The sequence below is a fragment of the Leopardus geoffroyi genome, chromosome C3 (genome assembly GCF_018350155.1).
Source record: "Leopardus geoffroyi isolate Oge1 chromosome C3, O.geoffroyi_Oge1_pat1.0, whole genome shotgun sequence".
Taxonomy (NCBI): Eukaryota; Metazoa; Chordata; class Mammalia; order Carnivora; family Felidae; genus Leopardus; species Leopardus geoffroyi.
This window is the reverse complement of record NC_059338.1, coordinates 68,766,392-68,879,563: the sequence shown is the minus strand read 5'-3', so window position 1 is coordinate 68,879,563 and position 113,172 is coordinate 68,766,392. Positions and strand designations below refer to the sequence as shown.

Below are 113,172 nucleotides of genomic sequence, written 5' to 3'. Positions count from 1 at the left end.
TGCAGAGGCAGAAACACAACCTGCTCTCTTGAACTATCAGCTGAGAGAGAAAGAGAGAATGGGGGGAGGGGCAGAGAGAGAGGAGAGAGGATGCCAAGCAAGGTCCATTATTCAGCATGGAGCCTGACATAGGGCTCGATCCCATGACCCTGGGATCAAGACCTGAGCCAAAATCAAGAATCAGACTCTTCACCGACTGAGCCATCCCAGGCGGCCCTCAAAGATTTTTCTGTGAAAGGAACGTTTTAAGTGTTGAACACAAAGTAAACTCAGGAGGCTGCCAGGCGCGACCCCCAAGTTCAGGGAAGCTCTTACCTTTTAATTTTTAAGGTTGTTTTTTAATGTTTATTTCTGAGAGAGAGACAGAGCACAAGCAGGAGAGGGGCAGAGAGAGGGAGACACCAAATCTGAAACAGGCTCCAGACTCAGACCTGTCAGCACAGAGCCCGACGCGGGGCTCGAACCCACAAACCGTAAGATCATGACCTGAGCCGAAGTCAGATGCATAACCAGCTGAGCCACCCAGGTGCCCCCCAATTTTTTTTCTTAATATTTATTTATTTTTGAGAGACACAGAGAGAGAGTGTGAGTCAGGGAAGAGCAGAGAGAGAGGGAGACCCAGAATCCGAAGCAAGCTCCAGTCTCTGAGCTGTCAGCACAGAGCCTGACCCGGGGCTTGAACTGACAGACTCTGAGATCATGACCTGAACTGAAGTCGGATGCTTAACTGACTGAGCCCCCCAAGTGCCCCCAACAAGTGCCCTCCCTAATGCCCCTTACCCATTTAGCCCATCCCCCCTCCCACAACCCTTCCAGCCACCCTGTTTGTTCTCCATATTTAATATGTTCTCCATACTTATGTTTTTGTCCCCCTCCCGGTTTTTATATTATTTTTGTTTCCCTTCCCTTGTGTTCATCTGTTTTGTCTCTTAAAGTCCTCCTATGAGTGAAGTCATACGATTTTTGTCTTTCTCTGACTAATTTCACTTAGCATAATACCTTCCAGTTCCATCCACGTAGTTGCAAATGGCAAGATTTCATTTTTTTTGATTGCTGAATAATACTCCATTATACATATATACCCCCATTTCTTTCTCCATTCATCCATCGATGGACATTCAGGCTCTTTCCATACTTTGGCTATTGTCGATAGCGCTGCTATAAACATGGGGGTGCATGCGTCCCTTCGAAACAGCACACCTGTATCCCTTGGATAAATACCTAGCAGTGCAGTTGCTGGGTCGTAGGGTCGTTCTATCTTTCACTTTTTGAGGAGTGGGGCAACTTCAAATGTGGGGGGAAAACACACACACACAAGGGTATGAATTAACACACACCAGGGGCCCACGGTGGAGCCTGCGACTCGATCTCAGAGTTGTGTAGGGTGTAGAGACTCGTTAACAATAAAATGTTTAAAAATAAATAAATGACTGATAAAACACACCCAGAAGGAAAGCTGAACACAAAGATCAGGAGCGTGGTCTTTTCCACCTCGAGAAGGGAGATGGGACGGGAATACAGAGACATGTAAGGTTTAGGCGATGTTCTTGGGCAGGCTGGCAGATACGTTTACAGGGCTTTATCACACTATTAGTAGTAAGTTTGTTAAAGCAAGCCACGCGTGGACTAACGATGAGAATGTGCCATGAATCAAGGATTGTAATTAATCCAGCTTTGAACACTGACCATTAAACACAAAACCGTGCAGCAGGCAGAGGGGTGGTGTGCGTGGGCTGGGGACCCCGCCAGGACCCTCAGATGGCAGAGAAGCGACAGTCTTTCCCCCAAGTATCCCTCGATATCATTGCTGGGTCCCTTCCCTTCGCTGCACCCCAAGCCACGGCCTCCTCCCAATTCTGTATCCCTTCAGGCCCGGATCACGGCAACAATGTCCCTGACTTCCCAAATCCCTCCAACCTCCAGATGACTCTGTTACATGAGGAGTTTCGGGGCCCCTCAGCTTGCCTTGAGGATGACATCCTGTGTCCCGGGCCCAGCACCAGGACTCTCACCACCTGATGCCCACGCAGCCCATCGGGTGCTCCTCGGGCAGAACGGACGGTGAGAGCCCCCCGCCCCCCACTCCCTGCCCACCGTGTGCAATTTTCCTGCCACGCCTCCTGTGACCAGAACCTTCTGGCACGCGGAAACTGCATGTTCGTCCCTGAGTCTCTCCCCCGATACACACACCCCCTCGCTGTGGCCCAGTGCTGGACATAGAACAGATGTTCAATGCGTGCCTAATGAAGCAATAACTCACTCAACATGGAATTGCATGCAAGCTTTGTGTCTTGCGTCCTTGGATTAGCAAGACACAACAGAATCGAGCCCCGGGGGGGTAAAAGTATGGAATTCAAGTACGCGTGTGCCCTGAGGGCTCTTATTTCAGGTGTGATAGTCTGAAAAGGTTGGCATGTATGACTGAAACCGAGACAAAGTAGGAAGTGCTGGGAGAAGGCTACAAGTATCTAGAAATAGTAGTTTAGATGCAGCCAGTAGGAGACCCAGACGGACAGCGGACCCGGATTTCAGCCTCACTCCGTCCCATCCTCGCGGTCACCTGGAGACGTCACTTTCCTCGCGGGTCTTTGCTCACCTGACCCAGAGGACACGGCTGTGCTGTGAGCTGGACCAGGCCACCCGCGTCCAGGGGAGACAGCGCCTGGTGAGCTGAATGCAGCCGTCAGCCCTGGAGGGGGGCCAAGCCCCCCGGGCCCAGGTCAGGGGTCCACCCCGCGGTTATGCACACACGCATGCGCGTGCCACACGCGGAGCCCCCGGCCCGGCCCTGCGCTCACATCGTCCCGTCTGGGCCACAGCCGCTGTCGCCGATGGGGCGTCACAGATGAGAGCACAGCGGCACCAAGCTAAGCAGCAGGAGGATTTGAACCCAGGCTCGTCTCCCCTAAAAGCCCACGTGTTTTCCCAAGACGCTATACTGACACTGTTGAAAGAGACAAAAAATCGATGGAAAACGGGGGTTGAACTGGGGGGGCTGCTCTCTCGTGCTCAAGTCCCCACACAGCTGCTGGGCTCCTGCTGTTTGTCAGAGGCGGGACCCTTCTCTTCCAGCTGCAGGGAGCAGGGCCGGGGACACCAGGGACACCGGAAGCACTGGGGACAATGGAAACACCGGGGACAATTGGGACACGGGAACACTGGGGAAAACAGGGACACCGGGGACACCAGGGACAATAGGGATGATGGGGACACTGGGGACAACAGGGACACCGGGGACAACGGAGACACTGGGGACAACAGAGACACTGGGGACAACAGGGACACCGGGGACAATGGGGACACCAGGGACAATGGGGACACCAGGGACAACAGGGACATTGGGGGCACTGGGGATAACAGGGACACCGGGGACAACGGAGACACTGGGGACAACAGGGACAATGGGGATAACAGGGACACTGGGGACACCAAGGATAACAGGGACATCAGGGACAACAGGGACAGCAGGGATGTCGGGGACACTGGGGACAACAGGGACATTGGGGACACTGGGGATAACGGGGACACCAGGGACAACGGAGACACTGGGGACACCAGGGACAACAGGGACGTCGGGGACACTGGGGACACCAGGGACATCGGGGACCACAGGGACACCGGGAACAGCCCCTGCTCCTCCTGCACCCGTGACCGGCACATGGCCTCACGCCTCCTGACGTTCCAGCTGAGACAAGCGCCATGAGTGACAATGCTCTGCAGTAAGGCATCGGTAAAGGGGCCGCGGCTGCTGGTCTCTGCTGCCCCCCAGAGCCCTGGGTCACCCCACAGCCTCGGGGACTCCTTAAACCAGCGCTCCCTACAGCATTGTCTCTGCAGTGATCTGCTCGCGCTTTCCTGTTTGCTCCAGAGGGTGGCTGCTAGCTGTTTCTGCTGATAAAGAATATTTACACCCGTCTTTATCTTTAAATGACTAGAGCATTCTGAAAATCAGTAAGGGAAAGGACGTGCATTTACCTGACTCTCCTGTATGTGCCGTGTTTCAGGGGAAATGGTTGGTTGGGCAACACTTAATTTTTTATTTTTTTAATGTTTATTTATTTGAGAGAGAGAGAGATAACAGGGGAGGGGCAGAGAGAGAGGGAGACCCAGAATCCGAAGCAGGCTCCAAGCTCCGAGCTGTCAGCACGGATCCCGATGTGGGGCTCGAACCCACGAACCGTGAGATCACGACCTGAGCCGAAGTCTGACGCTCAACCGGCTGAGCCCCCCGGGCGCCCCAGCAACGCTTTTCTTTACAGAAGAATTTCAGCTAATAAGAGCAGGGGTGAGAGACAACTGGAAGAGACAACAGTCTGCCAGCCTTAGTGAGATGCTGGGTCTCAGCAGCCGTCACCGACAGACGATAAAACGAGGAGAGCGAGAGGCACACGCCCCACCCACTGAGCCAGCCGGCTGCCCCCCAACTTGTGTTTTGGGCTGTGATTACTGTCACATGTATACAGCCAGACTCGGTTTGCTCACACTCTCATCGGAAGGATGCGGGTCACCTGGGAAAGTTGTGTCCTCCCGCGGTGACTCTACAGGGGGCAAACCTGGTGCTAATCACAGGGGGCAGCAGGGGCAGCCCGCACCCAGCGCCTGGTAGGGACGAGCCCACAAAGACATTCCGGCCCAACGTCGCATCTCTTCTGGGCCACGGGGCGTCCAGGGCATCCAAGGGACTGGTCAAACCTCTGTCACAGCGGTGTTGCATTTTGACTCCTCCCTCCGACCGGGACTCCCTGTTCCCCTTCCACAGATGCTGATCCCGGTAAACACCAGGCATGCGGAACTCCGGCTCAGCGTCGGCTCCCGGAGAGTGCAGCCGGCAACAGAGCAGGCCAGCCACGCGGGCGTGCGCTCGGAGGGACGCACGCGGCTTCGTGCTCTTTGCTCACCATCTTGAAAATATAAATCCCCGTGGTGATTTCGTTTCTATGGAAAATTCCCTAAGTGAACTTTCAGCAAAGTGAGCCAGAGAAATCTTTTCATCAATCAAGATACCAAATTAAAGGGCGCCTGGGTGGCTCAGTTCGCTAAGCGTCCGACTTCGGCTCAGGTCATGATCTCACAGCTCATGAGTTCGAGCCCTGAATCGGGCTCTGTGCTGACAGCTCGGAGCCTGGAGTCTGCTTCGGATTCTGGGTCTCCCTCTCTCTCTGCCCCTCCCCACACTTTCTCTCTCTCTCAAAAATAAATACACATTACATAAAGATACCAAATTAATAAATCACAATTATTCATTGTATTATAGAAAATTATAAGACCAAAAAATGGCCTCTTTTTGCAGTTTGTAAGTTTATGTTCCCCCCACACATGTCACTATTACTACCTCTTATATGTAAAGTATATTTTTAAAGGAAAAAGCCTTATAAGGTAAAACCCTGGATTGCAAGGAACTTGTTCTGTGAGTCCACAAGACAAGCAAACATTTCTAATAAACTTTAACCTGAGGAGCGAGCGATGTCTTGCAATACGAGTCGTCTGTGACACCATACGTCACATGATCACAAGTGAGCCAATTGAAATTCGCTTTGACATACGAGTGCTTTGGATTACAAGCATGTTTCCAGAATGAATTGTGCTCGCAAACCAAGGTTCTACTGTATTTTAACAGCACTTTTTTCCTGGGTTTTAAAAAACATGGCCACATTTGCACTGAGCCCCACACGTGGCGAGCTGGCCGCGAGGGTCGCCTCCCGCCCCATGAGTGGCCGTCCCGGAGGGGTGCACCAGAGGGCGTACTGTGAGCTGTTACCTGCTATTCACACTTTGTGCGTACGATGAAGAGATCGTAGGGGCCCTGTATGCACGGAATACAGGGGAGGGGAGAGGGCCGGGGGCCTGCAGAGAAACTCCGGATTTTGCCCAGAGTTTGTCTTTGTCAGAGCCTTGTTCCTGACGCCAACGTGAGCGTAAGACACAGCCCAGCGATTAAAAACTAAACATGAAGATGTCATTTAGATAAGTCATTAAAAAACTCCCTCACCGCCAGGACGCTAACACTGCCTATGCAACTGAACAATCAGGAGTGTCCTTGTCTAAACCCGGCTCGGAACGGCCCGGCCCTGGGGACTGGGGCTGCTTCTCAAGATCGGGGGCCCTCTTGGGGACATCAAGTTCTCAGAGCAATAAACAGAAAAATATCTGTAGTTAATTAAAATGGGCCAATACCATCACTTTCCATGTGGGCTGGGAAGGACTAAGGGGTAGGATATCAGGCAAAGGCTGGTAAAAATAGAAGTCGCACCCTGATTTTACACTCTGCCGCGTGTCTATTTGATGTTTCTGTTTACAGGACCCCTTGCGCAGAGTAACGCTCTGTTGTCCTGCGGACGGAGCCCCACAGTTCACGACACTGCTGCGGGTGACGGGTGCCCCACGCTGTCCTGACATCTGTCCTGCATCAGTCCTACATCTGTCCTGCCATCGGTCCTGCCATCCGTGCTGACGTCCGTGCTGACGTCTGTCCTGCCATCCATCCCGCCATCCGTGCTGACATCTGTCCTGCCATGCATCCTAGATCTGTCCTGACATCCATCGTGTCATCCATCCTGCCTTCGGTCCTGACATCCTTCCTGCCATCCGTCCTGCCGTCCATCCTGACATCCGTCCTACATCCATCGTACATCCGCCCTGGCATCCATTGTGACAGCTATCCTGCTGTCCATCCTGCTGTCCATCCTGCCATCTGTCCTGACGTCCATCCTGTGGTCTGTCCTGCTGTCTGTCCTGCCATCCATCCTGCCGTCCATTTTGCTGTCTGTCCTAATACCCGCAAGCTTCAGACACAGGCTCTACAGACAGCGGGGAAAGAACTAATCCAAGAGGCTTTGCCTGCAGCATTCTGACCTTGTGTCCTCAGTAAACCCACAAGAACTGTGAACAAATATTGAACACTGGCTACTAGTTTTGATTTGCACAGTAGCATGGGCCAGCAATTGCAAACTACTTTCTGGGCGTCCCTGGAGAAAGAAAATGGGGAAATTCATTAAGACTGATGGAAGTCACGTTCTCATTGCTGGAGAAGAGCGTTACAAATGCAGAGAGACGGAACTTTATTTTTTGTAATGTCTATTTATTTTTGAGAGAGAGAGAGAGAGAGTGCGAATTGGGGAGGGGCAGAGAGAGAGGGAGACACAGAATCTGAAGCAGGCTCCAGGCTCTGAGCTGTCAGCACAGAGCCCGATGCGGGGCTCGTACTCACAGACCGCAAGATCATGACCTGAGCTGAAGTCGGACACCCAACCACCTGAACCAGCCAGGCACCCAGGAGACAAGGCACATGGCCTTCATTTGGAATCAAGGGTCAACGTGAACTCACGTGACAACAGGATAACTTTTTAGAAACTGAATTCACTTTCGTAAATATAAAGTCAGCCTGCATTTATTTACCTAAGGTTTCTACAATTTATTTACCTAATTAACAGGGAACCAGCAGGATGATAAAGCTGCTTAAATTAAATATTAATATTAGGCTAAATATCCTAGCTCGGAATAAAGAATGTTAAAACAGGACTTCCAGGGGGCGCCTGGGTGGCGCAGACGGTTAAGCGTCCGACTTCAGCCAGGTCACGATCTCGCGGTCCGTGAGTTCGAGCCCCGCGTCAGGCTCTGGGCTGATGGCTCAGAGCCTGGAGCCTGTTTCCGATTCTGTGTCTCCCTCTCTCTCTGCCCCTCCCCCGTTCATGCTCTGTCTCTCTCTGTCCCAAAAATAAACGTTGAAAAAAAAAAATTAAAAAAAAAAAAAAACAAAAAAAACAGGACTTCCAGGATATACACAAAACTGGCTAGTGTCATACAGGACAAGGAAGGGACAACCTTGGTTGGGAGACTTTGTTCTCGTATTTTTTACCTGAAAGGAATTATTTGCATCAGCACCAGACAAAAGCCTACATGCTAACATATAACCTTATAGAGTCGGGGCCCTATTCAATGGTGTATAACAAGTCAAACGGAATTACATTTTCCTAAAGGATAAGAAAATCCGGGGCGCCTGGCTGGCTCAGTCAGTAGAGCATGCGACTCTGGATCTTGGGGTTGTGAGTTCAAGCCCCACGTTGGGCATAAAGATTACTTATGAGTGAATAAATGAATGAATAAAACTATCATTTAAAAACAGAAATCCTGGGGCGCCTGGGTGGCTCAGCCGGTTAAGTGTCCGACTTCGGCTCAGGTCATGATCTCGCAGTCCATGAGTTCGAGCCCTGCATCGGGCTCTGTGCTGACAGCTCAGAGCCTGGAGCCTGTTTCAGATTCTGTGTCTCCCTCTCTCTCTCACCGTCCCCTGTTCATGCTCTGTCTCTCTCTGTCTCAAAAATAAATAAAATGTTAAAATAAATAAATAAAAATAAAAACAAAAACAGAAATCCTCGGGTGGGCCTGTTAGCTGGGGAGCACACAGATGTGTCCACCACTGGGCTGGCGGCCACCCAGCCCTCCTGCCCCAAAAGCCGATTGCCACACTCAAGTTAAAAGTGTTGGCTGGGGGCGCCTGGGTGGCGCAGTCGGTTAAGCGTCCGACTTCAGCCAGGTCACGATCTCGCGGTCCGTGAGTTCGAGCCCCGCGTCGGGCTCTGGGCTGATGGCTCAGAGCCTGGAGCCTGTTTCCGATTCTGTGTCTCCCTCTCTCTCTGCCCCTCCCCCGTTCATGCTCTGTCTTTCTCTGTCCCAAAAATGAATAAACGTTGAAAAAAAAAATTAAAAAAAATAAATAAATAAAAGTGTTGGCTGAAGCCCTGTTCTCGCGGTCTGGACTTGTCCAGACATCTCCGCTGTCCTCGGCGGCCTCTCCCGTCTCCCGCCCACCTCACAGGAGCTGAGCCAGCTCTGGGCCTCTGCTTGGTTATGACTTCCTCACTGGAACCTTCCAAGTCTCCCCAAGTCTGAGTGAGGGTCCTCAGTAGGCACTTCCCACCACAGCAATGATCAGGGCTAATCACGGCCACCTAGATCCTCTGTGAGCCCAGGCCTGAGTCCTGTTCATGGCTGAAGCCCAGAGCTGCACGTGACCACACATTACACAGACAGGTGGATGGATGGTCAGATCAACGGATCGGTAAACAGGTGGTCGGGTAGATAGAAGAGAGAGAAGGAGACGGATGGATGATAGAGAGATCGATAGATAGATAGATGGATAGATAGAAGATGGATAGAGACAGATGGATGATAGATAGATAGTAGATAATAGATATCTAGATAGATAGATGATAGATCGATAGATAGCAGATAGATAGATAGATAGTAGATAACAGATATCTGGATAGATAGGCAGACAGAGACAGACAGAGATAGACAGACACAGACAGATTAGAGAGGAGACAAAGGGGCGGGGCGGGATCCCACCAGAGGGCTTTACAGTCTGCCTCTGTGGCTGCCTTAGACCCCCCCCACCCCCACCCCGCCAACACACTTTCTCCATTTCAGCTGTTTATACTGAAAGGTATCCAAAGCCTTTCGCTGCTCAACTGGGGTTTCTCCTGCTCTGAAGCCACAATGCTGCGCTCGGCCGCACGGTGGAGCTGATGAGGCGCAGAGGACACCCCTGCCAGGTGGTTACGCCCCGCAGGCCACGAAGGAGAGCAGCTCCTGGGTGTGAAGGGTCACCCCAGGCTCAGGTTTGTCGTTCGGGAAATCTCCGGGGCTGTTAGGACTCTGAGGCTCCAACCAACCATCCGGCTGCCCCAAAGGGTGGGGAGGGGGTGTCTCCTCACCAGGGAGCCCGTAGCCTGGGATCCATTGTGAGGACTGCCGGGGGGGAGGGGGGGGAGGATCCGTGGGGACAGCTGTCTTCCAGCCCATCAGTCCTATTCCAGCAGGACCCGGGAAGGAGGGCTGGGGGGCCACAGTCCCTGCCCAGAGCTCTGCTTCCAGGAAGGGGCCTTCGGTGCAGCATTCCTGCAGGGCGGGGGCGCATCTCCGCCCAGACCCCTGCCCCCTGCAGCCAGGAGCCGCCCCCACCCCTCCGACGAGGACCCTCCCCCCGCCAACCCTCCTTTGACTCCCTCACTACCCTTACAAGCCCTGGGGGACGCAGTCTGTCCCTACCTCCAGCTTCACGTCTGTCCTCCCCTGGCCCCTCACACCAGCACGATCCCCACCCCCTCCCCAACCCCACTCATGAATTCCCAACAGGCCGGGGAGTCCCTGAGTTACTCAGTTGGCTTGGAAATGCTCCTGGGGTAGAAGTGGGCGGGGGGAGGGGGGCTGTGCGTCCTGAGCAGACTCCCCAGCCCTATACCAGCGCCTGAAGGAAGGGCCGGCCAGCCCATCCACTGACACTGACAGAGGAGGAGGAAGGCGGCAGGAAATGCTAGCAGGGCCTGGTCTCACCTTTGTCCCAAGCACAGGTCGCCCCACCCTAGGGGACAGATCTTCCGGTTCTCTGAGGAAGAGGGTGCACACCCCACCCTAAACACAGAGGCGAGAACAATCCTGGTGGACATTCAATCAGAGCTCCTCAAGGCTGTCAACTGGGAGACCCTTCAACGGGACACAGGGCCCCAAGCTGCACCTCCCCCACCCTGGGCCAAGGACACGAACCCTGAACACACCAGGGGGCTCTGCCTCAGGGATCCTGGGCCCTACGGTCAGGCGCTACGCCAGGACCACGAGGCCACAAAGAAAGTCCGTCCAGTTGGGGCACTTTCAGGCCAGCAGGGAATTGGACTCACAGACACGTGTGGCAGGCGGGAGCAGAGAAGTCACAGAAAATGCCGAGGTGATGGTTCTAATTGTTCCTTATTGTGCTTTTGGATTTATAGTAAATCCACACCACAGAATTTGCATTAGGGAGCACCCCCGTCTTGCTTAGGGAGCATCCCTGTCTTGCCGTGACTTGCATTTTGGAGCAGTTTCTGGACTGCTGGGGCGGAAGGAAATCCCTCCCAGACACTCCCCTCTGAGTGTGAGTCAGGAAGCAGAGGTGTCGCCAGCCAGGTCAGAGGCACAGGGACAGAGGCTGGGCGTAGCCGCTCTGTGTGTCCGGACCCAGGCCCGCGCGCTCCCCTGCGGCTGCCGGACCTTCTGCTCTGGCCTCGGCTCCCCATCCGCGGGGGTTGGACAAGGAGATGGTCCAGCCCTCCTCCTCCACCTCTGCTAAGAGCTGGAGAATCTCTGAGTCAGACCCTGTGTGGCCACATGGCTCAGAAGTGACTCACACCGAGACTAGGCAGGGAGGCCCCTTTTGTAATATTCCCTTATTTGGCCCCCGGGCAGGGTCTCGTGTTCTCTCCCGGGAACTGCTGGGCAGAGCCTCTCTCGGGGCCAAGGAAGAGCCCGACACTCAGGCAGTGACCGCCTGGGCTGGGCTCTGGTGCTGACCCAATCGGTACGAGGGACCGACGCAAAGAAACAGCTTTCCAGGCTTTAAACCCTACTGAGATTAAATCATAAATCGTGTGGAGACTGACTTGGGCACCACTAGCTGTGCCTGGAAACTCACATTAGTATTCTAAACAATAAATCTGTGTGTGTAAGGGGCGGGGGGCGGGGGGGTGGGAGAGACAGAGGGAGGGGGGGACTAGCCTGCTCCAGAGGAGACAGAGGCCTCGGCCGGGGCCAGGGCCAGGGGAAGTACCCGGCTATTCTGGGCGAGCACTGACTGCGTTTACACTCTGCGGTGATGGGAGGTGGGAGGCTGGGGGCAGGAGGTGCAGGCCGGGCGGGCTGCGAGGCAGGAAGCACCCGATCATGTACACAGGACGCGGGCTGAGCAGGGCTGGAGAGGGACAGTGAGAAGCCGGGGTTGGACCTAGGGTCGGGGACCCCATGGCTGACCGTGGCCACTGCGGCTTGCACGGTGCGGAGGGTGGCAGCCAAGAGGGTTCGTCCTCCCCCCCACCCCCCACTGGCCCAGCACACCACACGCCCGCGTTCAGGGCCGAGGTTCCCGAAGGCGACACTCAGCACCCGCCCGGTGCCCCCGGGGAAGGCACTGAACCGCTGGGTGCCTCAGTTTCCTCATCTGCAAATGTGGAAAACGTAACAAGACCTGTGTCACAGGGTTGTTGTGAGGGTTTGCCCGGGGAAGGAAAAGGAAAACGCTAACCCGGAAAGACACCTGCTCCCCGCTCCCCCACCGGTGCTCTCGGCCACATTCTTTACAACAGTCAGGATGTGGAGGCAGCCCCAGGGTCCGCCAGCAGGTGAGTGGATGGCAGGTGGGGTGTGTGTGTGTGTGTGTGTGTGTGAGCCAGCCCTCTGCTCAACCACAGACCCCAGCAGACAAACCCACAAATACACAAGACCCCTTCCCCCGCGGTAACTGAAACCCAGCGCACTTCCTTCTTATCACGTCTTCCTGAGGCATCGGTGATGGTGTTTCGCAAGGACCAGAACATTCCAGTCGCTGGAGCAGAGAGGCCCTGATAGGCTGGCCTAGAAGACCACACCCCACCGACCCCTTCCCTGCCCGTGATTGTGGGGAAGAATGTGTTCTCTTCCAAATACACGTCTCTCCCTGTCTCTGTCTCTGATACACACACACGGTCTCCATTTCTCTCCATGTCTCTGTGTGTGTCTCTCTCTCACACTCACACACACACACACACACACACACACACACACACAGCTAGCCCTCAAAGCCGGGGCCCCTCCTGCTTGGGGTGATCCCAGCCTCTGTGACTCACCCACTGCCCAGGCCTGGGTGAGTCACGGCAGGAAGGTTCTCCAGGGCGAGGCCTTAGGGTGTGTGTGTTCCTGTGTGAGGGATAGTATGGTCCGAAAGAGATGGGATTTTGCCGGATCCGGTGAGACAGCATCGTGTGAGAGGCTCCAAAAATATAAAGAACGCTGTTTATTCAGGTTTTAAAAACTGTCGCTTGTCCAGTGGTGGGGGCAGTAATCGTTGTGCGCATCTGAAATAAATCTGAGTCCCTCAGGACAGCGAAGTTCTTCTGTGAGGACAGCCCTGTGTGCAGAGGCCTGGAGGCTGGTGGGCGGCCAGCTGGTGGTCCTGGGTCCTGGGTCCAGGTCCTGGGTCCTGGGTCCGGGTCCTGGGTCCTGGGTCCAGGTCCTGGGTCCTGGGTCCTGGGTCCTGGGTCCTGGGTCCGGGTCCTGGGTCCTAGGTCCTGGGTCCAGGTCCTGGGTCCTGGGTCCTGGGTCCAGGTCCTGAGTCCTGGGTCCGGGTCCTGGGTCCTGGGTCCGGGTCCTGGGTCCGGGTCCTGGGTCCTGGGTCCGGGTCCTGGGTCCTGGGTCCTGGGTCTGGGTCCTGGGTCCTGGGTCCTGTGTCCGGGTCCTGGGTCCTAGGTCCTGGGTCCTGGGTCCTGGGTCCGGGTCCTGGGTCCTGGGTCCTGGGTCTGGGTCCTGGGTCCTGGGTCCTGTGTCCGGGTCCTGGGTCCTAGGTCCTGGGTCCTGGGTCCTGGGTCCGGGTCCTGGGTCCTGGGTCCGGGTCCTGGGTCCTGGGTCCTGGGTCTGGGTCCTGGGTCCTGGGTCCTGTGTCCGTGTCCTGGGTCCTGGGTCCGGGTCCTGGGTCCTGTGTCCGGGTCCTGGGTCCTGGGTCCTGGGTCCTGGGTCCTGTGTCCGGGTCCTGGGTCCTAGGTCCTGGGTCCAGGTCCTGGGTCCTGGGTCCTGGGTCCAGGTCCTGAGTCCTGGGTCCGGGTCCTGGGTCCTGGGTCCGGGTCCTGGGTCCGGGTCCTGGGTCCTGGGTCCGGGTCCTGGGTCCTGGGTCCTGGGTCCGGGTCCTGGGTCCTGGGTCCTGGGTCTGGGTCCTGGGTCCTGGGTCCTGGGTCCTGTGTCTGGGTCCTGGGTCCTAGGTCCTGGGTCCAGGTCCTGAGTCCTGGGTCCTGGGTCCAGGTCCTGAGTCCTGGGTCCGGGTCCTGGGTCCTGGGTCCGGGTCCTGGGTCCAGGTCCTGGGTCTGGGTCCTGGGTCTGGGTCCTGGGTCCGGGTCTTGGGTCCTGGGTCCGGGTCCTGGGTTGGGTAGAGGACGAGCAGTGCAGGCCAGGCCGGGAGGAACCGCATCCCCCGGGGCTCAGCTGGCCTCCAGGAGTCTGGCAGGAGCGTGAGTGCCCCTGGTTGCTCTGTCACACTGGCCAGGTGGACAGGTCTTCTCCCAAGAGCCCGGGGCCAGGAGGAAATCCGGGGAGCCCAGGGGAAATCAGAAGTCAGACGGTAAGCAAGTTAACAGCTTCCTGTGTTCTCCTTAAACCTACGAGCTGGAAGCCAACACCGGTGGCCCCGTGTCATCCAAGGCAGGCAGCGGCACCTGGCCATCCATGGGGGACAGGGATGATACTGGCGAATACAAACCCAAACCCTCAAATGTAGGGTCACTCCATAGAAAGGGGTGCCCGGTGACTCCGCTCCTAAAGCGTTTGGTGCAAAGGGCTAAGTTCTTTTTCTTTTCTTTCCTTTTTTTTTTTTTTTTTTAAGGCCTTATTTTTAAAGTCACCTCTACACCCAGTGTGAGGCTTGAACTCCCCACCCTGAGATCAAGAGTTAGCTCCCCTGACGAAGCCCGCCCGCCGGGCACCCCAAGGGCTGTTCTTGAATCTGAATAAATACTCCAGGTGGCAAAATGCAATTCCCAAATCCTAGGCTCCCGCCTCTCCGGGGAAATTTAGGAAGTGGAAAGCAACAGGCAGTCTCCAAAAGATGTTGAGGGACAGAGACAGTTCCTTCAGAATGCAGCCACTCCCTACGGAAACAGCCTCAAGAACAAGCAGCGCTGACTTTGACGCCAAGAAAAAACCAGCACCTGATGATGTTGGAAATAAACCTCCAGGCTGGGTCAGGCCACCTGCCAGCGAGCCCTCAGGCCATGCGGTGTTTGGCTAGAAAGGGTTTCACATGTCACCTGCTCCCCAGCAGCAGGGCCCCCACCCAGTGGCAGCACCCCCCTCCCCCAGAGGCAGGGCCCTTTTGGGGAGGGGGAATTCTTCCTCCTCCCTCCAAGTCCTCGGCTGGACTAAGAAATCAATTTACATGGGGGCACTGGGATTGTTGCTCAGTCAGTTAAATATCTGACTTCAGCCCATGATCTCACAGTCTGTGAGTTCGAGCCCCGCATCAGGCTCTGTGCTGACAGCTCGGAGCCTGGAGCCTGCTTCGGATTCTGGGTCTCCCTCACTTTCTGCTCCTCCCCTGCTCATGTGCTTGCTCTCTCTCAAAAATAAACACTAAAAAGAAGAAGGAGAAGGAGAAGAAGAAGAAGGGAGAAAGAAAGGTGTTTGGTAAGTTTCACTGCTCACATGGCAAATGGTTGATACTTACCCTCCTTATGGGAAGATTTTTGCATTTAGATACTAATCTCTCTGAGGGGCACCTGGGTGGCTCAGTCGGTTACACATCCGACTTCCGGCTCAGGTCGTGATCTCACAGTCTGTGAGTTCGAGCCCGCCCAGCGTCCGGCTCTGTGCTGACAGCTCAGAGCCTGGAGCCTGCTTCGGATTCTGTGACTCCCTCTCTCTCCGCCTCTCCCCTGTCTCACACTCTGTCTCTCTTTCTCTCTAAAAAATTAAACATTAAAAAAAAAAGGAATTCAATTTACACGGAACGGATCAACAGGGGAAAGGCCCAAAGCTGCTTCACACACGCACAGAACACACGCACAGAGGCCCAGTAATGAAACTGGGACCCGAGAGATGACCAAGTCAGGCAGCTGTTATACGGTGTAGACGAAGAGACGAGAAGTTTGTGAGGAATTGACAGGTTAAGGAAAACAGGGGTTGGTGAGCTTTAACCAGTATGGAATTCTCTGCAGTTTGGGCTGAGGTCGTGGACGAGTAAGAAAGTCAGCAGGTTTGTTTCCACCGCTTTCTCGGCGCTCAAGGCCCCATCTCTGGTGATGAGGGTGTGTCTTTTCACTTGTTACAGCAGGAAGGGTGTTTTTCACGTGGGGGTTGGTTTCCACTGAAAGAAGGAGGGTCTGAAGGCCCTTGGGCCCGGTGTTTCTCTGGAATAATCACTCTGCCACAGGGGCACATTCTGGGGTGGCCTGTCCTTGACCCCACAGCCCCACCTTGCTGGTCCTCAACCATCAAAGCCTTAGCACTTCCTATGGAATCAGCATCTGGGTGTGGCAGGCCTGGAGTCTGCATTTGTAACCACATGCTTCCATGTGGTTCTGATGTGCCGCAAAGTCGGGGACCCCCCCCACCCTGGGAGCACCCCAGTGCAGCTGTACCCGGGGTCACAAGGCAGTCCGTTCACCGGTGCGGGCCAGTGTGCAGGCTTTTTTATGTTAAATTAAAACCTGCACCCCATTTAGCCCTGCTGGTCCCTGTTCCCTCTGTGGAGGACACGGAATGAAGACGCCCCCTACTCCCCATCACACCTGTAAACAGGAAGTTAACACCGAGGCCTGCGCACAAGTGTGTTAAAAGATACTTTCTTAAAAGAATAAAATAATGACTCCCATGAAAATATAAGATGAACATATGTCCAAGATTTTATTTAACTCATTAAAGAAAGAGGGAACTAGTAGGTGTTTTTTGTTTTTTGTTTTTTAATAGTTCAAAGGAGAAACTAAAAGAGAAGCCAGTTAGGAATGCAGGATTGAGGGGCGCCTGGTGGCTCAGTCGGTTAAGCATCCGACTCTTGATTTCAGCTCAGGTCATGGTCTTATGATTTGTGAGTTCGAGCCCCTCATCGGGCTCTGCGCTGACCTGCTTGAGATTCTCTCTCTCCCTCTCTCTCTGCCCTCCCCTGTTCTCAGGCTCACTCAGTCTCTGTCAAAATAAACAAATAAGCTTTAAAAAAATAATGAGGGGCACCTGGGTGGCTTGGTCGGTTAAGCGTCCGACTTCGGCTCAGGTCATGATCTCGCAGTCTGTGAGTTCGAGCCCCGCGTCGGCTCTGTGCTGACAGCTCGGAGCCTGGAGCCTGTTTCGGATTCTGTCTCCCTCTCTCTCTGTTCCTCCCCTGTTCATGCTCTGTCTCTCTCTGTCTCAAAAAAATAAATAAACACTAAAAATTAAAAATAAAATAAAATAAAATAAAAAATAAAAAAATAATGAAATTAAAACAAACAAACAAATAAATAAAAAGTCTTCCGGACAAGGTCACATGGCCCGTAGGATAGGGTGGAGAAGGTAACTGAGGGCTAATCCACCCCTTTTCCCACTGACACACAGACACCTGCCTATCAGTGCCGGGGAAATGCAGGACATGCAGGCCTGGGCCACCCAGTCCCCCCCTGGGAGCTACCAATCCATGCTCTGTCCCTGACCGGTCACCCGGCGCTGTCCGTGCTCTGTCCCGGGACCAGACACGCCGCGCCGTCCCAGCTCTGCCACAGGACCGGTCACCCTACACTGTTCTCCGAACACTCTGCCAGTATTGACACAAGCCCCCCATTCATTGTGAGTTTCAACAAACAACCATTACCTGTTTTTTAGTAATCTGTATCACTGACTCTCCACGTGGAGCTCGAACTCATGACCCCAAGATCAAGAGCCCCACGCTCCACCGACTGAGCCTTTTAGTGTAAGTACGTCCCTGCAGTATCTGGGGCACACTTACACTAAAAAAATACTGGTGTTAACCTGAAATTCGAATTCACCTGCGAAGATGTCTATATTTGCCAGCCCGGCAGCCCTGCCCGTGATCATCACGGGCCTGGAGGCCTTGGAACCCGGTGCTGCCGGTGGCCAGGTGTGCGACAGTGGTAGTGGGTAGGCCGGGCGCTCGCACCTGTGAGACCAGGGCGTCGCTGCGAGGCTCCCACGAGGTGACCTCTGCAGAGCCGCTGGGACAGTGTCTGGCACAAAGTCGGGGACTAACTGATGGCAGCGAATCTACTCCCCCCCTCTCCTTCCTGCCCTGGGGGTGCGGAGTGACCTATAGGTCCGGCTGCAGGTGGCGGACCCCGCCCACGGCGCCGAGGTCACCCCCGCGGGGAGGCACCCCCCCCAACCGTGCTCCCCCGCCGGGAGGCCACACCCCCACCAGGAGGCCACGCCCCGCGGCGCCGAGGCCACATCCCTCCTGAAGGCCACACCCCCGCCCACGGCGCCGGCGCCCAGGCCACACTCCCGCCCGGAGGCCACACCCCGCGGCGCCGAGGCCACACCCCTCCCGGAGGCCACACCCCGCGGCGCCGAGGCCACACCCCGCCGGGAGGGGGCGCCTCCCGCTGGGGGAATCACAGCCTGCAGAGCTGCAGACCGCAGTCCAGCCGCAGCGCACCGGGCCCGGCCGCGCCCCTGCAGACACAGGCTCGCCCTCGCTCGCCGCGCCCCTGCAGAACCGGCCCTCGCTCGCCGCGCCCCTGCCCAGACCCCCACCATGGCCGGCATCGCGGCCAAGCTGGCGAAGGACCGAGAGGCGGCCGACGGGCTGGGCTCGCACGAAAAGGCCATCAAGTACCTCAACCAGGACTACGAGGCGCTGCGGGACGAGTGCCTGGAGGCCGGGACGCTCTTCCAGGACCCCTCCTTCCCGGCCATCCCTTCTTCCCTGGGCTTCAAGGAGCTGGGACCCTACTCCAGCAAGACGCAGGGCATCGTGTGGAAGCGGCCCACGGTAGGCGGCGCGGCGGGGTGCGCGGTGGGGGGAACCCGGAGGCATGGGAGGGGTGCGCGGGTCCGGGGAGGAGTCCGGGGGGGGACAGGGGGTCCGGGGTGCGGGGTCCAAGCCTCTGGCCGAGGGCCTGCGCCGGCCGCCGGGAGCGCGCCCCTCCCCGTTACTCGGCGCCCGCTCGTCCGCCCCGCGGCCCGGCCCCTCCCCGCCCCGGCGCTGCCCCGGCCGGTCCGGCGCGCCCTGCCCTCCAGCGCAGGCCCGGGAGCCGCCTTCGCACTCCACGGAAAGTCGCGGTGACGTCAGGGGGTCCCGAGGAAACTAATCGGAGTCCCGTGGGGAGATGGCGGGAGGAGGGGCTGCGGGGAAAGGAGGGAGCTGGGAGGCCGGCAGTATGTGACCAGGAAAAGGGGGGCTCCAACTCTGCTTCGGTCTGCTTCCGTCTGCTTCGGGGAGGGCGGGATCCACAGCCTGGGGCCTTTGTGAGTGAGGACTGTCTCATGCGTGGTGGTTTCATGTGTCCAATCAGAGTTCCCTGTTTAGTTTTCCAGATGGGAGCTGGCCAGACCTCGGCCAAATATTTACCCTGATGATTAAGGAAGGGCTGGGGTGGTGCAGCAAGGGCCAAATGTTCCTCCTCGTTGCCTGGCCCACAATCGTCCCTGGGGAAGCTCGGGGCCCCTCTAAGCTCCCTTGTCCTGTACCTCCTGCCCTGGCAGGCCTTGGGACAGCTTGCCCTCTGATCCGGTCGCGCCCCCCCCCCCGCCCCCCCAACCCCAGCTGGCCTTGGATCCCCTGTCACCTGCACCTCCAGACTTCATGGGCTTCCCCCACCTAAACAAGGATCCAGCCTCTAGATTCCTGACCGGAGAGTAAGGTTGCTGCCCTGCGACCACTCCCCTGTACCTCCCAGGTCACCTCCTGGTACCCCAAACCCCCCGCCCCCCACAGGCCGCAAGTGCTGTAGGAATGCCCCGGACCCTGAGTTCATTCTCTGTCACCTGAGGGGTGACCCTGCCTGAACCATTTAACCTCTCTGCCTCCATTTCTTCATCTAAAAGGAAATATGTTGCCTAAATGTTTTTCTCTTCATTTCTCTCTCTTTATCTTTTGTTATTCATCACTGAGCCCTGCGGACTTCCCTCAGGGATTTTCACAATTTATAGAGACAGTTGCATATTATGGTCCTTCCTACTGAACTGGGGGGACCAGGGGGCCAGCATGTGTATCATTCACCGATATACCCCAGAGCCCAGCAGGGCTAATGCTCTTTGCAACATCCATTCACCCATCCAGCAATATTTACGGAGCACATATTCGATGCCAGGCTCTGTCTCCAGTGTTTGGAATATGTCCGTGAACAGAGAGATGGCGATTCTTCGCGGAACGAGTGAGTGAATGAATGCAGGAGTGTAACGAGCTTCCTCTGAAATTATAGTTGTGGAAGTGGTCGAGAAGAGAGCGCATTCCCCTGGCATTAGTATAGCGCTTTACCCACAGTTTACAAAGTGCGTTTACACACTCCTTCACTTAACTCCTGCGTTCATTCCGTAAGCATTAACTGAGTACCTACTGTATACCAGGCACAGTGCATATAGTTTCTGCCTCTTTCGACTTTAGGGGCAAGTGGAAATGCCTGTAGGGCTTCCAGACAGGAAAGAGGCCTGGAGCCATTTCAGGACCCCTGCTTAGGGGAGGCTGTTACGGTCCCATTCGGCGGTTGAAGAAATGGGGGCCTGCAAAAGTTAATATGTGCTCTCACGGGTGTCCGGGGTGGAACCAGGAGGCTGTCCAGTCTGTGGGTGTGCGGAGCCCATCCGCTTGCAGCTGCCCTCTGCCTCCGCCCTAACTTCTCCAGCACCGCTGTGGTTGGGGTCAAGCAGGGGAGACAAAATGGCCTCCGGATTTGGACACGAGCAAGGTCATTGGTGACTTTAACAGGGCAAGTGCCATGGGAAGGGGTGCAGCGCCTGGCTGCTGTGGCCTCCAAGGGGGAAGTGTCCCAGCTACATTCTGAGGGTGTCTGTGGAAGGGGACAGGTTAGTGGTGGGCAGGGCCGGATTTGGGGGTTGAGAGGCTGTGGCAGGTGAGAACGACCTCTGTGCTGAGTCACCGAGGAGGAAAGGGTGGGAGACAGGCAGAGAGGAGGAGGTGGGGGAACAGGGTCCCCAAGAAGGGAGAGCAGGGAGAGGTCGGCGCAGGAGGGCAGAGGGTGTGCTCCTTCCCAGGCCTGGAGCTCACGGGCTGGGTAGGGGGCTGCAGTTACGCAGGCAAGAAACCACAGCTAGTATAGGCCGTGAGTCCCATTGTTCCCTGAGCACAAACCTCCCCCAGAGGTTCAGGACTCGCTTACACCGCCTCAAACCTGCTTCTCCTGCCTCTGGGCTCCGGGAGGATCAGCAACTTGTCCTCCCCTGATAATAATAACAGGTGATGTCTGTGGAGCGCTTACAGAGGCGTCTCAGCATACTTGTCACACCGTCCCCATTTTACAGATGAGGAAACTGAGGCTGAAGGAGGGGAACGAACTTGCCAGGGTCCTAGAACCCGCGAAAGTGGCAGGGCCTGGGTTCCGACCCTGGTGGTGTAAATCCAGAGCCCACACCCTCGGCCGCCCCCCTGGGACTGTCACAGCCGTGTTGAATCCAGTGCCCCCATGCTGGGCACAAGGGTCAGTTTTCTAAGCACTCCTGGAGCCTTCTTTGACAGGGCTGCCCCTGCAGCCCCCTGGAAAAATCCATCGGGGTTAGGCACCCGGCACACGGAAGAACAGAGGCGGGAGCCCCGTGTGCAGGTTAGTCTGCTGCAGGGGTGCTCGGCTGGCGGGGAGCTCGCCTTGGCAGAAGCTCGTTCTCACTCTCCGTCCCCCAAAACAGACCGACCTGGGCACGAAAGGAATGTGCTTTGTTGCAGATTTCGGCTGCAGGGTGGGGGCCGGACCGGGGCACACCCGGGAAAGGCTCCTGCTTGACCGGAGGGGCGCTCCGGGGGCCGTGGGGTGGAGCCCTTGCAAACCGGGTTTGCTGGAGCTGACGAGAACCCTGATTTATGCCCCGGCTTCCTCTGTGGCTCTGGGGTGGGGTGAGTGCTTCGGAGTCCGGAAACACCGAGGGAGGGCGGCAGGAGGGGCCAGAACGGTTCAACAGTGGCTCCCACCAGGCCACTTGCGGGACAATCCCGAGGCCTGAACGCCCTCAGAGACTTGTTGCTAATCAGTTAGAGGAGCTCCGGAGCAGAAAGAGCTGGCTGTGTGCCCGTGAGTTCAAATCCCGGTGCCCCCTGCCACAGAGCGCTCGCTGTAACTTCCCACACATTGTGCTCCGTGGTTTTATCTCCTTCACCTGCGTCCTCACCCGCAGAATGGGGACGCGCCCGTCTGTGTTCCTGGAGGGGCTCCGTGAGATAAAGCGCCACACGCAGCCCTGCTCTACGGCAGGTTCACAGGACGTGGATGCTGCAAGTGTCCTGGCCCCGTGAATGAATTCAGAAGGCTAGAAAGTTCCCCTGCACATACCCAGCAGCACCACCAGACAGGGCACAACTAAACACCAAACCGCAGAGTACAAGTGCGCTGGGGCCCAGAATCCCGGAGATGAGCGAGGGCTGGGCGGGGAAGGAGGGCTTCCTGGAGGAGGCGGCAGTGAGTCATGAAATGTGGTCTGAGGCAAAACAGGAGAGAGTTGGGTGGGGAGAGGTGCAGGGACAGAGGAGGGGGGCTGGCGTGGCTGGCAGGGCAGCTCCGGAGGCTGAAGGGACTCCACACGTGGCAGAGAGGTGGCATCGTGGCCCCGGGCATGGCGACACGAGCGCTGGGGTTCCACGGAGCAGAGGAATGATAAGGACCCAGGGTGGTCTGTCTATAACCGCAGAACTTCTCCGAGGGGGGAGCGGAAGGGGGGAAGGCGCCTGCTGCGCCCACCGGGAACCGAGGTGTCCTGACCGCAAAAGCGTGTGCTGGTGGCTTGATGGCACCTTGTGGGTCTCGTTCCCAGGAGATCTGCGACGACCCCGAGTTTATTGTTGGAGGAGCCACCCGCACAGACATCTGCCAAGGAGCCCTGGGTAAGTGAGGCATCTGAAGGGGCTGCGGGTCCTATCTGCGAGGCCCCACCTTCCCTCTCCTCTCAGGAAGCCCGGTGATTTCCATTTCCAGAAGCTTCCTGGAATTTCTCCCCCTTCCCCCGGCCCAGGGGTCCATGCCAAGGATCACAGATGCGCCAGTGGGCCCCGAGGCCCCCTGTGCCCCCTGCTCTGGGCTGCTGTTGGGGTGTTGGCCTCCACCTCCTGGGGGCAGCCTTGTTCACGACCTGTGACATGGCGGGCCGCGGGCTGAGGGCCAGGGGACGACTCTGGTCTCCGGGGCTCAGGGACCTGGACGGGGACTTGGTGCGAGGGAAGAGGACGCTGTCTGCTGGAGGAAGTTCAGGCCCCAGGGCGTCCTCCGCTCGCTGTGGCATCACGACAGCGGGAGGCGGCCTCAGTGGGTGTGACGTTCACGTACAGCAGGCAGAGGGCTCGCGGCGTCCCGCGTCGGTGGGAAACTCCCAAGTCTGTGGAGGGGTCTGGACAGTGGGGCCTGGGACCGTTGTCTAAGATGCTCACGGAATCTGCTCGTGGTAAATGGCGGATGTCCGCTCCCGTAGACCTGTGCCCCTTCCAGCTTCAGCCTGCCCCCTACGCAGCTCCGTCGAGAGCAAAACTGACCTGAACTGCACCTCCTCTCCTGGCCCGCTTGGCACAGGCCCTGGTGCCCAAAGCAGGAGCAGCCATGTGTCCCGAGTGAGTACCGTGTGCCAGACGCTGAACTGTGACAGCAAAGACCCCATGGCCCTGTGATTATTCCCGGTGTATAGGCGAGGACGTTGAGGCCCGGGGAGCTGGGGATCTGGCCCACAGGCGCAGACGGTCTGACCCCAGGGCCGTCGCGTTAGGCCCTGGGCTAGACTTGTGCACGAGGGCCTGGAAAGTTCCGGGCCCTGCCGGGGGTCAGGGCAGCTGTGTGAATCGTTAGGCTGGGCGCCCCAGGAGCCCCACAGGAAATGCCTCTTCGAGAACCCGGCCAGCTGGTCCGAGCCTGGCCTGTGCGTGTGTGCAGATGCCTGAGATGCCGGAGCACATTCTTACCTGCAGGAATCCTCCCCCCTCATTCCTTTCCACTCCCCCCCGCCCCCCTCCCCCCCAGAAGATAGAAGCCTCTCCTCGAGCGATGGGACGTAACAGGCCTGCAAGTTGGCAGAAGCCTTGGCCAACCCTAGGGTTTGGGAGATCAAGACACACACATGGCAGCTGTCACACCTGGCCTGTCACACGCAGCTGGCCCTCGCTCCACACCTGGCCCGCACCCCACACCGGCCCCCCTCCACACCGGCCCCCACCCCACACCGGCCCACACCCCACACTGGCCCGTGGAGTGTTAGGACACCTTAAGGGCCAAATTGCACCTAACAGTTGCAGGATTTAAGCCTTGTTTAAATAGCACCGGGCTTCTGGAAAGGAGCCGGCGGAGCTCACGTTCCTGGGGTGAAGCCCCTGGAGTGGATCGAATGGAAACAAAACTGCGTGTGATAAGCCCGCTTAGAACCCCCCCTGCTGGCGTGTCCTTCCTAAGCTGTTTCACGCCGAGTCGCCGTCTGGCTGTCTTAGCCTTCCTCTCGGAGGCTCCTGGTTCGATGACCATCTGTGACATGTGGTTGACGGAGCTCTCGCCCTGACTCTGGGCACGGGGTGGTCACGGTCGCCAAGTGCCAGCAGGCTCGGAAGCATCTGGAAGGGGGCGCCGTGGCAGCGGCATCTGGTCACACGAACAGAGGTGGCAGCCAGGGCTCCCCTCTTAGATCGTAGGCGCGTCGTCACTCGGAACCTCCATCTCTTCTAAAAATGGGGGGAAACGGGGCAAATGGTGTGGCCTCAGAGATGCCCTGAGATGAAGACACACATGCAACCCCCCCAAAACTTGACTACTAGTAAGTATCGGAAAGCAGTTTTAGATAAATTTTGTTAATGTTTATTTTTGACAGAGAGAGAGAGACAGAGCACAAGCAGGGGAAGAACAGAGAGAGAGGGGGACACAGAATCGGAAGCAGGCTCTGGGCCCCGAGCCGTCAGCACAGAGCCCGACGCAGGGCTCGAACCCACGGACCGCGAGATCATGACCTGAGCCGAAGTCGGACACTTAACCGACTGAGCCACCCAGGCGCCCCTAGATGATTTAAATGATAGTTTTCAAAAGTCATTCGTATGATGGGTGCCTTTTAAGAAACGTAATAGGCTTTATTTTTCAGTGCAGTTTTAGATTCACAGAAGAATTGGGAAGATAGTAGAGAATTCCATTCCCCCCACCCCCACCTCACGGTCCCTGCGCTTGTTACGTTAATATCCGTCATCGTTAAGCAAAGTCTATACTTTCTTTAGATTCACGTCCTGACTCTGTGCCGGGATCCCATTCAGCGACCACGTGATGTGTCGACTCATGTCAGCTTGGCTCTTCCAGGTGGCAGGTTCAGATTCTCCTTGCTTTGCATGGATGTTGTAGGACGTCGTAGGGTGCTGTAGGGTGTCGCAGGACGCCCTGTATTGAATTTGCAGGTGCCTTTTTAAAAACTAATGCATGTAGTTTAAAAACAAAAAGGACTGGGACTGGGGCTCCTGGGGGGGCTCAGTCGGTTAAGTGTCCGAGTCTTGATTTTGGCTCAGGTCATGATCTCAGGGTTCATGGGTTCGAGCCCCAAGTCGGGCTCCCTGCTGACAGCATGGAACCTGCTTGGGATTCCCTCTGTCTGTCTCCCTCCCTCTCTGTCTCTCCCTCTCTCTCTGCCTCTCCCCCACGCTCGAGCTCTCTCTCTCTCTCAAAAAAAAAAAAAAAAAAAGGACTAAGAACTAAGTGTCAGCTGCTTTGATGGAGAAAGTAAGTGTCTTCCCTTGTGCTTCTCGGCTGGCGCGTCCTCCGCCCCACGGGGCCCCTCCGCTCTCGAAGCAGATGTGAGGCGCCCGTGAGTCATTTCCTCCCACCGCCCCCCTGCCAGCTGTAAACGCTCCATCAGGGCCTTGCTCCTCGTGTGCTCCCAGATCCCTTCCTGCTGCCGGGAAGTCTGGAGCACTAGGCCTGCTGTTTGGCAGGACCGGTGGGGGAGGGTCCCTGTCCTGCCCTGGCTGCCCAGCCGGGCCCACCACACAGCAGGGCTCCTGACCTCCCTCCCCCTCGCTGCACACGCTTGCAGCGGAGGCCCCAGAGTGCCCAAGAGGACTTTACGGGGTTCCCCTGCCCCCTGTCGGCACAGTGACTGTGCCTTTGTGGGGTGCTCCCTTGGATCCGTTTTCCTGAGGTCCCGCTACTTGTGACACTGAGAGGATGCTACCCTCTGCTGGCGGACCCCAGTCCCTCCCACACCCGCCACGGGGCTCAGCCCGTGTCCGTGACAGTAACGTCCCTGCTCCACAGTCCCAGGAGCCTGGCTCGGATCACCCCACCAGTGTCCACGCAGCGGCAGTGCGGGCGAGGGAGCCCCGGGCTGAGGGTGGTCCACACGGCGTTCCAGCGCCTGGCCAGCGGGTGCACGCCAATGCTGAAGGACGGGGTCCGTGTCTGCACTCTGTGCCGTGAGCCACATGGGAGCCCCTGAGGAGGGACTAATGCAGGCGAGGAGCTGGGTTTAATTTTCCAAGTGTAACTGCCAGGAGCCTCGTGTGCGTCGCAGCTATCCGGGGGTGGCGCAGCGGGCCGTGTCGGGGTCCAGCCTCCCGTCCCTTGCCCTTGGGCAGGACGGTCCCCACAGGCCTGTGCGTCCCCCCCAGAGCCACGCAACAGGTGTGACTAGCGGGGTCAGGAGTGAGCACGTGCGTGTGCGTCAGGCAGAGCGTGGCCTCGGCTCGGCCGCTCGGCTCTCGCTTTGGGCGAATCCCGGGGTCTTCAGGCCTCCGTTGTCCTCATCCGCGAACGCCACGGGGCTGAGGTGACACTAGGCAATGCCGACGGGCGTGTGGCATGGGCCTTAGAAGCTGCAGGTTGGAGGTTGTCTTCGGGGACGAGCAGCTCAGGTGAGGCTGGGGGCGGCGCGTGTAGCTGTGCGACTCGGTTTCTCCATCTGGCCGGGGGGGCCGCATCAGAGGGAAGGACCCGTGCTTCGTGGGCCGCTTTGTCATGTGACCTGGCCGCCCCCCCACCGGAGGCTCTGTCCCTGTTCTGTGCTGCGAGGGCCCGCAGGGGCTCTGGAGGTGAGGTGCTCCCCGCTGTGGGCCGTGGGGGCAGCAGGGACGGGGGAGGAGGGGCGTGGGTCCCCAAGCTGGGACCGCAGAGGAAACAGGCACCTGGTGGCTTCCTCCTCCTGGTCTGGGCGGCAGGGCCTCCCTTCCGAGCGTCCCTGATCCAGGCAAGTGCAGAGTGAGGCTGGGAACTTCAGGGCTGTGTCTTCAGCTCCCCCCCCCCCCCCTTTTAGGGCCCTCCTCCAGCAGGGGAAGGGAGGGGTCACTGGCCGCTGGCTGCCAGCTGGTTAACCAGGGCTGATAGGTGGGAGTAAGAGGGGACCCGAGGGGTGTCCCCTCCCCACAGCTGTGGAGGTAAATGAGAAGTGATTGAGCGTCGTCCGGGGGTGGGGGGGGAATTCCAGTTTGCGGCTACCCTCTTCTGGGCCGCTCTCGGCATGAAACCGTCACGGAAGGGATGCCCCCAGTGACTCATCAGCCACCATCTCAAGGCCTGGGCCCCTGGCAGGGTGTGCACGTCCTGTGGAGAAGCTCCGGGGTGACCTGGGGGCGGGGCCTCCCAGCTGCTGGACACTGTTAACCACAGGTGTGTCTGCAGGGTCAAGTGTGGGCGGAAGCAGCCTCGGCATCTTGGTCTGTTTGGTGTTTACGTCGCCGTCACCACGGAAAGCAAAGGAAAAACACCGAGGCAGTGAGCCCCGGGTCAAGCAGGACGGGAGGCAGGGCAGGGCTCCCCGGCCTCAGGGCCGTGGACGGTGGGGGCCGGGTGCTCGTGGGGGCTGTGCCACCACCCACTAGATGTGCCAGCCCCCCACCCAAAGCTGACAGTCAGAAATGCATCCAGACGGATTCCCTGGGGTGGGGGAGGGGAGTTGGTGACCACGCCCCTGGGGGTGAACCACATAGGCAGGTCCCACAGGCCCAGAGAGAAGCAAGCGTGGGGCGTGCTGAGGCTGGGAGGGCTTCCTGGAGGCAGCGGGCTGGCCTTGGGCTGTCTGCTCTGTCGGAGATGAAGAGCTTCCTCGGTCTTCGTTTTTGGTGTGTGTGCGTGCGCGCGTGTGTGTGTGTGCGCGCGTGTGTGTGTGTGCGTGCCACATGTGTGCATCACGGACACGGACACATATGTGCTCACGGTGACACGGGCCCTGCCCTCACGAATCTTCCGTTCTCTGGGGACAGGCCACAGCAGCCGTGCTGGGACGTGAGGACCCACAGCTGGGACAGGGGACAAAAGCCCAGCGTCTCCTGGACTCTGTGCCTCAGTTTCCTGCTTGCGGAGGGAAGGGCTGATGGTAGGGGCAGAGAGGGAGCACCCAGACGTATCACCGTGCTCCCCTCTGGGAGAAACTCCCGGCAGCCGCAGGTGTTAGTAACCTCTGTCCGCGCCCCGCAGGGGGCCCCAGGTGACCTCGATCGTGCACCAAGCTGCCCTTCAGGACAAGGGCGAAGGCCCGGGGAGCAGAGCCCTGGAAATGTACTGACACGGCTGTGTCTGAATTCACCTTTTCAGAAGGGCCTTGAAGGAGCCATTCATAAGGCGGCCGGGGAGGCCGTGTCCTGGGCGCGGCCTGTTTGGGGAATGGGGGGTGCCTGGAGGCGGGTGAGTCCCCCTGGACACAGTCAAGCCTTTGTCGGGGTCCAGAGGCTGAGGCGGCTGTGCCCAAGGACCCAGAGACACAACTAGTCCCACTTTTCCCAAGCAAGTTAGGAGGGAGGGGGTTCCCTGGGGCCCAGGAGCAGGTGCCTGAGGGTGGGCCCGAGAGACGGTCACCAAATAGTGCTCGGACACGTGAATAAATGAGTACAGGAAGTCTCTCTGCTTTAGGCACAAAATTCGTGGGTAAAAATCCCTCTGAAAACCCACGGCAAGTCACATGGGGAGAACGCGGTCATCCACCCGCAGGGGCAGGGGTGGTTGTGTTCTGTAAGGGGCCCCCCCAACCCTACCCCCGTTGTCAGCTGTCACCCCTTCCGGGGCCACAGACCCCGGCCTCAGAGACATCTCCCATCTGTGGTCCTTCCGCCAGAAGAAGGCGTGTGCTCACATTTCACCTTCACGCAGAGCATTTGGGGTTCATCTCTGAAGCCCCCCTGTGGACCCCAGCTTCCCTATCCGCCTGCATGGCCGAGAAAACCTGGGGTCAGAGAAAGGGAGACATGTCCCCGGATTCATACACCACGAGCGGGGCGGGCTTCAAATCCAGGTCTTCTTAGCCCGCATCCTGCGCTCGTCCCACCTGGGTCCCCGCCCGCCCCCCCTCAGCCGTCGGGGGTTCCTGAAGGCCCAGCGTGGAACAGGGTGTGCGGGGGCCACGCTGGAAGGACACACCCAGGCAGAGTGGGCAGACAGGGCAGCCGAGAGCCAGAACCAGAACCAGATGGGAACCAGGGAGGGTGGAGTCTGCACAGGTGCCTCCAGGGGTGACAGAGGTGAGGGAAGGTTCCGGAGAGGGCAGGCGACGGAAGGTGACAGAAGGTTCCAGTGAGGGCAGGTGCTTGAGGGAACAGGTGCGCACACAGCCTGGAGCACACACACCTGTGCGGGGACCCAGAGGTCCCTGCTGGGGAGGGGAGGGTCTCTGTCCACCTAAGTGAAGGACAAGTCAGCCTTGAGGCCCTGCACCCTGCCCCGGTGATTTCTAGAATGCTGGCCTTCTAGCTGCCCCCGGCCCGGCCTCGGACCCCCGGAAGCTCTCCAGGGCGCTACTCAGGTCCGGTCTCCGAGCAGGGCGAGGACTCTCTTCTGCTGTGTTCGGGAAGAGGGTGCAGGCGCCTGTGGGCAGCTCCTGCCTGACTGAGCCCGGGCTGTTGGGGCACCTGGGTGGGCTTCTAGGGCCGGAAGTGGGCCAGAGAGGCCTCTCAGGCCTGTACCAGTCGAGTGTCTCCCAGGACAGAACAGGCCGGGCAGGGGTTCAGCTGGGTGGTGGGGGGGCGGGAACCTGGATGTGGGAAGGGCTAGTCTGTCTAGCCCTCCGGACTCAGCCTTGTCTGCTCCATTAATGATGGACATGGCCGGCAGCCAGCGTGTTCAAGGACCCGTAGTGACCCGGCTCTGACACTTGTCCCTGCCCACTGCCGGGGCGCTGCACAGACCGGGGCAGGCATCGGACTCCCAGGATGAGAGGGTGAGTCACAGCTTTAGACCAAGTGGACGGAATGTGCCAGCATTTGCACAAGCCTCGCCTCAGTGGGGCCCAACCCCTCCCCGTAGTGCACGCGGTAAACCCCGTAGAGAAAAACAGTGAAGAAAAGACGATCCAGAAAGAAGTTGGTGTCACCATCCAGAGAGAAGACGCAGGTGGTGTCAGAAGGACCTTAGCTGCCGGAGGAGGCCCCTGCCTTTCGGGCTGATGCCAGACTGCCACGGGGGAGCCTCGCCGGACCCCCAGAAGGAGCTGGTTCTGAGGGGCCCGGTCCAGGGACCCTGCCCGGGTGGGCCGGCAGCCGACGCGCCCTCCCCAAGCAAGCCAGAAGGTTCCGGGGTCGAAGACGTGGGAAGTGCATTGCACCCCTCTCCCCTGACCCCATAGAATTACCGGAAAGCTCTAAGCAGCCTCCACTCTTGACCTGGTTAGCTTTGCCCGTCCTGTGGAAATGCACTTGACCGCAGGAACCCTTTCTCAAGGAATACCTGGTAACTTCTCAGCAGAATACATGTTGGGGGCCCAGGAGGAGGCGAACTGATTAGCTGTTCTTGCCGACGGTTGACCAGTTCTTACGGGAGGCCTTGACCGGAAATAATTTTCATTTAGAAGAACGATAGTAAGCTATTTTTCTCCTTACTCTAAGGGATGACATGACCAGCTAATCCGTTGAGGGCGTCAAAACGTCCCTGGCGTTTATGTCAAAGGACACATACAACAGTCATCCAGAAATACCTTCAGTTTGTGAAGACAGGACTTACAGAGGGACCCACGGCGCTCCCCACCTTCTCTCCCACCTGCCTTTTTCCCTTTCCTGGCGTGTCCTACGCATGTTCTGTGCCCTGCTCTGGTTTACGTGACCTCTCAGAGGCTGGTCTGTGTCCCTAGAGAACATCGTCGCTCCGCTCTGTGGACGGATGACCAGGGCTCTAGGAAATGACTTACCACCGTCCTTGGTTCACGTGAGCGTGTCCGTGGACGACTCCTGCACCTGGGATTTCGGGGGCACGCACTCCGTGTGGTGTGACTGCTCGTGGACAGGCGCGAGTGGGTCTCCCCCGGCCCCTCCGGGACCACACGACCTTACTGTGCGATCTGAGAGGTGGAAGTGTTTCGGGGGAACTTCCCTTTATATTTCTTTTATGACGAGTGACGGGAGCACCCTTCAACATTCGGGGTTTTTAAATTTTTTTAAATGATCTCTGTGCCCAGTGTGGGGCTCGAACTCACGACCCCAAAATCAACAGCCACTGCTCCACCAACTGAGCCGGCCAGGCGCCCTGAATATGGCTGAGACACTGGTTTTTCCTTTCTCCGTCAACTGTTTATATCTTTGTCCATTTTTCTATGGAGCTCTCATTTCGTCATTTACTAGAAATCTTTCTATATAACGTCTCGTCTGGGATCTGAATAGTAGATATTTTTCCTTGTTACTTTCTTAGTTTGACTTGATCATGATATTTTTACCATGTAGACTTTTTTCTTTTTACTTTAGCGTCGTTAAATGTGTCATATAAAAAGTTTATGGCTTCAGGGGTGCCTGCTGGCTCTGTTGGAGCGCATGGCTCTTGTTCATGAGTCCAAGCCCCACGTTGGAGGCGGAGATTACTTAAAAAAATCAAAAACTCTTTAAAGTAAAAAGCTTATGGCTTCCAGGCTACAAGTCGATAACATGTCTTCACTGGAATTCTCCTGTTGTCTTCCAGAATGTCAGTCAATGGATTTATAAAAATATTGTATTTGTAGGGGTGCCTGGGTGGTTCAGTTGGTTGAGCGTCTTACGTCAGCTCAGGTCATGATCTCGAGGTTCGTGAGTTTGAGCCCCATGTCGGGCTCTGTGCTGGCAGTTGGAGCCTGGAGCCTGCTTCAGATTCTGTGTCTCCCTCTCTCTCTGCCCCTCCCCGCTTACGCTCTGTCTCACTCAAAAATGAACAAACGTTAAAAAATTTTTTTAAATATATGGTATAAATACATAGGCAATAAATATATAAATAAAACAAATGGCTCGTTGGGGTGCCTGGGTGGCTCAGTCGGTTGAGCATCGACTTCAGCTCAGGTCATGATTCACAGTTCGTGAGTTCGAGCCCGGCATCGGGCTCTGTGCTGACAGAGCGGAGCCTGGAGCCTGCTTCGGATTCTGTGACTCCTTCTCTCTCTGCCCCTCTGCCTCTCACGCTCTGTCTCTCTCTGTCTCTCTCTCAAAAATAAATAAACCTTAAAACAAATGGCTCGATTTACCATATTGACATATCAACTACATCAATAACGTATTAAAATACATACTTACAACGTGAACATTATTTCATTTAGAATGTATTCCTGTGACAAGATGAGCTAGAACTTGATTTTTATGTTTTGGATGGCCACTCCGCTGTCCCGGTCCCACGTGGGTCCCCTAGTGGGTCCCCTGATGAGAGGCGTTTCGGGTCTTCAGCTGTGAAATGCTCTGACCTGTTTCCTCCTGTTTGCTGTGCTCCTGGTGCTATTGTCTGGAAGGTGCCATGACAGGCCACCGTCCCGTGGCCTTCGTGACTTATGCTGCAGCGGGCAGGTGACGTGTTTCAGGATCTCATGGGCGCATGGTGTCAGGTATTAAGATACGATGTAGGATTTCAGGGAGCTGCTGGCTTGTTACCCCGTAGTTTTAAGTTTAGGCTGCGGTTGGGTATTTCTATTGTGGTCTCTCCTGCATTAAAGGAATCAGACCCTCTTAACCAAAAGAAATCTCTGGCAAGGCTCGGGTTTTAAACAAAACCTGGGATTTGATTTAGAGGATTTGCTTTCGAGACCGGCTGGCTGTCTGGTATACAGGCCCCCGAGCTTCAGTTTCTTCATCACCAAAAGGTGACGCTAACATGGGTAATCGCCCCGTAAGACTTACACATAAACGGTGCAGCGAGTTCTCCGTAAACTGCACCGATCCAGAATGCTGACTGCATTCGCTGCTCACTGCTGTTAAGAGCCTGAACTGGAAGGGGAGCCTCTCTGCCCCTTGCGGGATCTTCTGGGACCTTCCAGACGTGTGACCTGAAGCAAGGAAGTCGACCTCTTAAAGCCGCAGGTCTGCCGTCCAGAAAACACTCTGGGTTGACACGCCCTTCCAGAGGAGACCAGCTAGGTCGGAATAGCCCGGCATAAGAACGCTGTCTCCAGAGGGCAGGGGGCACTGGGGCCTTGCTCCCCCCCAGGGTGGCCAGGGGAGACCTGGAGGAAGAAACCCGGAAGCCACGGAACACAGCCGCTGATTCCCAGGATGTGGCAAGAGCCTCCGGATCTGGTGGCGAGCGGTAATCTGAGCTGGGTATGTGGTCAGCACTGACCTAGATGTCAGGCTACAGACACCAAAAGGCAGCACGGTCACCTGGAGCCAGTCCTCCCTGCACCCAGTCACGTCCCAGAACAGAGCGCTGTCAGCCGGGACCTCTGAGCGGCCCTGCCCCTCGGGGACCTCCGGCGGCCACCCTGAGTCCCCAGTCCCACAGACCCGGCGGCTCGTCTAAGGGGGCTCAGGGACTCGAGGGGGCTGTGCGGGAAATGTGGGAGCTCTGGCTTCAGTCCCTGGACTCCCCACACGTGGGCCCCTGCTGTCCACGAGCCCATCTGCCTCCACGTGTCGACAGACCCAATTCAAGCACCGCGGAGAGTCCCAGAAAATCTCACGCTTGCTCAAGAAGAGTGAGAGTCACAGGCACATCCAGGCTTCCACAGATGTGGCAATGGCCCTGCAGCTGCTGGGGAGTGGCCGGCACATAGGAGGGTCTCAGCTGCCCTGGTGCTCAGGGAAACGGGGGTGATCAACTCATGTGCCAGGAAAGTCCAAGGCATGTTGGCTGCAGGTACGGCTTGATCCAGGGTCTGCAGGGCTGCTGGCAGGACTTTCCATCCCCGGCCCCTCTTCCTCCGAGCTGGCCTGGTTCTCGGACTGCCCGTCCCACAGCAGCAGCGGACTGTACGTCACTGAGCAGACTCAGGGGGCACCTGTCCACTCTCGCCGACGCACCAGGTCAAGGCACGTTTCCCGAGCCGACCCCCTCAGCTGGGCTGCTTCCTGGAATCGGGGCAGAGTCTGCACTGCCAACACCTCGCATACTGAGCGTGCAGGGCAGCTGGGGTCTCAGAGGGACGCGGGCTCCCAGGAGGAGAGCGGTGGCCACGAGGTCCCCAGCACCCCCACACCGCCACCCGAAGGAGCAAGATGATGCATTTGCCTCCCATTGGTGGCGGACACTCCCTGCAGAGCCACTGGCACGCCGTCACTTCCGAGCGCCAGCGGGAGAGTCTCGTCAAAGAACCGTCAGGGCGCATTCTCCACGGGCTGCTCCTGTCACTGTCCAGCCCGCACCCCCCTCCCAGGCTGCTCCTGTCACTGTCCTGGGAGGGGGCAGGAGCGCGCCCACGCCTGTAGGAAGAGGGTCAGCCGGCCACGGCCTTTGGGGGGAGAATGTGAGCCCCCACCACGCACTGTCGCAGCCGACCACGTAGGACGGTCACAGTGCTTGTGTGCCGAGCACCTGCCATGGGTGCCGGGTGTGTGGCAGCTCGCGCACATGCTCCCGTGACGCCTCGGTCACCCGTGGACCACAGGAGGGGCCCGTCCCACCGTCCCCACTCTTGTGTCCCGCACGGTGCCCTCCCACGCCCCAGAAGTGACTGCCATGTGCCCTCACCCCCCGCGCCCACTCCAGCCAGGCACCCACACCCGCCCCACTCACGACCTGCCAGCCCCGCCTCCGCACCCGACCCCGTCCCTCTGCCTCCCCCCACTGCCCTGTCCTCTGCTTCCCAAGCCCAGCGGTGAGTCCCGCGCTCCCACAAGCGTCTGCGTCTTCACACCAGAGGGGGCCAGGGTGGGGGCCGGGCTGGGAGGGGCTGGGAGGGCTTCCCCCTCTAAACTGCCCCTCAGTGGGGACTGTCCACACCAGCCCGTCCTTGGCTTCAAGCTCCCAGAGGGGGCACATTGTGTCTGATGTCCTCCTGGTACTGAGACCCCTGCTTGGAGCTCTGTGCTGTGTTCACAGGTGACTGCTGGCTGCTGGCGGCCATCGCTTCCCTCACCTTGAACGAAGAGATCCTGGCCCGAGTTGTCCCCCTAAACCAGAGTTTCCAGGAAAACTATGCTGGGATCTTCCACTTCCAGGTGACTTAGCAGGTGGCTCAAGGTTCTCTCCGCAGGTGCTGAGGGCTAAGGACAGTGCTGGGGACTAAGGACAGGTCCTGGGGGGCTAAGGACAGTCCTGGGGACTAAGGACAGTCCTGGGGGCCAGGAATGGGTCCTGGGGGCTAAGGACAGGTGCTGGGGGCCAGGAATGGGTCCTGGGGACTAAGGACAGGTCCTGGGGGCCAGGAATGGGTCCTAAGGACTAATGGCAGGTCCTGGGAGCTAAGGGCAGGTGCTGGGGGCTAAGGACAGGTCCTGGGGACAAAGCACAGGTCCTGGGGGCCAGGAATGGGTCCTAGGGACTAAGGACAGGTCCTGGGGGCTAAGGACAGGTGCTGGGTGCCAGGATTGGATCCTGGGGACTAAGGACAGGTCCTGGGGGCCAGGAATGGGTCCTAAGGACTAATGGCAGGTCCTGGGGGCTAAGGGCAGGTGCTGGGGGCTAAGGACAGGTCCTGGGGGCTAAGGACGGGCGCTGGGGGACAGGAATGGATCCTAGGGACTAAGGACAGGTCCTGGGGGCTAAGGGCCGGTGCTGGGGGCCAGGAATGGGTCCTGGTGTCTAAGGACAAGTGCTGGGGGCTAGGAACAGGTCCTGGATGCTGGAACAGATCCCCTGGCTTGGTCAAGTTTATCAGACCCCAGTGTTTGGCGACTCCTAGGACACGCTGTTCTACAAAGGACTTTGAGAGACTGCAGGAACTCCCTGGCCTGCCCCTGACGGGGACCCAGGGAGGATAGCAGCGGGGAACCTCTAGGGACTTCTGCGGAGGGAGGTAGAGCAGGGTGCTCAGGAAGGAATCCCCAAGTTCTAGAAAAGGGACACAATGGCGAGGTGCTGCTTGCCGTGCTCCTTCGATGCTGGTGAAGGAGAGCACGAGGTGGGGAAGAATGCGGGGGGGGGCTCAGAGGGAAGGACGTGGGCCGTGCCCTCTGTTCCTCAGCGAGGACCCGCCTCCCGGGATGGGCTGGCGGAGCCTGTGCTGAGGGGCCGCCGAGGCCCAGGGTCCCCGTGCTGGCCCCCCCAGCACCCCCTCCAGCACCCCCGTGTCTGTGCGCCCGCAGTTCTGGCAGTACGGCGAGTGGGTGGACGTGGTCGTGGACGACAGGCTGCCCACCAAGGACGGGGAGCTGCTGTTCGTGCACTCGGCAGAGGGCAGCGAGTTCTGGAGCGCCCTGCTGGAGAAGGCCTACGCCAAGTGAGCGACCCTGCCCCCCGACCGCCCCGGCTTCTGGGGAGAGCAGGTGGTGTTCAGGGACCACCTCGCGCAGGAGTCCCGTTCTACACAAGGACCGCTTTGGCCAGAACTGGGCTCGCGGGCTGCCGGCCACGCCGCGCCCCCATACCCGACGGCGATGGCCCTTCCCGACGCTGTGCGCTGGGACGGGCTGTGGCGCCCAGGGCTGGCTCGGGAACGACCCGCTTCCCTCGCAGGTCACTGCCGGGTCATGTCACATTTTCATCAGCCCGGGGCAGCACGGTTTCTGCCGGTGTGTACCCGCCGCAGGCAGGACACAAGGGTGCGGAGTCCACAGACGAGGGACCTGACCCCTGCGGACCCTGCGAGGAGGAGGGCCGGGGTCCCCACAGCCGGCTGGGAGAACCACTTCTCAGTCATGGGTCCAGACGGCGCAGCCGGAAGCCGCGGGCCACCACAGGGCGGTCAGGTGCAGCATGGGCCGCTCTGCGCGTAGAGGTGCTCTCGTCACTGCCCTGTGGCCTGTGTTGACCTGTAGATGCCCAACAGCCCCTGAGCAGGCTGTCCTCGCCGTCAGGACAGACAGTCCGTGTGGGAGGTCGGACCTTCCACCCCTGAGGTTCTAGGAGATTTTCGGGCGGCCACGTGGGGGGGAATCCGAGCGGAGGGTCCCTGGAACTGCCCGCAAGGGAGGCCTGGGGCAGCGGGGGACACAGGGGCAGCGGCTTCCGTCTCCCCTCAGGGTCAACGGCTGCTATGAGGCGCTCTCGGGCGGCGCCACCACGGAGGGCTTCGAGGACTTCACCGGGGGCATCGCCGAGTGGTACGAACTGAGGAAGGCCCCTCCCAACCTGTTCAAGATCATCCAGAAGGCTCTGCAGAAAGGCTCCCTCCTGGGCTGCTCCATCGACGTGAGTCCAGGCCCCTCCCTGCCTGCTCTGGCCGTTGGGAGCCCAGCCCCTTCAGTATCACCTGGCTGTGCATCACCTGGATGGGTGGCCACCGCCAGGCTGTCTGCGGGCCGCTGGTGGGCGAGGGCGTGGCCAGCCTGGACCACAGGTTCCCCGAGGCCCCCACCCCTCGGCAGGTCCCGGGGGCCGGACCATGTCCAGACACCTGCCCCCCCCCCCAGCCTCCTCTGTGCTGCCTCGGGGCCCAGGGGCCTGGGGGGGCTGCAGGAGGCATCGGGAGGGACATCTCATGGCAGCCTTGCCACACGGCCCCCCAGAGGAAGGCAGGGTCGCCCTGCGTCCCGTCCCCAGGCCTCTTCCAGGCCGAGCCCACTCTGGAGCCTGGTGCTGCTGCGGGCTTGTTCCCCACGGGGACAGACGTGAGAAGCCCCCACTCTCGGGCCCCAAGTCTCTGGGCAACTTGCTAGAAAACAAACTCCTACCCAGCAAATTTGAAGACCTAATTGGCCTCACTAAGCGGTTCGTGAGTCAGGCGTCTCCCCATCCAGCCGGGGGGTGAGGGGAGGGGAGGCGTCCGCAGAGCTGCACCAAGTGGAAGGGACCCTGACTTCGCCCGCACACCGTGTTGGGGCAGAAGACCCTCCTCTCGGCCCCTCTGCCTGGTCACCAACACAGCGGCCCCCCTTCCGCCCGGTGGTTGGGGTGGGGGGGCTGAGGAGATTCTAACACAACAGGGGCACATCAGCAGCCACGGCAAACAGCTGTCCTCCTGGGAGCAGCGGGCTGGGCCACCAGGGCCTCCAGCACCCTGAAGGCGTGCCCTCTCCCGTGCCCCCTGTAGAGGGCCGTGAGCGCCCGTCCGCTGGGCTCCCCAGGCCCGCTCCGTCCATGGGCAGCCAGGAGGTTGTCTTCCCCCAGGCCCAGGGGCCGGGGGCTTGGTGGAGGGACTGGAGGGAGCAGGGGGGAGGGCGAGGCCGCTGCGTCCACCTGATTCCTCCCCTGTCTCCAGATCACCAGCATGGCGGACTCGGAGGCCATCACCTTCCAGAAGCTGGTGAAGGGGCACGCGTACTCAGTCACCGGGGCGGAGGAGGTGAGGCGGCCGGGGTTTTTGGGGGACCGTCGTGTCCCTGATGCGGCGGTCGGCTTGGCTGGGCGGGTGGTCACCAGCAGGGGGGCGGCCTCATTCCCACGGCCCGGCCGCCAGGCCTCAGATCCCTGAAGCCGAGGGAGCCTGGGTGGGGCGGCCAGCTGGTGTCCCCTCTTGGCCGGGTCCCGCCCTCCCGCTGTGCTTGTTTAGACTCACTTTGCCCCCTGGACCGGCTGCTGCATGCACAGAGTGGTGTAGACCCTTCAGAGTGCTTTTGCGTCTGACCTCACAACAATGTTAGCGCCCAAATTCCTGTTCAGATCGGATGGCCTCTGGCCAGAGGCCTGGGCAACTTCTCCTAAACCCCCGCCCCTCTGTACCCCCAAGCTGGAGGCCGTGATGACACACACCATAGGGCTGTTCCCCTGCCCGCGGTCCCCATCTGCCTGTGGCACCCGCTGCCCATGGTCCCCTGTCTGCCCGTGGCCCCCACTGCCTGGGTCCCCATCTGCCCGCAGTCCCCGTCTGCCCACCGACCCCCTCTGCCCACGGTCCCCCGTCTGCCCATGGCACCCGCTGCCCGTGGTCCCCTATCTGCCCGTGGCCCCCACTGCCCGGGTCCCTGTCTGCCTGCAGTCCCCGTCTGCCCACCGACCCCCGCTGCCCGCGGTCCCCCATCTGCCCATGACACCCGCTGCCCGTGGTCCCCTGTCTGCCCGTGGCCCCCACTGCCCGGGTCCCCGTCTGCCCGCGGTCCCCGTCTGCCCACCGATCCCCGCTGCCTGCGGTCCCCCATCTGCCCGTGGCACCCACTGCCTGTGGCCCCCCGTCTGCCCGCAGGCCCCCACTGCCCGGGTCCCCATCTGCCCGCAGTCCCCATCTGCCCACGCAGCGTCACTAGAAACAGGACAGCCCCACTGCCACGTACAAACCCCATGTCGTCTGACTTGTCCGGGGCTCCGTTTCTTTTAAACCCGGGACTTTTATTCTATTCTCCATCCACCACCCCCCACGCATCCGTTGTTTTATTTTGAAAAAGTTCAAGTCTGTGGAAAAGTTGCAAGAACAGTGTGACGCCCGCCCCAGTGCGGTTTCCCCAGACTCGACACCTAGGGTTCTGCACACATCCTCCCTCCCTGTGCTGCTTTCCGAGCCGCATGGAAGGAAGTGTCAGACGCCATCACGCTTTGCCCCCGAATACTTCCACGGCCACCTCCCACGAGTGAGGACACTCTGTCACGTAATGCCATCTCCGTTCCCACGCCAACGAAAATAAACACCCACCCAGCAGCAGCATCTGACACAGGGTTCATGTTACGTGTTCCCAGCTGCTACAAAACACCCTTCGTAGAACCCCCCCCCCCCCCCCGGGGATTCACTGGAGATCCAGGCGGCGCACCTGCTCCTCAGCACCTTGTTTCTGCGACAGGTCGGGAGGCGCCGGGGGCTCCCGAGACCACAGCACAGTGAAGCTGAGGTTCGGGGTCAAAGACCCGGGTCCTCCCACAGCCGGCCCCTGGAGGGGTCTGGGGTCCAGCCCTTGTCCCTCTTCTGACCCCCTTGTAACATGGACCCCACCCCTCCTGTCTCGTGGAGAAGGGGCCTTGGGCCCGAGCGCGTCCAGGCCCGGCTGGAGCTCAGCGTCCCCCCTGCCCCTCCCTGTGCCCCGTCTGCAGGTGGAGAGTGGGGGGAGCCTGCAGAAGCTGATCCGAATCCGAAACCCCTGGGGAGAGGTGGAGTGGACGGGCCGGTGGAATGACAAGTGAGGAGAGGAGGCTGCGGGCGGGGGAGGCCGGAGGCAGGCGGCTGTGCAGGAGCAGGGCCCCGGGGTCACAGGGCCGGGCACCCTCAGGCAGGTGCCCCTCTAGGGGCCACCAGCACATCCCAGCGGTCTGGCACCCTCGTCCAAGCCGGCGCTCCTGCCGTGAGCTCGAGGTCCACGCCTCCCTGGCTCAGCGTCCCCGCTGGCGGGCCCCGGGGGAGAACACAGGTTCCCGGGCAGGCGCCACAGCGGGGCTGTGGCCAGGTCAGGCCAGGTGCCTGCAGGTCAGCGACACCTTGGATTTTCTGTTCCCGTTAAAACGGGACTGTCTGGTCCTGGCCGCCAATACCGCCCCGTCTCCCCCCGGATTGGCTGTCTTCTTCCCGCCACCGTCCAGGGCGACATCTGGCCTCACCCCCTCTGTCCCTACGGCTCCTGGCCCTCGAGTGTGTCCCCAGGGCCTCCACTGGGGTCCTGGGGACACATCCTCGCCGGCACTGGTGCTAACGCCCTCCCGTCACGGGTTTTTCCAGCTGCCCCAACTGGAACAGCGTCGACCCAGAGGTGAGAGAGAGGCTGACCAGACGGCACGAAGATGGGGAGTTCTGGTAAGCTTGCTGGAGGGGTCTGCCGGTGGGCTGTAGCGGGACATTAGGGAGACGGGGGCCGTGGGATCTGCTCCCATCGTTTCAAATTCACCGTAAGACCCTGAATGGAACCATTCGTCCCTCTCAACAAGGGGTGGCACAACCCCTCAGAAAGCAGGAGGGAGTCCTGCAGGCGTGTCCAGATCCCGACAGAAACCTGGAAGGACGGGGCTGTTCTCCCAACCAGTTCCGAGTTGTCCCCACACTCGAGAACCAGGCCTTTCGAGAGCAGGGCTGGGCCCGCGGGTTCACCGGTGGGCAGTGCCCAACACGGCCCAGCGGGAAAGAGCTGGAATCCGCGCCTGCTGGCCGCTCTGCGGCCCTCACTGGCTCCTGGGCTGGCCTTGGGCGGAAGGTCAGGGTTCGGCAGCGTGCCCTCCCGTGACTGGGGCGCCCTTGCCCTGCCTCCGCCAGGATGTCGTTCGGTGACTTTCTGAGGCACTATTCACGCCTGGAGATTTGCAACCTGACCCCCGACACCCTCACCAGTGAGTCCTACAAGAAGTGGAAGCTCACCAAGGTGGACGGGACCTGGAGGCGGGGCTCCACCGCGGGAGGCTGCAGGAACTACCCGAGTAAGGCCGCCCGCCGGGCCCCTGCCCGGCCACACCCCACACGCGGCCTCCCCAGCCCTAGGTTCCCCTGTGCCGTGGCCCCCACCACACCCCGTGAGGCCGAGCGTGGTCCCAGCTCAGGCCCACGGGCCCCTTCATCCACGTGAAGCCCAGGCAGTCCCGCCCTGCAGGGACCTTGCCCACGGGGCCGCTGCACACCCGGGCCCCAACCGTCGCCCGCAGCCCTCTTGCGCACTCGGGCCCGGCTCAGACGGGGTCCCCGGTCCCTCCCTCGTTGACCCCCGACCTTCTGCCTTGTGGCCCAGGGCTCCCCTCCCCCCGAGCCGCAGAAATTGAGTCGGTGTGATATGACACATCGGGCCTGGGGACCGTCCCAAGTGGTTTATGTGCGTTTGTCCCCGTCCGTCCACACGAGCCTCCACGGCGGGCACACTGCTGTCCTCTTCATCTTTAAGGTGAGGGGACCACCGCCTGGAGAGGTTAAGTGACCTCATGGTACCCCTCACGGGGACGTGACGCAGGCAGTCTGACCGTGGAGGCCACGTGATGGTCGTATGCCGATTCTCCACTGATGGGGAGACTGGGGCTCCCGTGGCATCCCGGGCCGCGGACAGGTGGTGGGACCTCGAGTTCTGGTGCTTTCAGTCCTTCCCCTCCAGCCTCCAGCCACCAAGTGGCGGTTCCAGAGGTGCTGGGGAGGCCGTCTGCCCCTGACAAGCCGCTCGCTGGATGCGGGGCCGGCAAATCTCTCAGGGGCCAGATGGGAAACATCTGGGGCTTGGTGAGCGTCAGTTTCTACCGCTTTTCTGTCAGCTCCGCCGCCGTCACCCGAAGGCCACCAGGCCTTAAACAACATGGCCGTGTTGTCATAAAACTTTATTTACAAAAACAGGCGGCCAGGGGCCCTCCGAGCTGTAGTTTGCTGACCCCTGTACGAGATGATGCCTTTATTTCCCCAAGAAAGAGTTTATCCTGTTAGGTGGGCGAGGGGAGTTGTTCTCAGACGTGAACGAGTCTCCGGGCCTTCCATAAATGGACTTTGGAACTGGGCAGGGTGGGGGAAGACACACCCTGGGGTGGACAACGGGACACAGAAGAAGAGGCGGGAATTTGCACAGGATGTTCCTGCCTCGGGGTTCACAGAGGGCGTGCGGGAGCGTGTGCCCCCACAGCGCCCCAGCCCGGCCAGCTGGGCCTGGGGCGGGACAGGGGCCGCAGGGGCTCAGCCCTAACACCCTGTTCCCGAGTGACAAAGATGAGCCAGCCTGAGGGCGGGTGAGAGAACCGTGCGAGGGAGTTTCTGACGTGGGTCCCCATGGTCCCCAGGCAAGTGCCGGCCGGCTCTGTCCACAGCCCCCCAGCGCCCACCCACCTGCCCACCCGTCTTTATGGGGTTCCCTCCCCCTCCCCGTGCGCACCTGCGGGGACAGGGGCGGCCCCGAGTCCTCAGTGACCCGGCCCCTCTCTGGCCGCAGACACGTTCTGGATGAACCCTCAGTACCTGATCAAGCTGGAGGAGGAGGACGAGGACCAGGAGGACGGAGAGAGCGGGTGCACCTTCCTGGTGGGCCTCATCCAGAAGCACCGGCGGCGACAGAGGAAGATGGGGGAGGACATGCACACCATCGGCTTCGGCATCTATGAGGTGGGGGCAGCACGGGCCGCCTCCTGCCCTGCTCTCAGCCCCAGGGGGACGGCCCTCCCCACAGGCACGGTGGGCCCTGGGGCCCCGTCGGGAGGCCGGGCCAGGGAAAGCAGGGCTTTTGCAGCAAAACTCTGTGTGCGAGACGTGGCGGCTGGGCCGGGCCGGCGCAAGGAGACGCCCCGAGGTCCCTGCAGCTGGTCCGTGTCCCCGGAGGTGCCTAGGGCTTGCCTAGGCCCCACAGCCGCTTTGGGGACAGTCTACTCTTTTTAGAGGCCTCCCGCCTCTTCTGAGACACCCCCCCAACCAGTCCTGGTGCTCTGCTTGGCCCGCCGACCTCCAGGCCTAGAACAGAGCCCCCACAGGGGACACCTCGGGCAGGAACCGCTCCAGCGTCTGGCTGGGACCAGCTCAGGACCTGGAACGCGAGCTCTGTGCCGCCCGCAGGGGCTTCATTTCCAACCAAGTCAAAGCAAGGCCGGGCTCTGCCCCCCACCATGCCCTCCCCACTCCTCCCTGCAGCACGGCCCAGAGCCACTCGGATGAGGAGGGGCGGTCCCCACATTCAGGGAAACCGCCGTGGTGGGGAGGGCAGCATGCCGCTGGTAGAGGTCAGAGGTCAGACGCTCACTCATCACTGGCAACGTGGCGCCCGTAACAGGACCCCGCCTGTAGAGTGGGTCACCTGCCATCGTTGCAGGGGTGCACATGAACTCTGAGCCCCTCGGCCTCTGAAACAGGAGCTGAGGACTTCTGCTCTGGGACAAAGCGACCCCAGGGAAAATGCCAACGGGACGTGACGCAGAGCCCACCCCCCGCCTCATGGGTGTACAAAGCCGGTCCTGGGCTCTGGAGCTGGGGAGCACGGGGGGTCACTTGGTCCCCTTCAGAGACAAGGAAACTTTGGCAACAGAGGGAGCTGACTTGCCCAAGGACACACGGGCTGGGTGTGACGCCTGCTGGCTCCCAGCCCGGCGGGCACCCTCGAGTTGGGGGCGGAGAGACCTCAGCCGGGCGTTTCACGGCTCCGTGCCCCGGTTTTATGCTCCATAAATTAGCAATGGCGCTAAGGGCTCAGCCACATTGTTGCTGGGTCACGAGGTTTGTCCTCCGTGTGGGAACGGTTGGGGCCCCTTGGAAAATAATTACCGTGCTGAGTCACTTCACGTTGCTAGAGCTGCAGGGGACGGGGGGCCGCAGCCCATCACGGGGGTGACCTCGTACAGCTTCCGGGAATCTGAAGTGTGCTCTCCTTTGTGCCTGCAGGTGCCGGAGGAGGTACGTCTGGGAGACGCTGGCTCGTGTTCACCACCAGGCACAAGGCCCCGACTGCTGGCTTGGGGGGTCCCGGGAGGCCTGGGCAGGGCTGGTGGCTGGGGGCACCCTGGGGAGGTTGCTCAGGTCCCAGGGCCTGCTGGGCCGAGCTCAGGGCCAGGTCTCTGGGGAGTCCCTGCGGGGCACGGGTCAGCTCTGGGTGGACGCCGTGTGGTCTGGGACGCAGGAGGCTCTCCGCGGAGTCCTGCAGTTCCCCCTAAAACAAGCCTGAAGGGAAAGGTGAGCCCCAGGACTGTCTGTGCCTAAGATGACGTGGGAGCCCCGGGGCCTGGATCCACGCCCCAGCCCTGCCATTTGCAGGCCGTGTGACCTCAAACAAGTTAAGGGTCCTCTCTGGACCTCAGTTTCTTTTTCTTTTTTTTTTTTTAATGTTTTAAATGTCTTATTATTTATTTCTGAAAAAGAGAGCATGAGCAGGGGAAGCAGAGAGAGAGGGAGGCACAGAATCCCAAGCAGGCTCCAGGCTCTGAGCTGTCGGCACAGAGCCCGAGGCGGGGCTCGAATTCATGCACAGCGAGATCACGACCTGAGCCGAAGTCGGATGCTTAACCGACTGAGCCCCCCAGGCGTCCCTCTCCGTTTCTTTTTCAATAAAACTTGGTCCACCACCCACCTGGAGGGACCATAGCAATGAGGTGAATGGCGTGAGAGCACGTAGTAGGCTCACAGCTGGCATTAGCAGGCTGGTGGGAAGTCCAGAAGCCATGTGGGTCCATAAAGGCCGTGGCTGATCCAGTGGCCACGCAGCGTGCCCCCCCTCCACCCCAGTGGTACACACTGTCGGGCCGGGCAGTGCCGTCCGGGGCAAGCTGGGCTTCTCCGGATCCCTCTGGTGAGTTCCGGCCTCGCGGCGGCCAGCCCGACCACACCTGCCTTCCTGGCCCGGCCCCGTCCCGACTTTTGTTCACGTGTCACACACCACACAGCACTGATCCGACTCCTGCGGGGGGCCTCACGGCCGAGCCCCTCCGTGTGCAGATGGGGTCTCTGTGGAGCTGGGTGCACGCGGGACCCCCGCCGCACGTGCCCTGAGCCCCTCCGTGGACATTTGTTCTCGTGGGCAGGAAGTTTGCGTTTGATCTGGAACGATGGGCACCGTCACCTTCTCTGTGAGCGAAAACAATGCCGTCTACTCCCTTCTGTTTCTGTTTGTCCCTCAGATGACTGGACAGACTAACATCCACCTCAGCAGAAACTTCTTCCTGACGCACCGGGCGAGGGAGCGGTCCGACACCTTCATCAACCTGCGGGAGGTGCTGAACCGCTTCAAGCTGCCGCCTGGGGAGTACATCCTGGTGCCGTCCACCTTCGAGCCCAACAAGGACGGGGACTTCTGCGTCCGGGTCTTTTCCGAGAAGAAGGCCGACTACCAGTAGGTGCTCCTGCCCTCCTCCCCGCCACCCCCCCCCGTCCCCATCCCCGTCCCCTGGAGCGGGGCGCCCTCGCTCCGAGTTTCTGCTCTGCGACACCCGCCCGCTTCCAGGGCGCAGCTGGAAGGACCCCAGCGTTACATTCCAGCGAGCAAAGAAATGAGCCACGTGGGGTATTCGCGGTTAGAAAGGGCGGCTGTGGAGCCTAGCGCAGAATCTGCTGTGGCAGCTGCGTCTCCGAAAGATCGAGCTGTCACATTCGCCGTAACGACACGGGTTGGACGGCTGAACCCAGGCACCTCACAGGGAGAAGCCAGGCCTCACCGTATAATCCTTTCCGTCCAGCGGCCCTCGAGTGACGGCCTCGGTGGTCACTGGGCCCAGCGGTCCAGGGCCCCTTGTCAGGATGGCTCGGTTCCCAATGGCTCTTGCCCCGTTGGCCGCTGCCTCAGCCACATCTATTCGGTTGGGCACCTGATTGCAGGAGACGTAATCCTCCTCGGCGGCTTAAGCAAAAGGAGATTTACGGAGAAACACGGGGGCTTTGAACAGATGGGAAGCAGGGCACACGGCATGTGCTGTGTTGCCTCTACCTCGTGCCACGGGCTCCCATCAGACCCAGGACAGTGTGTCCGATGGGCCGGCTCGGGCCAGCCGCAGGCACAGCGGCCGGGGCCCTCGGAGGACCAGTGGAGGGTCCCAGGGCCCAAGAAGGGCCCAGCGCCGCACACAGCACAGGGCACCACCTGAGCTGCCCGAGATTCAGCTGAGACCACACCCTGGCCTCCGAGCAGGACACGTAGGCAGCAGGGACCTTGCAGGATCCCGGGTGTGGAAGGTTTATGTGACAGAGATTCCTGCAGAATCGGAGAGCGGGTGCCGGGGTCTGCTGTCCCCAAACGTGCTTCTCGAGGAGCAAGAAAGTCCCTGCCCGCCTCTGCCTCCTCCGTGCAGGGCTGTGGTCCAGTGACCCTGCCCGCTCCGCCCTGCGCTGCCCTAACAGTCACACGTGCCATCGGCCTTGATTTTGGCACCACGTGCTTCCCACCCCCACCTCCCTTCCGGTAACACAGTCTCCCTCTGTTTCCAGGGTGGTTGACGACGAGATTGAGGCTGACCTTGATGAGGTGTGTGTGACCTCCGGACCCACCCGCTCTGCCCCCGACTGCCCAGGACCCAGAGGGGCCCCTCCTAATCGCTAGGGGGCCCCAGGACCTCGTGCCTGCAGCTTGAAACTAGGGTCGCCCCCTGCACCTGCACCGGCCAGTGCGTGGCCCTTGACCACCCACCCCCCCCCACGGGACCACGGGCTTCTTGTCGCCACCTTTCCTGGGCTTCAGTTTCCTCATCTGTAAAATGAAAATGCTGGGTGACGAGATTTCTGAGGCTCCCGAGGGTAACACCAAGGGTCGCTGTTCAAATAGTGGTGAATCCCGAGGGCTTGGGGGTCCCAGGGGAGGCCTGACCACCACAAATCCCAAGTCCAGGAAGGAGACCACAGCCAACATGATGGAAGGCCCTTCCTCTGTCCCCTGTCCCCAGGGAGAGAGTGAATAGTCCAGGGGACCACTGTCAAAGACCTTCTAGAACATTCCGGCTGGGCTCTGCTTCTGGATCCCCACTAGTGTAGATCAGGAAGGGCGTCCTGGTTGAGGGCTAGAGGAGACGCCTCCGTGAGGACTTGTTAACCCCTCCCTCAGGCTTTCCATCCCTCTCTCATCCGCCCTTAATTCTTCACACTGTCCTTGGTCTCAAGCCCGCGGGAGGCACCTCCTTGGCTCTGACCTGCTCCCGTATCCCCCCCCTTCCAGAACGATGCCAGCGAGGACGACATTGACGACGGCTTCAGAAGGCTGTTTGCACAGCTGGCAGGCGAGGTGGGTGTCTGCACACGCAGCCTCTGCCCTGCGCTGTGGTCCACTCGAAGGGACAGTCTCGTCCCCGACGCGACTCCAAAGGGGCAGAGGCAAGAGTAGAAGCAAGAGGCGTCGCGGGGGGACTGGGGCTCCTGCCCACACGGTGGGGCTGCCGCTTGGCGTCTGCTCTGGCTCCGACTCCCTCTGGCCTTAGGGTTCCAGCTGCTTCCTGTCCTTTGCATCCAGCTGGGATGTCCCTGATGTCCACAGAGACGCTCAAGGGACAGAAGGGTAGCACATCTCAAGAGCACGGCTCAGGGCACAGTTCATTCAGGCGCTTCCCCCCCGCCCCCCACCCCCTATCACCGTCCAGCCCTGTCTGCCCAGCCAGTCCAAACAGAGCTCTGGGGCCACCAGGTCTCTGGCCTCATGTCACAGACACCTGTTCCCGCTGGTCCGCGGCACGTGGGCCCCGCCCCCATCCCTAGGAGAAAGGACTGTGGCCCATGGTGGTCTTGCGACTTGGGCTCGTCCCCCGTCCCTCCTCCCCTGTCCCCCAACACGAGGGCGTGTGTAGGGCACCAGACCCGCCCCAGGAGCTGGGGCCTCAGAGGCAGAGGGGCGGGGAGACAGCTGGGCCCTCACCAGCTTTGCAAGGAGCCAGACCCGGGTTTCAAAGGGGAGGAAGGGGCGACGGGCGGAGGACTGGGATCAGAAGGGCGTCGAGTGGAACCGCACGCGTGGGTGGAGCGGAGGGTTCTCAACTGTGTCCACGGGGCCCGCAGTCCGCCGAGACGTGCGGCCTGCAGGGGGCGCTGGACCCGCACATCACAGGCCCCGCCCAGCCCCGCCCAGTGCGCCTGATGTGGGCGGAGCCTCCCGCGTCCCGCGGCCGCCGGGCGGTGACCACGCTCTGCTTCGTGTCCACAGGACGCGGAGATCTCGGCCTTCGAGCTGCAGACCATCCTGAGGAGGGTGCTGGCCAAGCGTAAGTGCCCTCCTGGTGGGGCCCCGGTCCCCTCCCGGCCGCCGGTCCCCTCCCGCCCGCACGTAAACACCCGCCAGCCCCCGGCCCCCTGAGGAACTGGGCAGAGGAGGCTCTGTGTGCCCTGGTCACTCAGGATCAGAGGGCCCCGGGTCGAGACCACCACTGGCTGGCTCTTGCTGGAAGCCCGTGTGCGGAGAGCCTCGGGCTCTCTTACTGCACCTGGAAAGCAGGAGCGTCACTACCTAACCCCAGAGATTGGGGAGCCTCCAACAGGTGCCCTGCGAAGCTGCCTGACACAGAGCCCGAGCTCCGTGTGGCGGCCCCTCGGACGGTCAGCTGGAAGGGGGGCGGAGCCGTGGATGAAGTGATACCACCTCACTCAGTAGCCAGGGTGGAAGGGTAAACGGGCCGTCTGGAACCACGGAACGGTGTGCAAAGCATCTCCCCAGCGTGCATGTCAGGAGCCTCGTCTGGCTGGCTCTTTACTTGGAGAGACATGGTTTCCCTTGAACTGTTGAGCCAGGCCAGGGACCTGAGGGCCCAGAGGCGGCTGGCAGGCTCCTGGAAGAAGGGGTGAGGCCCAGAGGGGCCTGAGGAGGGCCCGGAACACCTGGAACTGCATCTGAGTCAGGAACAGGACCGGCCAGCCCCGGGGACACATTTCCTCCCCCGAAAATTATCACAAGAGCCGCACGGCCCTCAAAGAGACCGCCGTCCCCGCGCGGGTCTGTGTGAGGTCAGACCCCGCGAGCCTGGATGTTGCGTGTCCTGAGCAGCAGCCCTGGGCGCCACCAGCAGCCGGCCTAACCCATGGCAAATTCCCTCACGGCCAGAGAAGAGCCTGGCTGGCCGCCCATCCACCGCGGAGGATGTGGGGAGGGATCCGCTCGTAACTGGTTCCTCCCCGGGCAGGCCTGGCGCAGACAAGAAGATGGTGCGCGTCCCGGAGGCCGCCAGGCACGAGTGAGGTCACAGGGCTGCTGAGGCGTGTGGCCGTCAAAGCCTCCTTGTTCCCGCGCAGACGGAGGCGGAAAGAGCCAGGCCGCGCCGGGGCTCAGCCTCCCTGCCCCCGGCTGCCCGCTGACCCCTGCCTCTGTCCCAGCTGGGGAGGGGTCTGTGCCCACGAGGGCAGCTTCGAGTTAAGTGGCAGCCTTTACAAGGACAGGACAAGAGGGGGACCCCTCATGGAGTCCGGGAGGGACCAGGCTCCTACTTGTGATGAGGGTCTCCTGCAGGCTGCCAGCCACCCGCCGCGGCCACTCCGGACAGGTTCTGGTCCTCGGGGCACGCGCTCGTGTGGCAAATCACAGGCGGACGCCCCCCTCCCCCGGCCCTTCCGACAGCCACCGGCCTGCTGTGGCCCTGGAGGGACGGATGAGCACTTCCTCGAGGGGGATCCCGGGGACAGCGCGTCTCTGTGGGACGTAACCATCGCTGGTACTTTGTCTTACAGGCCAGGACATCAAGTCGGATGGCTTCAGCATCGAGACCTGTAAGATCATGGTGGACATGCTGGACGTATCCTTCCAGGCGGCAGAGCTCAGACACGGTGTCTGAGACCCCCACCCTGGGGGCTCTGACACCGCGCCCCTCCCGTCCAGGGGCCCCTGAGGAGCTGCAGATGAGGGGAAGCCGAGGGCCGTGTCCCAGGTCCCCGCACGGGAGGCGGCCGCTCAGCTGTGCCCGAGCGGCCGTGGAAAATACCCCACAGACCAGTCTCCTCTGGTTGTGGGTTTTCCCGATCTGCAGGCGCGGGGCCCGCCCGCCGTGGGCAGCTCCTTCCCCGGCCGCCCGTAGCCTCGACTCGTGGCTCAGGGACAAGTCCTGGGCACGGATGCTCTGTGCTGCTCGAAGTTTCCTCTCATGGGCTCAGAGTGGTTGCCTCACAAGAGGCCTTAGAAGCACTGCAGAACTTAGCGGGGGGGGGGGGGGGGGGGGGGCCTCTGCAGGTCATGTGACAGCTCGTTCTCACCGGGGCCGGGGCCGGGGCCCCCCGCATCCCCAGACCAACCAGCAAAGGTCAGGGTCGCCAGAGGCCTCCTTCTGGGCCCTCCGCCAGCCTCAGAGGCAGGAGGCTGGGTCCTACAGCAGGAGCCGCCTGCAGATATGCTGTGGGCGTCAGCGCCATCCGGTGGAGGGGACGCACCCACGGCCGGGCTCTCCTTAACCGCGGGCAGTCAGATGGCAGTGGCAAGCTGGGGCTGAAGGAGTTCTATGTTCTTTGGACAAAGATTCAGAAGTACCAGGTGAGCGGCCAGGGGGTGGGGGGCTGTGTCGGGGTCGTGCGGTGCCCATACAACCCTTTGCCAGGTGGGAGGGACATCCCCAGGGTGGCGACTGGACCCACAGAGACAGGCTGGCCACATGCAGACAGCAAAGATGAGCCCGCCTCCTGCCCTCGCCTGGCGCCGACCGGAAATGGGGTCCCCTAACAGCTGTGCCCGAAAGCGTCCTGGAAAAGCCATGTCGCCTTTTGTAACATGGGTTTTTAGCAGCTCAAGCACGACAGTCGGATAAGATAACGTGAGCCGTGGTGGCTGGCTGGTTGGCTGACGGGCGTATTGACAAACCGGCTCACGGGAGAGGCCAACGCTATTAGCTAATTAAGGCAGAAAGGTGGGCGACTCTTCCAAGGCAAAGCTGGGAAATCTGCGTCCGTGCGCGGCACTCGGCGCGAGCCAACTCGCTGCCTGCCTCGCTTTGGGTCATGGTTCTTGGGATTATTTCTCGTTCCAGAAAATTTACCGGGAAATCGACGTGGACAGGTCTGGCACCATGAACTCCTACGAGATGCGGAAAGCACTGGAGGAAGCAGGTAACGCCTCGTGGCTGTTTTCTCACTTCCGTCCGGCTGCGGGATACGCGAGCGCTGGCTCCGTCCCGGCTGTGGGGTACGGGAGACTGTGCTCCGCACCCTGGGGAGGTCGGTGACCGTGAGACAAAGCGGGTGCTGGTTTGGTACAAACACGTCCTTTCCGTTCCCCTTTTAAAAGCTCCCTGGTAAAACGCTCTGCCCGCCATACCTTCCTGAATCTACATTTCCTCCGAGAGGCTGGCGGGGCGAGCGGGCCCCCGGCCCTTGCCAGGTGCAGGGCTGACACGAGGGTCTCTGCTCCCCCCTGGGGTGAGTCCCCCACGAGCAACATAAAATCCCGACACTGAGACCCCAGATACCTGGATTCAGCGAGATCCACCTCCCCCCACGCGGTCCCAGTGCGAGGGGAGGTGCCCCCCGCTGCCGGGCCTTCCGGACTAGGACTAGGACAGCAAGGCACCACGGCCGTGTTCTGGCAACGGGTGGACAAAAGGAGGGAGAGATGGGCTCCCCCCGCCGTCAGGCACACAACCCCCTGGCAGGACTGAGTCACGAGCCCTCAGTGTGCTGCAGGGGAGGCAGGAAACATGGTCCTGATTTCAGGCAGCCGTGGCCCAGTGGAAATCCTGCCCCGGGAACAGAAATTATCGCTAATCTAGGACAGACAGTCTCTGCCATGTGCATCCAGGAAGTTAGTCTGCAGGGGATTCAGAGCTAAACAGCCAGGAGAGGAAGCACAGGGAGAGGTGGCCACGGGGACGGGCCACAGGGGTGGGGGTGGGCCACAGGGACAAGGATGGGCCACGGGGACAGGGACAGGCCACAGGGTCAGGGATGGGCCATGGGGGTGGGCCACGGGGACAGGGATGGGGACAGGAAGCCTCATGGCAGCCTGCGGGGACAGGCAGAGCCAGGTGAGCGGTCAGAGTCGGGAGCAAGGGTGGGAGCGGCGGGTCCCCAGGAGAGCACCAGGGGATGGGGCGGCGGCGACATGAGGGCCACGTCTGTGGCACGGGCGCCGTGTGACGCACACCCTGAGGTCGCACCCTCTTCCTCCGACTTCAGGCTTCAAGCTGCCGTGTCAGCTCCACCAGGTCGTCGTTGCACGCTTTGCAGACGATGACCTCATCATTGATTTCGATAACTTCGTTCGGTGTCTGGTCCGGCTGGAGACGCTGTTCAGTGAGTGGCCGCTTGGGGAAAGGCCCATCCCAGTTCTGTGCTTGGCGCAGGGGAGGCCGCCTGGAAGGGCGTGTGTGCGCGGTTGACTATGCAGACCCTTGTGGGCTGAGGGAGGAGCTGGTGACTGAGCAGGGAGGAGGAGGAGGGAGGAGGAGGGAAGGAGGAGGGGGAGGGGGAAGGGGGGAGGAGGGAAGAGGAGGAGGGGGGAGGAGGAGGGGGAAAGGAGGGGGAAAGAGGAGGGGGGAGGAGGGGGGAGGAGAAGTGAAGAGGAGTGAGGAGGAGGAGGGAGAAGGAGAAGGGAGGAGGAGGAGGAAGAGGGGGGAAGAGGAGGAGGGAGGAGGAGAGGGAAGAGGAGTGAAGAGAGAGAGGAGGAGGAGGGGGAAGAGGGGAGGAGGAGGAAGAGGGGAGGAGGAAGGAAGAGGAGGAGGGGAGGAGAAGTGAGGAGGAGGAGTGCTCACCGGGCGGCCCTCCTCCCACCCCCCACCCCCCTCCCTCAGGGATATTTAAGCAGCTGGATCCCGAGAACACTGGGACCATCGAGCTCGACCTCATCTCTGTAAGTCAGCCGCTCACAAGGCACCGGGAGCTGTCATGGGTGGGGGGGGGGGGGGGGGGGGGACAGGGACCAGTGGCTGTTGGCTTAGAAAGCTCCACCTTGCAAGTGTTGTGGCCGTGGGAGGCGGGCCTGTGAACGGGTGTGAGGTCCCACCACAAACGTGCACACCCTTCCCCGCACCCCCCGCCGACCCTCGGGCCCCGGGAGACACTCCCGGTTCCTCCTCCCACGCAATTTGCCAAGTGCACATGCGGGAAAACGACGAGGGGAAAACGAAGTGCTTGTTCACATGCACGAGAGATGGTGGTCACGTAAGAAAATTCTCCTGCATGAAATTCAAGTGGGTTTGGGGAAGATGTGTCCTTCTTAGACCAGATCTACTTAAAATACTTCCTGGGCAGATTACCTTATTCCCCCACCCCCTGCCCCGGTTAAAAATTCAATCGAAAATACATAAACTTGCCGTAGAGTTACCGAGCTCCTGGTCCGGAGCCCCAGCAAGGCCCAGGGGACCGTCAGTCCCAACGGTCCCGTGAAAAGCAAAGTGCAAAATGTCCAGTTACCCTGGTGCCAGAACGTTCTCCCCTCCAGGAGGAAGGGCACGCCCTCCCGGTCGTGGCCTCATGTTTGCTGTCAGGGGAGCTGAGCTCGGAGCAGCACAGGCTGGCGAGGGCCAGTCAGGGGCCGGTGCCACAGGGGAACGACACGGTCCCATGCTCTAGCCAGGAGCAAAGTGACAAGGGGACAGGTGTAAGGGACTAGGGACTCCTGTCCTTGAACTTTGACCTGGGGGAAGCCAGAATGAAGTAGCTTTGCACCTGCTATGATGCATTATAAAGGACCTTCAGCCAACTGAGAATACATTTTAGCTGGCTACAAATGACACTAGGTAACTTCTAGAACGAGGCTGCAGTCTCAGTCTTGGCCCCGGCTGCACGACGCACCAAGGGCAGCTTTGCAGAAGCCGGGGCCCCGGGCCCGGGTCCCCGACCGACTGGAGCAGAGTGTGACCCAGAGCCCCCACTTGACCCCCACTTGACCGAGGTCGAAAGCACTGGTTTCGGGGACAGCCGAATAATGTTCACCCGACCTGGAGGGGGCGGCAGGAAATGCCGCGTGGTCCGGTCTGTCTCGTGGCCGTCGGCCTGTGAGCCGGGTCGTGCCCCTGACCTGGGCCGGGCCAGGCTGTAGAAGTGGGGAGGAGAACCCGCGAGTCTGTGCCCCGATCCCTGTCTGCGCCAAGTCGTTCTTCCAGAATGACCGTTAGTTCTGCACAAGGTGTCTGAGCTGACCGGCTGTCTTCCTCCTCACAGTGGCTCTGCTTTTCAGTCCTCTGAAGTCCTAACTGATCTGCCTGAAGACAGCCGGCCGAGGACGAAGCCCCCACAGAGAAACTTTTTATCTGGACCCAAAATGACGGGAACATTTACCTAACCGATGAATGGCTAGAGCTGAAAATAAAGATACTTTCTGAGACAGGTCTCATGTTTCACAGTAAAAAAGATCTGTGTATCCTGGTATTACATGCAGGTGACTCAATCCTGGGTTAGCTCAGAGAAAACCTTCCATCTATAAACAGGTCCACGGTTTACTTTTACCCACTTGCCCGTTTATGGCAATATCCAATTGGAGAAAAATACAGGGAGGTATTTTTAACCGCTGACCAAACACGAAGTCAGTCTCCAAGGACACGAGGTCCTCGCTGGGAACATTGAAAGTAAATTCCCGATTAACAATGCAGCTGTGGCATTTGCCAAACAGCAGTGCGCGTCCCTGGAGTGAAACGGAAAACAGGAAGCATCGAAGAGTGACAGGCCGGGCCAGCACGCACACCTCCGTCACGTGGTTGCAGAGAGAGCCAGGTTTTATGTAGAACGGCCTGGTGACCCGTGTGTCGCAGAAGATGCTGAAGCCACGCGGCCCTCGGCCCGCTAACCGAAGCGTGCGCGAAAGCAGGTGCCTGGTGTCCGAGCCGATTATGGGAAAGGACAGGACGAGCCGTTCGTGGCCGGGACGTCGGCACCCCTGCGCTTGTGCGTGGAGCCGGGAGGGACACGGGTGGGAGAGCTTGAGCCCTGCTTCACCCTGGAAGACGCGAGCCACCTTACACACCTACCGCCTTGTTGCCTTACTTCCTGCTGAACGTGCTGTTAATAAAGAGTGACCCAAGCGGTCCGGCGTGCCGTGCTGTCCTTCGGGGGCCCCGTGGCAGCGGTGCGCCCGGGTCTCGGCCTGTTCCCGCTCCGACAAGGTCACCTCTCGTTTCCCCTCTTGAGAGTTAAAGGCAGCTTGGAACTACTCAGTTTCTTAATCCAATTCAGAGGCTCTCAAGTGTCCACAAAGTAGGTGCGGCTCTCCTCTGCTGCCCCTGGCCTCCCCCGAGGAGGCCCAGGCAGGTCCCTCGGGTGTGGGGACGAGAGAGGCAGACAGGACAGGCGCGTCAGTCACGGGCCTGCCGGTGGTGCCCCTGCGGGAGCCCTACGACCCAGGAGAGGTGTGCGACGGGCCTGGCCGGGCCAGCAAGCGCATCTCTCAGCCTCGTCCAGTGGGGGCCGGGCACACAGGAAGGGGAGGGAGGCGCCTTCCCAGGTCGCAGAGGCCCACAAACTGCTTCTGTGCCGGGGGCCGCCCGCAAGGCCCCCGGCTCGCCACCACCTGCCCTGCTCCCTGGTTCGTTGTCACAGCAGAGGAAACAGGGACAAGAAACAGCCAAGGGCTACGCTCCGCTTAGCTCATCCCATTCAGAAAAGGACTGGAGACGATGACCAAGCACCTGGGTCCCCCAAACAGGGGAGCACTGATCATCGCCTCCCTCACGGGGAGAAGGTAGACGTGCCCCCGCCCCCTTTAAAAGCCCCACTTCCGTGGGGCCCGCCACCCAGCTGCCCTGTTCCTTCTACAAAAACCTAAACTGCGGCAGTGAAGATGCCTCACGGGGCCACCGCGTCCGACCCCGGGGTCCTTCCCGTGGCGGCCCCGCGCCCACAGCACGATAGACACCACAGCCAGACCAGAAGCGTCTGTGCCCCCCGACCCCAGACCCTTCTCTGTACCTGCAAACCTTCCCACGCAGACCTTGGGTAAGACGTAAACAAGTAAAAACCAAAAGAGAAAACACGTTGTGGGTATAGGGCTGAGGGGACAATGGATGATCACGGTTCACCAGCAGGTGCACGCAGAGGCCTCTGTGGAGGGCACGGCCGGGTCACGGTTGCTTGGTGGCCAGGAACCACCAACCCAGGTGTCGTGCTCACTTCCGGTCGCTTTATGCGCTTAAAATCACCCATCCCCGGGGGACCCGGCTCAGCAGGTGATCTTGGGGTCGTGGAGATCACTTAAAACTGTCCCCAAGCGGGGATCCCCCTGCGGCTCCAGGACCAGCACCCCCCCTCCTTGCAGCCAGACCCAGCGGCAGCCCCTGGGGAAGCCACTCTGTCCAAGGTCAGCGATCCATGCCGTCCCGTTACCGCAGCGCCCACCGGGGTACCACCCCACACCCCCTCACTGTTCTGGGGAGCTGGGGGGTCCGAGGCCGGGGTGCGGGACCCTTTGTGGCATGCGTGTGGCCGCCCCCTCGTGGTGACCTCACGTGGGGAGGAGAGGTGGTCCCTTCCTCCTCCAAGGACACAAATGCCTTAGGGAGGGGAAACTTAACCTGGTGACCTCACGTGAGCCCCACCTCCAAACCCTGCCAGGCGGGGGGCAGCAGCAGGGTGGTCCTCTGGTGTCCAGCCCTTGGGGTCACCGCCTTCTCTGCTACCCGCAGAGCGTGGCCTGTTGGCTCTTCCCCCGCCTTCTTGCTGGAATTGAACTGCCCACAAACATGCCGGGATTTCGCACGGCCGGTCCTTCCCGCGTGGCTCCTACTCGGTGACCCCGCCACACAGAGCCACGGGCTCCGAAACGACTCACAAACCGGGTAACGGATCACAAACAATGCAGACTCAGTCTGAGTTCTTGTCCGATGAATCCCTGCAGACAGCACCACGAACACCAGACCCTTCCTCTCGCAGAGGCGTGGGGACGGGGCCACCGGCTGTCCCCGTGGCTCCCAATCAGGGCCACCGCAGAGCTCACCAATTTCAAAACCCAGCCGTCTCTAAGAACCTCACTCCTCACTGCAGCCACACGGCCGGGGAAGAAACCGCTACTCTCCCAACAGCGTGGGAGCTTCAACAAGGCTTTTCATGACACAAAGAACAGAAACCAGTAAAAAGCTTAGAGTCAAAAAGTTTAATTTTATTACAATTGTTTTTAAAGTCAGCAACGATCTTGATAAATTTCATGGTTAAGTCTATATAGCGAATCTCCAATTTCCAGGATACAAAAGACAATAAATATAGATTCAAATCCCCCTAAAAACCAGATTCCACATTCAGGTAGCTGTGCTGTGGCTCGGTCCCAGGATTCCTTCCACACATGACTCCAAAGACGCTACAAACTCCTACACGAAGGGCCGCCCACACCCGCCAACACGTGTTTCTGAGCGTGTGGCCTGTGTCCCAAGGTCCCGGGGCCGCCTCCACGGCTCTGGTCCTTCCCGGTGGGGCGGGTGCAGGGGACGCGCCGACCGACAGCAAGCAGGTGGGACACGGAGCCCACGGAGCGGCCCCACTTCTCTCTCAGACAAACAGGACGTCACTGTCTGTCCTCTGCTCCGCGGAACATGCTTCCCCAGCACAGCACGGCCAGTTTATCACGCCGAGGTCCCCCTCGGAGAGCCAACTCCCCAAATCCTTCACCTCCCTCCAGAGCCCGTTCCAGATGCCTTCCAGTGACGTCGTCAGCAGTCTTGTGAAATGTTTGCCACAAACAATCACGTCACTTCTCCTTACTGATAACAGAGGAGTTCTTCAGAAACTAAAACTCCGTAGTTTCAGGCCAAGCTCCTTTGTCTGGGTTTAATTCTGGGGTACAGCTGCAAGAGGACGGAGAAATGACTTACACGCTGCAGAGACAAAACCTCGAGTATGGGGGTCTGGTGTCACCGGAAAGAAACGAAGAAAAGGACTCTTTCTGCACGTGAGGCACCCAGCGCCGCCCCAGGACACGAGATTCACACTCGGCACCTCCCCTGCAAAGTCACAGGGGGTCCCACGTAAAAATGCAGGTGGCGCTGAGCGCCGGCCCCACCCACGCGGCCTGCAGCTTCCCGAGCGGACGGGACAGATCAGGGTCTCCTGTAACCTCACGGACAACAGACCCAACTCCGTGACAGGAGACCGAGGGACAGGATGCCACAGACTAAAAGTCTGCCGATTTCAGGGAGGATAAGTGGAGGTTTTTGTGTGGGGGTTTTTGTGGTTTTGTGTTTCTAGAACAAGAGCCGGAGAGAAGAATGGAAGGTCCTGAAGCCACGGGTGAGTCCAACGAGTCATCCAGCTGGCGCAGTAAACAACCCCCTCCTCCCGCCTACACAACGGGAAAAAGGGTTTGCTGAAAGAAAGTGGAGTCGACTCCAGCCAAAACTGAAAAACGGGTGATCAACACCACACAAAAGATGATTTTTCCGAGAAAACAACCGGTCAATACAATTTTCTAGACTCAAATTTGAACCGCTGATTAAAAACTCAACATTTACGTGAGTTCCTTTTTTCTTTTAAACTCAAAGGAAACCAAAAAAAACGTTACTTAGAGGCAACTTCTACCCCGGGGAGACCTCCAAAAGGCTGGGGTGAACACGACCATCTCCGACCCAGCCTGACACGGGCCTCCCCAGGGCCGAGCACCTGGGCCACGTGGCCTCCTGTGTTCAGGAGTCACAGGACCGCTTGGAAAGTCACAACAAAAGGTTCCAATAAGCAACTAGTTCCGAGAGGTTTTCAGAGGCAGGAAACGTCAAAAGGTAGAACTAGTATTTGCCGCTCATGTTCGGCAGGGGGGCGGCTGCAGAGACTCCGTCAGGCTGGACAGAGCTCTGGTCCGGTCACTGGAAAGCTCGTTTAAAGGGCTCCGTGGCCCGGGCAACCTCAGGTAAGCATCTGACTTAGACTCAGGCCATGATCTCACGGTCTGGGAGTTTGAGCCCCGCATAAGGCTCGGTGCTAACAGCCTGGAGCCTGGAGCCGGCTTCAGATTCTGGGTCTCCCCCTCTCTCTGCCGCTCCCCCACTCACGCTCAGTCTCTGTCTCAAAAAAAAATTAAAAAAAAATAAAAAATAAATAAATAAAGGGCTCCATGGCCAAATTTACTTTAACTTTCATCAATTCTTTGTAATTTACATCAGAATCACATGTGTGAACATGATCCAGGCTCAAAGGTTTACTTAATGATAAACGCTGTGAGCAGGGGCAGCAGTCGGGACACACGAGGTCACCACACGGCACACAAGACACGGGAGCCGACAAGAAGGGTCAGGAGGGGGCGCGGGTCGGAATCCAGGCAGCCAGGTTCCGACACCACAGTCACTCGGCGGAATAACACGGGGCAGCGGAGCGCTCGCACCCAGAGCCCTGGCTAGAGACCCAGACACCGGAGCGGCTCCGTGCCGTTCAGCCCACATGGGTCCGACCTGATGAAAACCCCCATAAAAACCTCTCCCCCTCCCTGTCCATCAGACGCCTCAACAATCTCAGGAGGTGGTGCCCTCCGGTCCCTCCCGCCACGCCCAGGTGCAGGGGGACTGCGCGGAGCCGCGCCGCTGACCATCGTCACCTCCCCGGCCGGGCTCTCCCACCTTCCCACGTAGGTCCTCTCCTCGCTCTCCGTTATCTGTCCTGCCCTGGCACCCACGGCACTCAGGTCGGCAATGCAGCGTCTGGAAAGCGCTACGCTCCCTCCCTTCTCTTGCCCGCTCTCCCGGCCTCCTCCCTACAAACGCTCCCAAGAGCCCCCTCCACCTAAATCCAGGACAGAAGGTGACTCCTGCCCGCAGTGCCCTCCCCGGTCCAGCCCCGGGTCCCATGAGGAGTGCAGGACCTCCGAGAGCACGGGACCCTGACCGTGCCCAGTGGCTCGCCAACACGGAAAATGTGGCTGGACGCGTGAACCCGCCACCGTCCAAACGTGAGGATTCGCCGTCGCACGGACAGAGGACACACTTACCCCCAGCAAGTTGCGGGGCACGTAGCCCTCCTGGTCCTGCAGGCGCGCCCACCACCACTCGGTCTCCTCCTCGTCCTCCCGCCGCAGCACGGCCAGGCAGTCCCCCTCTCGCAGGGGCAGCTCGTCGCCGTGCTGAGGCTCGTAGTCCCACAGCGCGTACAGGACCCCTTTGTTCATGATGCCCATCTTCTCCTGCACTCCTGAAACCACGGGGGAGCCAGCGGATCAGGGACCGACGCCCAATGCGCTCCCCACCCCCCGACACCTCCCGTCCCCGGTGCCCCGGGCACGGAGCCCCCGCGTCTGACTGCGCAGAGACGCCTGGGCCACCGGGCCCACACCCGGGGCCTCCCTTCTCTGAGTCTCGGGAGAGGCCCTCGCGGGGTCAAACCGCCCCATCGTGGGGTCGGCTCACGCCGTCCCCACCGGAGCAAGCACAGAAGCCGCATCCGTCCCTGCCTCCGAGGCCGCCTGTGCTCAATGGCCAGGACCGCGCATGACACACAAACGTTTCCCCGGATGCTAAAGCTACTTGGCAACTGCACCCTAGAAACTCCGGGCAAAGGGAGGCAGTAACCCCACACTCGAGCCAGCTGTCGCGAACCGTAAAGGAACTGTGAGCACTGGGCGTAGCCCTCCTCCACCTCCTCGCACTTGTCGGCGGCGGTCTGCGTGTCGCTGTAGGTGGTGGCGAACACAGCGGCTCCGGACTCCACCAGGAACTTACACACCTGCACGTTGTTGCAAGAGGCCGCGCAGTGCAGCGGGGTCCTGGGGGGACACGAGGCAAACGCGCTGGAGGACCTTCCCGTGCACACCACGCCCACAGGCTGGGCTGTCTGCCCACAGCGTTCCGGACTCCTCGGTCTGGGCCTTTCTCCTAAAACCTCTTACACACGGTTTTAGAAATCAGTTACACACGGGGGCGCCTCAGTGTGTGTGTGTGTGTGTGTGTGTGTGTGTGCGCGGGGGAGCCATTTGGTCAAGCGTCCAACTCTTGATTTCGGCTCAGGTCATGATCTCACAGTTCGAGGCTTTGGGCCCTGTGTCGGGCTCTGTGCTGTCAGCGTGGAGCCTGCTTGGGATCCTGTCTCCCTCTTGTGCGCTCTCTCTCTCAAATAAATTTAAAAACAGTATCAGTTACACATGGACACATGAACCCGCCGAAGACCGACAGCCACAAAGGGACATGTTGCATACAGGCCACACCGGGCGCCCAGCAGGGCAGCACGGAGGGCCAGGGGAATCAAGGAAATGAGTGAAGGACAGGAAATCCGTGCAATCGTCTCAGAAAGGGTCGGATGTGTTCTGGAGCACCTGCCTAGTTAGTGCCAGCCTTAGCGCCCGGCCGTGCCAGACCGGAGGGCACGACCATCTTTGCGGTATAGGCCTGCACTTGAAACATGGGCCTTCACGTGTTCCCTTGTCATTACCGCTTCTGAAGAAATTAAATTGCACACAGAAAACTGCCTTTCCTTAACGGCTGTTAAAATCCAAGGTGAATTTTAATTGGTAAAAAAAAAAAAAAAACACCTTGGTAGTTCAATGCAGACGAGAACAGGGACTGTCAACCGCACACGTTTCAGTCTGTTCGGCAGCTGGCCGGCAGGGACTCACGGACACCATACGGAGAGTCCCCTCCAGCACCTCAGATGTCTGCAGCTAGGGCTAAGTGATCCAGACCCACGGAAGAGGAAGAGGACCCAGCGCTGCGGCCCGGCTCAAGCGTGAACTGGAGGATGTGGACCAGGCCCCGAATTACACAGGTTTCACGCTTTCACCTGTTTCCTCTCTCCCCTCTTTTTATTCCTCCCGAGGGCACAGTCTCTAAGATCACGTATTCCCCACACCGCTCACTTTGGTATTACTGCAGATTTGTTAAGTGTGTGGTTTTAAAAAATGAAAAACTATACATAAATTCCTAATAAAAGGGAAACGAAGACGTTATGACACATTAAGAACTTGTTTTGGGGCACGGGCCAGCTAGCTCAGAGGAATGTGAGACTCTTGTTCTCAGGTCGTGAGGTCAAGCCCCACGGTGAGCACAGAGATCACTTAAAAAATTTGTTTTGCGGGGCGCCTGGGTGGCACAGTCGGTTAAGCGTCCGACTTCAGCCAGGTCACGATCTCGCGGTCCGTGAGTTCGAGCCCCGCGTCAGGCTCTGGGCGGATGGCTCAGAGCCTGGAGCCTGTTTCCGATTCTGTGTCTCCCTCTCTCTCTGCCCCTCCCCTGTTCATGCTGTCTCTCTCTGTCCCAAAAATAAATAAACGTTGAAAAAAAAAAAATTAAAAAAAAAAAATTTGTTTTGCTTACGGTGTAAAGTTAAACCAAAAAATTAGGCTAAAATACATACGCGTACGTAAGCTTTAAAGGAATATACTTAAGAACCACTGATGCTGATCTCTCTACGTTGTGGGGTACGAATGGCTGATCTCCTCTTCTCATTTCCCTTTTTACACACATTTTCCACAGCGCATACACGTTACTTTTATAAATGTAATTTTTAAAAACCGTAACCAAAATGCTTTGGAACAAACACCTGGGGGATGATCTAAGTGTCGAACAAGAGAGAGAGTCACTCCTCGCAAGGTAGGGCTATTCTGCACCTGTGTGCACGCACGTGACATACACCTGTGCACGAGGTAAAGCCGACGTCATCGTACAGCCGCTTACCACGTTAACAGAAAAATAAGCTATAAAAATACCTGCATAAATATCTTCACGTGATTCCAGGTTTTTAAAAATCCTATACGGGGGGCGCCTGGGTGGCGCAGTCGGTTGAGCGTCCGACTTCAGTCAGGTCACGATCTCGCGGTCCGTGAGTTCGAGCCCCGCGTCGGGCTCTGGGCTGATGGCTCAGAGCCTGGAGCCTGTTTCTGATTCTGTGTCTCCCTCTCTCTCTGCCCCTCCCCCGTTCATGCTCTGTCTCCCTCTGTCCCAAAAATAAATAAACGTTGAAAAAAAAATTAAAAAAAAAAAAAAAAATCCTATACGGAAAAAAACAAGTCTTCTTCCAAAAAAGAGCCTATCATAATTTAAAATTTTCTTTTTCCAAAAAGAAAGAAAGAAAAATTACAAAATTTACTCTCCATTCTATTACTGTTACCAGGCTGACAATATCTTATCAAGACCTTTAACTCGTTATGTAACAATCCATTATCGCATGAGGAACACTCATCACTTGTAACAGTCCCTCCTATGCTTTATGCACATAAAACCATTTCACAAAATGCTCCACAAAAAATGGATTCCACGGTCACGTGTATTTGGGAAAGTCTACAAACCCGACTCCCTCGTGCAGACGTGCAATGGACAGCAGTATATTAAAAACAGAGGTTTCATGGGTGAAGGGACCTTGCTTAAATCAGCGTTTCTCAAACTCGCTCGAGTCTACTAACTGTGTGCGGCTGTGACATTTCCTGTTTTTATTACTTAATTACTAAACTCCAACACTCCACGTGCCCCAGAATGGGAGCGAGAGGGGAGTCTGGACACGAGCCGTGGCAGGACGCACGCGGATGCTCTCACCGCCCGGCAGGGCCCTCACGGTGACACCCTGAAGCCGGGGCTGGGGTCAGCGAGGACCTTACCATCCGTCACTGTCTGCGGCATTAACGTTCACACCAAACTGCACCAGGAACTTCACGATTTCTGTATGGCCCGCGCACACGGCATTGTGAAGGGCGGTGATGCCCTCATCATTCGGCAGGCTTGGGTCATCAACCTGTGACATCGAGAAGAAGGGTGACTGTCACTCATACTTCTGTCACCGTTCAGATCACAATCCACCAGCTGTCCAGGATCAAGAGAACAGACGCAGGCTCTTGGGGTTATTTTCCGTCATAATTAAACCTCAGGAGCCAGGAAAATTCTACCAAGAGCAAGTCTAGAAATGAGGGCGGCGGGGAAGCGAGAGTAAGTAGGCGCTCACTATAAAAAGGCTCTTGCCCATGAAGAGGGGCCGGAAACTCTACCCTCAGAGTCACTGATGTTTACTTACCCTCCGACTCCCACCACAAATTAATGTCTAAGGACAAGGTGCACTTGCCATGGAAAGGAAAACAGGCCAACTAAAAATATTTTAAATAGCAGGCTTCTGAAATAAGGCCCACACCTGCAGTTTAACGCTGCACGGTCCAGACCCACACAGGCACGACCATGAACCCTGTGCGGTCCGGACCCATGCAGGCACAACTGTACAAGAGGGTGGAGATCTCCCGGAGAAAGACCAGACCCCAAAGGGCCCCCAACTTTATATCACACCTTCCACCGGCACAGCCCGTCCCGGGGCGTGCTCGCCACCCCCCTTCGACACCTCGCCCCGACCCCCATGATTTAAAGATGCAATTCCTCTCTCTCAGATCGGAGGTCCAAATGGGACAGAAGGTCGTATCATTAGACGGTACCTCATAGATAATTCTCTGCACGAGGTCAAACTCCCCCTCCAGAGAGGAGTCCAGGAGCAGGGCCAGGGGGTTGAACTTCACCCTCATGCCATGGGCGATCCTGTCAGAGCCAGTTTTACGTAAGTTTGTCCTTTTGCCCTGCAGAAAAAAGGTGTGAAGTCAGGGCCCTGGTCTCAGCGCGGAGACCGAGGGAAGGGGGGAGCGAAAGGGGCTTCACAAACACACACACTTGGCACATTTTGTAGAGATGTAACATCATCCAGACACGGACATGTATCGTAACATACAGCTTAATGAACGAAGAGGGAAGAACTGAACCGTGTCCCGTTCGTGTGACCCAAGACACCACGGCTGGAGCTAAGGGTGTGACGTGCGATGGCGAGAAGGCTGCTTTGCCGTTGGGTCGAGAACTGGTCTTTGGGTTCCCCTTCTATTTAGTGCGACAGACCCCACAGACTGGGCACACAGTTCTCTGGGCGGACATTTAACGAACGATCATTCATGAACTCCTCACGAGAACCCCATTACCCCCTTTTACAGATCAGGAAACAAGGCACACGGCCAGTAAACATCAGGGCTGGAATTTAAATCCAAGTGATGTGGCTTCTTCAACTCCCTCCCTTTCAACTGTTTCGTAACAACAAACACCTGCTTCGGGGGAGAGTGGACAGAATTAAGGAAATAAGAAATATGATCATCTGCCTTAGATACACTGTGAAGAAACCTTCCGGTCTTAAAACGCCGTCACTGCCGTCTACTCAAAGTCTAACTACACTCCGAGATACACGAGTAAGCTACTCAAGCCCTTCAACCGTTAATAAGCCAGACTTAAAAAACATACGGCGAGTTTGCAAAGACCAGCCCTAACACTGCATATGGTAAGTGCCTCGCACACAGCCAGCAAAGCGGCAACTTTGCGGAGGTGCGCCGTGCTGCACACATGTGGCGTGGTTTCAGGGTAGACAACCACGGCGCTGCGGAAAACGTGCGGCCATCACTCCACTGACGCGCGAGGACTAAAATGTCGTCTCTTGGAAAAGGGAAGTGTGAACATTACGTGACCGTGACGCGCAGCGCAGGGGCCGTGTGGGGCAGGGGCCCCGCGCCCGCTGGCGAACAAGCAGACACAAGCAGCCCTGGGTCACTCGAACCCAAGCAAGAAGGGGATGGCTCTCCCGGGACAACGGTCACAGACTCCTGAGCAGAAAGTCTGACACGGTCACTAACTGCGGTCTCCTCCGGCCCTGAGAGGACACATCATTTTGACTGGATGGCCGGCGGGGTGGGGGGGAACAGCCAAACCAGGTGTGAGACGTCTTTCCTTTCCGCTGTTTAACACCAGCTGCAGGGAACCGCACACCAGGCTGGGTACAGCGTGGGCTCAAGGTTAACCTCCGACCGCAGTCGAAGAAACAAGCGTGGTTTGTATCGCAAAGAACCGAACTCTGATTCTTCACACAGAAAAGGGCTCTTCCCTAAAAACTAAGGTTGTTCTTGGGGCGCCTGGGGGGCTCAGTCAGTTGAGCATCCGACTTCGACTCAGGTCATGATCTTACGGTTCACGGGTTCGAGTCCCGTGTCAGGCTCTGTGCTGACAGCCTGGAGCCTCCTTCACATTCTGTGCGTGTGTGTGTGTGTGTCTCTCTCTGCCTCTCTCCCACTCACGCTCTCTCAAAAATAAATATTAAAAGAAGTAATGAAAAAGTAAAGGTATTCTGAATGTAATGGATTTTTAGGACACTTACGAGACGCACTGCGCGCTGAGGGGGCTGTGAAACAAAAGGTGGGCTGTAGACACGTTTGTCACCCTGGGCAAACGACCCTGCGAACTCAGAGGTGGTTCCCAGAGCTCTGCCAGTCGACCACCTGGGACACCGTGACAAGGCGGGGGGGGGCGCTCCTGAAGGGACCAGGTGACACGCCACATTACTTACAGGAGGCAGAGAGACCTGCCCCGTGATCTCGGGGGGACGCAGGCTCCCAGAGTCCTCTCCTGGCCCTTCTGGCTCCCCAGTCGGGTACGGCGGGGGCGGGTACGGGGGGTACTCCTCCAGGTACACCTCGAGCAGGTGCGGAGTCTCTGCTCTCGGTTCCTCCACACTATTCTGGAAACGTGGGCTGCCGTCTGGGACTCCTTCGGGCACACAGTCGAGGCCTGGTGAAAGAGCTGGAATGTCGCTGTTCTCCGCACCGGTGCTCCCCACTTCCTCCGGAGACACCGATTCGGGAACCAGAGAGACCGTCTCCTTCTCTGGCTCCACATGTGAGTACGGATTCTGGATTTCTCCTGGGCCTTCTGAGTCGGCCGTGCCTGGAGTCGGCTTGGACGGATACGAGGGGACAGAGATGGTCTCCATGGCAGCGATGGTGGTCCTCTGGTACAAGAGTTTCTGGATATTTGGCCCATTGGGCCCCTCTGGCTCTGTAATGGAGCTCCGTTTTTTCAGTGGCCGTGGGGCATTGGACAGTTTCTTCCGCAGGGCTTCTAAGTCAGCGTCACTCTGGTTCCGGTAGGGATTGGACAAGAAAGGCAGCAATTTGGTCGGGCTGAGCGGTCGAGGAATTCTTTCATTCTCGTGGTTCTCCTGAGCGGGCGCCACGGGCTCTGGGTCAGGTTCAGGACTGCCGGGCTCGCCCTGGCTGCTGGAATAGACGTTCTCCGGATGCTGCTGCTGGGTCTGGGAAGCAGCGAGCACAGGCTTGCCGTAGACTGATTGGAAAATGGAAACAAAGCCCCGATCAGTATTCAATAAAGCTGGCAGGTCACAGACCCAGCTGACGATAATTAAAACGTCTTTTAATTTTCCAGTCATTACCCAGCACCCTGCACCACAACCAATTTTTACACCCAACGAAGGACAAAGCAAGGCTTCCATCGCGGCACAGTGCACTAACTTCTGACAGAATGAAAACCCGCGCTGACTGTAACACGCCATTATTTTATGCGCCGATAAGAAAATGCTGCCCTTGTAACTGTTAAGCAATCACTGGCTGTTGCACACAAACTTAAAATGCCAAACCATGAAAACAGCATAAAAGCAACGGGGGCTGGTAATCCTCTCCTGCGTCCAGATTAAAAGGAATCACGCACCACCCTCTCTTTCACACTTTTCAAAAGCAAACCCACGTGGAAAATCATATTTGGCTTCCTGAGTTCTCAAGAACCACTTCTATTTGCCCAAACCCTTCCCCTTATCGTTCTGATTAGGTCAGAGCTATCCAATTCCCAAATCACTGTGTCAGCAGGCCTCACTAAGGACGAGTCTGCTGTGGCACGTGTGGGACGGGACGTGTCTGTCGTCTGATCACTTTCGGGACACTTCAGGCCACAAATGCACGCTGATTTCACGACTAGAAAGCCAATTTCATTCAGTAAAAGAGAGTGAACTCTATTCTAGTTTTATAAACTAATGACTCTCAGAACCCAACAAATTAACAGACTGTGTATCTTTTTATGTTTTTATGTTTAACTAGCAGCTCTGTGCTCATCAGAACGGCTTGAAACAGAGGAAGGAGCGCTCTTCTGAAAAGCACGCAGGGGCAGCTATCCAGGCCTCCTCGCACCAAGGGCATGTGTGCGGTCTGACCCGCAGCGAGGACGTGGCCCGGTGCGCGGGGACCGCCTGTGTGCGCCTCGCCCACCAGGAGCAGGGAACAAGTGCACGGGGTCGCCACCGTGCAAACAGCCATGTCAGCCATGGGTTCTAGTCATCTATCACCTACGCTCCCCAGCGCCGACTGCAGTGGGCTGACGTTTAACGGACGTTTCACCTGTTTAAGGTTCCTGAGAACAGAAGGCAAATTAAACAAAACCCCGAGAACAAAGCCATCTTGCTGTGTACCGAGAGAGGACAGCTCTGGGGAGGACATGACCACGTCACCCGCGGCCACCCGCGCCGGGGAAAACCGGGCCCAGAAGCTCACCGCTTGAGAAGTGCGGGCCTCTGGAATGCGTCTTGGTCAACGCGCTCTGCACGGCCTGCTGGAAGTTCTTCCCGGGCGCCTGGTGCTGCGTGTACATGGAGTATATGGAGCTCGTGGCCACCGTCTGGGGCTTTCTGAAGGGCGGAGGAGGGGCGTCTTTGGAAGGCTGCGGAGTGAAGGGCCGGACGGCAGCCGCAGGGGGACTTTCTTGCTTACAAGCTGGAGCGAGGGCCGGGCCCTGGCCGACGGAAGGTGCGCCGGGGGACAGCAGACCCCGCTGCTGCCCTGCTGTTTTGGGTTTATTTCCCACGGATGCAGCCGCTGTTGATAACTGCTGAGGGTTTCCGTCCGGCTTAACGTCTGAGGGTGACGGACTCGTTTGCCCAAAATAAGGCAAATTAATCTGTTTTGGTTTTGACGGAACGGGAGGCGGTACTTTAGACACATTTTTATTTGCAGCCTGTAACACACACACGTACAAAGCCAGTCAAAACACTGCCTCAATAGACACCCACGGGATGTCTAGACAACCTCATTTCGCCAATATAAGTCACGCTAAAAACACTAGCTCTACGTTTTAAAATCACTAAAAAGTTTTAAATCTCTGAACTTAACCACATTAAATAAGGAAGCTCAGTAATGCAATACCATCCCTGCCCCGAATGACTCCTTGCTGCCACTTCCTACGTAGAACCCTTGGGTGCCCGCTCAGAAACCTTAACTGCCACCTTACGTACTCAGGCGGCCCCCAAACCGAACATCCTCTGCACTCATCAGGATGGACACAAGCCAGGCCGCCGCCTCGAGCAACACGCCGTCCAAGGCCGCGGTTCTAACACACAAAATCGTCACAGACATAAACTCAGCTCCCAGTTTTGAAGAACCAAGGTAACTGAAGGACACAAATACGATTGTTCTTCAATGCACCCTCCGTTTTTTAGAGAATCACGCGAAACATGAACCAGCAGCAGGCAAAGCAGCCGCTCTCCAACACGGGGTGAGACCACAAATACACTTATGCCGCAGAATTTAAAATCACCAAATTCTGTTCTGTTTTCTCATCTTGCAGATATATTTTGGTTTGTTTTCCTGCTCTCCCTCATACAATATTCTCTCCTCTGAGGGGCACGTACGGGGCGGGTGTTAACACTGAGCTATCCCAACGCACCTGAGCGTCCCGCAAGATGTCCTCACTGCTCTGGTTTTTCCTCAGACCCCCACAGGGGGCAGGGCCAGCCGACTGGTCCACCGAGTCCAACATTGAAAAGGGGCGAACTTTCTTCTCCTTCTCTCTCAGGGGAACCTCTCCATCGTCAACTGGAGACAGAAAAAAAATCACATGGATATTCAAGCTGTTTGTAGTACAATTTCTTTTTCACACAGAAGTTTCTCTCTCTTCAAAGTCTTTGAAACTCTGTAGCCACTAAATGCTCTCTTATTTTTAAATTAAGTCGACTACAGAATAACCTAGATGCTGCCGTGCTGGTACTTTAATCCCCAGACAAAAGAAGGTGGTCTGGAAGTAAACACCGTCCCCAGTGCCAACACACGAGAAAACAAGCTAGAGACTAGAGCGCTGCGGACAGCACATGCGAACCCCACCTCGGTCCCCACCTTGGTCCAGGGCCCGCCCAGAGCCGGTGGGTGCAGGCCCGGAGGGCTGGCTCACGGTGACGTCTGCACTTGGGGGGCTCCAGTCAGGGCTGAGTGGATGGATTTTAGAGCCTAGGATGCAAAAAAGCAACACGGGTAAGCCGGCGCTGGAAAGGCACTTCCAACGACTCCTTTTGCCACAGGGTTTAATCTCTAAAAACAGCTTCAAGGGGCACCTGGGTGGCTCAGTCAGTTGGGCGTCTGACTTTGGCTCAGGTCAGGATCTCACGGGTCCATAAGTTTGAGCTCCACATCGGGCTCTGTGCTGACAGCTCGGAGCCTGGAGCCTGCTGCAGATACTGTGTCTCCCTCTCTCTCTGCTCCTCCCCTGCTCAGGCTCTGTCTCTCTCTCTCTCTCTCTCTCTCTCTCTCAAAATAAACAAACATTACAGAAAACTTAAGATGTAACAATAAAATAAAACCAACTTCGTATTTCAGACTTACAACAATCCCACTAAACTTCCTTAGAAAAATACTGGACTTTATATTTCTAAATTAAATGTACTCGAACTCTTTAAAATTAATCACAGTAAACAGAAAATCTGCTGGAAACAGCAAGGACACGCTACCCCTCGGTCACCATCGCACTGAGAAAACACTTTCCAACTTGGCGGCCCCAGGACTCCGGGTGTAGCTCACACACCAATGACGCACACACAACAAAAAAGGCAAAACTGTGGACATCGATCAGTCTTTCACAGATCGGCGCCCTCAGGTTCTCTCCCCACAGACAAGGAAGCATCAAGGCCACAGCTCTGTCCTCACAGAGGCAAAACTAAAGCAGTTCTTTCCACAGTAACACCCGGACCGGGCAGCTCTAGGGCAGCTCTAATGTTTCACGCGGGCAAACAATAGTGACCGTGAAGCTGGCTGTCTCACGCACGGGACAGCGGTCAGACGGAGCCGGCTGCTCCCTGCCTGCAGGGGTCTGAACGAGGCCTGTAAAGGTCGTCTTTACCCTGCTTTTCCTACAGCCCTCCCTCCGTCTGCTCCTCCTGCCACGAGACTCCAGCCTGCACCTCCACACGCACCCGAGGACTGCACCGAACGCCAAGGTCACGGACACAAGGAGCCTCTGTTGGTTCACCGTAAGCTTCCAGTATGTTTACTTTTATCGCACAAACTGCTAGCAAGCAGATTCTCACGCACAAGCACGTGTGAACAGCGCACACACCTCTCAGCAGAACGCACTCACCACCCTGCCCTCTGAAAACACGGCACCACTGCCCACATACGGGGTTTTACACAAAAAGAAAAGCTGTCAAGTTACAGAGATCAGATCAAAATCTCCTTATTAACAAGAAGGAATCGAGAACAATTTTCACTCCAAAAATAATACTACATTTTATTTCCCAGACAGAACCGTATCATTTAGGTTTAAGAAACTTATCACTGCACTAGCAAAAACCACAGGGAGGTTCTTAAAATTTGCACCCGAACGAGGGACACGAAGACCTTTTGTAAAACCCCCAACCCAGGGGAAGGACAATGAGGCCAGGAGGGCGAGCCGCGGAGGGCCGGGGGGACCGAGTCACCTCTGGCCTGGGCGGCAGCCGCAGACCGCGTGCTGGGCAGCGTGTGTACTCTGAGCGCCCCCTCCGAAGCCTGCAGGGCCCCGGGGCCGTCAGGCAGAGCGGGCTTCACCACCAGTTCCGGCCTCGAGGGGACACGGGGCATCGTGGACGACTGGATGTAGGGGCCCACCGCGGCCACGCGGCTGGGTGCCGGCAGCCCCTGCGGGGGCGGGGTTCCGTCAACCTTGGGAAGAGGCACAGGTCCTTCAGCGTGACGACCCAGACGGCACTGAACTCAGAGCAGGCTGGGACACCTCCCTCGCGTCTACAGGCCCGTGCTTCCGTCCGCCCGGCAGGGAGCTGTGGCCCCGCTCCGCCCCCCGCCCCGGAACCCTGCAGGCGGCCGGCGCCCCACCTACCCCACCTACCGGGGGGCCCTCCTTGTGCTGCAGCGCCGCCTTCTTCTTCCACAGCCGGTCCCGCAGCTCGTTCACGCGCTTGTCCATGACTGCCACCTCGGAATTGCGCTTGTTTAGACACTCCCGCTGCTGCTGCAGCTTGGCATTCTGCTCCTGATTCAATTTGTTTCGTAACTGCATGGTGGGGGGGGGGGGGGGCACGGCAGGGAGCAGGAAGAAAATTTCCCACACAATCGCATGCTTCCCTCTTCCATACTTTCCCAAACCGCAAGGCCCCCGCCCCCCCCTGCCCTCCACCTCCTGGTGTAAAGTGAACGTCGGCCCACGGCTGCGGCTGTAGGGAGGCCCCTGACTTCCCATGTGGGGCGCTCGGACGTGCGTCCCGGACCTCGGGGTGAAGCGCCCTCGGCTCACCTGCAGCTCCTTGTAGAGGCGGTCGAGCTCGGCCGCGGCGCACCTGCCGTCGTGCCGCCCGTCCAGCCGGCCGTTCTTGAGCACCTCCAGCTGCCTGCCCAGCTCCTCCACCTTGGACACGGCCAGAACCAGCTCCCTCTGCTTCTGCTGGAACAGGCTGTTCATCTGTTCGATCTCCTCCACTGGAGGGACAAGAAGAAAGGCAACCAGGGCTGAAAAGAAAACTACGAACGAGTGCTCCCAGGCAACCTGGCTTTCCGACGAGCCTCGGAACACAGTGCAGACGTCTCAGAAAGGCCCCGAAGCCTTTTCTTTCACAGGCGGCTGGAATTGGCAGACGCATTCTGAATGAGCCTCCCTCTGGAGGGGACTTTGGCAGGACCTGGATCTCGAGTATTAAACTGCAAACTTGGGCAACAACAAAATTTATTTAAGACTCTGAATCTGCGCTTTATAAAAGCGGTAGAGGGAGTCGTTAAGTCACTAAAATTTTAATTAAGTGGTATTGTAATAGACCTATTCTACGAATAAAAATCCTTCGTCAAACTTCCAGTCAAAAAGTATTTAGAGGGGAAAAAACCCAAATAAACCACTAGGACATTTTCCAAAGGTGAGTCAGGAACCTTGTCGAAAGCGCCCAGCAGCTAACTCCTATTCACGGGTGTCCAAGCTGCAGGGAATTCTGCTTTCCAACAACTCTGAGGTCCCTGCGCACACGGTCCCGTCCCGCTCTCACCCCTGGCAACGCCTGTCGCCAGCCCCCGCCCTGCCCCCTCGCCCACACCGGCCGCCCCCGGGCTCCGCTCACCGAGCCGGCCGTTCTTCAGCCTCTTCTGCTCCACGTGGCCCCTGAGCGCCCTCACTTTCTTCAGCTTCGCCTCCTGGCTCTCCGCGATCTCCTTCAGCCTCTTCAGCTTCTCCTGCTCTGCAGCCTGCTGCTGCTGGCGCTCATCCTGCTGTTTCAAAAACTTCAAGCGCTGTTCCTGAAGACACAGGCCACGGTCAGCGCGCCCTTCCCAGCAGGTGCGCCGCAGCCCGGAACGAACCCCGGCCAGCCCGCGAGGCACCCGCTCCTGGCCCCAGCCCTCCATTCTCATGGGGACAAGACCCAGGAACGAGCACATTTATTCCCCGTGGTTCTCATGCCGCGAGCGAACAGCGATCCGGAACTGGTTCTCATGGGCGTGGCTACAAGTTTAGGAGAAGCTCACACAGAGACACGCTCGCTACAAAGGCGGCTTTGGAGCCAGATTTGGACTCCCAACCCGCGTGCTGCCACTTACTGGCTCTAAGACTGGGCAAACCGCATAACCTCACCGCCTTCCTCAGCTCTAAAGTGGGGCGACTGGCAAGGAGCGAACCGTGAAATGTGACTCTCTTCACACAGCACCTTGCACAGCTAGTGCACACGCAACACACACTTAGGAAAGAGGTGAAGAACCACTTAACGCTCTAAAAAAACCAGAGCGTAACATTCTATCATACTAAAATTTTTAACTAAAATCGAGTAACAGAGTCACACAACTTATCATCAAGAGTAACCTCAAGTTAATATGCCTGAAACAGAAGTAACACAAAATAGTTTCGAAATAAGTCCCCAAAATTGAAGATTTGTTCTATTACTCAACCTTATTTTTATCTATCAGCACAGAGCCTGACGCAAAGCTTGATCTCACGAACTGTGAGATCATGACCTGAGCTGAAATCAGGAGTCGGATGCTTAATCAACTGAGCCAACCAGGTGCCCCAGAACATGCATTTTTTTAAATGTTTATTTTGAGAGCGAGAGAGCGCATGAGCAGAAGAGGGGCAAGGAGAGAGGGAGAAGATCCCAAGCAGGTTCCACTCTGTCAGAGCACAGCCCGACATGGGGCTCGATCCCACGAACCGTGAGATCATGACCTGAGACAAAATCAAGAGTCAGACACTTAACTGACAGAGCCACCCAGGCGCCCCCAGAACATGCATTTTTAGCAAGAGCCCTAGGTGATTCATATGGACACTGAAGTTTGAGAAGCAATGCTACACCTGATTTTGAAGGTGCTGGTGCCTGGCATCAGAGACAGAAACGGATACATGGGAGCCCTGGCACTATGACAAGGAGGGCCACAGGGCGTGTCGCTGGGGACCTCACACGCCAGCCCACCACTGGTACCCTAGCTCCAGTGAACTTACAGTCACTAAAAGACTGGTCAGGTGCAGACACTGAGTGTTCAGACCAGGGACAGCAGGTGAAATCCAGCCTGCTGTTTTTAGAAGTCCAGTTTTTGGGGGACACAGCCATCCATTCATTCGCGTCCACGGCCATTTTAGTGCTACAACCATAGAGCTGAGACCGTTAGCCTGCAAACCCCAAGATACCGATTCCCAGCCTCTCTGGAGGAAGTCTGATGACTTAGACCAGAAACCTGTGGCCGGCAGGAGAGGGAACAGGGAGACTGGTCTGGAAGGTAATGGAGGCTTCTTATGTTTTTTCACCTGTTCGAGGCCAGGATAAGCATTAGTCTGTGGGGGCAGGATATCTCAGAAGAGGGCAAACAGCCGGTTATCAGTGTCACGACGCAGAAGGGGACAGAGTTAGCAGGACTTGACTATAAAGTCCCTCTCGCTTTAGCAACCAGTCAGGACAAGGCCAGTCCAGAGCGGTTCCCACCAGCCAAGTGGAAGCGTTCCTTACGCTCTTCCTCTGTTACCGATACACGACAGGAATAATTTTGCTCAGGATCGGGGGTCCAGCGATCCTGAACGCGGGGGATGATCTAAGGCTTTCCAGAAAATGCTGCAGCAAAGAGAAGCAGGCTCCGGGAAGCAGGAACCTCGTGGGCTGCAGTCTCCTCGTGTGTCTGGGAGGCGACGGCGCACAGCGTGAGCGGCCTCACTCACGCATCAACGGCGGGCCCGCCCGTCCTCCAACGAGACGTTACCTTAGTGGCCAGCATCTGCTGCTGGGCCTCAATCTGCTGCTGCTGGCGGGACGCCATCTCCTGAAGCTCGGCCAGAGTCAGATCCATCCCGGGGCTGCCAGCCTGCAAACGAAACCACAAGCGCTCTGGCTACCACGAAATGATCACAGAGACCCTCCGCGAAGGTCTGCTTAAGCCGCACCTGAACCCATCACGCCAAAATCGGCCGTTTTTCTCCCGTAATATTAACGAGACCATTAAGTTTCATGTTAACATCCCCACAGTGACTTATTACGTTTAGACGTAAAATGTACCAATAGACCAGCGCTCTTCAAGTTATAAATGTAAAAGTAAACAGTTTCAGTAGTCGGTGGCCGAAATGGAACTACTTAGAATTACCTTGTTCTGTATTTAATTTATACTAGAAAAATAACATTTGATCACACTAAACATGACGCTGGGGCACCAGCGGCTAACCTAGAACACAGTCATCACAACGACCTTTAAAAACATGACACTAGCGAGGCGCGCCTGGGTGGCTCAGTCCGTTAGTCAAGTGACGTGATTTCTGCTCAGGTCATGATCTCATGGTTCGGGAGTTTGAGCCCCACATCAGACTCCACGCTGTCAGAGTGTGAGTCTGCTTGGGATTCCCTCTTTCCCTCTCTCTCTGCCTTCCATGCTCCCTCTCTCTCTCAAAATAAATAAACTTAAAAAAAGGTTTTTTTTAATATGACACTAGCATCAAAAATATTCAAGATACACTGAGTTATGAGGGACAAACAAGATGTCTACTCTCAAAGCATCTACTCAACACGCTCCTAGAAGTTCCAAGCCACGGTAACAGAAAAGAAAAGGCCGGAAGTTGTATCCAGTTTGGAAAGGAAGAAAGTAAACTGTCTTGACTCACAGAAAACGTGATCTGTGAGGAAAATGCTACGGAGTCTACAAAAGAGCCGCCAGAACTAGTGAGGTGTTTGCAACATTGCAGGATAAACGATCAGGAGGCAAAAATCAACTGTATTTCTATATATTGACAACCAGAAATTGAGGAAAAATTTCATGTTTACTTATTTTGAGAAAGAAGGCATATGTGCACAAGCGCATGCATGGGGAGGGGCAGAGAGGGAGAGAGAATCCAAACTCGGGCCTCAATCTCGCAAACTGTGAGATCACGACCTGAACCCAAACAAAGAGTCAGATGCTTAACAGACGCCACCCAGGTACCCTAGAAAAGCATCTTTAAAGGCCGTTTCCAGTAGCACAGAAACCATGAAGTACTTAGGAATAAATTTAACACGATGCACAAGACCTGCACCCTGAAAACTCACAAACTGCTGAGAGAAAGGCCTGAATGAAGCTGGGGTAAGTGACATGCTCGTGAATCAGAAGCTCACGCCCGCAAGATGACCACGCTTCCCGAACTGACCTGTACACTCGGCAAAGTGAACTCCCAGCAGGCTTTTTTTAATTCTTAAAAAGGGATTAAAGGTTATTTTTTATTTTAGAGAAAGAGAGAGCACACGAGTGGGGAAGAGGGGTGGGGGGGTGAGAGCAAGAGTGAGAGAGAGAGAATACTAAGCGGGCTTCATGCTCAGTGCAGAGCCCAACGCGGGGCTCAATCCCACTAGCCTGGGATCATGACCTGAGCCAAATCAGGAGTCAGACACCCAGTCAACTAAGCCATGCAGGCATCTTCCAGTAGGCTTGTGTGTGTGTGTGTGTGTGTGTGTGTGTGTGTGTGAATGAACAAGCAGATTCCAAACTCCCATAAGGAAGGGCACAGGATCTAGAACAGCCACAACAACCTGAAAAGGAATAAATTTAGAAAAGTCACACGGCCTGACCAGAAGACTTCCCCATGCTCTGGTGACCGACACAGCACGGTCAAGACAGAGGAACGGAGAGCACGGACAGACCCCCACGTGTACGGGGCAACGGCCTTGAGACGAAGGTGCAAGGCCCTGGAGCGAGAAAGCATGGCCCTTCCAACAGGCATCCAGCTTGGTCACCTGGACGTCCGCGTACACAACAGCATGAGCTCGAGTCCTCGTACCACAGCCAAGTGTTCAAAGTGGGTCATAAAATTAAATGTAAAAGAACACAACAAAACTTCTCAATTGAGCGACTATCTTTTATTAAAATTAGGAACACGTCACAGACCAGGGAGAATATTTGCAAAGCATATACCTCATAAAAGACTCGGATCCAGAATAGAGTGCTCGAACTCAGTACTAAGAAAGCAAACAAACCAACAAGGAAAAGTATAAACAAAAGAGGCGAACAAATATGTCACCAAGTAAGACACACGGGTGGCAAATAAGCGTGTGCACCACAAGCCGTCAGAGAAACACAAGGTGAAGCCTCGGGGGACCGCAAGGCCCCGGTCAGTGGCAATTACCAGGACTGACCACACGAGATGCGGGCGAGGACACAGAACAACTGGAACTCTTGGATGGGAACGGAAAATAAAACAATCACCTTGGCAACCAGTCTGGCAGCTTCTTAAAAAGTGAACACGCCCCTGCCGCGTGACCCAGCACCCCACTCCTAGTTGCTGAAGAGAACTAAAAGGACGTGCCCGTACACAGACTAGGACCCAAATATGACAGCTGGATACAGACTAACCAGAACCGGCAATAAGCCCAACATCCGTCTACAGGTGGATCAGCATGTTGTGTGGATGGAGTGCGTCCCAGCAATGAAAAGGAACCAACCACTGACCTCCAGGACGGAAGGGATGAAAATAGCTATGCTGAGCACATTCAGACAAAAAGACTATATACTGGAGGATTCCATCCATGTAAAATTCTGGAAAACACAAGTAATTTGTAGCGACAGAAAGCAGACGGGGGTCCTTGAGGACGGGGAGGGAGGCGGGAAGGGAAGGTTATAGAAGGACATGCGGAAACCCAGCGTGATGGACACTGTCACTATCTTGACTGTGGTGATGGTTTCACAGGTGTGTACGCGTGTCAAAACTTACCAAACTGTGCACTCGAAATATGTGCAATTTACTGTATGTGGGTCAACTATAGTTCGATAAAGCTGTTCAAGAAGAACCCAGTGAGGGGGGAAGATACGCTGTGTCAAGATGCACTCAAATCCTGTTAATGGCTGAGACCGTTTTTCATCATCTTTGTATGAGCCTTCCAGCCCCGTAAGAGAAGTGTAAGCTCTAAGAGAAACAAGGAGAATTTGGGGAAAGAGGAGCAAATGGTCTGGATTCTCACATAAATTTACCATAGACTAGGGAAAGATAACGAGGCGAATCCCTAACCGTATTACAAATTCTGAGCTCTGAAAAGAAAATGTCTACCAGGTGCCCCCAAAGATACTTACTAAAACTCATTACTTGCTCAACATTTGTTTTGTTCTGAATGTGAGGCATTTCCAGCATCTAAAACTGCTCTCGACAGTCACCCATGCCGAGATCATTAAAATCAATCCTTTGTATGAAATAAATTTACAATAACCTTTACAGAAGAGGGCCATCCTTCATAACCCATTGGAGAACAAAGTAATAATGAATGCGAGTTGAAGGTCAAAACAGCAGATCACTGGCACACGTGCGGCGCGGATAGAAACAAAAAAACGATCACTTACGCCATTCTCCTTCCTTCGATGTTCACCAGGAACTTTTACACCGTTTCTTCTTAAACTTGGATCCTGAGACCTTGGTCCACTCACTAAGCACAAAATTCAAAAACCAGGCATTAATACTAGAACGGACAGGTGCCATAAGGAGCAGGTCACCTTGGGGTTGTCACTATCGCTCCTGGATACCGGAAGCAGAAAGGACGCCGTAAACAAAACACCTCCCATCATTTGTTCATACTGCTGCTCCTGGCTCTCCACTTAGCTAGTCGGTTGTGAGATCAACAACTTTCACCGAAAGAAATAAGTGAAAATTAAATCCATCCTTCCCCGTGCTCATCAGGTGTGTTTGTAACTTCCACTGAAAAGCAACTGACAACAGAGTTAAGAGCCGTCTTGAATATTTTTGGTTTACTGGGGACATTTTATGGTAGCTCATAAGTACTATGAAGTACTTCGCCATTTATTTCAGTAAAAAAATTTCCATTTTCTTAACTTGGGAAAATACTAACTAGAGAACACTGTATATTCTGCTTTACTGGCTAAAAAGAATTTTTCTGGGGCCTGAAGCCTGCTTTGGATTCTGTGTCTCCCTCTCTCTCTGACCCTCCCCCGCTGGTGCTCAGTCTCTCTTGCAAAATAAAAATTAAAAAAAAATTTAAACTGATACAGTGTAAGAAATTTGTAATTTGAAATATCAACAGCTTTTTAAATATAGAAAATTAAGCTTATATCTGTACTTCCCGTATATTAGAAAACACGGATCTCCCAAGAAATTTTAAATTAAAATTTCTTTTCAATTAAATGTCTATTATACCTACTTGAAGCTCAGCACAGATTCCTGCGCCCATAAGTAAACGTCTGTCCTCAGAGCCAGGTATCACGCGGACACCTAACGTGAACGCACCAGCTTTATTTTTAAAACACTGTTCAGTTCTGACAACGCGGCTCAAGTCATCTGTCACAATATTTCCACAAGAAAAAAAACCTGCCACTTAAGAGTAATTGCTTTCTTCACCATCTCAAAGAGAGGGCATGCAACCAGTGTCTCGTTAGCATGTTCAGGACTCAATCAGAGTCAGAGGCCCAGGTCCTGGGCCAAGGGCACAGGGAAGAGGGCGGGCGTCCCCTAACCCAGACTCGCACCTCACTGGCAGATGCCGCTGCGGCCCAGTTCGAACGCTGCGGGGCCCTGGTGTGTGCGACAATGTAAACGGCTCCTCGATCTTTGGACTGGGCTTCTCACCTTACAGACACACTGGGGCTGTGTACTGCACTCCTATTTAATAATTTACCCACGACCTACCCAGAAGACACGGGAACTGTTGGGTGAAAAGGTAAAATTCAACTTATTACCAGAGGATGTGTGCGATAATGTAAGTAAAGGACAAAACAAAAATGCGATTGCAGACGCCAATTTACAACTACAAGAAAGGCGGCTCGGGAACAAAATAAGTGAGGGTTTAAAGGACACCTACAGACAGCAGTGAGGATGGAGAGCGTGTGGCCAGCCTGACTGAGGGGTCTCGGCTGTGCTCCGGGTTCCGCCCCAGACGTGTGACCTCGGGCAGGGCAGGTCACCTGCGTGCCCGCACTCTCCTGCAGTGGGGATGAGGCCACACTACGTCACATGCCACACGTAAGCATTTCTAATGGCTGGGCACCACGCGGGCGTTTGGATTAAGGCAGTAAACTCGAGATGTTATGTTACATGATAGCGAACACCTGTTTCCTACATTCCTACTCACGAGAGTAATGTCCTGAGATCACAAACCCTCAAGTTCCCATTTTAAAGGTTCTCACACTTTTAGAAATACCTAGTACTCCGACTTATCGGGGGGCTTCCCCCAGGAACAGAGCCCCTCAGGGTCCCCAGGACGGCTCCACCCTCAGGGTCCAGCCATGATCGGCCCGGCGTCCCTCCACTGGCGTCTTCTCCCTCCTTACCTCATCTGCACGCCCCGGTGAGAACCCTCATCCCCACAGCTGTGACCACCTGACCCCCACAGCCTCCGTCCAAAGCCCGCCTCTCAGCCCCTAACCCTGGCTCATCTCCTGGCCCAAATCCCTACAAGTGCTCTCCCTCTGCGATCCTGAATTTAGATGGTCTGGGTTCGGACCCTAACTTCCCGTCACTGCACCTGTTCAGGAACCCGGGACGGCAGTCTCCTCCCCTGCCTAGCCTCTCCCTGCAGCTCCCCTCCACCCCTTCCCACCAGCTCAGACGCCATCTGTGTCCTCCTCCCGAATGGGCCGGCAAAACCCCAACTCTGGGGCAATCTAACCGTCTTCTTCCAACATCCAGACTGCAGAGCCCGGCTAGAAGGAAAGCCCAGGGTCTGGGATCCGTGGTGTCCCGAGTCCGTGGCTGACGCCCTGTGACGGCTCACGTGGGCCTCTGTGCCCCCCCCCCAACCTCAGAGAAGACGACCAGAAGCCCTTCCTCCAGACCCCACATCACCGCCAACCGCATCTGTCCTCTCTCCCTCTGCACCCAGGAGAAGGTCTCGCGGGCTGAGGGCACCGCTCCTCAGGGACCTGCCAGCACACATCGCCGCCCCCAAATTTCCACCTCCTGCTCTAGGGACCCCTTTCCGCCCGATTCTCCCCTCTTCAAACACCACAAATCAAAGCAAACCACACCCTTGGCTCCCTGGTGGTCAGGTCTTGGCAGCTGGGCCGTCCTCAGGCCTCCACTCCCTCCCTCTCCTGCACCCTCACTCAAGTCACCAGGCTCCCGACACCCCCCACCCCTTCCAAAGCAAGCAAAGTCCACAGCCCTGTTCGGATTCACACGACGCTACCCACCTGTGTCCCTGCCGGGGGGCCGTTCGTGACGAAGGAAGAAACGAACTTCATTCCTCTGACTTCCAGACCGCTGCAGAGCCTCAAACATGCGCTCGTTATCAGCAACTGGACGCTCTATGGAAACAAACACATCATGTGACCTGCAGGTCCAACGAAGGGCATTTGCTCCCATCCTTCGTGCAGATTCTGCTGATGGGAATACTTAGCGTCTTAGATAACTTTTTTCCCATTAAAAGAGCCCTTAGATGGGGCACCTGGGTGGCTCAGTCGGTTAAGTGTCAGACTTGGGTTCAGGTCACGATCTCGTGGTTTGTGAATTCAAGCCCCACGTCGGGCTCTGTGCTAATGGCTTGGAGCCTGGAGTTGCTTCGGATCCTGTGTCTCCCTCTCTCTCTGTCCCTCACCCCCCCCCCTCAAAAATGAATAAACTTCAAAAAAAATTTTAAAAAGTAAAATAAAAGAGCCCTTAGAAATACAGTGTCACAGATGCTCCACACAGTCCGTGTCCAACCGGGGGGCACAGGAAAGAGGAACCGGTCAGGGCCAGCTGCCAGGAGCACGGGACTCTAGCTCAGTGCCTGATGGACTAGCCGCCGGTGACCTCGAGGGGTTTCTGAAGTCTGTCAACTCTGACACAGGATGGTGTCTGAGGTCCTTTCTAACTCGGATGTTCTAGGGCTCTCTAAGCACACAAACAAGAAATTAAAAATAACTTTCCAAACAGCCTAGTCTTCCTATTAGGCTATTTTTAAGTTATAATTCTATAAACTATGTTGAAAAAAAAAAATCAGACATACCCGTTTCCTAACAAAAGGCTGCTTACTGCACTGAAAACACAATAGACCCTTGAGTAACAGCTATGACCTGCCCACGTCCACTTATGCGGGAATTTTTTTGATAAATACAGGGCAGTCCTGTAAATATTCCTTATGGTTTTTTGTTTTTTTACTGTTTCTTTACTTTGAGAGAGAGAGAGAGAGAATGTCAGCCAGGGAGGGCAGAGAGAGAGAGAAACAGAATCCCAAGCAGGGTCTGCACGGTCAGTGCAGAGCCTGATGCAGGGGCTCGAACTCAGGAACCGGGAGATCATGACCTGAGCCGAAGACGACACTTAACTGACTGAGTCCCCCAGGCACTCCACATTCCTTATGATTTCCTTACTAGCATCTTCTCTCTAGCTTCCTTGACTGAAGAACAGTGTGTAATACACACGATATACACAACATGGGCTACCGGACTTCCCGGGCAAAAGCAGGCCGTAAGCAGTTTGGGGGTAGCTGAAAGTCACATGTGGGTTTTCGACTGTGCCCCGGGGGGCCAGTACCCCAACCCCCCACATCATTCACTGCATGTCTATTCAGCCCCTCTTCCGGTGAGACCGACAGCTGTCAAACTTTTCTAGAAACAAAAGGACACAGCTAAACATTCTAATAAATGCGAAATTCAGGAGAAACCATGGTTGTAAGCTCCCCTCAAAATACCTTCTCATCTCCAGGATCTGGATATAAACACCAAACCTACTGCTCGCGGACACAACTGCTCCAGTGACGTCAGTGTGCTACTTACTCAACGTGAGGACGTTGAAGCGGCCGGCGAGAACTCGGCGCGCCTGCCAGTAACCGAGACCACGACGCCAGCACCTGCAGCGACCACAGGGCGGAGAACAGGCAGCCTGTTTTGTGGACTGACCCTGAACTCAGTCCCGTCAGCTCCAACAAAGTACCGTTGTGCTTCCAGTCACGGTAAAAACAACACGCGGAGTTCAGAGGTCCCGTCTCTTCCACAAGCCACAGAAATTCTAAGACCCCCCAAAAGGAACACCCCTGACAAGAAAGACACCCCCAAAAGCACTTCTGAGCAGACCTTCTACCTCCTCACCCAACATAGGCACACACGCACGCGCACACACACACACAGGCGCGTGCTTTCAGAAAAATGAGGTGAAACCCCCAGGCTCCAGGAGCCAAGAGACAAGTCAAGGAAGTGAAGAAACCCCAGTCCCCATGGGGGGACTGCTCAGCAGGTCTGGGAGCCGGGGTCCCGCTGGCCGGGAGGACTGACCGCAAGTGCAGGAGCACACTTCGGGTTCTGCAGACCCCCTGCCCACACCCCCTGCCCCAGGTGAGCGGGGCCTGCCATGGATTCCAGGGAGGGATTCCGGGGAGGACGGGGAGGTTAGAAGGCTAGTAAAGGGCAGAGACAGGACTTGATACCCAAGATCTTGCTCCTAACCACAGCACCACACCAGCAACCCTCAAATGAATTATGAATTCACTACAACCCATCCAAATCCCAATAGGATTTTTCCTGGAACCTTTTAAGGGCCTTCTACATTGTATCTGAAAAAAAAATATATAGAAGAACAGCTCAGGTATCCACCCTGGGGGTGGGGTGGGGGGTAGGCTCAGCCGGTCAAGCCTCTGACTCTCGATTTCGGCACAGGCCCTGATCTCACGGTTCGTGAGTTTGAGCCCCATGACAGTGCAGAGCCTGCTTGGGATTCTGTCTCTCTCTCTGCCCCTCTCTCACGCCTACACATATTCGCTCTCTCAGAAATAAACAAATATTCGAAAAAAACAAAAAAAGGAGAACAATGAAATGCACACCTGGCTTACCGATCCCTAACACGCACTAAAACCACACAGTAATTAGAACAGTTTGGTTCTGTTGTGAACAAAAGACACAAGTGACTGACGGAAGCTGGCAGGAGTGAACCTGGCACGAGATCCACCACATACACAGAGACGGCTCACATCGGGAAGGAAGAGAGCACCGATCGGAGGGGCACTCAGAACAACTCACTCTCTGTCTGGAGACAAGAACCGGCCCCCTAACTCTCACGAGTCACAGACTGACGGGAGAGGGACAGAAACCACTAAAACCAGCTTTACGGACCAGGAGAGCGGGTTCACAACCTCGAAGTAAAGAAGAAGCCTTGTAAATCACACAGAGACACCCGGGCTGCAGAGTAGTTGGTTTTGGTTTTAACGCCTACAGATCAAGAAGCAAAAAAGCCAAGGGAAACCTGAGCAATGGCTACAGGGAAACAATTCTCTGAAAATGGAAACCCAGGGGGGTGCCGGGTGGCCCAGCATTTACTCTGGATCTCAGCTCACGACCTCTCAGCTCATGGGCTCGAGCCCCACCTCGGGCTCTACACTGACAGAGCGGAGCCTGGAGCTGCTTCGGATTCTGTGTCTCCCTCTCTCTCTCTCTCTGCACCACCCCGCTAGCTCACGCTCTCTCAAAAAGTAAAATAAAACATTAAAAATAGTAATAATTTTAAAAAAGGAGCAATTACGTGGAGTACTGAGGGATGGGAGTAGGGACGCGCTTCTATTCTGTCTATATTATTTCCTCTTTTACAAAAAAGAATACGTTCAGGTGCTGTCATTTATTTTAAAAACTAGAAGAGGAGGGGCGCCTGGGTGGCTCAGTCGGTTAAGTGTCCGACTTCGGCTCAGGTCATGATCTCACAGTCCGTGAGTTCAAGCCCCGCATCGGGCTCTGTGCTGACAGCTCAGAGCCTGGAGCCCGTTTCAGATTCTGCGTCTCCCTCTCTCTCTGCCCCTCCCCTGTTCATGCTCTGTCTCTCTCTGTCTCAAAAATAAATAAACGTTAAAAAAAAAATTTTTTTTTTAAAAAAAACTAGAAGAGGAGGGGCGCCTGGGTGGTTCAGCCTCTGACTGATCTTGGCTCAGGTCATGATCTCGAGGTTTGTGAATTCGAGCCCCACGTCAGGCTCTGCGCTGACAGTGTGGAGCCTGCTTGGGACTCGTCTCCTCCTTTCTGCCCCTCCCCCACCTGCTCTATCTTTCTCCAAATAACTTTAAAAAACTAAAACATAAGTTAGAAGACAGAAAATCTTCTAAACATCATCATCACATAGTAAAGGGAACTCAAGTGAGCAAGACACGAGAGAAGAAAGAACAGGTAGAATCAGGAGTTTCCAGGAGACACTGAGCCCCGGCAAAGAGAGGGACGCCTCTTCCTCTAGGAAAAGGGAGGGAGGGCAGGCGGGTCTGGAGAGAAGGTGAGGGGCGCACAATGGGTGCTTCCGATCACCTCAGTAAACCATAAACAAGGTCACTTCTGATGCAAGGAGGCTGCCAGAAGCATCCAGCAGTGTGCGGATTCACTCAGGAAGTGCTCACTGAGCACCGCCAGACCCCAGGCCCTCCCCTGAGCCGGACACACCAATGACAGGGACACGCGAGGCCTCTCCTCTTAGGGAGCGACGTTCGAGTGCACGTGTGTGGGGCCACGGGGATTAAAGCGGCAAGAGACGTGAACGCTCAAGAACCAGCGTGACGTGTCTTAGCAGAGGGGCAGATCAGGGTGACATCACGGCTACTTCAGCAGGAGGTAACGTTTCAGCTGAAGTCCAGGCGGCAAAACCTGGAGGGAGAGCGACACAGGCAGTAAAGGAGCCGGCGCCTGTGGCCCTAAGGAGGGAAGGAGCGGGGATCATTCAGGAACACCAGAGAGCTGCAGGAGGACGGGGAGGAGCCAGTATCCGGCAGCCACAGTCCAAGATCAGAGTGTGGATTTGATTCTAAGCAGAAAGCAAGTCACTGAGAAGAGGAAAGTCAGACTACCATTCGGGCCCCTCTAGCAAATGGTCTACTCTAGCTCCCCTGCGGGGGGGAAGGGAGGAAGTGACCCAGGGAGAGGGCACGAGACCTCTAGGACGCCCACCGGTAAGCGAGTCGACCAAAGGTGACCAGGAGGTCTTGCCTGGGCCACCAGAGCATCGGGAACGGCGTGGACCCAGTCCCCACGGTGTGCGGCCGGCGCCGGGACACCGGGGGGGCAGGGGGCGCTCATGCAGGCTGCACAGGACTGAGGCACGAACGACGGAAAATTACTCCATCTACAAACTCCTCAGGGGCAAGAAGAGCAGGCTGTCCCGCTTCAGAGCTACAAAGATACAAAGAACTAGAGTGAGGGATTGATCTCAAAGCTTAAAACAATACCCAAGACCTCAATCCGCCCCCCCACCACGGTGACGCCACACCGACCACCTTCCCTAAAAACCTGCAAACACGTGCAGAGGGCGACGCACTCGGGACGCCTCACATCTCTAACTCAGTCAAGTCCAAGCACCCAGAAAGCACCTCGTGAGCACCATACGGTTTACCGGAAGCTTCCACCGGTGCATCACCTGCCTGGCCTCTGACCGCGCACATCATGGCGGCTTCAGTGTATCGCAGGGAAAGAAAGAGCAGAAAGGCTTTATGTGTCACACCAACAGCTTGGACGGACGCGCTCCCGACGCACGTGTACCGCCACGTCTACGATCCAGGAACCACACAACGCGGCCTAAGGGGCGTGCGGGGTGCCCGCCTCGTACCAGAGCCGCAGCGCACTTCAGCCAGGTGGCACTCGCTCTCTCCAGGTTCTTTGCACAGATCCACCACATCTCGGCACGTGGTTTCGGGGGTCACGGGGACCTCGGTGAAGTGCTGCTCGTTGTCGCTGAGGAACACGGTGAGGAACATCTGCCGAGAGAGACAGCAGCTGTCAGCGTCCATTCCTGTCCCCAGAGTCCCCGTCCAAGTGTGTATGTGCTGGCAGCCATCCCCCCCCCCCACGCCTGCCCCCCCCACGCCCCCCGCGGCACACAGCCTGCAGAGCCCCTGGGGTCCCTGGCGTTCGGTCAAACCAGCTCACACAAAAGGCCAAACCGAGTCTTTCTGTGACGCTGTCTGTCATCTGTTTATCATAGACTCATACGGTTCGTGGTGTGTGCCCCACCCGTCCTGGAAACAGAGCTACCCACCAATCCCAAGGGCAGCCGGGCCACCACACATGCGCAGGCTCTTTGGAGGGAGACCTAGAACGTGACACGTATCGCTCTAGAGGTGGGGAAGGGAAGCAGGAGGCAGAACACGGAGGGAAATCTAGTATTTACACCACGCACGTGTATCACCTACTCAAACCATTGTGTTTTTGGGGCGAAAACGTTTTAATCAAATCAAATGCCTATATTACAGCCTGAAGTCTCCATCGACGAGGTACGAGCAGAACGACTCTTAGGTAACACTTGGCTGACCTTGTAAACACTCGGGCAGCAGAGGCTGGAATCTAACCCTGTTAGCAAAGCCTCTCCTTCTAAGAGCAGACGCTGTATCTTAACACTGATAGAGCAAAGAGTGCAAACTCTCACACCCATTCAATTACCCCCCAAAATGTCATCCGTTCCCAGCCTAGCCACGCAGGCAAGCGACCCTGGCACCCTCAACTCCAGGGGTACCTCCACCATGCCAGTCGACAGGCATCAGGATAAAGAACCACCTCAAAGGGGCCCAACTGCGGGCATCCATCCTGTGGAAATACTTCCCCAAAGAGAAAGGCAGAGTTGTTGGCACGTCAACCTGTGGACCAGCACGCCTTCTGTAAACATAATTAACCACCACTAAGCACCGCGAGAAGTTCGGGTTGTAAGGCCACCCAGCAGCAGCAGGAGCAGGACGCGCACTGTGTGCACGAGGACACGCGGGATCACGGGGCAGTCCCGGCACCCACAGCACCCGCTGCCCCTGCCCGGACACCCTCGCCCCCCAGGCTGGATGCGACAGCCGCAGCACACGTTTCCCTGCAAGAAGGCAGCGCAGGACGCCACAAGGGCTGGGTCGGGACAGGGCACACGCACGGCAGGACGCACTCCCCGGGCACCCTGCAGCCCCTCCTTCGCCCCGCCCGTGTCCTCTGCAGGGCACAGTCCCCCCCTTCGGACAGTCCAAGCTCTCAACGCACAGGAGCACGTGCACGTGCAAAGTAACCCGGAAGACCGGAGCGCACGAGCAGGTAACCCAGAAACATTACAACAGTGGGCACCGTTGCAACAATACGTAGGACGTGAAAAATCCTGCACCCTCATGGTTCCAGGCCTCACCCGGCCAGAAAGGCAGCCCGTGAACGCACACCCATGCAGCCTAGACAGAATCACCAGGGCAGATGACAGTAACGGAGCTGGCACTCGGCAGCGTTCCCCACACCAATGCTCTCCCTGAACCTGAGCGCCTCGAAAACAGGAACGCTTTTACCGTAAACAACGGGCTTAAGGTGTCCGTTAAACTGCAGGAACATTCTGTGCGCAGTCTGTGCCCTAAGCACACCGGCGGCTGCGACAGGTCCCAGCGCCTGGCCCGGCCCGCGTCCCCCTGTGGGACCTCAGAGACTCACGTCAACCCTGAGAGCTGGAGCAGGCACTGTTTTCTCTTCATAAACAAAGAGGACTCACGGAAAGGACCCGCCTGGCCACTAAAATGACAGTCAACTCTGCTCTTCCGATCCAGCCTTACCCTTAAGGCTGCGGCCTACGGCAGGAAAATACCAGGAAAACTGGGAAATGCTCTATGCGCCAGTCACCCAAACTTTACTATCTGGGAAACAACAGCTTTGTTTACTTTAAGCAGGATCACAAGTAAGAATGACGAGAGGCTATTGCAGGTTACCAACTCCGAAGAGCCACAGCCCTGGCGTGAGGGGCGAGTGCAGAGGCCAACCCCACGTCTACCTACCGCGTGCAAAGAGGTCCTCTGGGGTACGGACTGCAGCAGGTGTCCCGAAGTCCTCGGCCGAGAGCCGGGTGGCACTGCTCCAGACTCCTGGGCAGGAGGTCTGGGCTCTACCCCCAGCTCTGTTAATAATTAGTTAGACCGCCTTAGGGAAATCACATCACTGAATCCCGGTCCTCCCCTTCAAAGTAAGAGTCTTCGGCACCCAAACGACTCAGGACAGCTCTCTACAGCAGCCTGCAAGCCGCAGGTAGCAGTTCAGGCACCAAGTGAGGGCCTGAATGAGGGCAGTGCATAAGGAGAGATTCCGTAGACAGGACCAGATCTGGTGACAAAATGGAGGGGTGGGGGGGGGGTGTAGTGCTGGGTGTGAACCCCCCAACTCTGTGGATACAGAGTAAATTCGGGAGGAGGAAGCAGGGCTTTGCGGCTGTGGCTGCATCAGGTGGGAAGTTTGTGTGGATTAGCTGACTTGTGACCTGCGCACACCAGCAGCTGCCCCTGTTACCTTTCCAGCACCCCCCATTGCCCCGTGTCCGTGACCCTCCCACGCAGCACGCATGCCGGGTCCTGGGGGCCTGTGCACCTGCCCTTGCGTCTGCAGCCCACCAAGCTGCCCCCCCTCCGCCCCCCTCAGGTCTGCACTCAAATGTTGCTTTCCCAGTGAGGCCTTCCCTGGCCACCCTTCCAGAAAATCCCAATACCACCCACACCCGCGCACATACTCCCTGCTTTGTGCTCTCCTTGGCATAGTCACTAACGAAGCGCACATTATATTTACTTAACTTTGCTCTCTCCATCTTCCCTTCCAGAGGGCCAGCTCCACACGGGCCGGCATTCTGACGGTCAATGCTGCACCCTCAGCACCCTGCACGGGGCCTGGTGCGCACCAAGCACGCAGCGGCGGCGTATGAACGGATGAAACCTGGAGCTGGTCCTGCATGTCGCAGAGCCGCCTCGGACAGCACAGCTGGACACGATGCCGGACGGAGACGAGGGAGTGTCCATCCGCCATCACCTCCACAGCATACACCACGCCAGCCAGCTTACGTCTTCAACATCCTTCCCGTTCGTTCAGTACTTACAGGCCGTCAAGTGAACAAACTAAGTCCTCAGGTGGAAACCACCTTTAATAAACAGCGAACACTCGGAGGCAAGGGAAACAAAAACAAAAAGGAACTACCGGGACCTCATCAAAATAAAAAGCTTCTGCACAGCGAAGGAAACAATCAGCAAAACTAAAAGGCAACCGACAGAATGGGAGAAGATATTTACAAATGACATATCAGATAAAGGGTTAGTATCCAAAATTTATAAAGAACTTATCAAACTCAACACCCCAAAAACAAATAACCCAGTGAAGAAATGGGCAAAAGCCATGAATACACACTTCTCCAAACACATCCTGATGGCCAACCGACACATGAAAAAATGCTCAACATTACTCACCATCAGGGAAATACAGATCAAAACCACAATGAGATACCACCTGACACCTGTCAGAATGGCTCACATGAACAACTCAGGCAACAACAGATGTTGGCGAGGATGTGGAGAAAGAGGGTCTCTTTTGCATTGTTGGTGGGAATGCAAGCTGGTGCAGCCACTCTGGAAAACAGTATGGAGATTCCTCAAAAAACTAAAAAGAGAACTACCCTACGACCCAGCAATTGCACTACTAGGCATTTATCCACGGGATACAGGTGTGCTGTTTCGAAGGGACACGTTTTGAAGGCACCCCCATTTTATAGCAGCACTATCAACAATAGCCAAAGTATGGAAAAAGCCCAAATGTCCATTGATGGATGAATGGATAAAGAAGATGTGGTATATACATACACACACACACACATGTATACACATATATGTATATGTGTGTATACGCATATATGTATATGTGTGTATACACATATATGTATACACGTGTGTATACACATGCATATACGTATACACATGTGTGTATATATGTGTATATACACACACACAATGGAGTATTACTCGACAATCAAAAAGAATGAAACCTTGCCACTTGCAACTACGGGGATGGAATTGGAGGGTATTATGCTAAGTGAAATTAGTCAGAGAAACACAAAAATCATATGACTTCACTCATAGGAGGACTTTGAGAGAAAACAGATGAACATAAGGGAAGGGAAACAAAAATAATATAAAAACAGGAAGGGGAACAAAACAGAAGAGACTCTTAAATATGGAGAACAAACTGAGGGTTGCTGGAGGGGTTTTGGGAGGGGGGATGGGCTAAATGAGTAAGGGGCACTAAGGAATCTACTCCTGAAATCACTGTTTCACTATATGCTAACTAATTTGGATGTAAATTTTAAAAAATAAAAAATTAAAAAAAATAATAAACAGAGAACACAGCACATAGCACAAAATTCAAAACAGAGGGGGCCGTGAGGAGAGGGACCCCCACCTCTGGGAGCACAGGGCAGGAAGGAGGATGCAGAGTGAACCTGGAGGGGCTCAGGACCACAGTCCTCCAGTCCACACGCATCTGCGCGGTCCCAGTCTGCAGCCATCTAAGGGGAAAGGGAGCCCAAGGGCCTGGAGGAAGGGCTGGGTCACACCCGGGGCAGAGCAGGGGCAGAGCAGGGTCAGCGTAGAGAGAGCAAGGGACAGAGGAACCAATGAGGCCGCTGGTCCTCATGCCAGGGTGTGGACAGAGGGCTGTCCGCCACGGGCTGCAGGGCTGCACCCCCAGCGCCTGCGTGGAACCGGGAAGGGGGCCGAGGGTCTGCGCGTGACTGGAAACCACCATTCAAAGGACAGAGCAAGGAATGTGGACTCCAGTGGAGAGCCCACTGGAGGCAGAGGCGCCAGTGGTGGCCAGGGTCGCGGTGAGGGACCACTGACAGCTACAGGGCCTCTCTAGGCGTGATGAAAATGCTCTGGAATTAGTGTGCCAGTTGCACAACAGGTGGAAAGAAACCCCTGCAGGGCACACTCAGAGTGGTGGTATGTGAACTGTATCTCCATTTCTCTTTTTTAACAAGAGGTCATTGGAGGATTCCAAACAGGGAGGTGAAGTGACGTCACTTAAATCATTCTGGCTACTACGTGAACAGACACAGGGGACACGCAGCACCTGCAATGGACGGTGACCCGAGCGGCAGGGAACAGCAAGGGTGGTGAAAACGGCTAGACGTGGACAGATCTGAAGGCTGGGCCAGGAGATGTGCTCAACAGGAGGCACGGGGCAGGGGTGGGATGTGAACGCGGGGCAGGGGCGGGAGCCTGGATGTGAGGTCTCAGCACCTGGAGAGCCTCAAGGAGGGGAGGAGGGGGCCGGCAGGGGAGCGCCCACGGACCGGACCATCGGGGTCAATGGGGAGCTGCCTACCAGACACAGGGACTGGCCAAGGAGGCTGCAACACACACACACACACACACACACACACACACACACACGACCATCTGCCTGGGGCGAGAGGACACGAGGCTTGAGGGGCCAGACACTGAGGAACACCGAGGGCTGTGCCTGGAGCTGGCCCCGTGACCTGCAGACACCCACCCCCCCCCCCCAGAGGGCAAGCACTCCGCCAAGGACTGAGGCACCACCAAGGAAACAGAAACTACCCCAAGGAGTGTGAGGCCCAGCAACCAAGTCGAGAGAGTGTTTCAAACGAAGCCCAACGAACTCAGAGCCGAGAACTGACCCCGCAGCCCCCCCATGTGGCACTCTGGAGCCCCTGGGAGGATAAGCAGAGAGGGACCGGACCACAGACCCCGAGCGGAGGACGCAGACACAGCACCGCGAGGCCTCCGGAGACAACCTGGGTTTATTCGGAGGCCTTTTCAGACAATCATCCAGTATCAGGAAGGAGTTTACCGGCCAGCACATTTGGGCAAACACAGTCTGCAAAAGGCCCTCAGTTCTGGGTCCTGATTGAAGGCCAGAAAGCCTGGACACGAGGTACCTCAGTCCACTTGCCCTATTCTTACAGAAGAGATCTGTATTAAAATGCAGTGTCCCGTTAATGGGCCATTTTTCCTCATCTCCTAAGGAGTACTGAGGCCAGTATTACAAAAAAAGATCAGTTTCATCTTGTTTTGTTTTTAGATCTTGCAATCTGAATGGATTCCAGTGGGTTAAAAGGCATCCCAAGGGAGAGTCCTTGGGGACTAAAGAAGATCCCACATGTCCTCAGTCTCAGAGAGCATAATCCCTTTCCTCCAGCATACTAGAACGACATGGGGGACGGACAAAGGGCTTTTACTGGGATTCATGGGGCCATTTTGCTACACTTAGCCCAGTGTATGCCGAAAATGCATATCCACATGGCTGGAACACGTTTACAAGGGCACTGCTGAAAAAGGCAGGGGAACAGACCTTGGCCCTCTTAAAGACCTTGGCCCTTTTAACCCCTCCTCAACAGCCAACTATCGATATGTAAATTACTGTTGGGCCAAAAGAAAATCAGTGCATCCTACAACCAAGGGGAGTCTTGCTTGGTCACAGTCCATACCCCCCGCAACGTCCTGTAGGCGGGATACAGCATGGAGGAGAAACTGGGGAAGACAGATCAGCTCTCAGAGGCAGAGTCAAGCCTGGGTAGGAGCCACTGCTCTCTGCACCTCACAAGACTGACAGAAAGTAGGGCTTTCTGTTACCAGTCAAACAGCCAAAACGCGGGGCCAGGAGATGAGGCTTCTCCTGGCCAACAGGGTCAAAAGATGAGGCCTCTCCTGGCCAGCTACAGGAAACTGACATGAAGGCCACCTTTTCCTCCTCCTTCCTATAGATGGGCAATTCCCCAACCAAGGCCAATACCCCTTTAGGATGCATTCTGAAAACCTGGCATGGTTTTGATCCACAAACCCTACAGAAAAAGGGACGCCTTTTCTTTTGCACCGAGGCCTGGCCCTGATACAAATTGGAAGAAGAAACCTGGCCGCCAAGGGCAAGTTATCAATTATAATGCTATCCTACAGTTTGACCTGTTTTGCAAATGTGAAGGGAAACAGGGAGAAGGTCCCTAGGTTCAGTGTTTTTGGAGCCTTAGAGAAAATCGAGGGACGTACAAGGTCGATCCCGGCCTACTGGCAACCCTTTCCAAGGGCCCACAACAATGAAAGGAGGGAACTAAGGGCGCCTTGCTGCACCCACAGCAGACCAGAGACAGGGGAGGGGAAGACTTCCACCTCCACCTCCTCCTGCTCAGGTCCTCAATCTACATATCCAGACTTAAAAACCGTGCACTTTTGCTCCCTGCTGCCCACCTTACCCAGGCCCTCCCCGTGGTGTAACAGGTGTTTCCCCTACAAGAAGCTAGGGTGCAGGAAGTGGGGGACACAGGGAGGCACCACCATAAGATTACAAGTGCCTTCTTCATTGCAAGATTTAAGACAGATAAAAGAATAGGTACGTTTTCTGATGACCCTCATAGGTATATAGAGACTTTTCAGAATATTAGTTATGTTCCTGAGTTGACCTGGAAAGATACAATGCTTTTGTTGAATCAGACTCTTAATGAGACAGGGCAGCCGCTGAGAGATATGGGGACGAGGAGCTCCTTAATTACCATGGGGCTGGAGGTCCTTCAAGAACTCCCAGTTCCCTACTGGGGTTCAGGCAGTTCTGCCCCAACATCCTAATTTGGAACTATGATAATCCCACTGGGGAACTGTATCACTGCCATTTCCAAGCTTGTATGTTGGAGAAATTAAAGGAGGTCTGAGGTAAAACCCTTAAATTATGCCAAGTCGGTCACTATTTTACAGACACAGGGCGAGAGCCTTCCTGGAAAGGTTAAAGGTTAAAATACGGCTATATTTAGCCGAGACCCCCTGAAGCTGAGATGATTTTAATGGACAGATCTGTCACTCAACCAGCCCCAGATATTCGAAGGAAGCTGCAAAAATTGGCTGTTGGCCCGGAAGGGACCCTGGAGGAGCTCTTATGAGCTAACAAGTGGATATATTACAACCGAGATCAAGAGGAGAATCAGGAACAGGAAAGGAGGCTTAAAAAGAAAAATCTAAGGCCTTCATCGCGACCTTGCGTACTATGTCAGATCAGACTTCCCGACCGAGGTCCTGGCACCAAGTGCCATTTACGTGGCCATTCAGGGCACTGGAAACGAGAATGTTCTCAGAGGGGACAACAGAAGTGGAAACCCCATAAGCTGTGCCCCTTGTGTGGAGACAGTCACTGGAGATCTGCATGCCCTCGGGGATCTCAATCTGCCAGGGCTCAGATAACCCGTGTCCCTGAAGGGAATGGATGGGTCCTGGGGGGCTCATCATGGTGGCTCCCCCGAACCAACTGTCCACTGGAAACCCAGAGCCTCAGGTAACTCTGGAAATAGAAGGAATTGAGTTCCTTCTTGACTCTAGAGCCGCCTTTTCTGTCCTCCTTTCCACTCCAGGCCAACCATCCAAACACAGCGTTAACAGTTAGAGGCGTTTCTGGAAAACGTATGACTAAATTTTTCTCTCAGCCCCCAGGGTGCATGTGGAGAGATTTTTTTTTTCCACATTCTTTTTTGATAATGTCAGAGAGCCCCACTCCCTTGCTAGAAAGGGACACTTGACTGAATTAGGGACGACAGTGCTGCTAGCTCCAGGACGGATAAACAACTGCCTGAACTTAGAGTAATCTGGATATCGAAGATCAATCTTTCCTCGAGGTAAAGTTAAATACTCCTTGTGGAGCTATTCCTATGGAAACCGGATGGCCAAAGGAAGATTGAGGATCGAGAACCAAAAACTAGTTCAAATGCTTAATTATTCTAAGCAATAATATCAAAAGATCCAAATAAATGTGGAAGAGGGAGGAAAAGCTAGTTAAATTTAAAAAAAAAAAAAACAAAAAAAACCTGACCACACACGTCAGGGACTCTCTGGATGGCTACTTCCCATGGTGTGACCTCCTCCCTAGGAGGCATTGCATTTGGAACATTAACGCTTGCTGGTCTAATATTCTTTTTTCATGTCATTTGTAGAAGCCACTGCATATGCCAGAAAAATAAGAAAATTCTACTAGCCCAGACATTCCTGATGCCCTCCCGTTATTTTGAACTTCTGGATCGACCTCTGAACCTGCCCTGACTGCCGGACCCCTATCACCGCCCCTCTTCTAGCAGGAAGCAGTTAAGGTGGGTTGTCCCAATTCCTAATGGCAGTTAGGAGTCACATGTTCAAAGGGGGGAATATGACAGAAAAGATGGAGTTCAGTAGGCAGAGAGGGAAAAGGTTAGGCCCTGAGGTCCCTGAGTGGGGGGAAAAAAAAAACAAAGCACACATATTCTAGAACAATGCTGGGTGGGAGCTTCTGACCACAGCAAACCCCTCGGGCGTAAGATTCCTCTTAAGAAACAAATGTCTGTGTCTTGTGCCCAAAATAACCTATAAATGAAAAGGGAATCAACTTAGCAAAGAGGATTGTGAGAAATGAGATGATTCATTTTCGGAAATACTGAATAAAAGCTGTGCTGTCCAGTAAACAATAGGTTTACAACCCATGGGAAATGTGTGTGACATCCTCCCCCTCCCCACAATGGAGTCCCAAACCCCTGGAAACTTCACTTCCTGGCTCTTCCCCTCCGTTTCCTGGGCTTATTTTCACGGGCTTTGCAACGAGCATGCACCAAAGAACTGAAGTCTCTGTGTCACCTCAAGGAATGTACGCTTGTCCCAATCAGACTACTTTTCGCCTTCCGTGGGCACAGGCGACTTCCGGGGAAGGCTGTAACCTCTGCAGTATCGGCCAATGAGGAGCCAGAGGTGCAGCGTCCCGCTTGGGGATAAACTGTCTGCTGTAACGGCCCTGGGTGTGCCTGTCGGGCAGACACCTGCTCTTGCAAGAACTTTCGTTAAAGCCTCGTTTCACTGTGCTCCCAGGCTCCGCTTCCCCCCCTTGAATGGGTCGGTGGGCTCATTTCTCACACTATGTAAGATATAAAATCTAAGGGAGACGAGATTTGCCCATGGAAACAGGAGACAACAATTTACTACTAAGCTAGATGGAGGAGACTGAAGGTAACATGTAAATTCAGAAATGAAAAAACCGAACATGACTGGAGACACACTGACGTTTCAGCAGATGCACAAATTAATGGAAATTATAAGAATAAAAAGTAATCTATAGTAAACTTACTTCCAAATATGCCATCTTTTCCCGACACGTTGGTAAAACACTGTATTTTCAAGAACACGGAAATGACTTCATCACATCCTTCCCCACAGGGAAGCAAGAGAAACGGGGCCCTCAGAAGCCGCTCCCCCATCCTGACCGCTCTGGCCAACCCCAGCTACAGGCGGAGCTGCACCTCCTGGAGCCTCGGAGGTGACCCACGTTCATCATGAAGTATGCGGCACCAACCAGGTCAAGGAGGCCCGTGAGCCCTCGCAGATGCACCTTAACAGCACCAGGACCGTGAACCGCTGCGGTGGACAACATGGGAGACGGGAGAAGCCAACCCCACACCATCCCCTCTCAGGGGCAGAGACATGCTGACTTCTTTCTAACCTGCCCAACCTGCCCAACCTGTCAATCAGGAACTTCACTTTTCATCAGATGAGCCACAAAGAGATTATTCAATGAACAATAAACTCTATCAGAGCAGAGGACAGAACAGACGGAGGACATGAGGTAACACGAATGGCAATCCCTGGGAGAACATAATGGTTTTAAATAAATTACAACAATGAAGTACCACTTACAACTATTAAATTCATAATTTGATTAAAAGATCCAACAGAGATGAGACTGTAGGACAGTGGTTCACCCCTGACATGATGATGGCACTGTACATAAACTGTCAAAACCCTTTTGGAAAGTAAAATGGTCATGTGTCAAAAGCCATAGAATTACGTATACCTCACGGCCTTACATCCGGTAATGCATCCCAAAGAAATAACTGAAACAAAGAAAGGTTCTAAATGCCTGAAGATTTTCCCTACAGTGTTAGATCCATGAACAGTAATTTGGAAAACTAAATATCCAGCGACATAGAAAGTAAGTTTAAATACCTTTGCTGGAAGGATTATGATCCAGCGACCAACTACTATGAATACGGGGTCAGCGGTGAAAATAAAGTTACCAAATAGAATCACGTCAAGTTGTGGATTATAAGCACTTAAATTATACATACATACAAAGTGGCTTGTATGGAATAAACAAAATCACTGATTAGGAGAAAAGGGATAGATGTCACTTTAATATTTTTACAATCTCAACGTTAATATATTTTCACGGTAATTTCCGTTGAAAAGTACCCTTAACATACACTGTGATGAAAGAATGTGAAAACGCTTCATTAAAAATGCAACTGTGATCATTATTTGCATCTACTTCGTCAGGTGCTCCATCTGAAAGGAAAGAAGGTTCCGGAGAAGACACGCACTCCACACACTAAGTGGCGCCCAGCCCTCCACACTCTGCACAGCCATTCGTGTCCAAGTCACGTCTGAAGGAGACTTGCCCTTCCAAAAATCCAAAGTCCCAGACAATTTTCATTTAAAAAGAATGGGTCACAGACTTATTTTTAAGAGCTCCCTTTTTAGAGGACTTGTATTCGCTGTGACTACAATGTTCTGCTATTTACATAAGAATGATTCATCTCCAAGGAGGCATTATCTCCGATTAAAATTTGGAAGACTTTTCCAAGAGGAAATACAAAAAAACTGGCTACGGCATTTACAAGAAATTAACTTTGTGCCAGAGGCTAAACTTTATTCCTGGGATTTAAAGAGCCACGTCAAGTTCCACAGAAAGAAAAAGGAACCAGCAGCCGAAGATGCTCCTGGTCACCGAAAGGCAACAAAGCTTTGCAAAAACACCTTCGAGTTTTGACTTCTCAAAACTGAAATCCCTCAGGTCTACCGAAGAGAAAAAGGAATACGAGCGGAAAAAAAATGTCCTTTCGAGAAAAATGAACGACCTATAAAAGGGGTAATATGAATCCTCCCCAGACCTTACAACGCACAGGAAACTCGCCAGAGGGACAGCCAGCTAAGGACTTCCCGGCTGGAAGATCAGGGAAGGGTCTGCATGGCTTGGGCTTTAATATTCGGCTGTGCAGAAAGAAACGGAAACTGTCACCTCACTTCTACACTGTGCGCTACCCCTTCTGGAGGAGGGCCCCCGAGTACCTTCCAGAAGAGGCTGCCACCAGGCCTCCCGTAACCTGCTCAAGACAAACACCTCCCTCTACATGATCACTTAGAGAGGGGACTCGATTAAGACAAGGAACATCAGCCAAAGCTTCTTCGACCTCTCAAACGCACCCAGACACCGGGCCCAGGCAGAAATGAGACTCAGGGCCTCCCCGGCTCCTGGGGTTTTCCGCCCCGCCCCCTCCCAGGCTGGCCACCCCGGACCGGCATCCATCCTGCGTGTTCAGAGTCAGCACCGCTGCCGTGAAAGCCGCGAGGACTCCCGCCTGCAGTTTACTCTCAAGGCCCTAAAGCTGCTTTTTAAAATCCCCCAGTTTCCAGGAGCTACATGTCCCAGGCTCCACCAAGGGCCAGCGACACTGAGACCTACACTAGGCGCACTGCTTTTTCTTATGGCGTGTTTCAAAATCAGTCCATCAGTTTCTAAGGCCAAATCTGACTTATTTAAAGCAAAATCATAAAATCATCACTGGGTGTCTTTTTTTTACTCTTTTGGTCACTACAGCCAGTGAATAGAATCTAGAAATCAACAACACATGAAGTCTCGATACCAATCACTGAACACCCAGGACCCACTGAGTGTCATCCAGAGCGCCGTCACTGTCTGAGATGATCACCCTGCCAGAAAAAAACGATAAAACAAGTAGAAGTGGCTACTTTATTGTGGAGAAATGTTCTCTACATACAGAAAGAGGGTCTCAGAACGCTGCACGCTGGTCTCGGATGTTAGATCACACCTCCACTTCGTACCCGCAGCGACAGAGCAGTCACCTCCAGGACTTGGTCCTCCTCCCAACGTGAGTCCCTCTGGAGAAGCTCCTGGTTCTGAGCCCTCCCAGTCCCAACTGCTGAATGACCTCTGTCACAGCCAGCAGGGGCGAGGACGCTCCAGGGGAAGACGCCGCACACGAGGGCTGAGTCGGGAACGATCACGGCGCCAGGAGCTAACCTGATAACACTATGGAAACACCACCTCCATGTGCCCTGGCATTTACCTCTGCACAGTCCAAATTTCACGGAACGTAGTTTAAGTGACAGCCTCAAATCACCAAATGAGAAATCTAAACACCCACAATTTTCCTCACTCACCTCCCTAGATTAGCTCAGCTGTTCCCTACACCCTGTTCCCTATCGTCTAAGCCACCCCATCCTTCTAGGATAATTCAGAGACCTTAAAAGTGCCTCCAGCTCCTCCTCCTCCTCCACGAGCACACACACGCACGCACACACACACCCTCCAGCCAGAAGAAAACTTTCTTTGTCCAACATCTACTCACACTGCAGTTGTTTGTATCCTGTCTTTTCTGCCTCACTGGTCTACACATTCCTTTAGGACCGGAGGCTTTGGCCCTAAGGTTTCCTCCACCCCCAAACTACCTTGCTATCTTAGTATCACAAACCGCAAACATGCTAGCTGAGCTGCACGGACACTGTGGGTCAGAGATGCGAAGCTCCACGGCACACGGGAGTCAGCAGGAGAGCAAAACACGACCCAGAGTGAGCTCCGGGGCGCCTGGGGGGGCTCAGCCGGTCAAGTATCCGACTCTCGATTTCAGCTCAGGTCATGATCTCATGGTCATGAGATGCAGACCCGCTTTGGGCTGTGCACTAAGAGCAGAGCCTGCTTGGGGTTCTCTGTCAAAATAAAGAAAGAAACATTTAAAAAAAAAAAAAAAGTGAGCTACTACACGAACACACGGGGCAACTTCTGTGAGCTTTCTCAAAGCCAGACGCCGTCTCTAAAGAAGAAACAGAGCACTCTGCTTATTTGAGGGTAACTTGAGAAATCTGTTCCAGGGGCGCCTAGGTGGCTCAGTCTGTTGAGTGTTGAATTCTTGACTTCGGCTCAGGTCATGATCTCACTGTTCACGAGTTCAAGGCCCGCGTCGGGCTCCACATTGAGCATGGAGCCTGCCTAAGATTCTCTTTCTCTCCCTCCCCCTCTACCTCTCCCCCATTTGTGGTCTCTAAAGTTAAAAACAAAAATGATAAAGAAGGAAAACCTGTTCCCTCCTTTTCAACCGTGCCCGACGCCAGACTTAGACAGACTTCAAACCCCAAGTACACTCGCTCCAGGCCGCTCTGTACTCACCATCCGTCATAAACAACAAATAAAGAGGACTAAAATCTGAACTGCGTCACTCCGCACCTGCAACCCCTCCTTCCCTACCGCTGCCAATGCTCTCCTCTGAACTGGGCACCGCAGCCACTTCACGTAAAGGCACTTCCTCGTCCTGTTCTTTGCTCTTCCTCACCGAGCACACGATCTTCCTGATCCACCAGGACACCGGGAGCACGAGCAACCCACTGCTTCCAGTTCTCCCCCCAGCGCCTCCGACTCCGTCCTCCGAGACGTCAGCTCTGGGAACTCTGAGGAAGCTCAAAGCCAAGCCAACGATGGACATAAACGAAGCGGGCAAGAACTAGCATCCCCAAGGACAATCACCGGAACGATGTGCATCAAGTCCCCACGAGAGTCCAGCACGCTCCAGGTGCCAAAACGCACAGGTGTATGCAGGGCCGACAGGCGGACGCACGGGAGAACCGCCCACGGGGTGCGCACAGCGTCCTGGGACGGAGACGGGCCACCCTGTCACCGTGCCGCTGAACTGGAACCGACAGGAGTGAGCCGAGCAGGAAGAGGAACATCCGGGCAGAGACACAGCACACAAGCACAGCGGCGTGCGGTGACGACTGCACTCCGGGGCTGCTGGGCCTTGCAGGCGGAGTGAGACTGGACGGACAGGAAGGGACGGGTCACCGCTCGGCCTGTGAGGCACAGGCATGCTGCGGACGCCCCGGCGCACGGGCCTCATCTCACACACGCACACAGCTACAGCACGGTCACGGTCACGGGGAGCAGAGCGTCGTGGGCAGAAACGTACGACGGCGTATGCCTGCTGTGACAAGAGGAACGCTGGCCTCAGTCCTGCCCACGGTCCTCACGCAGACCCCCCCAGGGAGCACACCCCAGGTGTGAGCGGATCTTAGGAGGACAACACAATTCCGAAGGCAGGCCAGCGAGTGGCGGCACGACCGACACGGCCTTGTTCAGTGTTCTGACTCTACCACTTCCTCTGCGAGGCCTGACACCCTGGAACGAAGTGTCCGGATAACACCAAAGGGCCGAAACCCACTGGGCTGGATGACGGACACTCCGTCTCTGCGGAGGGAGCTTCTCCCATATGCCATAACAGAAATCGGTCTTGGAGCATGTTGGAGAAGGAAGACCCAGACTTCAGTTCAGGAAATACCACACGGAGGAAGTGCGTGGAACAGACTAAAGGGGCAGAGAGCAGGGCAGGGACGAAGACGGCAAGGAGAGGGCCTAGGCAGCGGAGTGACAGCACAGGAGAGGGCCCATGACACAGGTGGTGCGGGGGGGAGGGGGGGATGGAAAAGCAGAAGGGGCGCCTGGGTGGCTCAGTCAGTTAGGCATCCAACTTCAGCAAGTTGAGGAGTTCGAGCCCCGCATTGCACTCTGTGCTGACAGCTCTGACCCTGGAGCCTGCTTCGGATTCTGTCTCTCCCTCTCTCTGCCCCTCCCCTGCTCACGCTGCCTCTCTCTCTCAAAAATAAACATTAAAAAACAGGAAAAGCAGAAAGAAATGGCCACAACATCCAGGTCTCCAGCTGCTGAGAGCAGCAAGCCACAGGTACCGGGAAAAGACTTTTCTGCTTTTAAAATGAAAGTGACCCAAAATAGTGCCCCTATTCTGGAAATCAGCAAGTTACTAACAATTACCCACGTATCACAAACCCTCCACATCTTGCTGTGGTTCAGAGAAGCAATGGCAGGACACCCTGTAGAACTACGGCAACTCGGACTGTAATCTCCCAGATGTCAGGCTACACGTATCTCTGGCAATAAAACGAAACATCTTGGAATTAAAAACAACTGGTAAAGGAACTTTTAGGTGAAACCATCAGAAGCTGTCCAGGTGGTGTGGTCCCGTGGTCAAACGTTTTCAAGGTTAGGGCTTCCTCAGGAAACCGGATTGGCCCCGCTCGGTTTCACAGAACCACAGAGACGTAGGCTCATCCTGAGCTCTTTAGAACTTTCTTCTTCTACGAAGTCTGGTTTCCCCTCAGTCTCGCAGGGAGGAGCCTGTGGGTTCGGAGAGGTCTCCCCTTACTACATCCGGCCCTGTTCCCAACCCCAGGCAGGCCGTCCTGTCTCCACTCTCACCCTGACACTTCTCCGCATCTGTACCACCCGAGCAAGTTATTCAAGCAGGTGACAAGATGTGTCAATTGAGTGTTGTGAAGATCAATACAGAGAAACATCCCTAAAGCGGATTCTGGATGCAGAAGGGGAGGCTGGAAGGGGGAGCTGTACCGCTCAAGGTCAATCACAGGAAGAACTGTCAATTACAGACCCAACAGGAAAGCATCCTGAATTCCAGGCCCCATGGGGAAGATGTGTGGGCATCTCCTCCGAGAAGAGACACACACCCCCGCCCCCCCCCCCCCCTCCAGCTCAGCCACTGAGAAACCACCATCACCCTCAACCCCACTGCTTCTCCAGTGGACTTTGGTTCAAAACAACCCCTCCCAACTTCCTTTTTGTCCATAAAATAACGTTCCTCTCCTCTTTGTTGGACTTGCCTATGGTTGTCCCAAAGCCAGCCTGTCCCCAACCTGCAATTCTCTGTTGTTATTTCCAAATAAACACATTCCTGCCAGTTTTACCTAAGGTTGACAAGTTCACGCCCAGTTCACACTATGTGCTGGGCCCTTGGGGTGACAAGGTGTGGCTCTTCCCCATTCCAGGTAGCTGTCCATGGACCTTCCACCCCCACTCCTCCCCTTCCCCCCTCTCCACACCTCCACAACCTACTCTCCACACAGCAGCGCTGGGGTCTGTGCTCATCGAGGAGATGCAGGCCCCTCCTTGCTGTCCCCCCTCAGGGGCACTGCATTCCCTGCAGGCCACTCGGCCTATGCACGCGGCCCACAGTTCTGACTAGGTGACAGGCTCCATAGGCCCGCGGTTCTGACTAGGTGACAGGTTCCACTCCGTCTCAGCAGGCCCGGCCCAACCCGCATCCAGTCTAGAGTGACCATCCCGGCCACCTTATCCTGCTGAAATCCCAGCCTCACCTTCTCTTCCGTATTTTCCACCCCGAAACTAGCTCAGGGAAGGGGAGCTCGCAGCAAGTGGGGTACTCTTTCCTGCACCCACCAGTGCCCCCCACACACAGCAGACGGTTACTAAGTATTTTCTCACCAGAAGCTGGCCCAGAGTGGCCATCCAAATACAATCAATAGGTAAATGGGGAAGAATGAGGCACCATGATTTAAGGGGATTCCATCTAAATTCAGTCCCTTGTTTACTTCCGATAAACTCACATCACTGGGCTGAATCGCTCTTCCTTGCTCACTCGGCGCCCATCTTGGCTTCCTGCCGACACCGTGCCGGGCAGGTCACTGCTGTGCCACCCGGGACCCTTCTCTCGCAGGCACTGGGAGGTCCCCGTCCCTCCGCCTGCCGCTCCCGACCCTTCCTTCCTTCCCCGCATCATCGGCATCATCGCCTTGGAGCCCTGTCTACAGAACCCTGAAGAGAAAGTGACCCCCCATGGTCGCACAGAAACCAGACAGGATGGCCAGCCTACACCAGCGGGCGCGGTGCGGTCTCAGGAGAGGCTGCTTCCCGTCCCGGGGGAAAAAGTGGGAGCCCAGGACACACGTCACTCAGGAAGTGTCCTCTCCGCTGCGGGAACGAGCCAGCTGTCCCACCCAGCTCCCACTGGAGAGCACTTTATTTATTTATTTATTTTTAATTTTTTTTTTTTTTCAACGTTTATTTATTTTTGGGACAGAGAGAGACAGAGCATGAACGGGGGAGGGGCAGAGAGAGAGGGAGACACAGAATCGGAAACAGGCTCCAGGCTCTGAGCCATCAGCCCAGAGCCCGACGCGGGGCTCGAACTCACAGACCGCGAGATCGTGACCTGGCTGAAGTCGGACGCTTAACCGACTGCGCCACCCAGGCGCCCCTGGAGAGCACTTTAAACTGGAATCCTGCAACAGTTCATGCATTATGGTTTTCTACTGCTTTTCTCAACTTGCATCTTACACGCTTTTATTTGAAATGTTGGAAACTTAAAGTAGTACTAAGTTAAAAACCTGTTTCTAGAGACACCAGTGAAGTAGGCATTTCAGAAGTAAAAGTTCAGTATTTATTGGCTCAATAAATATTTTCAATGAATGTCTAGTCCTATTAGCATCCCAATAAATCACTTGATTTTGGATATATTTTATGTAGAAAAAAATCAAAATGACCACAAGTTGTGGGAAGCTACTTTTCCTACAGATGATCTATGTTTACGATTTGCGTTTCTCCGCAAAAAATAACTTTCTTTTGCTGAGACCTTACACAGAAAGTTTTTGGAGTTATGCCTCCATGTGGCTCAGTACTTCTGCGGGGATCCCCTCCTGACCACAACCTCTCCTTGGCTCTCCCCAACAGAATGTAAAATTTTAATGTCTCACTCGGCACTCCAAAGTAAGTAAATATTTCAGAGTCTATCACCTGTGTTTTCTTTTCTCAATTACAACTCATTAAAGAAAAATGCTCTCTTCAGTCCATAGCACACCATCAAAAAGCAAGTATTTAAATAATGTTTGACTTGACTAAGTGGCATGAGCTGAAAAGAACACTCTGGATTCCTAAACTCTCTCTCCCACTCTCCTTACCCTTTGATAACGTAGTGGGAGTTGGTGAGAGGTTCACAGCCCAGGATGGCACCCCCCCCACCGGCAGGGCCGAGGATGCGTGAGGTCGGCTTTGGACAGACTCAGGGAATGCCTGCCACACACCCTGACAGGTCACCGGACGATAAAAGTCTCGGCATTCCTTACAGGCTTCAGAAGAGAGAGATCGTGTTTTACTGCTGCTACTTTCTACCTTTGGGGGACGGTGACACAAAGAGGGAGAGAAAACAGCTCTTCCTGGAAGCAGTGCATGACTAAATGACCCTCTGTTTCTGGGTCCTGCAGATAAATGTCCCTTCCAGATAAATAAATTCTCTGCAGCTGTTAAAATACAAGCAGGTGTATGCTTGTGCTCAGTTTCTTTGTAAAGTCTAAATGTTCCCCTGAAACATAAAAATACAAAAAAAAAAAAAATTTAATGCTTTTCAGCTTTTAATTAATACAGCAGAAGTCAGAAGGCAACAAATCTCACTATAGCACATAAAATGTGAGGTTTTTGCCACATTTTTTAAAACAGAGGATGTGTTTAAGAGCCTTTGAGAATTACAATCCTATAAAGACAGAGAACCTAGCTTAAACTTTACTCTGGAATAAAACCTAAGCTTGCTTACTCAACAACAAGAAATTCTTTCGCCACAAGGTATAATCATACAAATACAACGTTCTAAAGCTAGAACTTGAAACCTTTCTAATCTCAACACTTAATTTCAGTTTGGAAATATGTGCAAATAAGACTTTTTTTACATGAAAATAATACAAGCATTTGAGCAGAAGTCATGCCTTTGGTCTGTGAGGTGCCCCAGGTGCAGTCTCCTATAGAAATACAGAAATCCTACTGAGTGGGTGTCAGACTCCTAAAGGAGATACTGTAAGAACCCATTTTTATTTTAACTCTGAAGTTGGCTCACTTTTTTTTTTTTTAATTTATCTTGAGAGAGAGAAAGAGAAAATCCCAATCAGGTTCCACAATGTCAGCATAGAGCCCCATGCAGAGCTGGATCCCACGAACCGCGTGTGATCATGACCTTAACTGAAATCATGAGTTGGACGCTTAACCGACTGAGCCGCCCAGGTGCCCCATGCCCATTTTTTTTTTTTTTTTGCTAGACTCCCCAAACTAGAAGCTCAGACCATCAGATATTATCTTACAGCAGCATCATGGAATAACTAGAAATAATTAGGACACCTCTGCAGCACTGGAAGGTAAAATGTCACAAATTTAAAACTTAAATCATGATCAGGGCGCCTGGGTAGCTTTCAGTGAAGCCTCCGACTCTTGATGTCCGCTCAAGTCACGATCTCGGTTCGGGAGTTTGAGTCCCGCATAGGGCTCTGTGCTGACAGCGTGGAGCCTACTAGGGATTTTCACTCCCCGACTCACACCCGTACACCTGTGTGCGCTCTCTCTCTCTCAAAATAAATAAACTTAAAAAAAAAAAAAAAAGACTTAAACCATGATCAGGTCAATTGAGCTTTTTAAAATAAGCAATCATTTTCTTGAAAACATTATCTGCAGCAGGGCTGTATGATAAGATTTGTTCAAAGAGAACACCAAATAGTTGGAAAACACATTTTCCAAGTCATTAGGGGTAAACAGGCCATCACTATTTGGTTTTAAAGCATTAACGGGAACGTGAAGCTGCAAATACATCACTCAAGGGTGAAGTTCTTCTCTGTGCTACCTTGTCAGACTGCCCTGCCCACACATTGGCCACCAGGCACACCAGCTATCTAGCTATATTTAAACTAAATAATCTTTTTAAAATTTCAGTCCCATTAGTCACATGCCAAGTGCTGAAGCTGCAGGTGGCTGGTGGCCCCCATGCTGGCCACAGGGACACGGGACATCCATTCCCGAGAGAGGATATCTACCAGAGACAAATTCGAGTCCTCTGGCCCTCCATGTGGTTCTGCAGAATACTGTGTGCGGTTCTGTGTGTAGTTTTGGTTTTTGCTCTTTTTTTTTTTTTTAATTTTTAAAAAATATTTATTTATTTTTCAGACAGAGAGAGACAGAGCATGAATGGGGGAGGGTCGGAGAGAGGGAGACACAGAATCTGAAACAGGCTCCAGGCTCTGAGCTGTCAGCACAGAGCCCGACGCGGGGCTCGAACTCACGGCCCACGAGATCATGACCTGAGCAGAAGTCGGCCCCTTAACCGACTGAGCCACCCAGGCGCCCTGGTTTTTGCTCTTTTTAATCTACCATTTTGGTAGCAGGTACAAATGTTTATCAAGTCATATCTGAATGCTTTCAGTTAGCTAACCTCTCTCATAGAAATATTTCTGAATATATGCTTTCTTTGAATGTAGTGCTTTCCAAAATGAAAGTATGAAAAAAGATATCCAATATAATTTTAAATAGCTGAGAAATTTTGCTTTTAATCAAATTATCTTTATCTGATAACCAAATACAACGAGGATGGCTCACTTAAAAAAAGTGACACTCAACCTGCAAACAATTCGTTCTTCAATGAGGGAAAATAAAGTGTCAAGGATGAAACATTAATCCGTTTCTTCTTACCAAGTTGTAGAAATTATCAGAGAATCAGAGACACTGTGGTGGGTATCTGGAAACGAGTGTTAATGATCTCGCCTGCTCTGCTGTACCCTATCATTACCTCTACCCTGACTCTCAGCGTTTGCCTACTTATTTTTAGTTAGCCTACTAAAATGCACCGTCCCCTTCTGGTTTTGGGTCCAATTATCACTTCATGTCCCACATGAAAGTCACTTGACTCTCTACCATTTGGTGAGAAAATACACAAACACATTTATCTGTACACTTTTAATATAACACTGTCTAAGTAGCCAGCTGTTATCTTCAGAATGTCTTTAAGGGCAATGCATGGAATGTGTTCTTAATGCCACAGAGCTACACACTTAAAAATGGTTAAAAGGGCAATTTTTGTTATGTACATTTAACCACAACAAAAAAAAGCACATCAAGACAACGGTCTACATCCTGCGTCGATCCATCTGTTCATATTAATCACAATGCTTTTCCTAATAAATTGGGTTAAGATTTTTAATAACTGGTTAAGTAATAAAATGCAAAACTTCGCTCAATGCTAAAATTAAAATCCAAGTGCTGTATATTAAAAGCCAGAGAGGAGAAATATATTTAAGAAAATAGGCTCATTTTCAGGCACCCCAACTATTACAGGATAAAGACACAGAGAGAGTGGTGTTACTGAACGAACACCTGCTTCATGTGGTTACGTGACACACAGGCTACAAATGTCTGAGGTGGCCAGTCCTGCAAATCCTGCACGAGCTCTTATCTAGCACCTACCCCAAGCTGGGGCTTCAGAAACAGGGACCCCGCTCCTCACAACCACCCTGAGAGCTGGTGTTACCATCGTCCCCATTTTACAGATGGTGAGACCGGGAGACGCAGCACTTTTCAAAACAAGAAGGTAGTTCTGGTCACAAAGGGGGCTGAGCAAACACCGAGGCTCTGGCTCCAGGCTGGTGTGCGTGGATGGGAAGAACCGTACCAGCCTCCAGGGCCAGCAGCTCTTTACAAACTGGTCAGCCGGTGTCCGGCTGCGACAAGGAAAAGTCTCCTGTTTTGTTTTTAAGCAGGCTTCATGCCCAGCACGGGGCTCGAACTCACCACCCTAGATCAAGACCTGAGCTGAGATCAAGAGTCGGAGGCGTACCCCACTGGGCCCCCCAGACGCCCCAAAACTCTCCCCAGTTTTAAGAAAGCCCAAAGGATACCGTGAAACCATTCTTAAGAAATCACCTTGCAACAACCAGTACTGGTCTTGCTCCTTAATTTGTAGGAAAATTCGGAGACAACTGCAGAAGTCACTTCCAAAGAAAGAAAAACGTAAATCCCAGGATACAAATTTTAATTGCAAATTCCTTCACCCTCCCCCATGGTCCATTCACATCACAAACCTGACTTCGTAAGCAGGTACTAAACTAAAATAGGGTGCAGGACACCGCGCACACTCTAATTCCTTGAACCCTCGCGGGCCAAAACAGCATCCCAAAGCCGTCGAAAGTCAATTACCAAGCGCAATGAACTAAGTCGGCCGAGGCAGTGAAAGTGAGCGCCCAGGTGGGCAGTCGGGGCACAGAATTTTCTGCTCTGCACCCGTAACTGCGAACGACCGAAACGCGCCGTCGCTCCGTTCCGCAGACGGTGGAAAGTTGCCCGCTCCTTTGTCTGAACACGGGAAGCCCTAGGAAAACACCGCGAGCCGCAAAAAGACCCCTGGACCCGGGGAGAGGCGCGAGCACAACCTCCTGGGGGTGGGGATGGGGGTGGGGGTGGGGGCGAGGGCGGGGGGCGGGGGGCGCGTGCACGAGCCCGCAGCCCAGCCCCCCCACCCAACCCGCGGGTGCCGAAGGGAAGCGCCTCGGCGCTCCTGCGTCAGCCCTGCGGCCGCCGGGGGCCTCCAGAGTCTGGGGGAGGGGGAGGGTCGGGATCAGGGAACCCGCCGGTTCGAGGCTCAGAGGAGGGGGAGCAAGGGGCTGGGGGCGGGGGGCCTGGGGCTCGGGGGGTTCAGATGCTCGAGGAGCCGGGGATTGGGGGGGGGGGATTGGGGGCCTCGGGGGGGGGGGGCCGAGGGCCGAACGCGCCGCGGGCACTCGGGTCTCCAGCGACCTGACGACCCCCCCAACCCCGCGCGGGCGCCCTCGCACACCAGGAGCGACAGGCAATCGGACCTCAACAGGCTCCGCTTCACTCCCAACAAAAAGTTTTTAAAAAGACAAAGCACCCGACAGCCCGGGGCCCCAAGTCTCGACGCGCGAGACCCGCACGGAGTGAGGACGCAGGCGGACGCGCCAGGAAAGTTTGGGCGTCTGCGCGTCGGCGGCTCCCCGCCCGCAGGGGTCGGGGGACTGGGGGGGAGGGGGCGGGTGGGGGATGGGAGAGGGGGCCGCGGCCTGGGGACTAGCCGCCGGCCCGCGCGCTTACCGGCATCATGTTGGACCCGAACCGCATGGGAGCCGCGGCCCGAGCCGAGCGGGGCGCCCGGGTCTCGGGAGCGGGGGGCGGCGGCGCAGGGCGAGGCTCCCGGAAGGCGGCCGACCTGTTGCGAGGCGAGGCGGCCGCGGCGTCGGCGGTCGGCGCAGCCCTCCCCGCGGGCGGGGGCGCCACCGAGCCCAGGACCCACCCCCCGCGGCCCCGACGCGGCTTTGTCTCCTCAGAGCCCACGACGGCCCGCGCTCCGCCCCCCGCGCCCAGCGCGCGCTCCCCCCACCCCGCGCGCCATCCGCCCCGCCCCCCGCGCGCCCTCCACGCTCCGCCCCCCGCGCTCCCCCGCCCCACCCACCTCCGCACGTCGTGCGAGGGCGGGGCGGGACCGGGCGCGGAGGACGCGCCTGCGCAAGAGCGGCGGGGTTCCGCGTCCCACCGCGGCGGCGCGCGGCTGCCCGCCTTCATCCTGGTCATCGCCCGTCGTCCTGTGTAGGACTCAGGTCTGCGTGGCTTTAGGTTAGACACGAATACACTTAAAAGTGACTCCCAGGGTGGAGCCTGCGTATTCTTATCGCAGTCACAATAAACAAGCCTCGAAAACGCCTAAGAGTGTGTGGAGCGACTTCGGAGGGGCCGCTTCTTTGGCGCTCACGCGGGTCGGGGACTCGGCTCGCTACCCCAGCCCCCGATGGCGGGCCGTGGGGGGCTGCAGGGCTCACGGATGCTCAGGTGGGGGCAGCCCCGGGGGGAGGCGCGATGTCCGGAAGGGTGGTGCAGTCCCGGTGGGGTCACCTCCTGGGGGGGGGGGGGCGCAGCCCGGAGTGGGGGATGGCGTAACCCCGGTGGGGGGCGCTCCCGCGGAACCCGGCCTCTTCCAAGAGCCTGAGAAGTGGGGTGCGGAGAGCACCTGCCGGCGCCTGGCCTCCAGGACCACACACACCCCTCCTCCCCCACGCCGTACACCCGGTCTCCACACCTGGCAGTAGCGAAGTGTGCTAATCCCATTAGAAAGCAGACTTCTCCAAACCCGAGGTTCATGGTCCTGAGTTCAGCAAAGGGACTCCACCGCGTGGTTCGTTTCAGCAAGAATTTATGAAACTTTGGCCACGTGTTCTGAGTGCAGATGTCCCGAGTGCCACCGACGCATCAAACAGAACTCGGATGGACGGGAAAACCAATAGCGAAGTAGATCAATAGCCAACGATTACATGAATTACCAGTTCGATTATAAGGACAGAATTAAGGGGGTCAGGGGAGGAGCCAGCAGCTGCCGTTCGGCAGACGGTGACCAGGCAGGCCGCCTGAGCCACCTGAGCCCCACCTGAGCCACCTGAGCCTGGCAGTGGAGGGAAGGCTTCTGGGAAGAGGGACCGGCAAGCGTGAAAGCCTCGCGGGGAGCCCACCTGGCTGTTCTGGGACAGCTGCAGAGACCGCAGGAGGACAGCAGGGTGACCCACGGGCCGCGGGCGCTCGCACCTGTGGGCCGGCCTGAGGGCTTTGGCCTCGCTCCTGCCCCAATGGGGAGCCCTGGGGAGGTGTGGAGCAGATGACCCGACTCCTGTCTCCGAACCTGCGCAAAGCTCTTGGGAAGTGGCTGGGGCAGGACCCCTGGCTGTGCTGAAGGGGTCAGGTTTGGGGTGTGTTTTGAAGGCCAGCCCCATAGAATTTCCTGACAGGTTAGACACGGACTATGAGAGAAAGAAGGCAAGAAGTCCAAAGTGTTCATCTTGGGGGATGAAGCCCATGAGTGGGACATCACACCCTGAGGGCCAGCACATTTGCGCACAGGGAGTCTTTTCTGGCAGCCCGCAGCTCATAAAGGGACCATTTAGCACTAAATAAAACACAAAAAAAACGACCTCCTATTACACTGTTTTCGTTATTTTCTTGCACACAAAGAAATCTCAGAAACAGCCTAAGATACCATGATCCACAGTCTTCTAGAAAAAGAATTCTGGGCGTTGGTCCCTAAACCTCCAGTCCTCAACAATGGAAAAGCTGTCTCTATCCCCCGGCAGCAGGTCATATGCTACAGTACCTTATATTTAGCACGAGCATGGACAGTCCTGACTTATTAATTAAATGACCAAAATGGAAATAGAAGCAAGGAAAGGAAATCTGTAATAAGATGGCGCGGTCCTACTACTGTCTGTTGTCACAAAAGCCCTTGCCAAGGGCGCAGAGGGAAGGACACAGGGGCGGGGCCAGCAGCTGGCACCTCGTCCCGAAACTCACTCCCAGCGATGAGAACTCCCTGCTGCCTGTGTTGAGGGTTTGGTTTT

General features: G+C 56.2%; 2 protein-coding genes and 3 long non-coding RNA genes across 10 annotated transcripts; 3 read left to right on the top strand and 2 right to left on the bottom strand.

Moving 5' to 3' along the window:
• The first annotated feature begins 18,063 nt into the window (after nucleotides 1-18,063).
• Nucleotides 18,064-55,058, top strand: CAPN2 (calpain 2). Of its 2 annotated transcripts, XM_045453318.1 has the most exons (22): nucleotides 18,064-18,463; nucleotides 22,450-22,519; nucleotides 34,818-34,936; nucleotides 36,023-36,156; nucleotides 36,899-37,067; nucleotides 38,077-38,160; nucleotides 39,834-39,919; nucleotides 40,453-40,527; nucleotides 40,981-41,141; nucleotides 42,617-42,786; nucleotides 44,050-44,061; nucleotides 45,279-45,490; nucleotides 46,579-46,615; nucleotides 47,300-47,365; nucleotides 48,275-48,332; nucleotides 49,786-49,850; nucleotides 50,510-50,578; nucleotides 51,069-51,147; nucleotides 52,213-52,329; nucleotides 52,827-52,885; nucleotides 53,477-53,551; nucleotides 54,199-55,058. In XM_045453318.1, the coding sequence occupies exons 1-22, from the start codon at nucleotides 18,227-18,229 to the stop codon at nucleotides 54,220-54,222; spliced, it is 2,178 nt and encodes a 725-aa protein (XP_045309274.1). In that variant the 5' UTR covers nucleotides 18,064-18,226; the 3' UTR covers nucleotides 54,223-55,058. The 2 variants fall into 2 exon arrangements, with proteins under 2 accessions (XP_045309274.1, XP_045309275.1); XM_045453319.1 differs by lacking the exon at nucleotides 53,477-53,551 and having other exon boundaries at nucleotides 18,066-18,463.
• On the top strand, nucleotides 35,017-35,420 carry LOC123585314. The gene is made up of 2 exons (XR_006706052.1): nucleotides 35,017-35,049; nucleotides 35,090-35,420. It is a non-coding gene; the product is annotated as an uncharacterized LOC123585314 (long non-coding RNA).
• Nucleotides 55,059-57,103: 2,045 nt separating the features above from the next.
• On the bottom strand, nucleotides 57,104-111,141 carry TP53BP2 (tumor protein p53 binding protein 2). Of its 4 annotated transcripts, none has more exons than XM_045453315.1 (18): nucleotides 110,888-111,141; nucleotides 86,922-87,069; nucleotides 81,569-81,682; nucleotides 78,770-78,852; nucleotides 75,185-75,286; nucleotides 73,069-73,243; nucleotides 72,261-72,442; nucleotides 71,856-72,020; nucleotides 71,449-71,671; nucleotides 69,875-69,985; nucleotides 69,429-69,577; nucleotides 68,261-68,720; nucleotides 66,271-67,046; nucleotides 64,337-64,474; nucleotides 63,521-63,654; nucleotides 60,534-60,700; nucleotides 59,930-60,129; nucleotides 57,104-57,803 (listed from the first exon to the last, which is right to left on the bottom strand). In XM_045453315.1, the coding sequence occupies exons 1-18, from the start codon at nucleotides 110,912-110,914 to the stop codon at nucleotides 57,762-57,764; spliced, it is 3,396 nt and encodes a 1,131-aa protein (XP_045309271.1). In that variant the 5' UTR covers nucleotides 110,915-111,141; the 3' UTR covers nucleotides 57,104-57,761. The 4 variants fall into 4 exon arrangements, with proteins under 4 accessions (XP_045309271.1, XP_045309270.1, XP_045309272.1 ...); XM_045453314.1 differs by having other exon boundaries at nucleotides 69,863-69,985; nucleotides 110,888-111,138; XM_045453316.1 differs by lacking the exon at nucleotides 110,888-111,141 and adding an exon at nucleotides 89,095-89,218 and having other exon boundaries at nucleotides 69,863-69,985.
• LOC123585316 lies at nucleotides 75,823-85,956 on the top strand. Its single transcript, XR_006706056.1, has 3 exons — nucleotides 75,823-76,106; nucleotides 76,680-76,690; nucleotides 85,946-85,956. It is a non-coding gene; the product is annotated as an uncharacterized LOC123585316 (long non-coding RNA).
• On the bottom strand, nucleotides 108,725-110,282 carry LOC123585315. Of its 2 annotated transcripts, XR_006706054.1 has the most exons (3): nucleotides 109,861-110,274; nucleotides 109,678-109,770; nucleotides 108,725-108,957 (listed from the first exon to the last, which is right to left on the bottom strand). It is a non-coding gene; the product is annotated as an uncharacterized LOC123585315 (long non-coding RNA). The 2 variants fall into 2 exon arrangements; XR_006706053.1 differs by having other exon boundaries at nucleotides 108,725-109,770; nucleotides 109,861-110,282.
• Nucleotides 111,142-113,172: the final 2,031 nt, after the last annotated feature.

What these genes read in the sequence shown, in the direction of transcription:
- CAPN2 (XM_045453318.1), top strand. Translation starts at nt 18,227, where the DNA reads ATGGCCGGCATCGCGGCCAAGCTGGCGAAGGACCGAGAGGCGGCCGAC. An exon ending in TTGCACAGCTGGCAGGCGAG is followed by an intron (nt 47,366 to 48,274) that starts GTGGGTGTCTGC and finishes TCGTGTCCACAG; the next exon opens with GACGCGGAGATCTCGGCCTT. An exon ending in CAAAGATTCAGAAGTACCAG is followed by an intron (nt 50,579 to 51,068) that starts GTGAGCGGCCAG and finishes TTCTCGTTCCAG; the next exon opens with AAAATTTACCGGGAAATCGA.
- TP53BP2 (XM_045453314.1), bottom strand. Translation starts at nt 110,914, where the DNA reads ATGCGGTTCGGGTCCAACATGATGCCG. An exon ending in GGCTGCCGCCCAGGCCAGAG is followed by an intron (nt 69,986 to 71,448) that starts GTGACTCGGTCC and finishes TTTGCATCCTAG; the next exon opens with GCTCTAAAATCCATCCACTC. An exon ending in ACATCTTGCGGGACGCTCAG is followed by an intron (nt 68,721 to 69,428) that starts GTGCGTTGGGAT and finishes TGTGTGTTACAG; the next exon opens with GCTGCAAATAAAAATGTGTC.